Source organism: Dryobates pubescens, chromosome 1 (assembly GCF_014839835.1).
Source record: "Dryobates pubescens isolate bDryPub1 chromosome 1, bDryPub1.pri, whole genome shotgun sequence".
NCBI classification, from domain to species: domain Eukaryota; kingdom Metazoa; phylum Chordata; class Aves; order Piciformes; family Picidae; genus Dryobates; species Dryobates pubescens.
Window position 1 is genome coordinate 31,192,638 of NC_071612.1, and position 142,962 is coordinate 31,335,599.

The 142,962-nt window shown below is 50.4% G+C and overlaps 1 protein-coding gene across 1 annotated transcript; it reads right to left on the bottom strand.

Annotated features, from left to right (window-relative positions):
- Positions 1-12,015: 12,015 nt before the first annotated feature.
- Positions 12,016-69,643, bottom strand: KIT (KIT proto-oncogene, receptor tyrosine kinase; the record flags this gene model as incomplete). The annotated part of the gene is made up of 21 exons (XM_054163835.1): positions 12,016-12,141; positions 13,271-13,376; positions 14,978-15,077; positions 16,123-16,234; positions 19,644-19,766; positions 24,293-24,420; positions 25,152-25,240; positions 26,729-26,879; positions 30,971-31,081; positions 31,170-31,274; positions 32,334-32,460; positions 33,283-33,389; positions 35,769-35,962; positions 37,775-37,889; positions 47,636-47,751; positions 49,157-49,346; positions 55,334-55,493; positions 60,191-60,327; positions 64,463-64,741; positions 69,115-69,354; positions 69,622-69,643. Coding segments are annotated over 21 exons (2,838 nt in total), but the record flags the coding sequence as incomplete, so codon positions are not given.
- Between the last annotated feature and the right edge of the window lie 73,319 nt (positions 69,644-142,962).

Below are 142,962 nucleotides of genomic sequence, written 5' to 3' on the forward strand. Positions count from 1 at the left end.
AGAGTTCAAAGGCTGCCACCAAACATTCTCTACAAACCTTTAATTCTCTTATTAAAGAGAGAAGGTGTTTTAAAACACACTTAATTCCCCTCCCCCTTTTTAGTGGCTGGCTGCTCTCAGATTGACTAGGGGGAAAGAAAAAAAGGAGAGAGAAATGCAAACAGCTTTTGCATGGGAAATAAATGAAGGGAGAAACACTAAACGTTTTTCATCTCACAAATGACTTTGAATTGTTTTGCTAATTTAGCTGAAAAGCCCCAAAGCAGCATCTGGGAGGTCATTGGTGCCCTTTAAAAAGTGGATTTCAATGCACTGAAGGGGCCAGAGGCATGGGGAATGTCTTTCAATCCTTTCTTCCCCAACCCAGCAGTGTGCCCAGGTGGCCAAGGTCTCTTCCAACCTTAGTGATACAGTGATACTGTAACCCACCAGGCAGCTAGACCCAGACCCAGGTCAGCTGCCCTGCTCAGCAGTTCTCTTACAACACTAAGCAGACAAAGCAGATGTCAGGATTCTCACTCACCCAAAGGGAGTGCTCACCTCTGCCACTGCTTTTGATGACCAAGGGGCAATGACTATAAGCTGCAGCACAGGAGGTTCCACCTCAACATGAGGAAGAACCTCTTCCCTGTGAGGGTCCCAGAGCACTGGAGCAGGCTGCCCAGAGAGGTTGTGGAGTCTCCTTCTCTGGAGCCTTTCCAGCCCTGTCTGGATGTGTTCCTGTGTGACCTGTGCTGGATTCTCTGGTCCTGCTCTGGCAGGGGGGGTTGGACTGGATGATCTTTGGAGGTCCCTTCCAAACCCTAACATCCTGTGAGCCTGTGATGACTACACCAAGCCCAACCAAAACCAAATACTAAGACCTTATTGCTGTCTACAGTTATCTGAAGGGAGGTTGTAGCCAGGTGGGGGTTGGTCTCTTCTCCCAGGCAAGCAGCACCAGAACAAGAGGACACAGTCTCAAGCTGTGCCAGGGGAGGTTTAGGCATGATCTTAGAAGTTTTTCACAGCAAGAGAGATTGGCCATTGGAATGTGCTGCCCAGGGAGGTGGTGGAGTCACCATCACTGGAGGTGTTTAGGAAGAGCCTGGATGAGGCACTCGGTGCCATGGTTTAGTTGATTAGATGGTGTTGGGTGATAGGTTGGACTTGATGATGATTCTGTGTAAGAGCAAGGCCCCCTGCCCAGTGATGGTGCTTGGAGCAGCCAAAGCCTCCTGCAGTGTATCTCAGGGGAGTGCAGTCAACCCCAGGCACTGGCCCTTCTCAAAAGCCACTAGTCTGGAGGGCAGCCAAAGGTCATTTTGCACTTTGTGCAGCTAGGGAAGCTACTGGAGGTAACTTGCAGACTGCTGTGTGCTGATCTAGAGGGGAAGCTGGAGGCTGTGCCTTCCCCTGTGTTAAACCTGCTGTCTGAAGCCTTATCTGATGCTGCTGCTGTTGCTTTGCTTATCGAGGAGCCCACACTCAAAGAGGTCGTTTGGGGTCGGCTGCTTGCTGCTGCCTGTCACAACTGAAACGATTTCCATGGCACAAGCAGAAAAATCATGTCCCTGGAGCTGTGGCTGCCAGTAAATCACCTCTGCTGCCCAGCTGGCAGCTGACAGATAATAGCTACTGCCACCAAGAGTGACGGAGAGTCGATACCTGCAGCATGGACCAGCTTCCAGAGAACAGAGCCTCAGGGAAGTTCTTGGGCATAAACTTCTGAGCTGCAGAGTAATCTTCTAAGAAATTAGTGATCAGGAAACTTAGTGCTTGAAGGTCTTCTGTAACCAGCAGCCACAGTTGCAGAAGGTTCTGGAAACTATTGGGGAGCTGCAGAGTAGGTTTGGGTGGCTTCGTTAGAGCTTCAGGTCTAAATGCAGGGGGGGAGGGCAAAGGTCTATGCAAGTGCTCCTTGTCCTCTGCTGACACTCAGACCTCCTCCAGGACAAGCAGGAAGCTTCCTAATTTGTGAAGAGGAAGTGGGAAGTGTTTCACAGGCTCACAGGATGTTAGGGTTTGGAAGGGACCTCCAAAGATCATCCAGTCCAACCCCCCTGCCAGAGCAGGACCAGAGAATCCAGCACAGGTCACACAGGAACACATCCAGATGGGGCTGGAAAGGCTCCAGAGAAGGAGACTCCACAACCTCTCTGGGCAGCCTGCTCCAGGGCTCTGGGACCCTCACAGGGAAGAAGTCCTTCCTCCTGTTGAGGTGGAACCTCCTGTGCTGCAATTTCTATCCATTGTCCCTTGTCCTATCCCAGGGTGCAACTGAGCAGAGCCTGTCCCCTCCCTCCTGACCCCCAGCCCTCAGCTATTGATAGACATTGATCAGATCCCTCCCAGTCTTCTCTTCTCCACACTAAACATCCCCAGGCTCTCAGCATCTTCTCACAGGGCAGTGCTGCAGTCCCTTCAGCATCCTGGTTCACTCTCTTGGTTCCAGCCTAGCAGGCAGCCCAGTTCAGGAGCTGGCATCCAGCCTCTCCAAGCAGTCACTGTGATTTGTGTCTGGGGTGTGAGTGCTGGGGACTCACAGCCACCTACAGCCAACTGCCCAGGACCATGCCCTGATCTTTTTGTAGGGACTCCACAACCTCTCTTGGCTGCCTGATGTCCAGAGGGAGCCTTCCAGCTTTCAGTTTGTCACTGGGCACCACTGAAAAGAGCTTTTCTCAGTCTGCTCTACAACCTACCTTCAGGTAGCCCTGTGAGCAGAGGCTGAGGGAGCTGGGGTTGCTTAGCCTGGAGAAGAGGAGGCTCAGGGGAGACCTTCTTGCTGTCTCCAGCTCCCTGAAGGTTGTAGCCAGGTGGGGGTTGGTCTCTTCTCCCAGGCAACCAGCACCAGAGCAAGAGGACACAGTTTCAGGCTGTGCCAAGGGAGGTTCAGGCTGAATGTTAGGAAGAAACTCTTCCCAGACAGAGAGATTGGCCATTGGAATGTGCTGCCCAGGGAGGTGGTGGAGTCACCATCCCTGGAGGTGTTTAGGAAGAGCCTGGATGAGGCACTTGGAGCCAGGGTTTAATTAGTCATGAGGTGTTGGGTGATAGGTTGGACTTGATGATCTCTGAGGTCTTTTCCAACCTGTTTAATTCTGTGTTCTGTATCTGGTCCATGCTGGTGCCAGTGGTCCGTGCTGGTAACCATAGTGGTGGTTTCTCTTTGGGTTCAATAATGCTTCAAAGGACAACTAAAATACATATGAAACACCTTCCTGAGGTCCTTTTCCATGTAAGCTCTTGCTTTGAACTGGCATTAGGAAATAATCCAGGGGGAAATGGTCCATGACACCATGAACAGGAACAGAGGCAGCAATTGCTGCAAGCCTGGTAGTAAGGAAATAGGAGAGAAGCCAGCAGAGCTGTTGTACTCTAGGCTGCTTCTGAAGCAGAAACATTACAGGAACATAAAATTAATGATGTGCTACCCAAATAAATACAGCAAATAGCTCCTTTGGCGATGCTAAATGAGAACTCACTCATTATTTGTAGCAGTTCAGATGCTGGGATGCCTCAGCATGAAGCCTGTTTTGCTTGAAATGGGGGTGTGGGGTGTGGAGTGGGGTGGTGGAGTTGGGTAAAAAAACTGCTTCAAAATCAGTCACTATCTTGGGTATCTTCTGAAGCATCATCAGAAACCAATGACAATGCAGTTGTGACAAAGCTTAGACACCCCACCCCCCCCCACCCCCCCAGCTCCAGACAAAAATGAGGTTTTAATTTCCTTAATTAGTGTAAACCAACAGAGCCAAGACCTGGGAGGAAGCAAAAAAAACCCACCAACCCAGAGGCAGCTGCAAGAGAGAAATGCACCGAGGAACAGGAATGCCAGCACAGGAATGTTTAAGGACCAAAGCACTGGAGGGCTGTGTCTCACAGGAGCTAGCAGGGGGATTTTGGTGGGGAAGTTCTAGAAAGCTCTGCTTGTGTAAGCTCAGTGCTTACTGTTAAACCCTGCACCAATCCTGCTGGTGCAAAGCCTGAAGCAGAAAAGGTGAGGCACAGATGTCCAACCTGGAGCAGTTAGAGCAGAAGGTCTCCTCCTCACTTGTGGGACACCTGCTCAGCAAGGGAGGGAACTGCATTTGCTCTTTATGACCTCCCCCACAACCCAGGCAGTGCAAAGTGCCTCCCCTGTAATGCTGCTTTTGGCCAGCCCAGCACTACAATAGAATAGAATAGAATAGACCAGGTTGGAAGAGACCTTCAAGATCATCGTGTCCAACCTAACATCCAACACCACCTAATCAACTAAACCATGGCACCAAGCACCCTATGAAGTCTCCTCCTGAACACCTCTAGTGATGGTGACTCCACCACCTCCCTGGGCAGCACATTCCAATGGCCAATCACTCTCTCTAACATCCAGTCTGAACCTCTTCTGGTGCAGCTTCAGACTGTGTCCTCTTGTTCTGGCACTGGTTGCCTGGGAGAAGAGCTGGGGAGTGATCAATGAGCTCCAAGTCTAGATGGAGATGGGTGACAAGTGGTGTCCTTCAGGGGTCTGCACTTTAGACTGGACATTAGGAACAATTTTTTTCAGGGCAAGAGTGGTCAGGGAATGGAAAGTGCTGCCCAGGGAGGTGGTGGAGTCCCCAAGCCTGGATGTGTTTGAAGGTGGTTTGGATGTGGTGCTTGTGGCTCTGGTTTAGGGGTGAGCCTTGCAGAGTAGGGTTGATGGTTGGCCTTGGTGATCCTGAGGGGCTTTTCCAACCTGCATGTTGTGGTGATTCAGTACTGGGACCTGTGCTGTTTAATGTCTTTATCAATGCTAGAGACAGTTGGCTTGAGTGCAGCATCAGCAAGTGTGCAATGACACCAAGCTGTGTGGTGCTGTTGATAGCCCAGAGGGGCAGGACGGCATCCAGAGGGACCTGGACAGGCTGGAGAGTGAATCTCATGAGGTTCAGTAATACCTAGTGCAGGGTCCTGCACCTGGATCAGAACAATCTTCATTATCAATACAAGGAAGCAGCCCTGGGGAAAAGGACTTGGGGGTGCTGGTGGATGAGAGGCTGGACCAGAGCAGGCAGGGTGAGACTTCAGCACAGAAGACCAAGGGCAGGCTGGAGGCTTCTCTTCTCCAGGCTGCACACCCCCAGCTCCCTCAGCCTGGCCTCATAGCAGAGCTGCTCCAACCCCCTGCTCATTTTTGTGGCCCTCCTCTGGACCCTCTCATCAGGTCCATGTCCTGCCTGGAGAAGCTGGTTTTAAATTCCCCTTTCCTGTTTGCTGAGACTGCTGTTTAGCACAACCTGTGTGCTCTGCCCAAGCACAGCATTGTAGGCATGCAGAGACACCAAAAAAACCCCAAACCTTTTCTGGTTCACATTTGCAAAACAAAATCAATCATCATTCAGAATGGCAAAATTGACCTCTGCAGGGCCTGACACTGAGCTTTTGCTTCAAGCCCAAGAATAGATTCAGACTTGGCATGAAGGGCCACGAGGATGAGCAGAGGGCTGGAGCTGCTCTCCTGTGAGGACAGACTAAGGGAGTTTGGGCTGTTCAGTCTGGAGAAGAGAAGGCTCCCAGGAGACCTTCTTGTGGCCTTCCAGTATCTGAAGGGGGCTGCAAGAAAGCTGGGGAGGGACTTTTGAGGGTGTCAGGGAGGGATAAGACTGGGGGGATGGAGCAAAAGGAAATGTCCCAGTGTTGCCACAAGGGCACTGGCAGGCATTCCTCTCTCTCTTAACCTTCCAGGGATTCACAATGATAGGGTTGATAGGTTGGACTTGATGATCTCTGAGGTCTTTTCCGACCTTATTGATTCTACAGAGCTCAGCAGGAGTGACATCTTCAGGAAGGACCCAGATGGGGCAGAGTGGACTCAGGAGGGATGGCTGAAGCACCAGATCCCTGTGCTGCCCTGCAGAGGGACCTGGCCAGGGCAGGCTGACAGCAACCTCAGCAAGTTCAGCAAAGGGAAATGCAGAGTGGGGAAAAATAACCCCAGGCACCAGCACACAGTCTGGAGAAGAGAATGGTGTCAGGCAGTGATAGGACTGGGGAGAATGGAGCAAAACTAGATGTGGGTAGATTCAACTTGGATGTTAGGAAGAAGCTCTTCCCCATGAGGGTGGTGAGAGACTGGCACAGGTTGCCCAGGGAGGTGGTGGGTATTGCTGATGGGAATTACTGTGAAGCTCCTCCTATGAGGACAGCCTGAGAGAGTTGGGGCTATTCAGTCTGGAGAAGAGAAGGCTCCCAGGAGACCTAATTGTGGCCTTCCAGGATCTGCAGGGGGCTCCAAGAAAGCTGGGGAGGGACTTTTGAGGGTATCAGGGACTGATAGGACTGGGGGGAATGGAGCAAAACTAGAAATGGGTAGGTTGAGATTGGATGTTAGGAAGAAGTTGTTCCCCACGAGGGTGGTGAGAGACTGGCACAGGTTGCCCAGGGAGGTGGTGGCAGCCTCATGCCTGGAGGTTTTTGCAGCCAGGCTGAATGTGGCTGTGAGCAACCTGCTGTAGTGTGAGGTGTCCCTGCCCATGGCAGGGGGGGTGGTGTTGGACCTGGCTGATCCCTTCCAGCCCTAACAATTCTATGATTCTATGAAAAAAACAACCACATTCCACCTTCACCAGAGTGCACAGCAGCAGCATTTGGTTTTGTTGATTTATTTTTTCATACATATTTACAGCTTTATTTGAACTTTTCTCAACTGCAATTCTACAACCAAGCAACATATCCAGAAGTGTTGATTCATAAACTTCCAAACACTTACATATTTATACAGAGAGGGGCTGGGGATGGGGGAGGGGGGGGAGGGATGGGGGATTGGTTTTGGTATTATTATTTTAATTATTTTTACTTTCTGGTTTTTTTTGCATATATATATGTATATATAAAAAAATAGTTTTGAGACTCAAGGACTTGAGAAGAGTCAAAAGGACATTATTGCTACATTTCCATATTTACAACAACAACAACAAAAAAGAGAGGGGGCAAAAAAAAAAAGCAGGAACCCATTCAAAACACTAAGCCATTGCTAAAGGAATGTTAACAACACTCCCACCCCACCCCAAACCCTTTAAAATGATAACAAATATATATTTCAGGACCCAAAAAAAGCTCAAAAAACTCATCAACAAAACAAAACTCAAACCCAAACAAAAAGCAGACAACAAAAAAACCCCACAACCCCACACCACATAAAAGAAAGGAACCAAAAAACCCCACAAGAGCTAATGAAATAAAAACCCAAACCATCAACAAAACAAAACTCAAACCCAAACAAAAAGCAAACAAACCCCACCCCCACCACATAAAAGAAAGGAACAAAAAAACCCCCACAAGAGCTAAAGAAATAAAAACCCAAGCAAGAAAAACCAACCAAAAATCCCCAACCAACAAAATACCACCAAAAAAAAGCCAACCAAAAAGCAAACAGACAAAAAAACCCAAACCCACACCACATAAAAGAAAGGAACAAAAACCCCCCCACAAGAGCTAAAGAAATAAAAACCCAAGCAAAGAAAAAGCAACCAAAAATCCCCAACCAACCAAGTACCACAAAAAACCCAAACAAAAAACAAAGCCAAAAAAGCAAAGAAAAAAAACACAAGCAAAAAACCAAGCAAAAAAAACCCTAAAAGAACAAAAAAAAAATCAAGCTAAAAGAACAAAAAACCAAACACCAAACAAAAAACAAGTAAAAAAGCCAAAGAAAAATCAAACATAAAGAACAAACAAAAAACCTAAACAAAAATCAACCCCCCCCAAAAAAGCCCAAACCAAGAATCCCCCAAAAAAAAAATCTAACAAAAAGAAAGAAATCAAACAAAAGCTCAACCAATGAAAAAGCAAACAAAACAAATCAATTAAAAGGAACTAAAAAAGCCAAAGGAACAAAAAAAACCAACCCACCCAAATAAACAACAAAAAAAGCCCCAAACAAAATAAACAACAAAAGCAAACACAAAATCAAACACAAAACCAACAAAAAAAATCAAACAAAACCCCAAACAAACAAAAAAAACCCACACAAAAAAGTTCAAAACCAAACAAAAGCCAAAAGTCAAACAAAATACCAAACAAAAATCCCCCAAACCACAAATGAACCAAAAAAAAAAGCCCCAAGCAAAAAAAAATCCCGAACAGGAACAACAAAAAAGCCCAAACAATAATAAATCAAACAAAAAAAGCAAACAAAACCCCAACAGAAAAAAAAAATCAAGCAAAAACACAGCAAAAAAAAAAAAGCAGTCAAAAAACCAAAGCAAACAAAAAAACCCCAAACAAAACACAAACAAAACCCCAAAGAACAACGTAACAAAACAAACAAACAAAAGAAACAGAAAGCAAAGAGAGAGGGGAGAGAGAAGGGAGAGGGAAGGGAGAGGGAAGGGAGAGGGAGGGGAAGAGAGAGGGGAAGAGAGAGGGGAAGAGAGAGGGGAAGAGAGAGGGGAAGAGAGAGGGGAAGAGAGAGGGGAAGAGAGAGGGGAAGAGAGAGGGGAAGAGAGAGGGGAAGAGAGAGGGGAAGAGAGAGGGGAAGAGAGAGGGGAAGAGAGAGGGGAAGAGAGGAGAGAGAGGGGAGAGAGAGGGGGAGAGGGAAGGGGGAGAGGGAAGGGGGAGAGAGAGGGGGGAGAGAGAGGGGGGGAGAGAGAGGGGGGAGAGAGAGGGGGGGGGTGGGGGGGGAGAGAGGGGGGGGGGAGGGAGGGGGGAGAGGGAGGGGGGAGAGGGGGGAGAGAGAGGGGAGAGAGAGGGGAGAGAGAGGGGAGAGAGAGCAAAGAGGGGAGAGAGAGCAAACAAAGAGCAAAGTGCAAACAAAAAGCAAACAAAGAGCCCAACCAAGCAACAAACCAAACAAAAAGTCCAACCAAAAAACAAACAAAAAAATCAGTTAAAAAAGGAACAAAAAAACCAAAGAAAGAAAAAAAACACCCAAATAAACCTCAAAAAGAGCCCCAAACAAACAACAAAAACAAACACAAAATATAAAACAACAAAAAAACCCAAAACCTCCCCCCCAAAAAACACCACAAAAATGTAGACACCAAACAAAAAAACCTAAAACCCCCAAATGAACCAAGAAAAAACCAAGCCAAAAAACCAACCAACAACAAAAAAATCAACCAAAAAAGCAAAACTCAACAAAACCCAATAAAAAACTTAATCAACCAATGAGACAGACCAAAAAAAACCCCAAAAAACAATCAAAAAACCCAAACCCACAACCCCCCCAACAAACAAAACCCAAACAAAAGCCCCCAAGAACAACAATGAAACAGACAAACAAAAGCAAACAAAAGCAAGCAAAAAGCAAGCAAAGAGCAAACATAAAGCAAAGAGCAAAGAGCAAACAAAGAGCAAAGAGCAAACAAAGAGCAAAGAGCAAACAAAGAGCAAAGAGCCCAACCAAAAAGTCCAACCAAAAACAAACAAATCAATTAAAAAAACCACACACAAAAGCCAAAGAAACAAAAAAAAAACAAATAAACCCAAAAAAGCCCCAAACAAAACCCCCAAAGAACAACAACAAAACAAACAAACAAAAGCAAGCAAAAAGCCCAACCAAAACCAAACTACAAGCCCAACCAACCAACAAACCAAAGCAAACAAGCCCAACCAACCAACCAAGAATCAAACAAACCCCAAGCAAACAAAAAGACAGACCAACAGAACCCCCCCAAGCAAACCAAAGCAACAAGAGAAAAAACCCAACCAAGCAGAAAAGAATCCAAAGGCAAAACCCCCAACCCCAACCCAAAGCCCCCAAAGCCTTTCAGCTGGGTGTGTGTGAGTGAAGTACCGAGACATCCACGAAGGGTCAGAAGTCTGCTGCCTACAGCTGCTCTGGAAGCCAACACAGTTACAAAAGAGCTTTTTCTATAGCATCCAAAGTGAAAAACCAAACCACCAAACCAAACCAACCCAACCCAACCCCATGCTCCGCCACGGGGATGCGGCAAGAGGGCCTCCAAACAACTGGCTGGCTGGGGAAAGGTGCAACAGCCCCAGGGGAAGTTCAGTGCAAATGGCTGATTTGGGGCTTCCAAGGATGAGATTCCTGGGACAAGAAACCAAATGCACAGTCACAGGAGGAGAGGGCGTTCAGCACGATCCCCAGACACTCCTAGGAGAAGAGGGGTATCCAACACAACCCCTAAACACTCCTAGGAGGAGAGGGGTATCCAACACAACCCTCAAATACTCCTAGGAGGAGAGGGGTATCCAACACAACCCCTAAACACTCCTAGGAGGAGAGGGGTATCCAACACAACCCCTAAACACTCCTAGGAGGAGAGGGGTATCCAACACAACCCCTAAACACTCCTAGGAGGAGAGGGGTATCCAACACAACCCCTAAACACTCCTAGGAGGAGAGGGGTATCCAACACAAGCCCTAAATACTCCTAGGAGGAGAGGGGTATCCAACACAACCCCTAAACACTCCTAGGAGGAGAGGGGTATCCAACACAACCCCTAAATACTCCTAGGAGGAGAGTGGTATCCAACAAAACCCTCAAATATTCCTAGGAGGAGAATATTATCTAACACAACCCCCCAGTGTGCTACCACTGTGTGTATTTCCCAACCAATCCTTGCACTTGGGCAGCTGGTTCCACATTTCAATCTCTTGTAAACTCAACCAAAACCCTGCTGAAGCAGAAGTTAACAGAGTGCTGAAGTGCATTGCAAAATAAATAGGTACTCAGCTAGTACTCTGCCTCTGATAAATGCTTCTCTCAAGGCCCTAGGTGCTGGAAACAAAAGGAGCAAAGAACTAAGCAGCGTCTCTGAAGCTGCTGGAGCACAACCCTAGGCTCAGCAAACACTGACCCCAAAGCCTGGGGTCTGTCAAACAAGACTGAAGGGATACTTCCTTTCATCCCATTGATACACTCAGGGTTTCCCAGTGAGGCTCTCCTTTTGTTATCATCCCTGGCCTACTACAGAAAGATGAAACAGCCCTGGGTGGAAGAAGCAAAAGCCCTTTGCAGTTTGCAATATCCAGAGCCTGCCTGTGGGAAAGATTCACCTGGGTAGGACAAGATAAAGAAAGGGCCCCCAGGAAGGACTGTTTCGCCTCTGCTGCGGCTTAGATAAGGTGAGTGGTTAAACAGCCTCCCCTCCAGACACATGGCTCAGTGGCAGCAGCCCTCAGGTTGTATTTTGAGGAGGCTGGCAGGGCTCACCTGGCTTTGGGGAGCACCTTGGGACAGAACTATTGAGAGAAAAAAGCATCAAAGCCTTCGGTGCCCCAGGCAGGGCAGGGGTGAGAGTGGTTCAGGTTCTGTGGTGGGGTAAGACCCAGCAAAGGGCAGCTCTGACCCTGGTGAGGGATGGGCCATAGCCACAAGAAACCTAGCCAGAGCATGAGTGGGACATGAAGACAAAGATCTATGCTCTCTTCTCCCCTCCTCTGGTCCAAAGTCCAGCACTACTGGGAGGCTTTGCTGCTCTGCAGATCAGCTTTGCATGGGTCTCAGAACCTTCACCTCTCTTGCCCAGGTGCATCCAGCCCTCTTGCTGGCCTCCAACCTATGACACCTGCCTGGGGAAGCTTCTCAGGCTCAGCTGGACATGGAAAGGGCTTTGCAAAGCCATCAGCTTCATATTCATTCATTTATTAAACTCAGCAAAACAAGGTCAAGCAGGAAACCACTCTGCACCTTCCAGGCCCAGAGCCACGGCAGGGCCACTGCAGATTTGCCTTGCTCTGCAGTCAGCTCATTCCACACCCTGGCTCAGGACTTCTCTTTGCTGTTGTTTTGGGGTCTTTTTCTTCGAGCTCTGGCTCTCTACTGCAAATACAGACAACACAGCAAACTATATACAGCTTCAGTTAAGCCTGCAAGGCCGCCTGGAACCGCGCTCAGCAGATTAAGTTCCCGTGTGAGGGTGTGTGGTAAAGGACAGTGTTACAACAATGCTTCAGCTCCACAGTGGTAGTAGTGAGTCAAAAAAAAACCCAACCCAAACAAAAAAGGAAGAGAAATTACTGCAGTGGTCCCTCTCTCACCCCCTGCACAACACAAACAGCCACAGCACATCTGGGCTCCTCTTCTTGCCGGCGGCCGCTCAAACATCTTCACGTACCAGGAGAGGCTGAGTAGAGGAAGCGCTGCTGCCCACAGAGTTAATCCTCACCGAGTGGTCAGGGGCATTGCCTTGGCTGGGAGCTGGAGTGGAGAAGTTTGCATACACCTGCAGAAGCCAAGGACCACAGTCAGCACCCTGCAGAACACTCCCTTGGAGGGGTCTCCTTTCCTAAGCCTTCTCCCACTCTGTGCTTACACGCGGCCACCGAAGGGTTCCAGCTCGAGGGCTTCACAGAACCATAGAATCAGCCAGGTTGGAAGAGACCTCCAAGCTCAGCCAGTCCAACCTATCACCCAGCCCTATCCAATCAACCAGACCATGGCACTAAGTGCCTCATCTTTAGTAGTCATGAGGTCTTGGGTGACAGGTTGGACTTGATGATCTTTGAGGTCTCTTCCAACCTTATTGATTCTATGATTCTATGATGCAGGCTCTTCTTGAAGATAGAATGGGCTGGGTTAGAAGGGACCTCAAAAGGTCATCTAGGCCAACTCCCCCTGCAGCCAGCAGGGAGACATCCCCAACTAGATCAGGCTGCCCAGAGCCCTGTTGGGCATCACCTTGAATATACCCAAGGACAGAGCCCCAGCTACCTCCCTGGGTAACCTGTTCCAGTGTTCCACCACCCTCATGGTGCAGAACTTGTTCCTCACATCCAATCTAAAGCTGCTCTGCTCTCATTTCAAACCATTGCCCCTGGTCCAGTCCCTGCAGGCCTTTGCAAACAGTCCCTTTGTAGCCTTTTTGTAGCCCACTTCAGGTACTGGCAGGCTGCTATTAGGTCTCACCTGAGCCTTCTGTTCTCCAGGCTGAACACCCCCAGCTCCCTCAGCCTGGCCTCCTGGGAGTGGAGTTTGTCATGGTTTAAGCTCAGCAGCACCACTAACACCAAGACTGTGGTGCCAGCCCTGTTCTGAGTGAGGAACATCAACCATGCAAAGCATCTTCTCCACCTTGTACCCTTTTCAGGCATGGGCTTAGACAGCTACTGTCTAAAGGCACAACACAGCAGGAGTGAGCAGCTCAGGCATCATTCCCACCACCGAAAATCACAGTGCAGAGCTACAGAAACAATATTGGGGATTGAATGAAGCATCCTGTGTCATTGATCCTCAGGGCTCTGGCTCTTGAAACCACTTTGAACCCCAAAAAACTGATGACCCCAAAAACTAGATGCCCTTTGGAGGTCCCTTCCAACCCAGACCATTCTATGATTCTGTGATCCACAACTCACCCTTGGGACATTATCTGCAAGCTGCTGCTCTATCAGCTGTACAATTTGCTTGAAGGTGGGTCTCTGCAAAGGGTCAGCATCCCAGCAGCTCTTCATGATGTCATACCTGCAAAGATGGGACAGAAAAATCAGCTACAGCTCCTTGCAGCTCTCAGCACACCTCTACCATTATCTGAAAGTGGGACCCCAGTCCCACCTTCTGTAAGTGACTCCTGAGAACAGAAATAGTGCTGCTAACCCCTGTGCTTGTGGCAGCAAAGGACCCAGCACTGCTGGGAGCCTCTGGGCAGAGTTTTCTTTGACAGCTTAGAATCACAGAAGGGTCTGTGTTGGAAGGGACCTCCAGAGGTCACCCAGTCCAACCCCCTCTGCACTCAGCAGGGACATTCTCAGCTGGATCAGGTGGCCCAGAGCCCTGTCCAGCCTTACCTTGAGTATTTCCAGGGATGGGGGGCCCAACCACCTCCCTGGGCAACCTGTTCCCGTGTTCAACCACCCTCATGGTGCAGAACCTGTTCCTAACATCCAATCTAAACCTGCTCTGCTCTAGTCTGAAGCCATTGCCCCCGGTCCTGTCCCTGCAGGCCTTTGCAAACAGTCTCTCTGCACCCAGCTTGCTAAGTCCCAGCTCATTTCTAGAACAGTGAATTGGGGATGCCTCAAGAAGATCAGGAGCCACACTTCTTCCAGTGGGATCTGTTCCAGGTGGTCCTGCTCTGGCAGGGGGGTTGGACTGGATGATCTTTCCAGGTCCCTTCCAGCCCCTAACACTGATTCTGTGATTCCTGCTGTCAGGAAGTGCAGCACAGATGCAGATGGTCTTCAGTCTAGTGAGAAATCTCCCTGACTGCTTTACCTCCATCTAAAAGGTTTAATTATGTTCTGTGATCTGTCAATAATGTATTGACAGGGAGCAGATGCCATGACAAAGTGATCAGATGGTACAAGGCATGAGTGTGTTTCACTGCTTGTAACAAGACAGGCATGTGCTCCACTTGCTGAAGTAGAGGAATGATTCAAACCACTAAAAGAGCTTAAACAACTCCCAGAAGAGCCACTGGGGCAGTGGAATGAGCCCTCGTGGGAGAAGGGAAGCTTCTCCTTCTTTGCATCATTGCTGATCACAGAATCACAGAATGTTAGGGGTTGGAAGGGTCCTCCAGAGACCATCCAGTCCAACCCCCCAGCCAGAGCAGGAGCACCCAGGGCAGGTCACACAGAACAGATCCAGGGGGGTTGGAAAGGCTCCAGAGAAGGAGACTCCACAACCTCTCTGGGCAGCCTGCTCCAGGGCTCTGGCACTCTCGCTGTAAAGAAGTTTCTCCTCATGGTGAGCTGAAATCTTCTATGTTCAAGTTTGTATCCACTTGCCCCCCAGGCCTCAGCTATTGATAGACATTGATCAGATCCCCCTCAGCCTTCTCTTCTCCAAACTAGGGCTCTCAGTCTCTCTTCATAGCACAGATGTTCAAGTCTCCCAATCAACCTCATAGGTCTCCACTCTCCACTGGACTCTCTCCAGCTGGTCTCTCTCTGGGAGAGCCCAAAACTGGACATTGTATTCCAGGTGTGGTCTCTCCAGGGCAGAGAAGAAGGGCAGCAGAACCTCCCTGGGCCTGCTGACCTCACTTTTCTCAATGCACCCCAGGATGCCATTGGCCCTCTTGTCCCCAAGGGCACACTGCTGTCCCCTGGCTGCTCACTTACATTTCAGGTGGTGCACACTCAGGGCTGAACATCCTGTAGCCCTCCTTGATCATTTTATAGAACTTGGAGTCCACAGGCATCCCTGGGTATGGGCTGCTTCCTGTGGAGACAGCACAGTGAACAACATGATTCCTGCACCTGCAGTACCACCAAGATGAAACAGGAAAGCTCTGGAAGGCTTCTGTCTACTTGAAAAGGCCAATTTCAGAAGCACAGTGAAGTGATTAACTCCAGTGAAGGGCCTCCAGACTGCTACCTGATGAACCACTGGTTAAGAGGCTTCTGCAGCTGGCACAGATAGGACATGCAAAGACTCTCTCAGCTCAGAGGTAAACTCTCCCTACTTCCAGAAGCTGAATTCCCCAGCTTGTTAACACAGGACATATCTGTCAGCCTTTATTGCTGCTGCTTTCTTGCTGTGCTTTGTCTCAGTGGAGCAGGCTGCCCAGGGAGGTTGTGGAGTCTCCTTCTCTGGAGCCTTTCCAACCCCCCCGGATGTGTTCCTGCGTGACCTGCCCTGGGTGACGCTGCTCTGGCAGAGGGCTGGACTTGATGTTCTCTGGAGGTCCCTTCCAACTCCTAACATCCTGTGAGTTGTGTTGCTTCTTTTCGTGTGCCCACCTGATCCAGTTAAAGATCACAGTATCACAGTCTCACAGAAGATGAGAGGTTGGAAGGAACCTCCAGAGATCATCCAGTCCAACCCCTGCCAGAGCATCACCCAGGGCAGGTCACACAGGAACACATCCAGGTGGGGTTGGAAAGGCTCCAGAGAAGGAGACTCCACAACCATCTGGGCAGCCTGCTCCAGGGCTCTGGCACCCTCAGTGTAGAGGTTTTTCCTCATGTTGAGCTGAAACCTTCTATGTTCAAGCTGGAACCTGTTGTTCCTTGGCTTATTGCTGTGCACCACTGTAAAGAGCTTGGCCCCCTCCACTTGCCCCCCACCCCTCAGCTATTGATAGACATTGATCAGATCCCTCTCAGCCTTCTCTTCTCCAGACTAAACAGCCCCAGGGCTCTCAGCCTCTCTTCACAGGGGAGATGCTCAAGTCCCCTAAGCATCCTTGTGAGGAAGAGAGCTTGAAGGGTCCCTTCCAACCTGATGCATTCAGTGATTCTGTCAGGTCTTGGAAGGAGCTTACCTAAAGAAAAGAGCTCCCACAGCAGTATCCCATAGGACCAGACATCACTCTCAAAGGTGTAGACACAATTGAAAATGCTTTCAGGAGCCATCCACTTGACAGGGAGCCGAGCCTGGCCAGGAAGAAGGGAGGGAATGAAGACAAAGGACGTGAGTATTGCAAAGTAAAATGAACCTAAAACACTTGCTGAATCAATAAACAGAAGTATCCAGCCAAAAATGAAGATCTCAGCACTTTAGAGTCTACAAATGCTGCATGCTGTCTGATCCTTCCATCTGTGGGTTCCTTGCAGGAGCAGGGAGGGGATTGTCCCCTGGCACTCAGCTCTGCTCAGTCCACACCTTGAGTGCTGTGTCCAGTTCTGGGCAGCTCAACACAAGAGAGATGTGGAGGTGCTGGAGCCAGGGCAGAGGAGGGCAAGGAAGCTGGGAAGGGCCTGGAGAATAAATCTGATGGAGAGCAACTGAAGGAGCTGGGGATGGTTAGTGTGAAACAGAGGAGGCTGAGGGGAGACCTCCTGGCTGTCTACAACTGCCTGAAAGGAGGTTGTGGAGAGGCTGCTGCTGGTCTCTTCTCACAGGTAGTGAGTGATAGAACAAGGAGGAACAGCCTCAAGCAAAAGGGTAGGTTTAGAGTGGATATTAGGAAACATTTTTTCCCATCAAGAGTGGCCAGGGATTGGAATGTGCTGGGCAGGGAGGTGGTGGAGTCCCCAAGCCTGGCTGTGTTTGAAGGCGGTTTGGATGTGGTGCTTGGGGCTCTGGTTTAGGGGTGAGCCTTGTAGAGTAGGGTTCATGGTTGGACTTGGTGACCCTGAGGGTCTGTTCCAAGCTGTTTCTGTGACACTGTGGCTCCTTATGCAAGTCTGCTTCTGTGGACTGGCTCCCACAGGCACACAGACAAGCTTCACATAGTCAAGATGCTTCAAGGCTTTCATCAAGAGTTACAGACATCTGGCTTTAGCTCCTCAATGCATCAGCAAAAGCAAAGACATTTCTACATGAAAGAAATCTACATGGACACATGTATTTTGGGCAGAAATGTTGATCTGCCTGAGGGGAGGAAGGCTCTGCAGTGGGATTTGGACAGGCCAGATTGATGGGCCAAGGTTGAATGAGGTTGAGCGGGGACAAGGGCCAGGTTCTGCACTTGGATCACAACAACCCCAAGCAATGCTACAGTCTTGAGGAAGAGAGGCTGGAAAGCTGCCTGGTGGAAAAGAACCTGGGAGTGCTGGTCAACAGCCAGCTGAGTATGAGCCAGCAGTGTGCTCAGGTGGCCAAGAAGACCAACAGCGTCCTGGCCTGGATCAGGAATAGTGTGACCAGCAGGAACAAGAAGTGATCATGCCCCAGGATGTGAGGCCACACTTCAAGTACTGGCCCCTCTCTACAAGTAGAACATTGAAGTGCTGGAGTGTGTCCAAAGAAGAGCAACACACCTGGAGACAAGTCCAGGGCAGAAGTCTTAAAGAGGAGTAGTTGAGGAACCATTGTTTCTTACCTGGAGAAAAAGAGGCTGAAGGGAGACCTAATCATCTTCTACAACCACCTGAAAGGAGGTCGTAGAGAGGTGGGGGGTCAGTCTCCTCTCCCAGGTAACAAGTGAGAGGACACAAAGAAATGGCCTCAAGTTGCACCAGGGGAGGTGTAAATTGGGTATTAGACAATTTTCTTCAGCAAGAGGGTTGTGAGGCAGTGGAAGAGGCTGCCCAGGGAAGCCACCATGCCTGGAGGTATTTAAAGGATGTGTAGCTGTGGTGCTGAGGGCCATGGTTTGCTGGTGGAGTTGGCAGTGCTAGGTTAGCAGTTGAACTTGATGATCTTAGAAGCTCTTTTCCCACCTAAAGGATTCTATGACTGTGATTTGTCATGTCTGTGTGGGGACACACATCCCTTGGGAATGCTAACTGGAGCAAGGGAAAGGGCACAGAAAGCCTTTGGATTTGCTTCCACCTCCCTTCCTCTGCCCTTGTCTTGTCTCACTGTAGGAGGCAACCAGGCTTCTGTCCTGCTGTGGGAGAAAGCAGCCCTCTTGCTTTGAAGGGGTCATGCAACAATGCCTCCAAAGACACATTTCAAGCAGGCTGCAGAGCAGAGCCTTGATGCCTTCTGTGGAAAGGAGACCCCAGGGCAAAGGAGGCAAATGGGAAGGGACAGAAAGGAGGTGGAGGGAAAGCAGCACTTGCCACGGGCTGGCTCAGCAGAGAGGCAACTGCAGTTGTTGATTTCCTGAAGGACACAGACAGCAAACACTCTTCCTGGCCAGGCCAAGCCCCCAGCTGCTGTCAGCAGCACTGCCTCCCAGCAAAGCCCCCAGCCAGCCATGCCCCTACCCTCCTAATCTGCTTTAAGATCACACCAGATGCAGCTAGGTGCCTCCTGCAGCCACTGCTTCCTCTCTCCCCAGGCAGCTGCAGCCTATCCTCCCCTGAACCCTTTCTGGCTACACGAAATCCTCTTCTCAGGCAACTCAGGAAATTTAAGGGTAGTCTAGACAAGTAAAACTCAATTACTTAACTGCCCACTTCCCTCCCAAGCTGCTGGCCTGCACTACCCACTCCCAGGAGCTTGGACTGATCAAGCAGCTCCTGAGATGATCCTGAGCCTGAAAGCAGCTTTCTTAGACTAAATGCCACTCAAGACTTTGCCAGGGCAACCATCCCTGAAATTATTTTAGCTCCTATCATTCCCTAACCTCAGCCCCTAGGCACCCAGGGGCTGGTACCAGCACTGGTTTTGAAGATAACCAATAAAGTCATCTCTCCCATAAGCCACAACAGGGATGCTGTAGGTACCTGGGATATCAGGGACTGCTGAGGAACATCCAATTCTGGGGTCCCCAGCAGAAGGAGGACACAGAGCTGTTGGGAATGAGTCTAGAGGAGGACACAAAGATGATCCGAGGGCTGCAGCACCTCTGCTCTGTGCACAGGCTGAGGGAGCTGGGGGTGTTCAGCCTGGAGGAGAGAAGACTCTGGGGGGACCTCAGAGCTGCTTAGAGCAGAGGGGATCCTGCAGGAAGGCTGCAGAGGGACTTCTCATCAGGGTGTCTGGAGACAGGCCAAGGGGGAATGGTTTGAAGCTGAGGCAGAGCAGGGTTAGAGTGGAGCTGAGGAAGAAGCTCTTCAGCAGGAGGGTGAAGCCTCTGGCACAGGCTGCCCAGGGAGGCTGTGGCTGCCTCCTGCCTGGGGGTGTTTCAGCCCAGGCTGGATAAGGCCTTCAGCAGCTGAGTCTAGCTGAGAGGTGTCCCTGGGCATGGTGGGGAGGTTGGAGGTGATGAGCTCTGAGCTCCCTTCCAACCTAAGGCCTTCTAGGATGCTATGATCTCCACAACAAGACCCCTTTGGGTACCAGTGTACACAGCAAGGCTTTCCAGCAGCACACATTGTCCCTCCTCATGCTCCTGATCAGCAGGGATATTGATCACAGCTGGGAAAGCCAGATTCCTGCCACACACTTTTCTTCCCAAGCCAAGACAGCAGGGACTCTTCTAGCCCATAGCACATCAAGCATACTTACATTCCCTTTGACCACATAGTTGGAGTCATTCCTTATGTCTCTTGCCAGGCCAAAGTCACAGATTTTGGTGATCCGACCGTGAGTGAGGAGAATGTTTCTGGCAGCCAGGTCTCTGTGGATGCACTGAAGGACAAACAAGCAAAGCTATTTTAGAGCCACCTTTAACCAGGCTGCTGCTTGCTTACCTCTTTCCTTAGCTGCAACTTACTGCTTCATGCATTTTATGGCAAGCTGGAAGGTCATAATCAAGCCAGGTGTTAATGAGCTTCCTCAAGACCATTCTGGTGTAGGATCTTTACTATCATGCCACAGATCCACGAGGCTAAGGCTGTCCATGCTCTTACTTCAGACCACTTGCTGTTACTTTGAAGTTTTCTGCTGTTTCACATTTGCAGCTGAAGCTTAATGAACCTTTTTCTCTTGACTTTTTAAGCAACAATAAATCACTCACTTGTTTCCTAACACTGGGGGGAAAACAACCTGTGGCTTGTTCCTAAAAGAGTTCCAACCTTTTATTTATTAGCTACTGGGGGTGAGGGGAAAGTGCAGGAAAGCTGAATACAGGGAATATTATAGTAACAAATTCATAGAATCATAGAATTGTTAGGATTGGAAGGGACCTCAAGGATCAGCCAGTCCCAACCCCCCTGCCATGGACAGGGACACCTCACACTACAGCAGGTTGCTCACAGCCACATCCAGCCTGGCTGCAAAAACCTCCAGGCATGAGGCTGCCACCACCTCCCTGGGCAACCTGTGCCAGTCTCTCACCACCCTCATGGGAAACAACTTCTTCCTCACATCCAGTCTGAATCTACACATTTCTAGTTTTGTTCCCATCTCCCCAAGTCCTATCACTCCCTGACACCCTCAAAAGTCCCTCCCCAGCTTTCTTGGAGCCCTATTAAGATATTGGAAGGCCACAATTAGGTCACCTTAGAGCCTTCTCTTCTCCAGACTGAACAACCCCAACTCCCTCAGTCTGTCTCCATAGCAGAGCAGCTCCAGCCCTCTGCTCATCCTCGTGGCCCTTCTCTGGACACCTTCCAGCACCTCCAGATCCTTCCTGGAACAGAGGCTCCAGAACTGGACACAGAGCTCCAGGTGGGGTCTCACCAGAGTGGAGCAGTGGTGCAGTTGGGTCTCTGTACACTGACTGCCTTAGCTCCAGCTGGGAAGTGCAGAGCAGAGTGAGCTTGATGGTTAGGATGCTTCAGATGGCCTCATGCAAGGAGGATCCACACAAGTCAGCAGTGCAAAGCACCCAGCTGCTTTTCAGGCTCAGAGGCATAAAAGCTGCTCTGTGCCGAAGTCAGGACAGGAGCCTGAGCTGGGGGGATGGTTCCTTTATCAAGCACACTGTGCCTTAATCACAAGACTTCCCCCATCAGACAAAGCCTTTATTCAGTGCAGGCTGCACTACCTCTGCAGGAACAAGCCACAGACATGCTGCTTGCCTGAGCATTCCTTCACTTTGCTGCTTCAGTGCACTCATTTTCATCTTCCAAGTGAGGAAGGTGTTGGATGGGGAGGTAAAGGAGAGTCCCCTCATTAAAAACAGTCCCGGATGCAAGCATGCAAAGGGACAGAGGTGAAGTTGCTTGTGCAACCTGCAGCTAGCAGGTTCTGAGCATGATTTGCATCACTCTTCACATTTTATGTCTTTTTTAAAGACTCAAAGACTCCTCCTTTGTTGGAAGGAGGAACAGTGAAGGGGAAAGAAAACACAAGTGCAAAAGCAAAGTGCTGTGGACTTTGCTGGGGCAGAGCCAGAGCTCCCACTGCTGACACAGGATCACCTCATCTCCCTTAATTGCACAGGAGTGGGTCTGCTCTTCATCCAAGGTGCACCTGCTCTAGCCTGGGTCTCTGCTGCTTCTCACATTTACAAGTTAAATGGCATTTGTCCAACAATATCTAAGAGCAACCATGGGAAGATCACCTCAAACTCTAGAAAGCCCTTTCTGTTGTGTGACACCTCCCCTGCAAAAACCCAGAGCAATCTTTTGTGCTCAGGCGAGCCAGGGAAGATTCTTTGTGGCTCTAGGCTGATTTTTGCTGACCACACCAACCTGTGTGGTGCAGCAGACAGCTGGAGGGAAGGGATCCATCCACAGAGACCTGGACAGGCTGCAGAGCTGGGCCCATGACAACCTCATGAGGTTCAACAAGACCAAGGGCAAGGTCCTGCAGCTGGGTCAGGGCAATCCCAGGCACTGATACAGGCTGGGCAGGGACTGGCTTGAGAGCAGCCCTGAAGAAAAGGCCATGGGGGTGCTGGAGGATGAGAAGCTCAACAGGAGCCAGCAGTGAGCACTTGCAGCCCAGAGAGCCAAGCAGAGCCTGGGCTGCAGCAAGAGAAGTGTGGCCAGCAGGGCCAGGGAGGGGATTCTCCCCCTCTGCTCCACTCTGCTGAGACCCCACCTGGAGCTCTGGGTCCAGTTCTGGAGCCTCTGTGCCAGGAAGGATCTGGAGGAGCTGGAAGGTGTCCAGAGCAGGGCCACGAGGATGAGCAGAGGGCTGGAGCTGTTCTGCTATGAGGACAGACTGAGGGAGTTGGGGCTGTTCAGTCTGGAGAAGAGAAGGCTCTGAGGAGACCTAATTGTGGCCTTCCAGTATCTGCAGGGGGCTCCAAGAAAGCTGGGGAGGGACTTTTGAGGGTGTCAGGGAGTGATAGGACGGGGGGGGGATGGAGCAAAAGCAGAAATGGGTAGATTGAGATTGGCTGTGAGGAAGAAGTTGTTCCCCATGTGGGTGGTGAGAGACTGGCACAGGTTGCCCAGGGAGGTGGTGGCAGCCTCATCTCTGGAGGTTTTTGCAGCCAGGCTGGATGTGGCTGTGAGCAACCTGCTGTAGTGTGAGGTGTCCCTGCCCATGGCAGGGGGGTTGGAACTGGCTGCTCCTTGAGGTCCCTTCCAACCCTGACAATTCTGTGATTCTATGATTTTATCTCTCCAGGAAATTATCCTGGATTAAGCCACATCCTGTGAAACCCAACCCCGGCTGATGTTTAAGGCAGTGTGCTGCAGGAGAGGAGCAGCAAGTGAAATGTTGTTTAAACCTCATGCAAACAGAGAGCTTTGCAGCTGTCTTCAAACTGCTCTGGAGAGTTTGTAAACTCCCCAGCAGAGCCACAGAGAATAAATCTTCAGCTCTGGAGGTGTAATTATATTTGAAGGCATCCACATGTTTCTGGTTCTCTCCTGAATTCCATTTCATTCCCACAGCCCAGAGAAAACTGAAGGAGAGAACTTCTCAGAGTTCCTATGGGGTTTGCTGCCTTCAAGGCTATCAGAGGTTCTCATGGAACTAACAGTTTGCTCCAGGAAACAAAGGGAGGGCTGAAGATCCAACCCTAAGAGGCACCACCCCAGCCAGGCAGGGTTCAGCTGCACCTGACATCTCCCAACACATCATCCCATCATTCATCAATGCAGCCTCAGGGTGCAGCAGGCATATTTTACAGGGTGACCTCAGAGCTGCCTGCCAGGACCTGAAGGGATCCTGCAGGAAGGCTGCAGAGGGACTTCTCATCAGGGTGTCTGGAGACAGGCCAAGGGAGAATGGTTTGAAGCTGAGGCAGAGCAGGGTTAGAGTGGAGCTGAGGAAGAAGTTCTGCCCAGGGAGGCTGTGGCTGCCTCCTGCCTGGGGGTGTTTCAAGCCAGGCTGGATGAGGCCCTGAGCAGCTGAGTCCAGCTGAGAGTTGTCCCTGGGCATGGTGGGGAGGTTGGAGGAGATGAGCTCTGAGCTCCCTTCCAGCCTGAGCCACTCTGTGATTCATTGCAATTCCTCTCCCCTGTCTCTACACATTGCTATGCCTAGTTTCTGCTGATGAGCAAGGCCACTGGTCACAGAATCAGCCAGCTTGGAAAAGACCTCCAACATCATCAAGTCCAACCAATCACCCAAATCTATCTAATCAACCAGACCTTGGCACTAAGTGCCTCATCCAGGCTTTGCTTAAACACCTCCAGGGACAAGCAGCCTGAACAGTGGATTTGCAACAGCACTGATTCATGTTGACTATACCCTGTTTGACCTGATGTGAAACAACACTTCTGCCCAATGAGCACAGCAGGGAACTCTTAACATTAGCCAAAGCTTCAGGTTCAAGAATCACAGAATTGTCAGGGTTGGAAGGGACCTCAAGGATCAGCCAGTTCCAACCCCCCTGCCATGGCCAGGGACACCTCACACTACAGCAGGTTGCTCACAGCCACATCCAGCCTGGTCTTCAAAACCTCCAGGGATGAGGCCTCCACCACCTCCCTGGGCAACCTGTGCCAGTGTCTCATCACCCTCATGGGGAAGAACTTCTTCCTGACATCCAATCTGAATCTACCCATTTCTAGTTTTGCTCCATTCCCCCCAGTCTTATCACTCCCTGACACCCTCAAAAGTCCCTCCCCAGCTTTCCTGTAGCCCCCTTCAGATACTGGAAGGCCACAATTAGGTCTCCTCAGAGCCTTCTCCTCTCCAGACTGAACAGCCCCAACTCCCTCAGTCTGAAGGCTCTTACCAGTTTGCAGTGCTGAAAAGAACACACAAAGACTCAGCACTGGCCATGGATCACATTAAAACACCCTGCAAAATGATCTCCAAATCCACTGATTCCATCCAGCTTTGAACAAAAAAATCTCTTAACTTACATTTTTGGAGGCAAGGAAACTCATGCCCCTTGCCACCTGGTAGGAAAAGCTTAGCAGGTCCTCGACATCTAGAGCAAGTTCATCATCTTCTGGCATAGAGGTGGTAACATCCTGATCAGTGTAGGACCCTGCACAAGAGAAACCAACAGCTTTGGAGTGGGGCAAGGGGTATCACCTAGAAACAGAGCTGTCTTGACATTAAACACATCAGGGATGGGAGTAAAACACCAGGCAGCCAGGCAAGCAGCAGGAAGAGGAAGAGGAAGAGGATTAACCAGGTTGGGAAAGACCTCAGAGATCATCCAGTCCAACCTATCACCCAACACCATCTAATCAACTAAACCATGGCACCAAGCACCCCATCCAGTCTCTTCCTAAACACCTCCAGGGATGGTGACTCCACCACCTCCCTGGGCAGCACATCCCAATGGCCAATCTCTCTTTCTATAAAGAACTTCTTCTTAATACCCAACCTAAACCTCCCCTGGCACAGCTTGAGACTGTGTCCTCTTGTTCTGGTGCTGGGTGCCTGGGAGAAGAGATCAACCCCCACCTGGCTACAACCTCCCTTCAGGTAGTTGTAGAGAGCAATAAGGTCTCCCCTGAGCCTCCTCTTCTCCAGGCTAAGCAACCCCAGCTCCCTCCGCCTCTCCTCACAGGGCTGTGCTCCAGTGGAGGAAGAGCAGACACTGTGATTGAGCAGATGGCTTTTCCTCAAGCCTTTTCAGATCAATTAATCACTTTTAATTGTCACCAGCCATAAGAGAAAAGTATGATAAAGCTGAATAAAGGTAAATCCATGAAGGCCCTCTCTCTGCACTCCCACCAACAAGCAGAATTCCTGTGTCACTGTACTCACCAGACTTCACTGGCCTCTTTTTCTCAGCTTTCGGAGGCACTGCATAGGACACTCCTGGTTTCATGTCCATGTACTCGTTGGCAGCATCCCTGTAGAGGCAGCAGATGAAGAGAAGCAGTTGAGTGAGCAAGGACTCAAAAGCCACCCCAACAAAAAAGCCAAAGTTAGATCAATCTTCTTAATGACAGAATCACAGAAACACTCAGGTTGGAACAGACCCTCAGGGTCACCAAGTCCAACCATAAGCCCTACTCCACAAGGCTCACCCCTAAACCATAGCCCCAAGCACCACATCCAAACCACCTTCAAACACATCCAGGCTTGGGGACTCCACCACCTCCCTGGGCAGCACATTCCAATCCCTGACCACTCTTGATGGGAAAAACTTCTTCCTACTGTCCAGTCTAAACCTATCCAGTCACAGCCTGAGGCCATTCCCTCTTGTTCTGTCACTAACTACCTCTGAGAAGAGACCAGCAGCAGCCTCTCCACAACCTCCTTTCAGGTAGCTGTAGACAGCCAGGAGGTCTCCCCTCAGCCTCCTCTTTTCCATACTAACCATCCCCAGCTCCTTCAGTTGCTCTTCATCAGATTTCTTCACCAGGCCCTTCACAGCTTCCTTGTCCTCCTCTGCCCTGGCTCCAGCACCTCCACATCTCTCTTGTGTTGAGCTGCCCAGAACTGGACACAGCACTCCAGGTATGGCTTGAGCAGAGCTGAGTGCCAGGGGACAATCCCCTCCCTGCTGCTGCTGGACACAGCATTGCTGATCCCAGCCAGGATGCCTTTGGCTTTCTTGGCCCCCTGGGCACACTGCTGGCTCCTATTCAGCTGTTGTCCATTAGAACCTCCAGGTCCCTTTCTGCCAGCAGCTTTCCAACCACACTGCCCTAAGCCTGTAGCATTGCTTGGGGTTGTTGTGCCCCAGGTGCAGGAGCTGGCACTTGGCCTTGTTGTAGTTTACAAATGATCAGTAGATTGGAAACTCAGGAGTGAGTGAAAGAAAGATGAGGAAATGCCTGTCCAGAAAGAGAGGTTTGAGTACAGCTAATGATGCCTCTCAAACTTTGGAGCCTGGCTCAGGTGGGACATAAAAACCCTTTCATACTTTCACTGTTCAGACAGGGCTCACTCTCTATAAATTAACATCCAGATGTTTCATGGCATCTGCCAATGCTTTCTCTTTCTGCTCACACCAGATTGTACCAGAATAATTCAGCATCTCATGTGGCAATTGAAATCCTAGACTGGCTCAGGCTGGAAGGGAGCTCAGAGCTCATCTCCTCCAACCTTCCCACCATGGGCAGGGACACCGCTCAGCTGGACTCAGCTGCTGGGGAGCAGGCTGCCCAGGGAGGTTGTGGAGTCTCCTTCTCTGGAGCCTTTCCAACCTCACCTGTATGTGTTCCTGCGTGACCTGCCCTTGGTGACCCTGCTGTGGCAAGGGAGTTGGACTGGATGATGACTGAAGGTCCCTTCCAACCTCATGATTCTGTGATTCCCCTCTTATCAGCTTTGGCACCTCCTCCTTCCCCCTCTTCTAAGCACATCAGCACGTGTCAGCAGGTCAGACTTACGCTGCAGGCTCTGCCTGATGCAAGAGGTTCTCATAAACTGCTGTCTCTGCATGCTCCTCATGTTTGGGACAAATGAATGAATCTCGTTTCCTCCTCAGGAAATTCAACAGATCCCCATAGCAGCAATATTCTGTGATGACCAGAGTGGGACCTGCAGATGTAAGGGAGGTTTAGGAAGCAGATGAGTTATCATTTTCAAAGCGGAAAACCTGACATAAAGAGAGCATCCAGCTGAGCACACAGCCTGGGCAGAGTAAAACAATTCAACCTCACACTGCTCAGCACTCTCTAGGCTTCAAAAGCTAGAGGAAAGTAACCCAGGATCTTCCCTTTCATGTATCAGCATCTATGGTCCAGCTAAAGCTGCAGTACTCCCAGTTATTCACCCTCCTCCCTCAATAGCATTAGTATGGCTCAGGCTGGAAGGGAGCTCAGAGCTCATCTCCTCCAAGCTCCCCACCATGCCCAGGGACACCTTTCAGCTAGACTCAGCTGCTCAGGGCCTCATCCAGCCTGGCCTGAAACACCCCCAGGCAGGAGGCAGCCACAGCCTCCCTGGGCAGCCTGGGCCAGAGTCTCAGCACCCTCCTGCTGAAGAACTTCTTCCTCAGCTCCACTCTAACCCTGCTCTGCCTCAGCTTCAAACCATTCCCCCTTGGCCTGTCTTCAGACACCCTGGTGGGAAGTTCCTCTGCAGCCTTCCTGCAGGATCCCTTCAGGTCCTGGCAGGCAGCTCTAAAATGCCCCTGGACTCTTCTCTTCTCCAGGCTCAACACCCCCAGCTCCTTCAGCCTATCAAATTGAAACTCAAGACTCCAGCAAGATTTGAACTCCTGATCCCTGCTTCACAAGAGCAGTGCTCTAAACATAGAAGAGAACTTCCACCTCTACAGTGCTACTGTACATTAAAAACAGGCAGTGAGGCTGCTACTAATTAATGATTCAGCTTTGCTTATCACAGTAGAGGTTGGAAGGGACCTCAAGGCTCAGCCAGTTCCAACCCCCCTGCCATGGGGAAGGGACACATCACACCACAGCAGGTTGCTCACAGCCACATCCAGCCTGGCCTTAGCTTAAAGCTCTTTGTCTCCACAGCCTATTCTTCTGCACTGTAGAAAAATTAAACAAGTCAGACCTTTTCTCTCTTCTCCCCCACTCCCCTCCCCCTCTCTTTGCTCATGTGATAATGGTTTTTTTGGCCAGCCACATCTGTGTGTTGTTTTTTTTTCTGTTCACTCACTTCCTGAGGGAAGTTATTCCTTCCAAAAGCCTTGGGAAGCAATTCAAAGCTGCTCAAACATTCCTCCTTTTGATTCACTCCTGTTTACAGGAGAGCTTCACACCCCTTCAGGAATGATGCAGAGGGCTGTATTGTGCAGCAGACTGAGGAGGGGGTGTGGAGAGGAGGAGGGCTGTGTGGAGGGAGGGAGGTGGAATCATTCAGACAGAAGAGCCTGCTGAGATCCACAACCACACTGCACAAGGCCCTCAGAGTATTAAAAGGCAATGGGCAAGGAGAATCAACTCATCTCCTGCAAGGATGTTTATAGATCAAATCTATGTTTTCTGAGTCAATGACTCCAGCTATGGCCCTTGAATATGTAATGGCACTGTGGGCTCTCTCAGCTCCCAGCTTACTCTGCACCACCCTTTCTTAACCTCCCCCAGTTTAGTTCCATTTTTGTTGGTGGGGTTCCCCCCCCCACTTCCCTCCTGCAGTTAAAAATTTATAGCTTGGGTAATAGCAAAAGCTGAAGTGTGCTGGTGGTGAGGTTGTGCTTGCAGACACACAGCTCAGACCACTGGATCTGCTTGAACCAAATGGTTTCGCCCTGGTTTGAAATCATAGAATTGTCAGGGTTGGAAGGGACCTCAAGGATCAGTCAGTTCCTACCCCCCTGCCATGGCTAGGGACACCTCACACTACAGCAGGTTGCTCACAGCCACATCCAGCCTGGCTGCAAAACCTCCAGGCATGAGGCTGCCACCACCTCCCTGGGCAACCTGTGCCAGTCTCTCACCACCCTCATGGGGAACAACTTCTTCCTGACATCCAGTCTGGAATCTCCCCACTTCTAGTTTTACTCCATCCCCCCCATTCCTATCACTCCCTGACACCCTCAAAAGTCCCTCCCCAGCTTTCCTGTAGCCCTCTGCAGATCCTGGAAGGCCACAATTAGGTCTCCTCAGAGCCTTCTCTTCTCCAGACTGAACAGCCCCAACTCCCTCAGTCTGTCTCCATAGCAGAGCAGCTCCAGCCCTCTGCTCATCCTCCTGGCCCTTCTCTGGACACCTTCCAGCACCTCCAGATCCTTCCTGGCACAGAGGCTCCAGAACTGGACACAGAAGTCCAGGTGTGGTCTCAGCAGAGAGGAGCAGAGAGGTAGCATCACCTCCCTGGCCCTGCTGGCCACACTTCTCTTGCTGCAGCCCAGGCTCTGGTTGGCTCTCTGGGCTGCAAGTGCTCACTGCTGGCTCCTGTTGAGCTTCTCATCCACCAGCATCCCCAGGTCCTCTTCTTCAGGGTTGCTCTCAAGCCAGTCCCTGCCCAGCCTATATCAGTGCCTGGGATTGCCCTGACCCAGCTGCAGGACCTTGCCCTTGGTCTTGATTAACCTCATGAGGTTGTCAGGGGCCCAGCTCTGCAGCCTGTCCAGGTCCCTCTGGATGGTTCCCTTCCCTCCAGCTGTCTGCTGCACCACACAGCTTGGTGTCATCAGCAACCCTTCTGAGGCTGCACTCAGTGCCACTGCCCATGGCACCAACAAAGGTGTTAACCAAGCCTGGTGCCAGTACTGATCCCTGAGGGACTCCACTTGTCCCTGGAGCCATTGACAACCACCCTTTGGGTGCAGCTCTCAGGCCAGTCCTGTATCCACTCAAATGTGAAAGTGAGAGAGGTTCTGCCACCAATTTTTACCAACTCTTTTTTTTCCCCCCCGTCTTTGGAAAAAACAAAGCAAAGAACTTAAAAGAGCAAAAGATTTGTGTAAGCAGCACCACTCTCTCAGATTAGAATGCACAGGACTCTGTCACCCTATTGACATTTCAGCTGCTTTGTAGCTTTTACAAAGGCATTCACTTAATAGCAAAGGCAAAACATTTGGGGCTGTGTAATTGTTTGTTTGGGAACTTTGTTCTGTCCTCAGCTTTCTGCTGCTTGCAGTTTGTAGCTTTCCCTATGCATGGAAACAAAGGCACTCAGTTGATATTAAAAGCAAAACATTTGGGGCTGTGTAATTGTTTGTTTGGGAACTTCTTTATTTGTCCTCAACTTTCTGCTGCTTAGAATTTGTCACTTCAAGTGGTGCCTTAAGGGATACATTCACAGTTTAAACAGAAGGCTGGGAGACTACACAAGACAGGCCTGGAGACATCACTTTGGAGGCCAACAAGGAGCCAGCTCAAGTAACTTTCCCTGGGAGAAATGGTGTGGTTGAGGGCCAGACCTGTGCTCTGCATTTAGTCATCTCACAAGAAGAAAGAACAATGAACAACCTTCTTGTTCAGCCACAGCTGCAGTGGTGCCACCAATCAGAGAATTGTCAGGGTTGGAAGGGACCTCAAGGAGCAGCCAGTTCCAACCCCCCTGCCATGGCCAGGGACACCTCACACTACAGCACGTTGCTCACAGCCACATCCAGCCTGGCTGCAAAAACCTCCAGGCATGAGGCTGCCACCACCTCCCTGGGCAACCTGTGCCAGTCTCTCACCACCCACATGGGGAACAACTTCTTCCTAGCATCCAAGCTGAATCTACCCATTTCTAGTTTTGCTCCATGCCCCCCAGTCCTATCACTCCCTGACACCCTCAGAAGCTCCTCCCCATCTTTCTTGGAATCCCCTTCAGATCCTGGAAGGCCACAATTAGGTCTCCTGAGAGCCTTATCCTCTCCAGACTGAACAGCCCCAACTCCCTCAGTCTGTCCTTGTAGCAGAGCAGCTCCAGCCCTCTGCTCATCCTCGTGGCCCTGCTCTGGATACCTTCCAGCACTTTCAGATCCTTCCTGGAATAGAGGCTCCAGAACTGGACACAGAGCTCCAACTCTTAGGATGAGCCTGAATCCTTAGCACCAGTAACTGACAGGTGATAACCATGATGAAGTGCAAGCTGCCCAGGGCAAGAAGTGTATTTAAGATAATTCTACTTGGCAGCATTGGATTCTTCTGGCCAAAGTTCCTCCTCCCCCTGGCAGTGGAAGAGGAATGGAAATAAATCGATAATCTGTCGTTAACCCCCACCTCCAACAGTGCAGGCTCCCAGCAGATTCACAATATTAATGTGGTTTCCAAGGTAACTCAGCACTTTCAGCTCTGACATCAAGGCTTCTCTTTCTGTTAAATGGGCACTTGCTGCAAGGCAAAGCAGAAACGTTCAGCACCTAACACAACGACCAAAGGCAAGGGAGGAGAAACTGCAGCCTGTGGGACAGCAACTTACTTTTCAACATCTTTACTGCCACTGTCATAGCAGCATCAGATTTGAAGAGGCCATAGGCAGTAGCTTCTACAACTTTTCCAAAGGCTCCAGCACCAAGGGTTTTGCCTGGGAGAGCAAAACAAAGTCAGAGAGCAGGCTGGGCCGGAAGGGACCTCCAAAGGTCATCCAGTCCAACCCCACTAGAGTCACCAGTGACATCCTCAACTAGATCAGGCTGCTTAGAGCCTTGTGGAGTCTGACCTTGAATGGAATTAGAATTAGAATAGAATAGAATAGAATAGAATAGAATAGAATAGAATAGAATAGAATAGAATAGAATAGAATAGAATAGAACAGGACCAGGTTGGAAAAGACCTTTGAGATCATCAAGTCCAACCTATCACCCAACACCATCTCATCAACTAAACTATGGCATCGAGTGCCTCATCCAGGCTCTTCCTAAACACCTCCAGTGATGGTGACTCCACCACCTCCCTGGGCAGCACATTCCAATGGCCTCTCTTTCTGGGAAGAACTTCTTCTGTCTCCAGGGATGGGGCCTCAACCTGTTGCAGTGCTCCACCATGCTCATAGAACCATAGAAAGATGAAATGGTCCAGGCCAGAAGGGATCTCCAAAGGCCATCCAGTCTGACCACCCTGCAGTCAGCAGGGACAACCCCAACTAGACCAAGTGCAGAACCAGACATGGTGCAGGACTTATTTCTAACATCCAATCTAAATCTCCTCTTTTATTTCAAACCATTGCCTCTTGTCCTGTCCCTGCAGGCCTTTGGAAACAATCCCTCTGCAGCCTTCCTGTATGATCCTTCCACGTATGGGAATGTCTCTATCAGGTCTCCCTGGAACCTTCTCTTCTCCAGGTTGATCCCCCCCAGCTCTCCCTCAGCCTGTCCTCACAGGAGAGATGCTCCAGCCCCCTGAACATTTTCATGCCCCTCCTCTGGACCTGCTCCATCACTCTTGAGGACACACTTACCTGAGGAGTTCAACCTTCCATGAGATCAACAAAACCTCTCTGTAGAGGCACCTGCTTTCTTTTTTGTCCCAAGGTACAGGATGAACAACTATCAGCATTAGCACTGCTGCACAACATCTTTTTGACAAACCCCTGCTGTGTTGGAGCCAAGCCTCTCTTCTGAAGTCAAAATAAGTCTAAACTCACCAAAACTCAACCTGTTTCTGGGAAACTCCCATTTGTGATCGTAAGGAAGCTGTGTTGGGTCTATGTAAACATAGTTGTTCCCATTTATTTCTTCAACAACTTTCCACTGGACTTCATATTTAGGTTTCTGGAAAAGAAGGAGAACAGCTGTCACAGAATCATGGAATGGTCCAGGCTGGAAGGGACCTCCAGAGGTCATCCAGTCCAACCCCCCTGCACTCAGCAGGGACATCCCCAACTAGATCAGGTTGCCCAGAGCCCTCTCCAGCCTCACCTTGCGTATCTCCACAGATGGAGCCTCAACCACCTCCCTGGGCAACCTGTTCCAGTGTTCCACCACCCTCATGGTGCAGAACTTCTCCCTAACATCCAATCTAAATCTGCTCTGCTCTAGTGTGAAGCCATTGCCCCAGGTCCTGTCCCTGCAGGCCTTTGCAAGCAGTCTCTCTCCATCCTTCTTGTAGCCCCCTTCAGGCACTGGCAGGCTGCTATTAGTTCTCCCCAGAGCCTTCTCTTCTCCAGGCTGAACACCCCCAGCTCCCTCAGCCTGTCCTTGTAGCAGAGCTGCTCCAGCCTCCTGATCATTTTTGTGGCCCTCCTCTGGACCCTCTCCATCAGCTCCATGTCCTTCCTATGTTGAGGGCTCTAGACCTGCACACAACACTCCAGGTGAGGTCTCACCAGAGCAAAGTGTCAGAATCACCTGTCTCTGCTGGCAACACTGCTTTGGATGCAGGCCAGGCTGTGATTCGCCTTCTGTGCGGCAGTCTCACCCTGCCTGCTCCTGTCCAGCCTCTCATCCACCAGCATCCCCAAGTCCTTTTCCTCAGGGCTACTACCTCATCCCCCAGCCTGTGCTGACAGGAAGCATTGTTCACTGTCACTGCTGAAGCTGGCAAAGGCAGCTCACATCTTTCCCTAAGTGAGGCAGGGGGGCTTCTGACTTTACCTGCAGGTAGATGTACACCAGGACCATCACTGTGATGCACATCAGCCCTGCAGCGACTCCGAAGGCGACCAGTAAAGGGGTGAAAAGCGTATGGGTACGGATTTGCTCTGGGAAGAGAGAGAAAATCCTGCTGAGGTACTCAAGAAGAACAACTGTATTCACAGAATCACAAAGCAGGGCTGGTTGGAACAGACCTCCAAGCTCATCCAGTCCAACCCTCAACCCAACACTGAAGGGTAAGCACCAAACCATGTCCCTAAGCACCACACTGTGCTTGAACACCTCCAGGGGGGTGACTCCAGCACTACCCTGGGCAGACCAATCCAATGTTTGAGGACCCTCTCTGTGAAGAAATATTTCCTGATATCCAGCCTGAACCTCCCCTGGTGTAGCCTGGAACCACTTCCTCTAATACTGCAGGTGAAGACAACTCCTTGGTTATTCCTTGTGAAACACAGCTTGGGGTTTTGACTTTCCAAGCTCTGCTCCAGGTACATCTGAATGGCTTTCCTGGGGGGTAGACAGAGCTGGAACAGAATCCATCCAGCTTGCTGCCTCAGGAATCTCAGCTTCACCAACTCACCAGGCATGGCACCAATACCAACTAGTGCAAGAGGTTTGGAAGATCTCAATCAAGTAAGTTAAAGAAAGAAGTTGGAACAGAATCCATCCAGCTTGCTGCCTCAGGAATCTCAGCTTCACCAACTCACCAGGCATGGCACCAATACCAACTAGTGCAAGAGGTTTCCAAGATGTCAGTCAAGTTACTTAAAGAAAGATTTATGGTGGTTTTTTTTTCCCCTAAAGTCTTAATTCCTTCTCTATTTTTCTCTTTTTTCTCCCCCCCAAAGACAATCTCTGCAACACAGCCTTTGCAAGGAGAGGTTATGCCGAGCAGCCAAGCAACACCATGCCAGCAAAAAAACAAATCTATCTGCCCCAATCTGGCTTATTTGCTTCTGTGTTATAATTGGGTGTAACAGAGAGGAAGAAAAAAAAAAGAAGCAGCAGAACATTTGATTTTGCAAAGAAGAGCACAGATTTACAAACACATTTTGAGTCATCTCTGTTCTGGTGCCTTTCTTTCCTCCCCCCCTCCCCTCCCCGAACTTCTAAATACTACTACAAAACTCCAAAGCCCTTCTGCAGTCTGTTGTTGTCAGTTCTCTGAACAACAGCAGGGCCCTTAGGATCCAAGCAAGTCCTGCACAGCATCTTTTTGTGAGACACTTTAAAAAAACACCTTGGAAAAATGAAGTCCTGCCTTTAAAAACAAAAGGATGGCCAACACAGGCCAAACAATGACAAGAAACAAGAAGAGCAAAAGAAGGGAGAGGAAGGGGAAGAGAAGAGGGAGGGGAAGGGGAGAGAAAGGGGAAGGGGAAGGAAAAAGAAGAAAAAAATTAAAAAGAAGAAAAAAAAGATAGACAAGAAATAGAGAAAATAAAAAAGGGAAGGGAAAGGGAAAGGGAAAGGGAAAGGGAAAGGGAAAGGGAAAGGGAAAGGGAAAGGGAAAGGGAAAGGGAAAGGGAAAGGGAAAGGGAAAGGGAAAGGGAAAGGGAAAGGGAAAGGGAAAGGGAAAGGGAAAGGGAAAAAAGAGAAAAGGGGGTGGAAAGAGAAAAGGGGGGGGGAAAGAGAAAGAAAAAAAAAAAGAAACAAAGACAGAGAAAAAGGAAAAGGAGAAAAAAAAGAAAGGAGAGAAAAGAAGAGAAAGAAGAAAAGAAACAACAAAAAAAATCAAAGGAGAAAAAAAGAAAAGGAAAAAGAAAAGAGAGACGGAGAATGTATTGTAATGCTGGAGGTGGTTTGCCCCCATGTTGCACAGACAGAAGCAAAGCAGCCACCTCCTGAGCTGCAGATCTGGAGCCATCAAAAGCTGAAACCAGACCATTCAGTGCCAACCCAAAGCAATCCTTTGCCAAGCAGCACAGAATGGTATCCAGCATAGCCCCAGCACCATCAACCTCCTCATGGCCAAGGGGAGTCCTCTCCTAGGAAGAGCTGAAGGACAGAATCACAGAATCAACCAGGTTGGAAGAGACCTCAGAGATCATCAAGTCAAACCAATCACCCAACCCTAACTAATCAACTAAACCATGGCACCAAATGCCTCATCCAGGTTCTTCTTAAACACTTCCAGGGACTGTGACTCCACCACCTCCCTGGGCAGCACATCACAATGGCCAATCTCTCCTGCTGGGAAGAACTTTCTCCTCACCTGCAGCCTGAACTTTCCCTGGCACAGCTTGAGACTGTGTCCTCTCGTTCTGGTGTTGCTTGCCTGGAAGAAGAGACCAACCCCCACCTGGCTACAACCTCCCTTCAGGTAGTTGTAGAGGGCAAGGAGGTCTCCCCTGAGCCTCCTCTTCTGCAGGCTAAGTAACCCCAGCTCCCTCAGCCTCTCCTCACAGGGCTGTGCTCTGTGTGTGGTGGCCCTTTCCTGCCCCGGTGCTGCGTGCCAGTGTGGAGTTTGGTGCTGCTGGTACCTTTAATGGCAAAGTTGAAGAAGGCAGAGCTGCGGTCGCCGTTGCTGGAGGCCTCGCAGCAGACGGTGCCGGTGCTGCGGAACACGCTGGCGTTGATGGTGCTCTCCACCAGGATCCGCTCGAAGGATGGCACTGAGGAGTTGCTGTAACTCACTCTGACATCCATGGGGGATATGGTTGGTGAATCGAAACACCTGGGAGAAACAAGGCTGACAGTTACCTGCCACGGGGCTGTTAACGTGCAGGGGATGCCAGGTGCTGCTCTTGAGGCAAGAGAGTCCCTCCCTGCCAGCCAGCAGACAGCTAAATAATCACAGTCACAGAATGTTAGGGGCTGGCAGGGACCCCCAGATATCATCCAGTCCAACCCCCCTGCCAGAGCAGAAGCACCTAGAGCAGGTCACACAGGAACACATCCAGGTGGGGTTGGAATATCTCCACAGAAGGAGACTCCACAACCCCCTTGGGCAGCCTGCTCCAGGGCTCTGTCACCCTCACAGGGAAATAATTCTTCCTCCTGTTTCCATGGAACTTCCTCTGCCTCACCTTCCACCACTGCCCCTTGTGCTGGCATTGGGCATCACCCAACAGAGCCTGGCTCCAGCCTCTGGGCATCATCCTGCACATCTTTATCAACAGCAATGCGGTCACCTCTCAGGCTCCTCCTCTCCAAAGAGCCCTCAGCTCCCTCAGGCTCTCCTCATGAGGACGATTTTCCACTGTCTTAATCATTTTCATGGCTCTGTGCTGGGCACTCTCCAGCAGTTCCCTGAGGTCCTTCTTGACCTGAGGGGCCCAGAACTGGACACAATATTCCAGATGCAGCACCACCAGGGCAGAGTAGAGAGGGAGGAGAACTTCTCTCAATCTACTAACCACAGCCCTTCTAATCCATCCCAGGATACCACTGGCCTCCTGGGTCAATGCTACTCTCCAAAGGGATCTGGCTGAAGGTATTATCCTTGGAACTCAGGCTGCTCACAACACCTCATTGCCTTCTGTGTGGAGGGTGAAATGGGCTACACACACCAAGCCTGACGCAGCTGGCCACCATGATGCTAGTATTACTTTTGGCTAGAGGTACCTACAGGTCTGCAAGTCCACTATTGGCTTTGGACCATTCCACCTGCATCTCATACTCCAGCTACAACCAAGCTGTGGTCTGTCAGCTACTTATGACAGCACTCCCCAGGCATCAGTTCATTACAGCACAGATCTCCAGATGCTGCTTCTCCTTCACATGTCACATGAGCAGACAGCCAAGATTAATAAAACCAAAAGCAACCACAAAGTGCTATTGAAGAAAAATAAAGCAGTAATGACTTCATGCCCCAAACTACACAGGGGGGACACCCATGACTTGCTGGAACGAGACCTACAGGTGGTGAAAGCAGATCTTGTGGACAGACTTCCACCATGGTAGTTCTATGATTGGAAGTCAACCAAGCCCATGTTTTACTGTGCTCCACCAATGCTCACTTCACAGTGAAGCTCTGCTGCCTCTTCAGAAAGGTGGCAACCAGACATCAGGTTTCATCCAGAACAACTCTGGAGCCGTTTACTTGTCACAGCCTTCTCATGGAAGAGAAACCCAAGGACTTTTATGTCTTGAAAAAAAACCTTCCATCATCATCACACAATCAATCAAAAGGTAACAACCATGTCCCTGAGTGATTCTGTCACTGTCATTCTGTCCAAACAGAAGATGTGCCATTTGGGGCCAGGCTGATCCAAGCCTTCCCTAGCTTTCTGCAGAGGGAGGGAAGTGTGGCTTTTTCCCTTCTGCAGCAGCAGATGTTGGCTAATCCCTCTTTCAAGTGGGCTAATGGATTGTGCCCCTGCCTCCCCTCAAACCACTGCAAAGGATGCAAGGGTTATAAACCAGTGATGCCACATTTGAACATGACTGAGTCACTTTATCCCCTTAAGTATTTTTTGTTTTTAACCATAAATTAGCTGTGTTGCATCCAGAATAACCTTTGGAGGCTCTGGGTTGCTTAACTCACCTCTGCTCAGTTCCTGGGCAGAAATACCAGTAGATGGTAGGGGCTGGGAATCCAGCTGCTACACACTGGAGGAGACCATTGCTAAGCATATCCAGAGTGAGAATCTCTGGTTTTGCTGCAAAAAAAAAAAGAAAGAGAGCGTCACACATAAGGGGAACACAGAATTTGCACTTCACCTCAGCAACCTGTGTGCATCATCACCACTAGACCAGATCTCAGGAAGCGGTCTGACTGAGGTTGCCCAGAGAGGTTATGGAATGCCCCCACCCCCTGGGGGTGTTTCAGGCCAGGCTGGATGAGGCCTTGAGCAGCTGAGTCTGGCTGAGAGGTGTCCCTGGGCATGGTGGGGAGGTTGGAGCAGACAATCTCTAGAGTCCCTTCCAATCTAATCCATTCTAGGATTCTATGAAGTCCCCAGGTGAACAAAGCTTCACATGTTCAAGGGTGCCAGTGCCTAAATTGGTGTCCTGCAAGCACCAACCTCTAGGAAGGGATCAGTTCTTCCAAGGAGTGCTTGGGATGGATTTCATCCCCATTGAGTATTTGATTTGATTAAAGAGCCTAAACCAGCTAAGCCCAGAACATAAACAACACACAGTTGAACAGCAGTGCAATTCCCATCCCTGCACAGCATGACTTCACAGCTACTACACCCTGTCCAACAGCATCTCTCCTACAGCTGCCCTGTGTGTTAAACATTACCACTGCTGCCAGAAAAGGAACTCCAGATGAAAAAGTATTTGCTGCATGTTCTCTGCACACCATTTAGAATACATAGAATAAACCATTTTGGAAGAGACCTTCAAGATCACCGCGTCCAACCCATCAACCAATCCAACACCACCCAAACAACTAACCCATGGCACCAAGCACCCCATCAAGTCTCCTTCTGAAAACCTCCAGTGATGGCGACTCCACCACCTCCCCAGGCAGCCCATTCCAATGTGCAATCACTCTTTCTGTATAGAACTTTTTCCTAACATCCAGCCTGAACCTCCCCTGGCGCAGCCTGAGACTGTGTCCTCTTGTTCTGGTACTGGCTGCCTGGGAGAAGAGAACAACATCCGTCTGTCTACAACCTCCCTTCAGGTAGTTGTAGAGAGTAATAAGGTCACCCCTGAGTCTCCTCTTCTCCAGGCTAAGCAACCCCAGCTCCCTCAGCCTCTCCTCGTAGGGCTTATGTTCCAAACCCCTCACCAACTTTGTTGCCCTTCTCTGGACTCGTTCCAGCAAGTCAACCTCCTTCCTAAACTGAGGAGCCCAGAACTGGTCACAGGATTCAAGGTGTGGCCTAACCAGTGCAGCATACAGGGGGAGAATGACCTCCCTGCTCCTGCTGGCCACACTGGTCCTGATGCAGGCCAGGATGCCATTAGCCCTCTTAGCTGCCTGGGCACACTGCAGGCTCATGTTCAGCCTACCACCAACCAGCACCCCCAGGTCCCTCTCAGCCTGACTGCTCTCCAGCCACTCTGACCCCAGCCTGTAGCTCTGCATGGGGTTGCTGTGGCCAATGTGCAGAACCCGGCACTTGGATGTGTTCAATCTCATGCCGTTGGACTCTGCCCATCTGCCCAGCCTGTCGAGGTCCCTCTGCAGAGCCTCTCTACCCTCCAGCAGATCAACTCCTGCCCCCAGCTTGGTGTCGTCAGCAAATTTACTGATGATGGACTCGATGCCCTCATCCAGATCATCAATAAAGATGTTAAAGAGCATGGGGCCCAGCACTGATCCCTGGGGCACACCACTAGTGACTGGCTGCCAGCTGGATGTGGCACCATTCACCACCACTCTCTGGGCTCAGCCTCCAGCCAGTTCCTAACCCATTGCAGTGTGCTCCCATCCAAGCCATGGGTAAACCTGAATTGTCACTTCTGCACTATTTCTGCTGGTTTTTGCTCATCCTTGCAGCATCATCTGGGTCCAAGATTTGTGCTGGAATGATGATCACAGGATCAAAGGATGTTAGTGGTTGGAAGGGACCTCCAGAGATCATCCAGTCCAATGCCCTGCCTGGCTGGAAAGGCTCCAGAGAGGGAGACTCCACAACCTCCCTGGGCAGCCTGCTCCAGTGCTCTGTGACCCTCACAGGGAAGAAGTTCCTCCTCCTGTTGAGGTGGAACCTCCTGTGCTGGAGTTTCCTGTGGCAATGCCAGCGACGAGCAGTGTGAGCAATCTGGCAGTGCAGGCGTAGAGCCTGACATGGTGGTAGGCCATGCTCAGCACAAGTGCAGAGCCAGCTAGCAGTGTACCAAACAGTGCTGTGCCTGCAGCATGTAACTAAAGCAAGGCACTGGTAGCTGTAAACACAGCAAGTTATCTTGGGACAACAGGACATGCCCCTGCATCAATAAACCTCGCGTGTCATCAGTAGTTGGACCAATAATCTATAATAGTGTGATATGTGGTCACTCACAGGGGACCAATGAGGCCATGCCAACGAGGCACTCCAAGTTCATATAAGTTGTAGAAGTTCCCTTGCTACACATTTCTGCCTTTCCTATCCCTTCTTCTTCCATGCTTTACTTTACTGTGCTATACTCGCACCATAGGACTGTGCCATAGGCCTGCAATACCGGAACAATAAAGGAACAATACTCGATCATATTGGTCAGCTGCATTGACTCCAATCTCTGTCGTCACCAAAGTTTCCATCCATTGCCCCTTGTCCTACCCCAGGATGCAAGTGAGCAGAGCCTCTCCCTGTCTCTTCCTCTTGAGCCCCATCCCCCAGCTATTGATAGACATTGATCAGATCCCTCTCAGTCTTCTCCTCTCCAGACTGCACAGCCCCAGGGCTCTCAGCCTCTCCTCACCAGGCAGTGCTCCACTCCCTTCAGCATCCTTGTAGCCTTCCCTTGGACTCTCTCCAGCAGATCCCTGTCCCTCCTGAACTGGGGAGCCCAGAACTGGATGCAATATTCCAGGTGAGGTCTCAGCAGGGCAGAGCAGAGGGGCAGGAGAGCCTCCCTGGCTCTGCTGGGGACACTCTTAATGCGGCTCCACAGAAACGCAAGATTCGCTTCTAATATTCTAGGAAACACTGAAGCTGTCCAGGCTACAGTGAGGCACTGCAGGTTTATTTCACATCAAATCCACTTTTAGAGCAGGTTTTTAATGACTATTCTGCTTGCTGATTAAATGACAGGCAATAAAGCACACATATATTGCCAATCACACAGCAGCTCCTCGTGACTCACGCTGCAGGAACCGAGTGTTCTTTCCTCTCTGATTCAGGAGTGTTGTGCTTCCCCCCCAAAATCAAACACTGCTGCAAAACCTTCAGCTCTGCTCCCAGCCTCACTCATTTGGTGAGGAACTGTTGGAGAGTGCACAGCATTGTAAAAAGCAAGAGACTAAAGTAATGGGTTTGTATTTAATAAAATGCAAAGTTGGTGTTTAAGGAAAGGTAGCAGGGAAGGCCTGGAATCTTTCACAGAATCATAGAATGGGCTGGGTTGGAAGGAACCTCCAAAGGTCACCCAGTCCAACCCCCCTGCACTCAGCAGGGACTTCAACCTAGATGAGATTGCCCAGAGCCTTGTCCAGCCTCACCTTGAATATCTCTAGGGATGGAGCCTCAACCACCTCCCTGGGCAACCTGTGCCAGTGTTCCACCACCCTCATGGTGCAGAACTTCTTCCTCACATCCAATCTAACCCTCCTCTGCTCTAGTTTGAAGCCATTGCTCCTGGTCCTGTCCCTGCAGGACTTTGCAAACAGTCTCTCTCCATCCTTCTTGTAGCCCCCTTCAGGTACTGGCAGGCTGCTATTAGGCCTCCCTGGAGCCTTTTCTTCTCCAGGCTGAACACCCCCAGCTCCCTCAGCCTGTCCTTGGAGCAGAGCTGCTCCAACCCCCTGATCATTTTCATGGCCCTCCCTCTGGACCCTATCCCTCAGGTCCATGTCTGTGCTGTATTGAAGGCTCCACAACTGGATGCAGCTTTTGCTACCCTTCCTCTCCTAGGGCTGGGATATCCATAGTTCAGGTGGACACTCAGTTAGGAGCATCCAAAACTCCCATCTAAAGGGTTGGATTGTGAAGTTGTTCATTAGCTACCCTACCAGCCACATGCAGTTTGTCTAGGTCTATACTGTGCTTCAGGCAGCATTACAATGCAAAGAAACTCGAGGAATGAGATGAATCAAACATCAAATACAAGAGAAACAGGAACTATTCCCCAGCAAGAGTGGTCAGGCATTGGAATGTGCTGCCCAGGGAGGTGGTGGAGTCTCCAAGCCTGGATGTGTTTGAAGGTGGTTTGGATGTGGTGCTTGCAGCTATGGTTTAGGGGTGATCCTTGTAGAGTAGGGTTCATGGTTGGACTTGGTGATCCTGATGGTCTGTTCCAACCTGAATGGTTCTGTGATTCTATTAAGCCCTGGAAAAAAACATTATGCCAGAGTTTAGCTGCATCTACCATCTTCTGGCTTTGAGTGAGGGCAACAGAAGCACCCCCACTAGGCAAGCTTTTCCCACTGTAAAACCCCAGTGCAGCAAAAGCCTCCCGGCACGGCGCTAACTCCACATGCACTCCTCCTGCAGCACTGGAGGGAGATGAGAGGCCACACAGGGTTAATCCCTCCACAGCAGTCCACTCCTGGTGCCATGGGAAGCTGCTGTGCAGCAGCCTCCTGAGAGCAGCTGAGAAGAGGGCAGCTCTGCCTGTGGTGTGCCTGACGAAGCGCTGCTTCCATGTGGCAATTAGCATGAGCAGCCTCTCCCCACCAGCCCAGGCAGCTCCCAAGCCTCCCAGCTCTCAGAAATTAAGGGATGTGTTTCACTTGCAATAGCCAAGAGCCTCCAGCAGCCAGTACCCAAGGGGCCCAAGAGGGCTGCCACTGCTGTGCTCCCAAGCTGGGGGCCATGCAGATTGCTCAGCACCTGCAGCGCTTTGTGGCTTCCTCACCCACCTGTGTGCAGGTCACACAGGAACTTATCCAGGTGGGGTTGGAGTATCTCCAGAGAGGGAGTCTCCACAACTCCCCTGGGCAGGCTGTTCCTGGGCTCTGTCACCCTCACAGGGAAATAATTCTTCCTCCTGTTTCTGTGGAACTTCCTCTGCCTCAGCTTCCACCACTGCCCCTTGTGCTGGCATTGGGCATCACCCAGCAGAGCCTGGCTCCAGCATCTGGGCACTCACCCCGCACTGCTTTATCAATAGCAATGAGGTCACCCTCAGGCTCTTCCTCTCCAAGCTCCAGAGCCCTCAGCTCCCTCAGGCTCTCCTCATGAGGAAGATCTTCCACTGCCTTCATCATTTTTGTATCTCTCTTCTGAGCTCTCTCAAGCAGTTCCCTCAGGTCCCTCTTGACCTGAGGGGCCCAGAACTGCACACAATATTCCAGATGTGGCCTCAGCAGGGCAGACAGACACCGTATTTCAGATGTGGCCTCACCAAGTGTCTTCTTCCTAGAAGAGATTTTTCCTCTGCTAGATTTTATGACTTCATAGCCTAATTACCCTGGCACCTCAGACAGGCTCTTAACCACCAGGCTTTGCTTATTGCTTTGGCTTTAACCCTTTCAATGTCCAAGGGTTCACCACATCACTCGGCACAGATGCAATGCTGCTTCCATCAGAGGTCTCACACTACTAATTTCACTAAGTTTATTAACTGCTTTTCAGCTTTTATTCAGCTGAATGTATCCAAGATGATTTATAAGAGAGGCCACTCCTATTTTAATGCAATGCTCTGCATAGTAACCCTGTGGGTTTCATTGCTTCCTATTACCAACATCCCTTTCTTCATCCTTAATGGAGTGATTGCCTGCAAGGTGATGCTCCATAGGCACTGTCTGTCAAATACAGAGGGTTTTCCTCCTGGAGCTATGTTTTCTGGATTAAAACAAATCTTGTTACACCACCATGATGGCATCCTGGCCTGCATCAGGAACAGTGTGGCCAGCAGGAGCAGGGAAGTCATTATGCCCTGTACTCACTGGTTAGGCCACACCTTGAGTCCCGTGTCCAGTTCTGGGCTCCTCAGTTTAGCAAAGATGTTGAGATGCTGAAAGGTGTCCAGAGTAGGGCAATGAGGCTGGGGAGGGGTCTGGAGCACAGCCCTGTGAGGAGAGGCTGAGGGAGCTGGGATTGCTTAGCCTGGAGAAGAGGAGGCTCAGAGGAGACCTTCTTGCTGTCTACAACTCCCTGAAGGGAGGTTGCAGCCAGGTGGGGGTTGGTCTCTTCTCCCAGGCAAGCAGCACCAGAACAAGAGGACACAGTCTCAAGCTATGCCAAGGGAGGTTTAGGCTGGAGGTGAGGAGAAAGTTCTTCCCAGCAAGAGTAATTGGCCACTGGAATGCGCTGCCCAGGGAGGTGGTGGAGTCACCATCCCTGGAGGTGTTCAAAAAAGGCTTGGATGTGGCACTTGTAGGCATGGTTTAGCTGTCAGGAGGTGTTAGGTATTAGGTCATAGGTTGGACTTGATGATCTCTGAGGTCTTTTCCAGCTTGGTTGATTCTGTGATTCTACGACTCAGTTGCTCACTGCATAGTCCCAATGCCAGGCAAAGCTCTGAGCTCAGCTTCCCATGGCCTGTAACACCCTGAGCAGTTTTCTCTTTCAGCACTGGATAGATAATATTTTCCTTGACTGTAATTAAGCCCAGGCATTATTTTGCACTGAAGTCAGATAGCAGCTGGAAGATTCCTTTCCTAATTGCTAGACACACTGTACCTTGCCACTCTGGAGACTTCCACAGTTCCTTAATTGTAATTCAGCTCAGCGTTGTCAAGTTGTAATTTTCTTTTTGGCTCCTAATTTCAGAGCTGCTGACTTACTTACTTACTTAATGTCACATTTACTATGAATTACTTCATTAATTTTTTTTCTTTCTTTTTTTTCCCCTTCCTTTTTATTTTTTTTCCCTTCCTAAAAGCAATTTAGTATTGTTCCAGATTAGCATAAGCAATTGCTAAAGGTGTTTCAATCCCAGGCATGGAAAGATTTCTGCACTGGGTCTTTCAGATCTTAGAATAGGACTGAATTAACCAGGTTGGAAAAGACCTCAGAGATCATCAAGTCCAACCTATCACCCAGCACCATCTAATCAACTAAACCATGGCACCAAGTGCCTCAGCCAGGCCTTTTTTGAACACCTCCAGGGATGGTGACTCCACCACCTCCCTGGGTAGCACATTCCAATGGCCAATCTCTCTTGCTGGGAAGAATTTCTTCCTAACATCCAGCCGGAACCTCCCTTGGCATAGCTTGAGACTGTGTCCTCTTGTTCTGGTGCTGCTTGCCTGGGAGAAGAGACCAACCCCCACCTGGCTACAACCTCCCTTCAGGGAGTTGTAGAGAGCAAGAAGGTCTCCCGTGAGCCTCCTCTTCTCCAGGCTAAGCAACCCCAGCTCCCTCAGCCTCTCCTCACAGGGCTGTGCTCCAGACCCCTCCCCAGGTTTGTTGCCCTTCTCTGGACACCTTCCAGCATCTCAACATCTTTCCTAAATTGAGGGGCCCAGAACTGGACACAGGACTCCAGGTGTGGCCTAACCAGTGCTGAGCACAGGGCAGGATGACTTCCCTGCTCCTGCTGGCCACACTCTTCCTGACCCAGGCCAGGACGCCATTGGCCTTCTTGGCCATCTTGCAACAACCTCTTCAGCATCAACTTCTGTTTATGGGAAGGCATTCTCCTGATTATGAATCCTGCTTTACCTGTTTGATTACTGTCTGCTGATTACCTGCTCAAGGCAGATGTGTAAACATCACAAGCTACATCTTAGCAATTTATGCAAAAGCCTTGCTGACAGCAGTGCCAGGTCAGGATTTGAGCTGGTGGTTACTGTGCTGTATCAAATATATTTGGGTTTCATACCTAAATGATGAGCTTTTGACTGAAAACTGGTTATTTATCTGCCCTGCTGAGAGCACAGCTGCAATCCTGTGTCCAGTTCTGGGCTCCCCAGTTGAAAAGAGACAGAGACCTGCTGGAGAGAGTCCAACAGAGAGCCAGGAGGATGCTAAAGGGAGTTGAGCATCTCCCCTGTGAAGAAAGACTGAGAGCCCTAGGGCTGTTTAGTCTGGAGAAGAGAAGGCTGAGAGGGATCTGATCAATGTCTATCAATAGCTGAGGGGTGGGGGTCTAGAGGAAGGTGCCAGGCTCTTTTCACTGGCACCCAGCAACAGGAAAAGGAATAATGGATATAAGCTAGACCACAGGAGGGTCCACCTCAACATGAGGAGAAACTTCTTTACAGTGAGAGTGATGGAGAACTGGAGCAGACTGCCCAGAGAGGTTGTGGAGTCTCCTCTGGAAGTCTAAACAATCCTCTGCATAAACTTATATTCAGAGGAGGACACACTGCTGCTAAAGCAGCACACAGAGCTGCATCTGCAGCACACTGACTCACTGCCTATGCAGTTCCTCCTGCTGACCTTGCAGTCACCATTGTCTGTCTTGCCCTAGCTTGTCCAGTTTGCCTGCAGTCCCCTCCTACTTCAGTTTTCCTTAACCTTAGCCTTCAGCAGCTGCCAATATTTGCTGAGGGCTTGGAATGCTCTAGCAGAATGGCTCTGCCAAGAAGGACAGGGTTTGCTGAAGGTCTCCTTGAATTAATTTTGACGTTTAGCTTCTGTCTTGCACAACGCTACTTGGAACTGAGACCAACACTCTTTTTAACAAGCCTGTCCCAGAGATGACAGCAGGCATGCCTGGAAAGCTGTGCAGATTCTGTGAGAGAATGGTGACATACAGAGAATCAGCCAGATAGGAAGAGACCTCAGAAATCATCAAGCCCAACCTATCACCTAATACCTAACACCTCCTGACAACTAAACCATGCCTACAAGTGCCACATCCAATCCCCTTTTGAACACCTCCAGGGATGGTGACTCCACCACTTCCCTGGGCAGCACATTCCAATGGCCAATCTCTCTTTCTATGAAGAATTTCTTCCTAACATCCAGCCCAAACCTCCACTGGCACAGCTTGAGACTGTGTCCTCTTGTTCTGGTGCTGCTTGCCTGGGAGAAGAGACCAACACCCACCTGGCTACAGCCTCCCTTCAGGGAGCTGGAGGAAGCAATAAGGTCTCCCCTGAGCCTCCTCTTCTCCAGGCTAAGCAACCCCAGCTCCCTCAGCCTCTCCTCACAGGGCTGTGCTCCAGACCCCTCCCCAGCCTCCTTGCCCTTCTCTGGACACATTCAAGTACCTCAATTTCCTTAAACTGAGGAGCCCACAACTGGTCACAGGACTCAAGGTATGGCCTAAGCAGTGCTGAGCACAGGGCAGAATGACTTCCCTGCTCCTGCTGGCCACACTGTTCCTGATGCAGGCCAGGATGCCATTGGCCTCCTTGGCCACCTGAGCACACTGCTGGCTCATGTTCAGCTGCTGTCATCCAGTACCCCCAGGTTCCTTTCTGCCTGGCTGCTCTCCAGGCAGATGATACAGAAGTGCTCAGGTGCCAAAAGGCACAAGTGAATAAGCCTCCTGACAGGCATTCAAACTCTACATCCAACTCAACCCAATTAAAGGCAATTAATAGCTTAACTCAGCTGCCAAAACCCCAATGATAATCCCTGTGTATCCTGCTCCACCACAAATTACCAAAGGTTTATGGTGTATGCTTATTTCTGAGATCATGTTTCCAGCTTCTAGTGGTTTTTCCCCCCTGTACAAACTACCTAGATGCCCTCTGGTAGCCTCAGGAGCATGTAAGGTCACACTGGGTAGTAGGTGGATTTGTTTCAAGTGCTCTGCACTTTGAGACCTTGGCATTTCAGGAGTGTTCCAGCACGTGCTTCCCTCCAGACAGCTGAATCACGCTGGGACATCTTCTGCATACAGCAGTGTTGTACCAAATACAGTGAGTGTGGCAATGAAATCACTTCAGGCTGTTCACTTCACTTACTTTTCACATAGACATTGAATGTTACTGAGGAGCTGGCATCAGAGTTGGACACAAAGAATGTGTAAATGCCTCCTTCTGTTCCTTTCAGCCGGGTGAGGTGAAGTTCACTTGTGTAACTGTGAAGGGAAAAAACCCAACCCATGCATTAGTGCAGCTCACAACCTGCTAAACAAGCTAAAGGAGTCAAATACTAGCACTGGCTGTGCAGACCTTGTACAACACCCTGCCCTACAACTGCCCTTGCCTTACAGCACCCAAAGGTTTCGCCACTTCTCTCAGATGTGTGTCCTGACCCCACAGAGAATCACAGAATTGTTATAGTTGGAAGGGACCTCAAGGATCAGCCAGGTCCAACCCCCCTGCCATGGGCAGGGACACCTCACACTACAGCAGGTTGCTCACAGCCACATCCAGCCTGGCTGCAAAAACCTCCAGGCACGAGGCTTCCACCACCTCCCTGGGCAACCTGTGCCAGTCTCTCACCACCCTCATGGGGAACAACTTCTTCCTGACATCCAGTCTGGAATCTCCCCACTTCTAGTTTTGCTCCATTCCCCCCAGTCCTATCACTCCCTGACACCCTCAAAAGTCCCTCCCCAGCTTTCTTGGAGCCTCCTGCAGATCCTGGAAGGCCACAATTAAGTCTCCTCAGAGCCTTCTCTTCTCCAGACTGAACAACCCCAACTCCCTCAGTCTGTCTCCATAGCAGAGCAGCTCCAGCCCTCTGCTCATCCTGGTGGCCCTTCTCTGGACACCTTCCAACACCTCCAGGTCCTTCCTGGAACAGAGGCTTCAGAACTGGACACAGAGCTCCAGGTGTGGTCTCAGCAGAGTGGATCAGAAGGGTAGAATCCCCTCCCTGGCCCTGCTGGCCACACTTCTCTTGCTGCAGCCCAGGCTCTGGTTGGCTCTCTGGGCTGCAAGTGCTCACTGCTGGCTCTTGTTGAGCTTCTCCTCCACCAGCACCCCAAGGTCCTTTTCTTCAGGGCTGCTCTCAATCCAGTCCCTGCCCAGCCTGTACTGGTGCCTGGGATTGCCCTGGCCCACATCCACACCACCACATGCTCCTTTTCTCACTAAGGAGGGAACCCCAGGCATGTCACACCTGTGCTAGGTGCTAAATGCTTCACTGGATTTTTTGGAGGACCAGGGCTCAGAAGAGAAAAGTGCATGGCAGAATTAAAAGTGTAAAGTTTTTGGCCAGAGCACTGGGCTCTGCTGGGGTGGTGGAGGAGTCTCCACACATAAACCACTTGAAATTCCTGTTTTTGCTTCAGTGGGCAGGAATAGCATCTTGCAGGCAAGCCATGGGGACGTGCCATGCTGGTCCTCAGATGGTGTGCTCAGCTCAAAGCTGCTCAAAATTGAGGTTAGCAGACTCTGAACCAGCCAGGCACATGACAAGATCTTTTATCATCACGATTTTCTCACCATAGTCACTTCCCCTCTTTCCAGAGCAGGCTCTTTAGAAGCTTGCTGTTCCAAAGTGAAATCAACAGCACCCGTAGCCACTGGTGTTACCTGTTATTGCCCACAGTCTTGAACTTGACATAATGGTCTGATGAGTTCTGTAGGGTTTCATTCATGTACATCCAGACTTCCTCCTTTGGCTTGGGGTATGCCTCATATTCAACTGTTAAGTTGCCATTTTGTCCTGCATTTATGTCTATTGTAGTGTTCATTGTTGCCAACAAGCGGACAAAGCCTTTAGCTGGTAATACAGAATAGGACAGAATTAACCAGGATGGAAAAGATCTCTGAGATCATCAAGTCCAACCTATCACTCAGCACCATCTAACCAACTAAACCATGGCACCAAGTGCCTCATCCAGGCTCTTCTTAAACACCTCCAGGGATGGTGACTCCACCCTGGGCAGCACATTCCCATGGCCCATCACTCATTTTATGAAGAACTTTCTCCTCACCTTCAGCCTAAACTTCCCCTGGCACAGCTTGAGACTGTGTCCTCTTGTTCTACTGCTGATTGCCTGGGGGAAGAGACCAACCCCCAAGCACTTAGACTGCTTCAAGGTCAGTAATCAAACCTCCCAGCTGTGAAACAGGAAACCTCCATCTACCAAAAAAGCAGAACTTGAACCCTCACCTGGCAAAACCAAGGCCACTAACTAGAGATACAGAGGAGGACAGGACTTAAAGCAGCTTTGGTTGAGTGCCTTAACAGAAATAATTCCATCTCCTGGTGATAAATCCCCTCTGTTTGCTTTTCACACAGGCTCACAGGATGTTAGGGGCTGGAAGGGACCCAAAGAGATCATGCAGTCCACCCCTCCTTGGCAGAGCAGGCCCATAGAATCTAGCACAGGTCACAGAGGAATGCAGGAATGTGGTTTATTCTACTCAAGTGTTTGTATTTCTTTCCAACAGATCAGAGCTGCTAACTGTCTGGTACAAAAGAAACAGTGAGGGGGGAAAAAAAGCCAGACAAGATAAATTGATCATTGATGACAATATCCTGGAGTATTTAAGGTTCTTTTGTCAAGTGTAATTAGGTATTAGATTTACAATGAAGCTATTAAAAAGTGTAATGGGGGGGGGGGGGGGGGGAGGAGGAAGTGTGCTAAATCCACAGGTCTGGATACCAACTGCCTTAAACTGAGGCATTTCTGTTCAGCTGCTGCTGGGCCTTAATCTTCTCTTTGGCAGCTGCCATTTGTCACTGTGCAGCTCCAACCCAAACTCTCACAGAGAGCAGCATCCTCGGTGCAGTTGGTTTAGTTTAATTTAATTAATAAACTCATCAGGCTTCAGGATTATTCTGCTTTGAACAGACACATTCGTCTCAGCCCTCACTACACAAACTCAGGAGGGAATTAGAGCAATGTGACAGGCAGATTGCAATTACAAGGCAGCACATTTACAGAGAGAGCCTGAATTTAAGACCAAAAGCAAGCCTCAAATCCCTTCCTCCTCCTCCTCACTGCCTAGCAAGCAAACCACTGTGGCCAGCTGGGCACCTGAGCTTGGAAAGCCAGAACCAGTGGGGCTTGGTGAAAGCATATGGAGCTGCCAGAGCACTTGACAGATGCTTTGGAGAAGAAAGGATAAAGCAGACTCACAGCAGGCAGGTAATGCCTCTCAAATGCTCCCCAGCATTAGAAAACAAACAAAAGAACTGAACCTGGAACTGGTCAGATTTTCAGTTCCTTCACAGAGGGCTTTCACACACACCCCCCTGCTACGTTTAGAACAGAACAGAATATAGAATAGAATAAAGGGAAGGGAAGGTTTGGGAAGGGAAGGGAAGGTTTGGGAAGGGAAGGGAAGGTTTGGGAAGGGAAGGGAAGGTTTGGGAAGGGAAGGGAAGGTTTGGGAAGGGAAGGGAAGGTTTGGGAAGGGAAGGGAAGGTTTGGGAAGGGAAGGGAAGGGGCCAGGTTGGAAGAGAACGTCGAGATCATCAAGTCCAACCTATCATCCAACACCACCTAATCAACTAAACCATGCAACCAAGCATCCTATCAAGTCTCCTCCTAAACACCTCCAATGATGGTGACTTAGACTCCAAAACCAGCCCCAAGAGCCTGCAAACAAAAGTTTATCGTTGTGCTATCAGCCCCTGAAACTCAGCTACAGAAACTGTTTGCAGTTAAATTGTTTGACCAAAAAATAAGTAGGAAATTTACCCAATGCACCAAAGTGCTGCTGGTTGAGCTCAAGGATCTGAAGAGGTCTTTTCCAACTCAGACCATTCTGGGTTCTAAACCCACACATTCTTTTTCTTGTGAAACCTTTTGGCTACCATTAAGGTGACAGTGATGCAGTCCTAGGATCTCTTCAGTAGATCACAGAATGGCTCAGGCTGGAAGGCTGCTCAGAGCTCATCTCCTCCAACCTTCCCACCATGCCCAGGGACACCTCTGCTCAAGGTCTCATCCAGCCTGGCCTTGAACGCCCCCAGGGAGCAGGCAGCCACAGCCTCCCTGGGCAGCCTGTGCCAGGGTCTCAGCACCCTCACAGTGCTATACTCTGCTTCCCAGGATGCTGGGACCTGGCATCATTCAGGTAAATACAGGCAGCTCAACAATGAATGGTGAAAGGTATCCAAGAGACAGAGTTGATTTTAAGTCAAATCTGAGAGAGTGAGGAGAGAAATCTCAAAAAGGAGCCCTGGAGCAGGCTGCCCAGAGAGGTTGTGGAGTCTCCTTCCCTGGAGACTTTCCAACCCCACCTGGATGTGTTCCTGTGTGACCTGCCCTGGGTGACCCTGCTCTGGCAGGGGGGCTTGGACTGGATGATCTTTTGAGGTTCCTTCCAACCCCCAAGATTCTGTGAAAGACTCCAGGTTTTCCCTGCTCTCTTTCCTTAAGCACAACCTCTGCATTTCATTAAACACAAACCTGTTACTTTAATTCTCTCCTTTTTTACAAGCCCATGCTCTATTTTAGTCCCCAGACCTCCCAAAGTCAACCCTTTTTAAAGGCAGATTTGCATATGCAGTAGTTCTAAGATTTTTCTGTAGTTAAAGAACTTTCCCTCCTCTTACAATAAAAGCTTTCATATCATTCCCCTTTGGGGAACAGATATTCTTTCATGCTTCACACTATTTCAGTCTTTTATATATGAATTTAGTCTCTCCTGCTATCAAAAAAGAGCTCTGAGCTCTACCCCACCAAAGGCAGAGAAAGATTAGGGGCACTCAACCCTCTGCTGCTCTGCTGAAGATCTGACCTCCAAAGTTAATATTGGGGGTGTAGGGGGGTGGAATTTCAACCCACCCCAAGAGGTCAAACGCTTCTGTTCTCTTGAAGTTCCCAGGGAAAGCAAACCAAACAATGCTGCAGGAGTCAAAAAAAGGTTTGAAAAGGAAAAAAGGATGCAGTTCTACCCTTCCCTCAGTCACTACCCCCTTGCATGGTAAGCAACTGAAGTTCTTATAGCCAACTATACAGACTCAGAACCATAGAATTAGAGAATTGTTAGGTTTGGAAGGGAGGGAGGGGGAGAGGGGGAGGGGGGGAGGGGGGGAGGGGGGGGGGAGGGGGGGGAGGGGGGGGGAGGGGGGGGGAGGGGGGGGAGGGGGGGAGATTTTTGAAGTCATAAAATCATGGAATTGCCAGGGTTGGAAGGGACCTCAAGGATCAGCCAGTTCCAAGCCCCCTGCCATGGGCAGGGACACCTCACACTACAGCAGGTTGCTCACAGCCACATCCAGCCTGGCTGCAAAAACCTCCAGGCATGAGGCTGCCACCACCTCCCTGGGCAACCTGTGCCAGTCTCTCACCACCCTCATGGGGAACAACTTCTTCCTAACATCCAATCTCAATATACCCATTTCTAGTTTTGCTCCATCCCCCCGAGTCCTGTCACTCCCTGACACCCTCAAAAGTCCCTCCCCAGCTTTCTTGGAGCCCCCTGCAGATACTGGAGGGCCACATCTTCAGAATGATCTTATTAACTATACCAACATGTCCTTAATTGTCCTTAATTTATCAAATCAGCAGGTTTCAGCAGCTAAGGCACTGTGTGTCACCCAAGTTAATGCACAGCAGCCTCTAAATATGTCTAAATGAGTTATTAAACAAGAAGAGGGACGGAGTTCACTCCCTGTTAAGAGACATGATCCAAAACCTGTGGAAGTGTTGGCTGGTGGGTTCCACAGAATCATGGAATGGTTGGAAGGGAGCTCAGAGCTCATCTCCTCCAACCTCCCCACCATGCTCAGGGATACCTCTCAACTACACTCAGCTGCTGAAAGCTTCATCCAGCCTGGCCTGAAGCACCCCCAGGCAGGAGGCAGCCATAGCCTCCCTGGGCAGCCTGGCAGTCTCACCACCCTCCTGCTGAAGAACTTCTTCCTCAGCTCCACTCTAACCCTGCTCTGCCTCAGCTTCAAACCATTCCCCCTTGGCCTGTCTCCAGACACCCTGATGAGAAGTCCCTCTGCAGCCTCCCTGCAGGATCCCTTCAGGTCCTGGCAGGCAGCTCTGAGGTCCCCCCAGAGTCTTCTCTTCTCCAGGCTGAACACCCCCAGCTCCCTCAGCCTGTGCTCACAGCAGAGCTGCTCCAGCCCTTGGATCATCTCTGTGGCCCTTAGTTTAAACTCATAAATACCTACCTGACTCAAGTGGGAACACAGGGTCTAGAATTAAACCTCCATCCTTACAAACTGTGTATTTAACTCCAAACATCCTGTTAAAGAGTTAGCCAAAACCTGCTTCCATCCTAATAATTACTTCACAAAGGAAGGTAAATAAAGTTTCTCTCCTTGTGCACACTGCAGCTCCTCACAGCATTATTTGAAAGAGAGGGACAGATACAGCTTCCAAGCAAAAAGAACAGCTGACATGCTCATGGCAGTGAAGTCTCCGGTGCTTGGAAGGCAGGTACTAAAGATATGCTCCCAAATTGCTTAGGCACATGGAGAGTAGGAGGCAAAGGTGAATTGCTTGCTCTGTTCATCACAAAATCACAGAGTGCAAAGGGTTGGAAGAGATCATCCAGCCCAACCCCCTTCCAGAGCAGCATCACCCAGGGCAGGTCACACAGGAACACATCCAGGTGGGGTTGGAAAGGCTCCAGAGCAGGAGATTCCACAACCTCTCTGGGCAGCCTGCTCCAGGGCTCTGGCACCCTCACAGGGACAAAGTTTTCCCTTCTGTTCCCCTGGCACCTCCTCTGCTCCAGCTTGCCCCCAGTGCCCCTTGTGCTGTGCTTGGACATCCCTGAGCAGAGCCTGGCTCCAGCCCTGCACAATTTTATCCCCAGCAAGGAGGGCAGCCCTCAGACTCCTCTGCTCCAAGCTCAAGAGCCCCCAGCTCCCTCAGCCTGGCCTCAGCAGGGATTTTTACCCAGTTAAGATGGAGTTCAGTTTCAAATTCAAACCAGGAAGGATGAGGCAAACAAGGGAGATGGCAACACACTGCTGGGTGCTTGTTCTCACATCACATTCCAGCAACGTGCAAAGGCTTAGAGAAATTGAAGCTGTCACACACACACCACAAACACTTCCTGAGCCATCCCATATGGTACCAGTCAGCAGCAACCTTTAGACTAGAATAGAGTAGAATTAACCAGGTTGCAAAAGACCTTGGAGATCATCAGGTCCAACCTATCACCCAACTTCTGGGCCCCTCAGCTTAGGAAAGATGTTGAGATGCTGGAAGGTGTCCAGAGAAGGGCAACAAAGCTGGGGAGGGGTCTGGAGCACAGCCCTGTGAGGAGAGGCTGAGGGAGCTGGGGTTCTACAGCCTGGAGAAGAGGAGGCTCAGGGGAGACCTTATTGCTCTCTACAACTCCCTGAAGGGAGGTTGTAGCCAGGTGGGGGTTGGTCTCTTCTCCCAGGCACCCAGCACCAGAACAAGAGGACACAGTCCCAAGCTGTTCCAGGGGAGGTTTGGGTTGGAGGTGAGGAAGAAATTCTTCATAGAAAGAGAGATTGGCCATTGGAATGTGCTGCCCAGGGAGGTGGTGGAGTCACCATCCCTGGAGGTGTTTAAGAAGAGCCTGGATGAGGCACTTGATGCCATGGTTTAGTGGATTAGATGGTGTAAATCAACTCCACTCTCTCAGGCCTGGCTGAGAGAGATGGAAGGAGGGAAGGGTCCCCAGAGTTCACCGCAGAGGATGTCAGGGGTTGGAAGGGACCCAAAGAGCTCATCGAGTCCAACCCCAAGAGTTTCTCCCTTTCCACCCTCCCCCTCAGCTCTCAGAAACGTTCAGATTCCTGCAGGAACTCTTTACCTAGTGCTCTCAAGGTGACTGTGGCATTGGCTTTCCCAAAAGGGTTTCCTGCTTGGCAGGTGAACTCTCCAGAATCGTTCACTCCCACTGAACGGATGCTCAACGTTAATTTGCTTTCGTATCCATAATCACCCAAATTCCTGCTCTTGCTTCTGACAATCTGTCAGGGAAGGGAAAAAAAACCAACACAAAACACACACACACAAAAAACAAACACAAACCAAAGAAACCAACCAACAATTAACATCTACAGCACAGGGGATGCAGCCTCTTTCCTAGAGAAATTAAAAATAGAAGTAATGATGATTTTACTCTATTAATATTCATCACTTTCCACAGGAATAATGGGCCAGCAGCACGAGGAGCCTTGTCACTAGAATCTCTCCAGCCCAAAACAGGGCTGTGATCACCTGGCTCGGGGAGATAATGGCCCCTTCCTAAGCCCTGTCCCCTCCCCTTTGTTCCTTACTCTCTGTGAGTGTGTGAGAAATGAAAAATGGACTTGCCCAAGGTCAGACCCAGCTCACTCTGGATGCATTTATACCCTCCAGGAAGGTGAGGAAGCAACAGAAGGTTTTATTTACACTACCAATGCTCCTAAGCTCGAGGGCTGGATGCAAAATGACAACCAGGGATTGACTTTCACAGAGTAATTGTCAGGGTTGGAAGAGACCTCAAGACTCAGACAGTTCCACCCCCCCTGCCATGGCCAGGGACACCTCACACTACAGCAGGTTGCTCACAGCCACATCCAGCCTGGCTGCAGAAACCTCCAGGGGTGAGGCTGCCACCACCTCCCTGGGCAACCTGTGCCAGTCTCTCACCACCCTCATGGGGAACAACTTCTTCCTGACATCCAAGCTGAATCTACCCATTTCTAGTTTTGCTCCATTCCCCCCAGTCCTATCACTCCCTGACTCCCTCAGAAGTCCCTCCCCAGCTTTCTTGCAGCCCCCTTCAGATACTGGAAGGCCACAATGATGTCTCCTAGGAGCCTTCTCTTCTCCAGACCGAACAACCCCAGCTCCCTCAGTCTGTCCTCATAGCAGAGCAGCTCCAGCCCTCTGCTCATCCTCATGGCCCTTCTCTGGACACCTTCCAGCACCTCCAGATCCCCTCCCTGGCCCTGCTGGCCACACTTCTCTTGATGCAGCCAAGGATGTGATTTGCCTTCTGGACTGCAAGTGCTCACTGCTGGCTCCTGTTGAGCTCCTCATCCACCAGCACCCCCAGGTCCTTTTCACCAGGGCTGCTCTCAAGCCAGTCCCTGCCCAGCCTATATCAGTGCTTGGGATTGCCCTGACCCAGCTGCAAGGCCTTGCCCTTGGTCTTGTTGAACCTCATGAGGTTGTCATGGGCCCAGCTCTGGATGGCATCCCTTCCCTCCAGCTGTCTGCGGCACCACACAGCTTGGTGTCATCAGCAAACTTGCTGAGGGTGCACTCAGTGCCACTGTCCATGGCACCAGCAAAGATTTGTTAATTAATATCAAGATTTATTCATTTCAGAATTGGAAAACTCATTCTTTCCACAAAGCATTAAGTGTAACATGGCTCTGGGGCTCCACATGCATGGAAAAAGTGAATTGCTTGGAGCTGTTCACTTCAGCTTCTGCCAAAGTGCAGAATTTACATTGATTAATCCAGGCTTGGGACTTGTTATGATTTTCCAGTACAATGATTTCAATTCTTGGAGGTTCCAAGAGCTCCTACATTAAATGAATCTTCTCAGCACAATTTTGATTCCTCCTGGGCTGTAATAACCACCAATAGCAGTTTGCTTGTTTCTGGTGGTGCTTGCTTGCAGCACATCTCAGAATTTGCAGAAGTGGGGAGAATTTCACAGTTACACAAGGAAAAAACCTTTGGAGCTTTGGTTGTTTTCCTCTCATTCGGGACAAAATGGAATTGTGCAAGGTCCTGCAGCAGGGTCAGGGCAAGCCCAAGCACTAATACAGGCTGGGCAGAGACTGGCTTGAGAGCAGCCCTGAAGAAAAGGACTCAGGGGTGGTGGTGGATGAGAAGCTCAACAGGAGCCAGCACTGAGCACTTGCAGCCCAGAAAGCAAATCACATCCTGGGCTGCAGCAAGAGAAGTGTGGCCAACAGGGCCAGGGAAGGGATTCTCCCCCTCTGCTCCTCTCTGCTGAAACCTCACCTGGAGTTCTGTGTCCAGTTCTGAAGCCTCTGTTACAGGAAGGATCTGGAGGTGCTGGAAGGTGTCCAGAGAAGGGCCACAAGAATGAGCAGAGGGCTGGAGCACCTCTCCTATGAGGACAGCCTGAAGGAGTTGGGGTTGTGCAGTCTGGAGAAGAGAAGGCTCTGAGGAGACTTAATTGTGGCCTTCCAGGATTTGCAGGAGGCTACAGGAAAGCTGGGAAGGGACTTTTGAGGGTGTCAAGGAGTGATAGGACTGGGGGGAATGGAGCAAAACTAGAAACAGGGAGACTGAGATTGGATGTGAGGAAGAAGTTCCTCCCCATGAGGGTGGTGAGAGACTGGCACAGGTTGCCCAGGGAGGTGGTGGCAGCCTCATCCCTGGAGGTTTTTGCAGCCAGGCTGGATGTGGCTGTGAGCAACCTGCTGTAGTGTGAGGTGTCCCTGGCCATGGCAGGGGGGTTGGAACTGGCTGATCCTTGAGGTCCCTTCCAACCCTGACAATTGGTTCTGTGATTTATTTAAACATGAATTGTATGCATTCTGTTCCAGCACAGAATTTAATGTGACACCCAGCATCCAAAAGACAGCATCCCCCAGCCCCTGCTATTTACCAGAAAGGTCAAACAAACTGATTTGGTCATAAATGTTTTCCTCATGGCTGCTACTCCTAACATCAAAAGTGAGAGAGCACCCCAGCTGCAGGGAGGGCCCCAGTTTCACCACCCTGGAGCAAAAACAAACAGAGGGGAATGAGAGAAGGGATGATGCTCTCAGATGAAGGACTTGCACTTGACCTTGGCACAGGACCAGAAGCCCCATCTGCATGTCCCACGCTGCCTTTGTGTCATTAAGAGCTCCTCAACTTTGGGAGCTGTGGGTTGGGAGCACTTAGTGAGAGCAGCTCTGTCAGAGGCAGCAGATTAGCTCAGCGTGGCTTGGGCAGCCCCAGGGAACAGGCCCCCCCTGTGCTATCTGCTCAAGGAGATGTGATTGATCCAAACATCATAGAAGCCTTTTTTGTGGGTTTTTTTCTTCCATCCATGACTCTGGATTCTGCATTCTGGTCACTACCAGCAGCAGTAAAGGAGCAGCCAACTGGTATGGAAATGTACACAGAGTTACTAACAGATTTTTTTTCTCACAAGGGCTCTTAATCCATTTCAATTTCAGGCCATAGCCAGCAGCCCAAGGAAGGTCCTTAAAAAAGCCAACCCAGGGAATGCTGCTGGTTTCCAAAGGCAGAGCTGGCAGCACGCTGGCTCTGACCAGGGGAAGGAATCTCTCTGCTCCTTGTCTGCAGAAGAGCTGTGCTGCCAGTGACAAACTCTCCTGGAGCACTCAGCCTGCCAAATGGTTTCATTTGGTGATGCCAGGCAGTGAAGTTCATCTATCACTGCAGGCAGAAGCCAGCTCAGTGGTTCATTTGTCAGTGCCTCCCTCCCAGCCAGTGAGCCACACTGTGTAATTTAAATGAATTAATCATCCCTGTGAATGCTCACCACTATTCCTGTCACACACAGCCCCATGCTAATTAGCAGGTAGCTTACTGGTGTGATGACAACGACTAGAATGTGTAATTTGCAGTCCATGATGTTGATATTTGCAGCCCCCATTGATTGCAATGGGAGGTGGAAGGCACTCCAGGCCTCCCAGTTTAAGGCAGCCCAACAGAGGTCACCTAAACTTCACATTGAGGAGCCTAACTTTCAATTCTTTTTTTACTTTGGGAATAAAAACCCTGCCAGAGGCTTTCTTATCCCAGCTGTCCACGAGGGCATGGGGCAGTTGCTGTCCTCTCTGCAGTCTGTGGGACCTTTGGAAAAGCAACAAATCCAAACCCATACAGCATCAGGTATTCACAGAATCACAGAATGGGCTGGGCTGGAAGGAGCCTCCAAAGCTCATCCAGTCCAACCAAGCCCCTCTGCAGTCAGCAGGGACATCCTCCACTGGATCAGGTTGCCCAGGTCAAGCCTCACCTTGAATATCTCCAGGGATGAGTCTCAGCCACCTCCCTGGGCAACCTGTTCCAGTGTTCCACCACCCTCATGGTGCAGAACTTGTTCCTCACATCCAATCTAAAGCTGCTCTGCTCTCATTTCAAACCATTGTCCCTGGTCCTGTCCCTGCAGGCCTTTGTAAACAGTCTCTCTGCAGCCTTCTTGCAGCCCCCTTCAGGTACTGGCAGCTGCTCTAAGCTCTCCCCTGAGCCTTCTCTTCTCCAGGCTGAACATCCCCAGCTCCCTCAGCCTGGCCTCATAGCAGAGCTGCTCCAACCCCCTGATCAGTTTTGTGGCCCTCCTCTGGACCCTCTCCACCAGGTCCAGATGCTTCCTATACTGAGGGCTCCAGAGCTGCACACAGCACTGCAGGTGAGGTCTCAGCAAAGTGGCAGCATCACCTCTCTGGCTCTGCTGGCAATGCTGCTTTGGATGCAGTCCAGGCTGTGATTTGCCTTCTGTGCTGCAAGCTCACGCTGCCTGCTCCGGGCCAGCTTCTCATCCACCAGCCCCCCCTGCCCAAAGTCCTTTTCCTCAGGGCTGCTTTCTGTCACCTCCTCCCCCCAGCCTGTACTGACAGTGAGGATTGTTGCAGCCCAGGTGCAGGACCTTGCACCAGCCTGTGAATGCCTCCAGAGTTTGTGTAGTGAGGCATGCATGACACAGCTTAAGGGACTCACCCCATTCCAAGGAACTCACCCCATGTTTTGGAGCAATCCAGCTAGCTTGCACACTGCTATCCACATCTGTGATGATGCATGTCACTTCAAAATCCTCCCCTTCTTTGAGGAGCTCGTAGCTTTTGGATAAGGTGATGACAGGAAGAGATTTGTGAACTGGAAAACAAATGAAGTGAGTTACTTCTCCTTTGCTTCACAGCTTCTTGTGGTGGGGGAGGGATAAAAACCCAGCACTCATTAACTTTCCAATAGGATTTCAGGCCTCAGAGAGAGAGGAATTCCAATTCCTTGTGACATATCACATAGCTGATCCTTCACAACGAGCACGTGTCTGCTCCAGTCTCCCTTCAAATGACACTTGAAGGTAGATGATAACTTGTTAGGGCACAGCATCTGGCATGAAGAAACTTGAAGGAGGCTGAACCACCCCTAAGATGATTCATTACAGGACAGCAATTAAAAAGTTGCACTCTGGAGCTGCACACAGGGTGAGGATCAGGCAGTGAAGAACCACAGGCTGCCACTAACTGCAGCTTTTAATCGCAAAATGCAACAGTGAAACCCAAGTGCTGTCCAGCAGGTCCCAGAAACCCCCCTGAGGGTCAGCCTAGAATGGAGAGGTAGAATCATAGAATGGGCTGGGCTGGAAGGAGCCTCCAAAGCTCATCCAGTCCAACCTCCCTGCAGTCAGCAGGGACAACCCCAGCTGGATCAGGTTGCCCAGAGCCCTGTCCAGCCTCACCTTGAATATCTCCAAGGATGGAGCCTCAGCCACCTCCCTGGGCAACCTGTTTCAGTGTTCCACCACCCTCCTGGTGCAGAACTTGTTCCTCACATCTGATCTAAAGCTGCTCTGCTCTCATTTCAGACCATTGCCCCTGGTCCTGTCCCTGCAGGCCTTTGCAAACAGTCTCTCTACAGCCTTCTTGTAGCCCCCTTCAGGTACTGGCAGCTGCTCTAAGGTCTCCCTGAAGCATTTTCTTCTCCAGGCTGAACACCCCCAGCTCCCTCAGACTGGCATCCTAGCAGAGCTGCTCCAATCCCCTGATCATTTTTGTGGCCCTCCTCTGGAGCTGCTCCATCAGGTCCAGCTGAAGGGCTTCAGCACATCCTCTCCTCGCAGCCACAGCTCACCGAGGCAGGTGGAGCCAAGACTCTGGACAAGTTTATCACCCAAGGAGGTGCCTGGCTACAAGCAGCTGTGGGCTAACTGTAGCCCTGTTCTGTTTCTGGGTGGCTTTTGCCAACAGTTGACTCCATCTGAGGACTATTGTGCCTCTTATCTCCACACAGCTCTCTGGCCCTGTTCCCTTCACAGCTTGTTTTTCTTGTCGCCATCCTCTCCTCCAACCTCTCCTCATTTATGAGGCTCCACTGAACCTCCCACCAGGGCTTTTTCTAATGCAGGAAGACTCACTTTCAAACTCTGAATGCCAGCATGCAAGAAGGTCTTCCAGACTCTCTTCCTGCCTCTGACACAGGCTTTGTAGTTGCCTCAGTGAAGTCACACAAAGCTGAGGGAGACGTCACCCATCTCAGCCACTCATTCATACCGCAGCAAAAATGTTTGCCTCATGCTGGAAGCAGCCATGGAAGAGAACAAAGAAACCTGTTTGTTCCCTTCAGAGAGAGAGGCTTATATGTTAAAAAAAAAAACCTCTTCCCCTGGCATTCAGCAATACCCAAGAGACAGGAGGAAGGCAGTGCAGGAGGCATTGCTTTGTTCTCCCCCACCAGAAACATCCATGGACAACCCAAAAGAAGGGAAAACAAAAGGCCAAAAGGTCATAAAGCTTCTCATTGTTTGGAGAAGGGCTGCAAATAAACACTGCCCAGGCTAGCAGAGCAGGGCTGGGGAGTGGAAAAAATTCAAATAGTCACAGGCTCACAGGGTGCTAGGTGTTGGAAGGGACCTCCAAAGATCATCCAGTCCAATCCCCCTGTCAGAGCAGCACCAGAGAATCCAGCATAGGTCACACAGGAACGCATCCAGATGGGGTTGGAAAGGCTCCAAAGAAGGAGACTCCACAACCTCTCTGGGCAGCCTGCTCCAGTTCTCCATCACTCTCACTGTAAAGAAGTTTCTCCTCATGTTGAGGTGGAACCTCCTGTGCTGCAGTTTCCATCCATTGCCCCTTGTCCTATCCCAGGGTGCAACTGAGCAGAGCCTGTTCCTGTCTCTTCCTTCGTGACCCTCAGCCCTCAGATATTGATAGACATTGATCAGATCTCCTCTCAGCCTTCTCCTCTCCAGACTGAACAGCCCCAGGGCTCTCAGCCTCTCCTCACCAGGCAGTGCTGCAGTCCCTTCAGCATCCTTGTAGCCCTCCCTTGGACTCTCTCCAGCAGATCCCTGTCCCTCTTGAACTGGGGAGCCCAGAACTGGATGCAATATTCCAGGTGAGGTCTCAGCAGGGCAGAGCAGAGGGGGAGGAGAACCTCCTTGGCTCTGCTGGACACACTCCTCTGCATGCAGCCCAGGACCCCATTGTCTTTCTTGGCCCCCAGGACACATTGCTGTCCCATGCAGAACTTGCTGCCCACCAGCACTCCCAGCTCCTTCTCCTTGGGGCTGCTGTCCAGCAGATCACCTACACTGTGTGCATGGATGGGGATGGTCCCTCTCCAGACCTCACTGTAGCCTTTGCATTGCACACACCTTAGTGGAGACCTTCTCAGCTGCAGCAAGACGTTAGTTGACCCAAAGAGCCCCAGAGCTATGTGGAGAACAAAGTCATTTCCTTGCTCCTGAGGAAATGCTGAGCCAGCCTGCCTTGCTGAACTGCTCCCTCCACTGCTCTCCTGGGTATTTATACAGTGGATTAATGACAATTAATGACACACAGGGTAACCATAGGCTCCAAAAGGCCCAGACAAAACCAGGCTCTCATGTACTGCACAGCCAGGTGTTGGACTGCTTCTCTGTGGAAAAGCCACACTCCTCCCTCCCAAACACACTTAACCACCCAATTCCAGGGCACAAGGGCATGTGAAGGTCAAATGTAGAGCATCATAACAGGTCTGAATGCATCTGGCAGCTCAGCCACAAAACATTCCTCCTCCTCGTCATCATCTTGGCACATCCCCACTCAGAGAACAGTTTTGAATGCATCTGGCAGCTTATCACAAAACATTCCTCCTCATCATCATCTTGGCACATGGATGCTGTTGTGGCCATCCTCACTCATAAAGACATAAAAGGCCTCTCCATTCCCCCAGGTTCTGCCTCTCCACTCAATCCTTCCTCAAGGCTATCAATCAGTTCCTGCTGCTGTCACTTGTGGGCAACAGACATGTGAGTCAGGCACCCAAATCTCCACCTTGCCTGCCCAGACCTGCCCACACCTCAGGCTGCTGGTTTGTCCTCAAAGTTTAACAGCACAGTTCACTTTTCCTAGAATGGTGAAGATAAAGTCACCCCCTGGAAATCACCAGGAACAGAAAATGACAGTGATCAGGACCAAACCTGCTCAGCACAGCCACAAGCCAAGGTGTCAAAAGATCAATTTACCCACACAAAGCCTTCCAGGGCCAGCAACTATGTTGCGGCAGCCTACAGCACCCACAGGTGCCACACAACAATCCTCAGGTGTGCAAGAGCCTCTGAGCAGGAAAAGGGGAGATCAGCACCTCCAGACCCCCCCAAGACAAGGGCAGGACCTTGAGAAAATGAACTCTTTTAGTCTACAGGAGATGGCTTTTGAATATAGAATCACAGAATTGTCAGGGTTGGAAGGGACCTCAAGGATCAGCCAGCTCCAAGCCCCCTGCCATGGGCAGGGACACCTCACACTACAGCAGGTTGCTCACAGCCACATCCAGCCTGGCTGCAAAAACCTCCAGGCAGGAGGCTGCCACCACCTCCCTGGGCAACCTGTGCCAGTCTCTCACCACCCTCATGGGGAACAACTTCTTCCTCACATCCAATTTCAATCTACCCATTTCTAGTTTTGCTCCATCCCCCCCCCCCAGTCCTATCACTCCCTGACACCCTCAGAAGTCCCTCCCCAGCTTTCTTGGAGCCCCCTGCAGATACTGGAAGGCCACAATTAGGTCTCCTTGGATCCTTCTCTTCTCCAGACTGAACAACCCCAACTCTCTCAGTCTGTCCTCATAGCAGAGCAGCTCCAGCCCTCTGCTCATCCTGGTGGCCCTTCTCTGGACACCTTCCAGCAGCTCCAGATCCTTCCTGCACTAGGGGCTCACAGCACTTCCCCTCAGCTCCTGGGAGGTGAAAGGAAAAATCAGGAGCTCTACAAGGCAAAAGAAAACCCAGAAAATCTTGTGTTACCTGGCCTGACATTGAGGAAAATGTTCTCTGATATCTTTTCAACCCCATTGTGCATGGCCAAGCACTGGTAGCAGCCCTTGAAGGACCTCTGGACGTTCTTTATGACGATGCCCTTCTGAGGGTTGGGAATGAAGGTCATGTTCCTGGGCAGTCGCTTGCCATCGCACTTCCTCAGGGTGAAATTGGAAACATCTGGGTCTGTCAGTGGGCACACCAGCAGGATGTCACTGTCTTCCTTCCCATAGATCAGAGAGTCGACCAGGAAGAGCACATTTGGGTCTGGGGAGAAAGGCAAAGACCTGTCAGAGAGAAGTTGACATTGCACAGGGAGCTTTAACATCCCTAATTCTGCAGCTGGGCAGCAGCACACAGGATCAGAGGATCTCAGGGCTTGGAAAGGACCTCCAGAGATCATCCAGTCCAACTCCCCTGCCAGAGCAGCAGCAGAAAATCCAGCACGGGTCACACAGGAACAAATCCAGATGGGGCTGGAAAGGCTCCACAGGAGGCGGCTCCACAACCTCTCTGGGCAGCCTGCTCCAGGGCTCTGTGAGCCTCACAGGGAAGAAGTTCCTCCTCATGTTGAGGTGGAGCTTCCTGTGCTGGAGTTTATAGAATAGAATACATAGAATACATAGAATAAACCAGGTTGGAAGAGACCTTCAAGATCATCGCGTCCAACCCATCAACCAATCCAACACCACCCAAACAACTAACCCACGGCACCAAGCACCCCATCAAGTCTTCTCCTGAACACCTCCAGTGATGGCGACTCCACCACCTCCCCAGGCAGCCCATTCCAATGTGCAATCACTCTTTCTGTATAGAACTTTTTTCTAACATCCAGCCTGAATCTCCCCTGGCGCAGCCATCCATTGCCCCTTGTCCTATCCCAGGGTGCAAGTGAGCAGAGCCTGGCCCCTCCCTCCTGACCCCTAGCCCTCAGCTATTGATAGACATTGATCAGATCCCTCTCAGTCTTCTCTTCTCCAGACTGAACATCCCCAGGGCTCTCAGCCTCTCCTCACCAGACAGTGCTCCAGTGCCTTCAGCATCCTTGCAGCCCTCCCTTGGACTCTCTCCAGCAGATCCCTGTCCCTTCTGAACTGGGGAGCCCAGAACTGGATGCAATATTCCAGGTGAGGTCTCAGCAGGGCAGAGCGGAGGGGGAGGAGAACCTCCCTGGCTCTGCTGGACACACTCCTCTGAATGCACCCCAGGATCCCATTGGCCTTCTTGGCCCCCAGGGCACATTGCTGTCCCATGCAGAACTTGCTGCCCACCAGCACTCCCAGGTCCTTCTCCTTGGGGCTGCTCTCCAGCAGACCACACTTACATGGAAGCAAGTTTGACACTCAGCCACCAAAGCCCCCAAGCATGACCCAACTCACGCTGACCAAGAGACATCACGTTCTGCCCTAAAAGAGCAGCAGAGCAGGAGGTGTGCAGCATCACTCAGTACCACTCATCTGCACTAAAAATAACCTTGTTTGCTATTTGGAGATGAAGCTCTCTATTTCTGCTTCATTTTTTGGCCCTCTTTAGCTCCCAACCCCTCTCCACCTTCCAGCCCCCAACAAGAGCCATCAGATTTCCACAGCTCATTAAAAGTCATTTGCTTTCAGCAACAGTGGCAGGGCTGTAAGGGCTTCATGCCCACAGGAGGCTTTGGGGAGAAATTTATGAGCAAATGGAAGTTGAAAAGCACCTAAATTATGGCTTTCACTTCTGTAAAGCACATAATCTGAAGGAACACACGTTGCTACCAGGGGAAGCACCACACAACTTCTCTTTCTCTCTCCTCTCTCTGAAAGCTGAGGCTATTTTTATCCTCCTTAGAAGGAAAGAAAGCAAAAACAAGAAGGCCATACAAACAGCACAGCTGACTGAGAGCTCATCAAGTAACCTTTCAAAAGGTAACTTTCCTCCAGCATTTCATCCTGGCCACCCCACAGCACACAAACACAGAGGACTTGAACCAGGCCCCATCCTGTTGAATACCTTAACTGATGATCTGGATGAGGGCATTGAGTCCATCATCAGTAAATCTGCAGATGACACCAAGCTGGGGGGAGGAGTTGATCTGCTGGAGGGTAGGAGAGTTCTGCAGAGGAACCTTGCCAGGCTGGACAGATGGGCAGAGTCCAGTGGCATGGCATCTAAGTGCTGAGTTCTACACTTTGGCCAAAACAACCCCAGGCAGTGCTGCAGGCTGGGGTCAGAGTGGCTAAGAGCAGCCAGGCAGAAAGGGACCTGGGGGTACTGGTAGATAGTAGGTTGAACATGAGCCAGGAGTGTGCCCAGGTGGCCAAGAAGGCCAATGGCATCCTGGCCTGCATTAGGAACAGTGTGGGCAGCAGGAGCAGGGAGGTCATTCTGCCCTGTACTCAGCACTGGTTAGGCCACACCTTGAGTCCTGTGTCCAGTTCTGGGCCCCTCAGTTTAGGAAAGATGTTGAGATGCTGGAAGGTGTCCAGAGAAGGGCAACAAAGCTGGGGAGGGGTCTGGAGCACAGCCCTGTGAGGAGAGGCTGAGGGAGCTGGGGTTGCTTAGCCTGGGGAAGAGGAGACTTGGGGGAGACCTTCTTGCTGTCTACAGCTCCCTGAAGGGAGGTCGTAGCCAGGTGAGGGTTGGTCTCTTCTCCTAGGCAACCAGAACAAGAGGACACAGTCTCAAGCTGTGCCAGGGGAGGTTTGGGCTGAATGTTAGGAAGAAGTTCTTCACAGAAAGAGAGAAGTTGTTTCCCATGAGGGTGGTGAGAGACTGGCACAGGTTGCCCAGGGAGGTGGTGGCAGCCTCATGCCTGGAGGTGTTTGCAGCCAGGCTGGATGTGGCTGTGAGCAACCTGCTGTAGTGTGAGGTGTCCCTGCCCATGGCAAGGGGCTTGGAACTGGCTGATCCTTGAGGCCCCTTCCAACCCTGACAATTCTATGATTCTATGATGTGGTTTTGTTAGGTCACAGGCTGGACTTGATGATCTCCGAGGTCTTTTCCAGCCTCTCTGTGATTCTGTGCTCTTCCCTCAGGAAAGCATGCTCTGCCCTGCTGTGCCTGCATCCCCCTGCCTTAAAGAACAACCTTGTATTGGCAAGGTTTGAGACAGCCCTAGCTGGAGAAGGAATGCTGTGCCCAGGAAAGGGGATGCTCTAAGGGCTTCATCCCATCATCAACAGGGAAGAAAGAGCACCAGAGCTGTGTGGAGAAGCAGCAAAACAACTGTCTACATTGGAAAGAGAAGAGGAATGCAAGGCCTGGTGAACTGTCATCCTGAAGGCAGCTGATAAACCACAGGTCAGGAGCCAACAGAAGAATAATGTGAAGAGGAAAGGTCATAAAGGATGTGCACAAATGTGTGAGAGCAGGGGAAATCTCATCCCCATCTGAGACTCCTCTGTCAGTCACAAGGGAGTCCAGGAGCTGGAGGCAGAGGATTTATTAGTGCCTGCAGGCTGAAGCCTGAGAGCCCAGCCTCAGCAAGCCAAACCCTTTAGCTCACTGCCTCAGTCAGTCAAGAACTTGAGGCCAGACCTTGCATGGTTTCACACTGATGGATGGCATGGAATTCAAAATGCATTTCCCCATACTGCTTCTGCCCTCCCAGACACACACAACTGATCTAGAGCCCTGCATCTGGGCAGGAAGAATAAACTGCAGTAGCACAGGCTGGGAGGTGATCTGCTGGAGAGCAGTCCTGGGGAGAGGGACCTGGGAGTGCTGCTGGGCAGCAAGTTCTGCATGGGACAGCAATGTGTCCTGGGGGCCAAGAAGGCCAATGGGGTCCTGGAGGGCATTCAGAGGAGTGTGTCCAGCAGAGCCAGGGAGGTTCTCCTCCCCCTCTGTTCTGCCCTGGTGAGACCTCACCTGGAATACTGCATCTAGTTCTGGCTCCCCAGTTCAGGAGGGACAGGGATCTGCTGGAGAGTGTCCAAGGGAGGGCTGCAAGGATGCTGAAGGGACTGCAGCACTGCCTGGTGAGGAGAGGCTGAGAGCCCTGAGGCTGTTCAGTCTGGAGAGGAGAAGGCTGAGAGGGATCTGATCAATGTCTATCAATATCTGAGAGCTCAGGGACAGGCTCTGCTCAGTTGCACCCTGGGATAGGACAAAGAGCAATGGATTGAAACTCCAGCACAGGAGGTTCCAGCTCAATATGAGGAGGAATTTCTTCCCTGTGAGGCTCACAGAGCCCTGGAGCAGGCTGCCCAGAGAGGTTGTGGAGTCTCCTTCTCTGGAGCCTTTCCAGCCCTGTGTAGATGTGTTCCTGTGTGACCTGTGCTGGATTCTATGGTGCTGCTCTGGCAGGGGGTTTGGACTGGATGATCTTTGGAGGTCCTTTTCAAGCCCTGACATCCTGTGAGCCTGTGATCACCTGGGTGGCTTCTAGAGAGAGCGCTCAGGTATATTTCACCAGAAATCCACAGGGATGTGAAGAGAAACTCATCCAGAACTTTGCTCTGGTGACAAAGGCCATGGCAAGCAAAGCTGGCAGTTCTATCTTGTACTGGACAGAGAAGACGACTTTTCCTATCAGACTGTGCTCTCCCTGTACCTCAAATTTCCCTCCTCCAGCATTTCCTGCCCTGTTATTGTGGGAGTGGGAAAAATAAAGGGGGTGGGGAGGTAGGAGCACAAATAATTGTTGCATTGGGATTTACCTTTAACAAAAACATAGAAGGAGGTGACAGTTTTCCCTTTGCTTTTGCACTCATATCTGCCTATGTCTCTGACAGTTGCATTTTTGGTGTACCACTCCTTCTCATTGGAGCTCCTTGCTTTTGCTGATGGGTCTGAGTTCTGGAAGCTCCAAGTCACAGGTCCCTCCTCATTGCAAGGCAGCCTCAATTCATCTCCTTTGTTCACAATCCGTAAAGATTCTTCATGGGGCAGTGAAACACCTGGGGGGGGAAAAAACAAACAAATAAAAGGTAGCACAAAATACAAAATCTGTCAAAAATAACACTCTCTTTTCTTTGTTCTTTTCCCTTTAGAGTTGTCTCTGTGCACTTATAGAACCACAGAATTGTTAGGGTTGGAAGGGACCTCAAGGATCAGCCAGTTCCAACACCCCTGCCATGGGCCAGGGACACCTCACACTACAGCAGGTTGCTCACAGCCACATCCAGCCTGGCTGCAAAAACCTCCAGGGATGAGGCAGCCACCACCTCCCTGGGCAACCTGTGCCAGTCTCTCACCACCCTCATGGGGAACAACTTCTTCCTAACATCCAAGCTGAATCTACCCATTTCTAGTTTTGCTCCATCCCCCCCCCCCAGTCCTATCACTCCCTGACACCCTCAAAAGTCCCTCCCCAGCTTTCTTGTACCCCCCTGCAGATACTGGAAGGCCACAATTAGGTCTCCTTGGAGCTTTCTCTTCTCCACACTGCACAATCCCAACTCCCTCAATCTGTCCTCACAGCAGAGCAGCTCCAGCCCTCTGCTAATCCTTGTGGCCCTTCTCTGGACACCTTCCAGCACCTCCAGATCCTTCCTGGCACAGAGGCTCCAGAACTGGACACAGAGCTCCAGCTGTGGTCTCAGCAGAGTGGAGCAGAGCAGGAGAATCCCCTCCCTGGCCCTGCTGGCTATGCCTCTCCTGCTGCAGCCCAGGCTCTGCTGGGCTCTCTGGGCTGCAAGTGCTCTCTGGCAGCTCATGTTGAGCTTCTCATCCACTTCATATTCTGGGAGTCATTCCTTACAAATATTGAGCTGCACTGGCACTGTGCAACTCCACAGACACCTTTTGGCTTGCAAGCCCTTTGGGCAGGCTGAGTACCAAAACCACTGCAGACAGGAACCAGCCTTTAACAAAACCTTTGGAAAGTAGCTTCAGATGCACCAGGTTCTGCAGTGGGTTTTGGCTTCTGAATGGGAACAGACCCAAGCTGTTTAAAAATTAAATTCAGGAACATATGAGCCTGATTCTACATGGCAGCACTTTTAATCACTCTTTGTCATTCCCTCAGTGCGGTGCCAAGAACTAAAGTTCCCTTGCTCAACACTTCTCCTTTTTTTTTTTTTTCCCCCCAACTGCTCTCTTCTGCATTCAGAAGCTCCACTCACACCCTTAGGTTAGACACAGAACTGTCAGGGTTGGAAGGGACCTCAAGGATCAGCCAGTCCCAACCCCCCTGCCATGGGCAGGGACACCTCACACTACAGCAGGCTGCTCACAGCCACATCCAGCCTGGCTGCAAACACCTCCAGGGATGAGGCTGCCACCACCTCCCTGGGCAACCTGTGCCAGTCTCTCACCACCCTCATGGGGAACATGTCCACTTTCATGAAGATATCAGGACATGCTTACTGTATTTCTTTAGCTGAAGTGCTAATTTGTCTTTTTTCACCTTAAAAGTAACTCCATGCAACACATTCTTCAAGCTTCCATCCTAAAGCTACCACACATTCATTTCTCTGAGGCACCAACCCCCTCAACTCACCAAAGCTGCTCTAAATAACCTCTTAAGATTCTTCCTTCAATGAACACTTCACAGAACTCACTCAGAATCACAGAGTTTCAGGGTCTGGAAGGGACCTCCAGAGATCATCCAGTCCAACCCCCCTGCCAGAGCAAGAGCACCCAGGGCAGATCACACGGGAACACATCCAGGTGGGATTGGAATATCTCCAGAGAGGGAGACTCCACAACTCCCCTGGGCAGCCTGCTCCAGGGTTGCAAAATAGGGTAAGGTAGGGTAGGGTAGGGTAGGGTGGGGTAGGGTGGGGTAGGGTGGGGTAGGGTGGGGTAGAATTAAACAGGTTGGAAAAGACCTCAGAGATGCTCAAGTCCAACCTATCACCCAACCTATCACTATCTAACCAACTAAACCATCCACCAAGTGCCACATCCAGACTCTTCCTAAACACAGGGAATACCAGGTTGGAAGGGACCTCAAGGCCCATCCACTCCAACCTTTCAGGGTAAGAACATAGTTGAAATGAAATGAAATGGCACCCTCTCAAGCTGGGACTTGAAACAGCCTTAACAGGTCAGCATGGAACAACTTTTTAAAGCTTTCAGAACCTAAAGCCATGTGGAATGAGCAGACTGAAGTCACAATTCCCAACCACTCCCCAACTTACTGCTTGCTTCAAGAAAGAAGCACATTCAGCCTTCTCTGGCCCCACCACAAAGGTGATCAGAGGGCTGGGGCACCTCTCCTATGAACTGTTGGGTCTGTTCAGCCAGGGGAAGAGGGGGCTCCAGGGAGACCTTACAGTGGCCTTCAAGTACCTGAAAGGAGTCTACAAGAAGGCTGGAGAAGGACTTTCATGAAGGTTTGTGGTGACAGGACCAGGAGCAGTGGTTTCAAAGTAGAGCAGGATGCATTTAGATTGGATGTTAGGAAGAAGTTGTTCCCCATGAGGGTGGTGAGAGACTGGCACAGGTTGCCCAGGGAGGTGGTGGAAGCCTCATCCCTGGAGGTTTTTGCAGCCAGGCTGGATGTGGCTGTGAGCAACCTGCTGTAGTGTGAGGTGTCCCTGCCCATGGCAGGGGGGTTGGAACTGGCTGATCCTTGAGGTCCCTTCCAAGTCCACTCTATAATTCCATTGATCAAGCAAAGAGCTGCTGAGGCAGCACACCCCAGACATGAAAGCCTTACTGTACCTACAAAATGGACATCACAACCAAAAATTCAGATAAATCCTTACTGCTATGCACCTATGGTCTCTCCTCCCAGGCAACCAGCACCAGAACAAGAGGACAGAGTCTCAAGCTGTGCCAGCAGAGGTTTGAGCTGGAGGTGAGGAGAAAGTTCTTCCCAGCAGGAGAGATTGGTCATTGGAATGTGCTGCCCAGGGAGGTGGTGGAGTCACCATCCCTGGAGGTGTTGAAAAAATGCTTGGATGTTGCACTTGGAGCCATGGTTTAGTTGTCAGGAGGTGTTGGGTATTAGGTAATAGGTTGGATTTGATAATCCCAGAGGTCTTTTCCAACCTGGCTGATTCTGTGATCCTATGATTCTATACTTGAGCACCAGAACACACACAAACATTGAAGTGGTCTTGCAGGAACAAATCCTTCCCCCTCCAGAGCAGCTCTTCAGTCCTGCAAGTAATCCTCAGGTGACAATGAGGGTGCTGTGAGCTGATCTCCCCTCTCCTGTGAGGCACAGCTAGGACAACAGCTACATGCAGCAACTGAAAACAGTCCTTGCATGCAAAACACCCTCTGCAGCTCTGCTCAGGGGCTGAATTCCCCCTGCCCACCCAGAGAACAGCAGCCCTTCCAGAAACACAAGCAGATAATGCACTCCAGGCTCCACTCGCTCCTCTCACAGCTTTGCTTGTCCTTAAAGCACACATTGGATTAAGAGCAGGGCAGGTAGCTGGCTCCCCCTTCCTGACAAATCCACCACTGAGCAGGAAGAAAAGCACAGCCACACCATCTGCAGGCTCTAATTCCTTTGTTTGTGGCCTTGGGTTTTTGGGGGGGGGGGGGGGGGGGGAAGTCCTCCTTCCCTCCCCATCTCCCTCAGATTAATACTTGCTTACCAGTGCTAAGCCCCCCCAAAAAGGCATTCCTTTTTTCACCCAAGTGTCAGCAGAAACCTTCCACCTGGGGCCCTCAAACATTGCACACACACTTTCACAGCTAAAAAGCATAAAACAACCATCTTGGGAATAATTGTTGCCAGAAAAAGGTGGGAAAAGAGGGGAAAATAATCAGGCTGAGTTTCAAATCTGTTACCTCCACGTGCAGGAGTGGAGACTAAAAGCCAGAAGACTGTGGCTGAGCAGGATAGGGAGCAGGAGAACTCCTCTGCCCTGGACATAAGTGCATGTGACAGCATGCAACCCTCTCAGATCAGAGACACCAACTGTTGGCACCTAAGGCTGCAGACCCCTGAGAAACCCCTATGAAACATCACAAATCCCTTCCTGGGGATGTCTTTGGAAGATTCCTCTGCTGCCTCCCACAGCCCCCAGGGTACTTCAAGCAGGAAATGCCATGAGCTGCATGACACAGCCCAAGTGCCACGTGGCATGCACGCTGTGGCACCAGCTCCTCAGGCAGGTCAGGGAAGGTTGGCAGAGGATTGAGGCATTGTTCATGGGCATCACTCCCTACCTGAGGCCAGCAAAGTCTTAGTCTGGGCCCTGCCAGGGGAGGTGTGTGACTTGGAACAGGTAGGAGGGAGAAGCACAGCAGCCTGCTGGCCTGAACTGTGCACCCCCTCCTGCAGCAGCAATCTCATCAGCACCTCTGTGATGGCATCACTGACAGCTGGGTGCCTCTGGCAGCACTAAGCCAACCAAAGCAGCCCCTACCCAGTGCTCTCCCTCCAACAACAAACCCCCAGTGGGACACCTCAGCTGCAAGAACAGAAATGTCCTTGCAGCCAGCAGAAACTCCTGGGGCATGGCTGGGGATGCACAGCAATGCACTGCACAGCTAGGCACTGGGCTTCTCTTTCCCAAACCCACTCAACCACTCCGCCTTGGGGCACAAGGTTGGGCGAAGGTCTAATGTAGGGCATCACCAACAGGTTGGCAGAGGAAAGAGACAATGTGCCCTTGTGGCCAAGAGAGCCAATGGGATCCTGGGGTGCACCAAGAGAAGTGTAGCCAGCAGGGCTAGGGAGGTTCTTCTCCCGCTCTGCTCTGCCCTGCTGAGACCACAGCTGCAATCCTGAGTCCAGTTCTGGGCTCCCCAATTCAAGAGAGACAGAGACCTGCTGGAGACAGTCCAGCAGAGAGCCAGGAGGATGCTTAGAGGACTTAAGCATCTCCCCTGGGAGGAGAGACTGAGAGACCTGGGGCTGTTTAGTCTGGAGAGGAGAAGGCTGAGAGGGATCTGATCAATATCTCTCAATAGCTGAGGGCTGGGGGTCAAGTGGAGGGGGCCAAGCTCTTTTCAGTGGTGCACAGCCAAGGAACAGCAGGGTCAAGCCTGAACATAGAAGATTTCAGCTCAACATGAGGAGAAACTTCTTTAGAGTGAGGGTGCCAGAGCCCTGGAGCAGGCTGCCCAGAGAGGTTGTGGAGTCTCCTTCTCTGGAGCCTTTCCAACCCCACCTGGATGCATTCCTGTGCAGACTGCCCTGGGTGATGCTGCTCTGGCAGGGGTTGGACTGGATAATCTCTGGAGGTCCCTTCCAACCCCTAATGCACTGTGAGACTGTGAGACACATTGGAGGCAGCAGTGCATAGATTAATGTCAAACCCAAGACACTAAATGAATGCAGATCTGTCAAACCACACACATCACTGATGCCTGCAAATGCTGACAGGTGCTGCAGCAAGAAACTCCTCCCCTGCCAAGCACTGGCCCTGCAGTCCTACAAACAATCACCAATCCCTGCCCCTCCAGTGCACAGCACTGCACAGCTGGACTGGATACTTAAGAGCCATGCCCCAGCTGGGGGACTGGGGGTTAACTTCTCAAAACCCAGTACCCCTTGCATGCAAAACCACACTCTGCAGCTCCATGCAGAGGCTGGCTGGATTTCCCTACCCACACAGAGAACAACAGACCTGCAAGGAAAACAATCAGATAATGAGTTGGGATGAGGTTACACTCCAGACTTCATTCACTCATCTCACAGCTTTAGCTGTCCTTAAGGCATACACTGGATTAAGACCAGGTCAGGTCTCCTTTTCCTGACAAATCCACCACTGAGTAGGAAGCAAAAGACAGTCAGGCCACCTGCAGTGCCTAATTACTTTGTTTGTGGTCTGAGCTTTGGAGGAAGTCCAAAGGCACTGGGGCAGACTGCCCAGGGAGGTGGTGGAGTCCCCATCCCTGGAGGTGTTTAAGAAAAGCTTGGATGCGGCACTTGTGCCAATGGTTTAGCTGATGTGGGGGTGTGGGGTCACAGGCTGGACTGGATGATCTCAGAGAGCTTTTCCAACCTCAATAATTCTGTGATGATTCTCTGGTGTCAGAATTAACCAGGTTGGAAAAGACCTCAGAGATCATCAAGTCCAACCTATCACCTAACACCATCTGATCAACTAAACCATGGCACCAAGTGCCTCATCCAGGCTCTTCCTAAACATCTCCAGGGATGGTGACTCCACCACCTCCCTGGGCAGCACATTCCAATGGCCAATCTCTCTTGCTGGGAAGAATTTCTTCCTCACATCCAGCCTAAACCTCCCCTGGCACAGCTTGAGACTGTGTCCTCTTGTTCTGGAGCTGGTTGCCTGGGAGAAGAGACCAACCCCCACCTGGCTACACCCTGCCTTCAGGTAGTTGTAAAGAGCAATAAGGTCTCCCCTGAGCCTCCTCCTCTTCTGCAGCCTACAAAAATAATGGACACAGTGAATGGATGCCTCATGCAAGTGATTCCCACAAAAGGTAGAGGTTTGGTTTTATTTTGTTGCCTTCTGAGAGCAATGAACCTTCAGGAAGTGTAAGGGCAACAAATGGCAAGCTCCAGAGCTCTCAGATGTGCTTGGTATCATTATGCACTGAAATCTTGGCTGCCTCTAACAAAGAAGAGTTAAAATGGTATTTAGAGAAATGGAAGTGGGTTTTGGATCCTCCTCCTGGAGGAATAATCAAGTAACAGAAATCTGAGAGCCCACCCAACAATCAGTAATCCTGGGCACTAATCTCTGCAGCACATCTCCATCTGCTGTCTCCTCAGCTCTCCTCAGGCTGCTAAAGCCTCAGGTCCAAGACTGCTCCATTTGTTCTGCACCTGAAGCACCACAGCACCTTTCCAAGCCCACTGTCCACAGGCTCACAGGAATGTTAGGGGTTGGAAGGGACCTTACGAGATCATCCAGTCCAAACCCCCTGCCAGAGCAGGACCAGAGAATCCAGCACAGGTCACAGAGGAACACATCCAGATGGGGCTGGAAAGGCTCCACAGAAGGAGACTCCACAACCTCTCTGGGCAGCCTGCTCCAGGGCTCTGGGACCCTCACAGGGAAGAAGTTCCTCCTCATGTTGAGGTGGAACCTCCTGTGCTGGAGTTTTCATCTATTGTCCCTTGTCCTATCCCAGGGTGCAGCTGAGCAGAGCCTGTCCCCTCCCTCTTGACCCCCAGCCCTCAGGTATTGATAAACATTAATCAGATCCCCTCTCAGTCTTCTCCTCTCCTGCTGGTCAAAGGCTGTGGGTCCCACTACAGGACACCCAACACTTCCTGTAGACTCCACAGCCACAGTACCACACCAGGGGTCTGGATGACTTTAGAATTACAGAATGGTGTGGGTTGGAAGAGACTTCCAAAGCTCATCCAGTCCAACCCCCTCTGCAGTCAGCAGGGACATCCCCAACTAGATCAGGTTGCCCAGAGCCCTGTCCAGCCTCACCTTGAATATCTCCAGGGATGGAGCCTCAAACCACCTCCCTGGGCAACCTGTTCCAGTATTCCAGCAGCCTCATGGTGCAGAACTTGTTCCTAACATCCAATCTAAATCTGCTCTGCTCTAGTTTGAAGCCATTGGTCTTGGTCCTGTCCCTGCAGGCCTTTGGAAACCTTCTAGAGTTGTCCTCAAGGACAAAGAGCAGGTAGCTGTTATACACTAACAAACTAAGTTGGTAATGACAAGCATTAAATTATTAACAATGGGAGAAAAAACAAACTCCCATGAAATAAATTCCATAGGTCACAGCTGGACAGCCCAAGCTCCATTCTGATGAGAGCAGCCCTGAAGAAAAGGACTTGAGGGTGATGGTGGAGGAGAAGCTCAACAGGAGCCAGCAGTGAGCACTTGCAGCCCAGAGAGCCAAGCAGAGCCTGGGCTGCAGCAAGAGAAGTGTGGACAGCAGGGCTAGGGAGGTGATTCTCCCCCTGTGCTCCACTCTGCTGAGACCACACCTGGAGCACTGTGTCCAGTTCTGGAGCCTCTGTGCCAGGAAGGATCTGGAGGTGCTGGAAGGTGTCCAGAGAAGAGCCATGAGGGTGAGCAGAGGGCTGGAGCTGCTCTGCTATGAGGACAGACTGAGGGAGTTGGGGCTGCTCAGTCTGGAGAGGAGAAGGCTCTGAGGAGACCTCATTGTGGCCTTCCAGGATCTGCAGGGGGCTCCAAGAAAGCTGGGGAGGGACTTTTGAGGGTGTCAGGGAGTGATAGGACTGGGGGTGATGGAGCAAAACTAGAAATGGGTTGATTCAGCTTGGATGTGAGGAAGAAGTTGTTCCCCATGAGGGTGGTGAGAGACTGGCACAGGTTGCCCAGGGAGGTGGTGGCAGCCTCATGCCTGGAGGTTTTTGCAGCCAGGCTGGATGTGGCTGTGAGCAACCTGCTGTAGTGTGAGGTGTCCCTGCCCATGGCAGGGGGCTTGGAACTGGCTGATCCTTGAGGTCCCTTCCAGCCCTGACTACTCTGATTCTATAATGCTCTCAGTTTTTGTCTCACAGCTGGGAAGAGTCACTTCCACTACCCCAGCTCCTCCTCAGAACATAACAAAGGTGTGTCAAAACAACCCCTACAACGCTGGCATCACTTGGGAGCAGGGCTGGGTAACTGAAAAGAGAAGCAGAATATGTGAATATATATTCCCAGCAGCTTCCTAGGCCCTGAGAAAAGGAAGGGTAGAGGGAGGAAAGAAAGGGAATGCAGCACTTGTGACTTCTGCTTACAAGAAGGAAAACATCTGTACACATCTGGGAAACCAGAAAATGGAACAGCTCTAGATAACACTGATAGGAAATGCAGGTCAGATTGCAGGGAGATGATTAAGGACAGCAGAATTTCCCTGTAACAATCAAGGGATGTGCAAACAAAAGCTTCAGCTAAGGAGTGAACCATCCTGGCAGGGGGAAATCCACGGCTTAAGCTGCAGCTTTCCAGCCTGCAGCCCAAGGCTGCCCTAGCACGGAACTGCACATCAGGTGCAAGTCCACAGCAACTGGAAATCATCTCCAGCTGCCAAGCAAACAAAGGAAGTGGGATTGCCATGGAGCAAGATGGGAGACAAGCACTGGGGGTTGTATTTCCAGCTCTGCCACAGGCTTCCTGCACAACCCCAGGCCAACAGGTTAGTCCCCCCGGGGCTGTTTCCTCTTTCAACTCTTATCCAAACACTAAGAGGAACAAGAAGTTTGTGGCTGCTCCACAGCACAAGGGACTGCTTTCAGAGAAACAAAACCAAACCCAACCTAAACAAAACAACCCTCAGCCTCATCCCACACCCTTCCACCCTCAACTTCTCTCCACCACCTCCCAAGACAGGGGCACAGCACAGCTTCCTGGTACAGCCACCACCTGCTCACCTCCCGCAGCAGCCTTTCTGCCAAGCCCAAAGGACTGCCAGCAAGGTTCACTGAATCATAGAATGGTCTGGGTTGGAAGGGACCTCCAGAGGACATCCAGTCCAATCACCTCTGCAGTCAGCAGGGACATCCCCAACTAGATCAGGTTGCCCAGAGCCCTGTCCAGCCTCACCTTGAATATCTCCAGGGATGGAGCCACAACCACCTCCCTGGGCAACCTGTGCCAGTGTTCCACCACCCTCATGGTGCAGAACTTCTTCCTCACATCCAATCTAAATCTGCTCTGCTCTAGTTTGAAGCCACTGCCCCTGCTCCTGTCCTTGAAGGCTTTAGCAAACAGTCTCTCTCCATCCTCCTTGTAGCCTCCCCCTCAGTCACTGGCAGGCTGCTATTAGGTGTCCTTGAAACCTCCTCTTCTCCAGGCTGAACACCCCCAGCTCCCTCAGCCTCTCCTGTAGCAGAGGTGGCTCCAAGCCCCTGACCATTTTTGTGGCCCAATCACAGAACCATTCAGGTTGAAAAAGCCCCTTAGGATCACCAAGTCCAACCATTAACCCTACTCTACAAAGTTCACCCCTAAACCATAGCCCCAAGCACCACATCCAACAGGTCCATGCCCTTCCTGTACTGAGGGCTCCAGAGCTGGATGCAGCTCTTGCTACCTAGCAAGAGCAAACCCCTCTCCCCTCTTCTCCTAGGGCTGGGCCACGTTGGAAGGGCACAGGAGGCCCCTCTGAGCTTCTGCCTCTTCCCCTTGTGGTTGGCCATAACCTTCAGAGCCCTGAGCAGGCCCCATGTGAGCAGCACAAACAGTGCTCAACGAAAACAACGACCTGCCCGTGACCTGATCCTGACCATGATTTCTAACCCAGTTAACGTCCTGCTGTGACACAACTCAGCCAGCAGCGAAGCCTTTGGGGACAAGAGGCTCCCCTGCAGGGCTCTGCTGATTTGGTACAGTTAAGAGAGCTGCTGCTGCTCTCCTTCCACTGCCTGTTTGCTCTGGGCACCAAGCTCAGTTCCAGGGCTATCACCCAGACCTCCCTCACCACAGTTTTCAGTTTCTCATCTACCCCAACACAAGAGAGCAGAAGCCAAGCGATAGAGCTTTATCAGTTCAGAGTCATGGCACCGTTGCAGGGGCAATGAGCTGGGGATATCAGCCAGCAAGGGCTTGCAGGGAGGTAATAGCCTCTCTCAGCATGCCCAGCACTGCTGGAAAAATTGAGTGTGTCTGCAGGCAGACAAGCCTCCTGTAGGCCTGAAAAGAAAAGCAGAGGCAAACACATCCCTTTCACACCAGTGCAGAATCACAGAATCAAAAAGGTTGGAAAAGATCTCTGAGATCATCAAGTCCAACCTGTCACCCAGTACCATCTAATCAACTAAACCATGGCACCAAGTGCCTCATCCAGGCTCTTCTTAAACACCTCCAGTGATGGTGACTCCACCACCTCCCTGGGCAGCACATTCCCATGGCCAATCTCTCTTGCTGGGAAGAATTTCTTCCTAACATCCAGCTGGAACCTCCCCTGGTGCAGCTTGAGACTGTGTCCTCTTGTTCTGGTGCTGCTTGCCTGGGAGAAGAGACCAACCCCCACCTGGCTACAACCTCCCTTCAGGTAGTTGTAGAGAGCAAGAAGGTCTCCCCTGAGCCTCCTCTTCTGCAGGCTAAGCAACCCCAGCTCCCTCAGCCTCTCCTCACAGGGCTGTGCTCCAGACCCCTCCCCAGCTTTGTTGCCCTTCTCTGGACACCTTCCAGCATCTCAAGCTCTTTCTTGAATTGAGGAGCCCAGAACTGGACACAGGACTCAAGGTGTCTTCTAAGCAGGGCTGAGCACAGGGCAGAATGACCTCCCTGCTCCTGCTGGCCACACTGCTCCTTGATGCAGGCCAGGATACAAACCAAACAAGACAGAAGATGTGAGTGTCCCTTGCAAGCCTCCCAGAATCTCAGCATCCTTGCTGATAGAAGCACTGACCAGCTCCTCTGCCCCAAATTCATCTTGACAGACTGAAAAAATAACTGCCACTGGGCATGCATCACAGGGGCTGGGCTGAGGAGGCTTCGCTGTAGCACTAAGTGGTTCCTCTCTAAGCCATCTAGCAGTCAGTGCTATCTGCTGACCAACAGAGTCCTCAATGCCATGTGCTCCCCAAGCAGAAATGCAGAGCTCCTGTGCTGGTGCTTGCTCTGGAGTTAAGGATTTTCACAACAGGGTCTCCATTACCCAGCAGAAAACCAGGGGAGAGGTTTAGCAGGGGTCCTGACATTTACCAAGCTGAATGAGGGCAACCTCTGGCTTCTCATACAGCCTTCCCCCTCTTCTCAGGCAGAGGAAGAGCAGCATGAAGAGCAGAAGGCAGGAGCTCGCCAGCCCAGCACTCAAAGGCTCAGTCAAACCAACTCCATCTGCAGGCAGCACAGAGGAGAAATTGGCATCCCCCAACACAGAGAGCAAGTGTGGAGCCAGCCAGCCCCTTCCCACCCATGCCAAACCCAAGATAGGAAGTGGAACAAGGCTGGAACAAAGGTTGTCTTTATCATCTGTGGAGGCATGAGCTTGGGGAACCACAGAGGCAGCTGGACCTGGCTGTGAGACATCCTCTGCCCTCCCAGCAATGCCCAAGGGAAGCTTTCAGCTCCCTGCTTGGGGATTGCTCCTACACGGATCTGCTTCATGCCCTCCTGCAGGGCAAGTAAAAGGCTTCTGGTGCTTAACCCTTGCAGAGAAAACAGCTCAGAGGACTGAGACGCTCAGCTACACCTGAAGAGAGAGCTGATGGACCCCTCGGAGTGAGAAGTGATTAATGAGAAGCAGCCAGCAGGTGGCAAAGAGACAAATCCAGCCAGCTGTCCAGCCCCCACACAACCTACTCACCAGGAGACATTCTCAGCATCTTCAGGCAGGACAAACACAAGCACCTGGGCTGAGCCCCTGCTTGTGGGTGGATGCCAGCAGATCCTCCAGGTCTGGTCCCAGCAATTAGCAATGCAGCTAAGGAAGCTTTGTTTCCCTGTTTTGGAAGCAGGCTTGGCAGAGTAGATTCTCCACATGACCTCCAAAACAGGTATGGGAGAGCTGCCCTGCACATGCCACTGCCAGCACCACCTCAGGACAGATCACAGAATGATCTGGGTTGGAAGGGACCCAACCTATCACCCAGCACCATCTAATCAACTAAACCAAGGCACCAAGTGCCTCATCCAGGCTGCTTTTAAACACTTCCAGGGATGGTGACTCCACCGCCTCCCTGGGCAGCACATTCCAATGGCCAATCTCTCTTGCTGGGAAGAACTTTCTCCTCACCTCCAGCTCAAACCTCTGCTGGCACAGCTTGAGACTGTGTCCTCTTGTTCTGGTGATGCTTGCCTGGGAGAAGAGACCAACCCCTACCTGGCTACAACCTCCCTTCAGGGAGTTGGAGACAGTAAGGTCTCCCCTGAGCCTCCTCTTCTCCAGGCTAAGCAACCCCAGCTCCCTCAGCCTCTCCTCACAGGGCTGTGCTCCAGACCCCTCCCCAGCTTTGTTGCCCTTCTCTGGACACCTTCCAGCATCTCAAGCTCTTTCTTGAACTGAGGAGCCCAGAACTGGACACAGGACTCAAGGTGTGGCCTAACCAGTGCTGAGTACAGGGCACAATGACTTCCCTGCTCCTGCTGGCCACACCATTCCTGATCCAGGCCAGGATGCCACTGGTCTTCTGGGCCACCTGGACACACTGCTGGCTAATGTTCAGCTGCTGTCAACCAGTACCCCCAGGTCCCTTTCTGCCTGGCTGCTCTCCAGCCACTCAGTCCCCAGCCTGCAGCACTGCCTGGGGTTGTTGTGACCAATAAACAGAAATAAGATAAATACATCTGTGTGTGTACAGACAGTGAAGTAGGGCTTGCAAACAAACTAACCCAACCCACCACTTTGCCACAGCACTTGTCAAGCCTTGAGATTTCATACATTTGGACTGCTCCTTAGCTCCTGGTTGAATGAAAGCTTTCTTCCCCCTGATTTCCAGAATTACTTATTAACCAGCTGCTTCCACACTCTCTCAGACACATAAATAAACAAATCATCAAGTATGGGGAACGATTAGGAGGAATGAAAAAGCAAACTGAATGCAGAATACAGAAAAGACCTCAGAGATCATCCAGTCCAACCTATCACCCAGCACCATCTTATCAACTAAACCATGGCACCAAGTGCCTCATCCAGGCTCTTTTAAAACACCTCCAGGGATGGTGACTCCACCACCTCCCTGGGCAGCACATCCCAATGGCCAACCTCTCTTTCTATCAAGAACTTCTTCCTAACATTCAGCCTAAACCTCCCCTGGCACAGCTTGAGACTGTGTCCTCTCCTTCTGTCACAGGTTGTCTGGGAGAGGAGACCAACCCCCATCTGGCTACAACCTCCCTCCCAACTCCTGCAGAGTGTATTCCAATTCAGCTGTCACTCATCCACTCTCTTCCTTTAATGACTTTCCTTTTTTCTCCCCCTTCTCACTTCACTTTGCTGACATTTACATTAAAAGGTACAGCATCTTTCACCTCCCCTTTTTGAATGAATGCTCCTCCTAATAAGCAACATTAGCCTGGATGTTAAGAAGTTCTTCACAGAGAGAGAGATTGGCCATTGGAATGTGCTGCCCAGGGAGGTGGTGGAGTCACCATCCCTGGAGATCTCCAAGAAAAGCCTGGATGAGGCACTTAGTGCCATGGTCTGATTGATTGGATAGGGCTGGGTGATAGGTTGGACTGGATGATCTTGAAGATCTCTGCCAGCCTGGTTGGTTCTATGGTTCTACCATGGGCTTGGAAGTGTTGCTTGCTGAAATGCAGTGGAAGGTAGCTTTAATGAAGAGGAAAGAGAGGACTGGGTGGGAGGAGAGTCAAATCAGTTTGCAATCTGAATTACAGAACACAGAATTAACCAGGTTGGAAAAGACCTCAGAGATCACCAAGTCCAACCTACCACCCAACACCATCTAATCAACTAAACCATGGCACCAAGAGCCTCATCCAGTCTCTTCTTAAACACCTCTAATGATGGTGACTCCACCACCCCCCCGGGGCAGCACATTCCAATGGCCAATCTCTCTTGCTGGGAAGAACTTCTTCCTAACATCCAGTCCAAACCTCCCCTGGAGCAGTTTAAGACTGTGTCCTCTCCTTGTGTCACAGGTTGTCTGGGAGAAGAGACCAACCCCCACCTGGCTACAACCTCCCTTAATTAATGCCTGCTTGGAAAAGGCTCAGCTGAGGAAGGAGATGTGAAGCCTTCTGGCAAGGCAAATTCTAATTACTTCAATTCTTGGCAGTAATTTTATCAAATAGTAGCAATTTCATTAAAAGGTGCACTGGTAATCATCTACACAAGGCCTCCAGAGGGGGGGAAATATACCATTAATTGCATAATTAACGTTAGCACTGCTCTTCTGATGGCCCACATTAAATACCACAATGAGGAGCACTGCTCTGTGCTTTCTCTGCATACTCAGTTCAGTACTTTTCCCTAGAAGATTACAGCAACAAACAAGTCTTTCAGATTAATAAACATGCTCACCAAAGTCTGCAGGAAAGGCAGAGTTAGCTTTTCTGTCCAGGTCAGTGCTGCTTTCTCTTCACTGATGAAAACAAACCCCACCCCTGACAGACTCATGAGAAGAATGCTGGGGTGAATCAGAAGGGAGCTGAAGCATTTAAAAAGCTCTACTGCTAAAACACAGAATCACAGAAGCATTCAGGTTGGAAAAGCCCCTCAGGATCACCAACTCCAACCATCAACCCTACTCTACAAGGCTCACCCCTAAACCATAGCCCCAAGCACCACATCCAAACCACCTTCAAACACATCCAGGCTTGGGGACTCCACCACCTCCCTGCCCAGCACATTCCAGTATCTTTCTGTGAAAAAAATTGTTCCTACTGCCCAGTCTAAACCTACCCAGTCACAGCCTGAGGCCATTCCCTCTTGTTCTATCACTAATTACCTGGGAGAAGAGACCAGCAGCAGCCTCTCCACAACCTCCTTTCAGGCAGTTGTAGACAGCCAGGAGGTCTCCCCTCAGCCTCCTCTGTTTCACACTAACCATCCCCAGCTCCTTCAGTTGCTCTTCATCAGATTTATTCTCCAGGCCCTTCCCAGCTTCCTTGCCCTCCTCTGCCCTGGCTCCAGCACCTCCACATCTCTCTTGCGTTGAGGGGTCCAGAACTGGACACAGCACTCCAGGTGTGGCCTGAGCAGAGCTGAGTGCCAGGGGACAATCCCCTCCCTGCTGCTGCTGGACACAGCATTGCTGATCCCAGCCAGGATGCCTTTGGCTTTCTTGGCCACCTGGGCACACTGCTGGCTCCTGTTCAGCTGCTTAATACAAGTCACTGCATCATGCCATCCATCCACAGGACAGAGAGATGATTTAAGGAGTGGATTGTGGAGTATTTCTGCATTTGTCCACACCAATCAACTTTACCCAATGATTTTCAATAAGCCTGCACTAAGTCTGGCTTCCCCCTGTCTAACTCACAAGCAAACTGCTGTTAAGACCTTGGTATAAAATTCTTGTGCAAATGTTTTTTTTACAGACAATCCCAAACCCAATGAACATCTCTTTAATGCCACACTCATCACTAAAGAAGCATCTTTGCACCAGCCTTCTGAAACTGCAACTGGGATAACAACTGAAGGATGCCAAGAACAAGTTCTGCACCATGAGGCTGCTGGAACACTGGAACAGGTTGCCCAGGGAGGTGGTTGAGGCTCCTTCCCTGGAGATATTCAAGGTGAGGCTGGACAGGGCTCTGGGCAACCTGATCTAGTTGAGGGTGTCCCTGCTGACTGCAGAGGGGGTTGGACTGGATGAACTTTGGAGGTCCCTTCCAACCCAGACCTGCAGGGATGAACACAGCAACACCCAGCAAGCTCTGTCACGGTCCTGGAAGTGCCTTGAGAACAGTGACTTGGATACCTTCCTGACAATCCAGTTTCAGTTTCCCAGCTTTGTGGCAAGAAGATGCACAAGTCATGTGTTGAACTTCACCTCTAATGTCAGCAGAAGTCCTACTTGCCTGCAAATTGTACTTTATTTCCTAGCTGATCAATAAACCCAATACCTGACATATCTATAGGTAGTTGCTTATTGAAGAAGTGGTCCTCCTTTCTACCCCAGAACATCACAGTCTCACAGGATGTTAGGGGTTGCAAGGGACCTCCAAAGATCATCCAGTCCAACCCCCCTGCCAGAGCAGGACCAGAGAATCCAGCACAGGTCTCACACATCCAGATGGGGTCAGAAAGGCTCCACAGAAGGAGACTCCACAACCTCTCTGGGCAGCCTGCTCCAGGGCTCTGGGACCCTCACAGGGAAGAAGTCCCTCCTCATGTTGAGGTGGAACCTCCTGTGCTGCAGTTTCCATCCATTGCCACTTGTCCTATCCCAGGGTGAAACTGAGCAGAGCCTGTCCCTCCCTCCTGACCCCCAGCCCTCAGATATTGATAGACATTGACCAGATCCCTCTGTCTTCTCCTCTCCAGACTGCACAGCCCCAGGGCTCTTGGCCTCTCCTCACCAGGCAGGGCTGCAGTCCCTTCAGCATCCTTGTAGCCCTCCCTTGGACTCCCTCCAGCAGATCCCTGTCCCTTCTGAACTGGAGAGCCCAGAACTGGATGGATGCAGTATTCCAGGTGGGGCCTCACCAGGGCAGAGCAGAGGGGGAGGAGAACCTCCCTGGATCTGCTGCACACACTCCTCTTAATGCAGCCCAGGATCCCATTGGCCTTCTTGGCCCCCAGGGCACATTGCTGTCCCATGCAGAACTTGCTGCCCACCCAGTCTCTAGAGACACAGAGGAGGGCATCATGCTGCAAGCACAGCCCTGAGTAGCTGCCTAAGCAGGGAATCCCATTTCAGCATCACTTCTGACGCCCTCTAGACTGTGAGAGAAGAGCAGAAACAGAGTTGACTTCTGCTCCTTCCATCTGACCTCTCTAACTGTGCTGCATACCTCCAATGCTAGGTATGATGACATTAGCATTACTGCAGAGCCAGCAGTTTTATGGATAATACCTGGAAGTCAGATGTGCCATGGAATAGGAAATGTCAACAGCTTGTCTTACAATGCACACCACTGGGAGGAAGCTTGGCTTTTCTTGAAGAGAATCTAATTTCTCTTCAAAGTTAAAAAGCTGTGCTCATCCAGGCATGGAAAGCACTTCCATGCCACATGAAACAGCAAACAAAGATACAGGCAGCAAAAAGCAAAGAGAAAGAATCAGAGAGCCCCTGAATGCCTCAGGAACAGTTCCTAGTGAAGAGCATCTCTGGTTGTCCAGAGAAGGGCAACAAAGCTGGGGAGGGGTTTGGAGCACAGCCCTGTGAGGAGAGGCTGAGGGAGCTGGGGTTGTTTAGCCTGGAGAAGAGGAGGCTCAGGGGAGACCTTCTTGCTCTCTACAACTCCCTGAAGGGAGGTTGTAGCCAGGTGGGGGTTGGTCTCTTCTCCCAGGCAACCAGCACCAGAACAAGAAGACACAGTCTCAAGCTGTGCTAGGGAAGGTTTGAGCTGGAGGTGAGGAGAAAGTTCTTCCCAGCAAGAGAGATTGGCCATTGGAATGTGCTGCCCAGGGAGGTGGTGGAGTCACCATCACTGGAGGTGTTCAAGAAGAGACTGGATGTGGCACTTGGAGCCATGGTTCAGTTGTCAGGAGGTGGTACGTAATAGGTTGGACTTGATGATCTCTGAGGTCTTTTCCAACCTGGCTGATTGTATGATTTTATGACCTGAGGCATATGAACACATTTCAGATAACAGTCACAGAATTCAGGTTGGAAAAGACCCTCAGGTCCACCAAGGCCAACCATTAACCCTACTCTACAAGATTCACCCCTAAACCATAACCCCTATTAAACTGCCTATTTCAGAATACAGAATTAACCAGGTTGGAAAAGACCTTGGAGATCATCAGTTCCAACCTACCACCTATTCCTTCAGGTAATTGTAGAGAGCAAGGTCTCCCCTGAGCCTCCCCTTCTCCAGGCTAAGCAACCCCAGCTCCCTCAGCCTCTCCTCACAGGGCTGTGCTCCAGACCCCTCCCCAGCCTCCTTGCCCTTCTCTGGACACATTTCATTGACTACTACAACAGAAAGCAAAAATGCAGCATTTTGAGAATAGATTATTTTCCTTTTTAGAAGTGAAAAAATCAGCCAGCAGTAACTCTGATAAGATGGCAACATCCATTTCAGCTTTGAGTTCCCCTGAATAGTTTGTAAAACATAAACTAAAGCTTTGAGCTCCCCTAAGAATAATAATTGAAAACCAAACAAACAAAAAATTAAGCTTTGAGCTCCCCTAATAATAATAAGAAAAAAAAAGAAGCTTTGAGCTCCCCTAAAAATAAGAAGAAAATAAAATTAAGCTTTGAGCTCCCCTGAAATTAATAAGAAAATAAAATGAAGCCTTGAGCTCCCCTAAAAATAATAAGAAAATAAAATGAAACTTTCAGCTCCCCTAATAATTTTTTAAAAAACAAATAAAATGAAGCTTTGAGCTCCTCTAAAAATTTAAAATAAATAAATTCAAGCTTTGAGCTGCCCTAATAATTAAAATAAATCAATAAATTAAGCTTTGAGTCCCCCCTTATATTTAAAATAAATAAATAAAGCTTTGAGCTCCCCTAATAATTTAAAATAAATAAATTTAAGCTCTAAGCTCCTCTAAAAATTAAAAAAAAAAAAATAAATTTAAGCTTTGAGGTCCCCTAATAATTAAAAAAAAAAAAATAAATTAAGGATTGAGCTGCCCTAATAATTAAAAGAAAATAAAATTAAGCTTTGAGCTCCCCTAAGAATTACAAAAAAGAATAAATTTAGGCTTTGAGCTGCCCTAAGAATTACCAAAAAAAAAAAAATAAATTTAGGCTTTGAGCTCCCATAATAATTAAACAAAAACAAAAAAAAAATCCAAATAAATGAAAGGGCCAAACCTAAAGAATAATCACTCCAGCTGCCCCTTCACTGCCAGCAGCTTCAAGAGAAGCAAAGCAGGGAATTCACGGAAGGCAGTCGCTGAGCACCTCCAGGCAGGTTGTGCCACAGTGATAAACAGGTGTGAGGGGATTTTTTTTTTTCTGGCAGCTGGAGCTTCCTAGCAGGTGCAGAGCAAATATTTTCTCTCTTTTCAGTTCATTCAGTCCAAGTGAGTTAAGCAACTGCTCCATTCAAAAGAGGAGCTGGAAAAACAAACCCAACACAAAAAAAAACCCTCATCAATGTTTCTTTCCCTTGCCATTCTAGGAATAAAAAGAGGATGAGATGGACTACTTCTCATATCATTTGTTGGGTGTTTTTTTTTTTTACATCACAGTGATTAGAAACCACCAGCTTTGACTACAGATAGCCCTTTCAGGCATTAATTCTTTCCCTTCAAAACATTTCTCAATGAGTTTTTTCTTCTGCACAGGCTGGCTGCTATGTAGAGCTTTTTATCTAAGGGAAGAACATGGCAGAATTCTCATTTCCTCAGAACCATAGAATCACAGAACTGTCAGGGCTGGAAGGGACCTCAAGGATCAGCCAGTTCCAACCCCCCTGCCATGGCCAGGGACACTTCACACTACAGCAGGTTGTCCAGAACCACATCCAGCCTGGCCTTAAACACCTCCAGGCATGAGGCTGCCACCACCTCCCTGGGCAGCCTGTGCCAGTCTCTCACCACCCTCATGGGGAACAACTTCTTCCTAACATCCAATCTGAATCTACCCACTTCTAGTTTTGCTCCATTCCCCCCAGTCCTATCACTCCCTGACACCCTCAAAAGTCCCTCCCCAGCTTTCTTGGAGCCCCCTTCAGATACTGGAAGGCCACAATTAGATCTCCTGGGAGCCTTCTCTTCTCCAGACTGCACAACCCCAATTCCCTCAGACTGTCCTTCATTGCAATTCCTTCATTGCAATCAATGCAAATCATCAGGGAAAAAAAAAAGAAAGAAAATAATAAAAATACCCCAAATAAATCAATTATCTAATACAGAACATGTCAACACTGCCTATTTTCACACTAAAACACAACCCATGAAGAATCAGAGCAAGTTGTCTATGTAACAAGCTCCATAATTGCTTAAATACAGGCAGGGGGATTAATCAAAGTAAGTATAACATCAAGTGCAAAGGGCTATATTTAATTAAAACTCTCTCTCTCTCTCTCAATGGTAATAAAGGAGGTTAATACTTTCTTTACCAAATGATTAAGTGCAAATGCAAAACAGTCAAAATGAGGCTGGCTTACTGGTGGCTGATTTCAATCGTGATTAAAATCAGATTTGCAATGCTTTGAGTCAAACTGAAGCAACAAGGTCCATGGGGATGGAAGCAACCTGGGAGTGCTACCTTCCTTTGTCATGTCTGCACATTTTGTCTGGAGGAAATGGAAGCAAGTTGGAGAGGGCTGAGAAGAGCAAGGGGAGAAGGAGGAAATGGAAGCAAGTTGGAGAGGGCTGAGAAGAGCAAGGGGAGAAGGAGGAAATGCAAATGAGTTGAAAAGGATTGAGAAGACCAAAGACAGAAGGAGGAAATGCAAGCAAGTTGGAGAGGGCTGAGAAGAGCAAGGGAAGAAGGAGGAAATGCAAATGAGTTGAAAAGAATTGAGAAGACCAAAGACAGAAGGAGGAAATGCAAGCAAGTTGCAGAGGGCTGAGAAGAGCAAGGGGATAGAATGGGTTACTAAAAGTGCAGCCAAGAAAAGGCTGACAAAGATTTATCACAGAGAAGCCAAAGGTTCTATTAATTGCCAATGTGTAAAATGTTACTCTAAAGAGGAAGGTGATCAACAGTTTCCTATACCCACTAGAGCAAGGAAATACTTAAAAAAAAAACCACCAAAAAGGTGTAATTAAGGGACCACCAGCCAGGGAGATTACCTTAGGTGTAAGGAGAAGATTCTGTCCTTCAACAACTAATTATGTCCTAGAAAGAAAAAAACCATGGCAGGCCCTGCATTACAAGTTGCCCCTAAAGCACGTTAGACAGAAGTCCACCTGGGAAGACCTGCTCCATCTGACCCCAGGGGAGAGCAAGGGACTGTTCAGGTGATTTCTGCAGCTCTCCTCCAGCCTGACTCTTGCACCCTGTGGGTGCTTCCCAAGACTTGCTACGCCTCTCAGAATCCCAGCTGCAGGAGGTAGGTGAATGTGTGAGAAAGCAAAGAATGAACTTTCTAGCCCCTTATGACATAGAATCATAGAATTGTTAGGGTGGGAAGGGACCTCAAGGGCACAGCCTAAAAATACCACATTAGCTTAAGACAATTACTGATGGGAAAAGAAAGACGTAGGACTATGCAAAAGCCTGGCTTCCGAAGACGCTGGGAGAGAGGCATCCCTCTGATTTTCAAATCTCCCTGCCATGGTTTTAATCTCTTCTTAACTGCCATCAGCCCATGCATGCTCTTTATCACTTAGATTTACAACTCCCAGCCCCGAGCTGACCAGCGAATTCTTCCCCCTCGCAGCTATTTAATGACTACGGTACATGATTATGGACTCAGCTGTCAAGATGACATTTCAAATCATAGGCATTAAATGCCATCAGCCTCCCAGGGACAAAACCCCCTGTAGCTGATACTATTACTAAATGACACTTCATTTTAGTTACAGTTTCCAGGCATGACCTGTATGAAGCAGCCCAAGAGCTGCAGAGAACAGGAACGACATTAAAGCTGGCAAGGCAGTGACAAGAAAGCTGGGGAGGGACTTTTGAGGGTGTCAGGGAGTGATAGGACTGGGGGGAATGGAGCAAAACTAGAAATGAGAAGATTCAGATTGGATGTTAGGAAGAAATTCTTCCCCATGAGGGTGGTGAGACACTGGCACAGGTTGCCCAGGGAGGTGGTGGCAGCCTCATCCCTGGAGGTGTTTAAGGCCAGGCTGGATGTGGTTCTGGGCAACCTGCTGTAGTGTGAGGTGTCCCTGCCCATGGCAGGGGGGTTGGGACTGGCTGTTCCTTGAGGTCCCTTCCAGCCCTGACCATTCGATGATTACAAACTGCTCTGTTATTTACACGCCTATTTGGTGTTAGAGATAACAAACCCAAGAGCCTTATGTGCTGCACACACAAAACAAACAAACAAATAAATAAATCTTTTGCAACATGAAAAAGATCATTAAAAAAAAAAATCCATTTCAAGGTATAGCTGAAAAAAAACTTATGTTTTTTTTAGACTAAATCAGCATAATCCCCGAAGGGTAAATCCACTGAGAGATTAACATTGACTCTGCTTTCTAATTGGTAAACCCCAGAAAACAGGAGCCTGGAGTTCTCCCTTCAAACACAGATGTTTACACTCCCCCTCCTGCTTTTATCACCAACGGCAGCAATCTTGGCCGGTGGACAAACAACACACTTCAGCTGCCATTAGGTTTGGCAGCCAGCCAAGGAGACTGCTCCCGGGCGTAGATTTACGCTCGTTTACGACTCTTTGCAGGGTTCATTGTCCAAGGAGGGGGTCCCTCTGGGAAAAGCCTCTCTAGTTTCCTTAAAGTCACTGGAAAAGACAAGCACTGTATTTCCACGGGAAAGTTAATATAGAAGATCATCACTAATAGAAAAATTCCTACCTTTTACACCAAGAGGATTCTCTACCTGTCCAAAAGCTGTAACACAATGGAACCTGGAGCAGCACTTTCCTCAGATGCCTTTAACATCAGCTCTCTTTGTTCACCCAAGGTTCCAATGAACACAGAATCAAACAGGTTGGAAAAGACCTCTGAGATCATCAAGTCCAACTGATCACCCAACACCATCTAATCAACCAACCCTAAGTGCCTCATCCAGGCTCTTCCTAAACACCTCCAGGGATGGTGACTCCACCACCTTCCTGGGCAGCACATCCCAGTGGCCAATTCCTCTTTCTGGGAAGAACTTTCTCCTCACCTCCAGCCTAAACTTCCCCTGGCACAGCTTGAGACTGTGTCCTCTTGTTCTGGTGCTGGGTGCCTGGGAGAAGAGACCAACCCCCATCTGGCTACAACCTTCCTTCAGGGAGTTGTAGACAGCAAGAAGGTCTCCCCTGAGCCTCCTCCTCTCCAGGCTAAGCAACCCCAGCTCCCTCAGCTTCTCCTCACAGGGCTGTGCTCCAGACCCCTCCCCAGCTTTGTTGCCCTCCTCTGGACACCTTCCAGCATCTCAAGCTCTTTCTTGAATTGAGGAGCCCAGAACTGAACACAGGACTCAAGGTGTGACCTCCCTGCTCCTGCTGGCCACACTGTTCCTGATGCAGGCCAGGATGCCACACACAAGCAGAGGAGCTGAATTGCTGAAGGACAAAACCAACAGCAAGCAGGGGAATATTCAGAAGGACATTGAGAGATGACAAATCAAGGCAAAGTTTTGGACTTAAAGCGAGAGTGTACTTACAGTAAACGCAATGCATTAGGATATTAGACCTCATTTCCTCTAGCCATTCTCTGAACAGCTGAAAGAGACTCAAGGAAATGAGTCAAAATCCTGGAAGATGTTTGTGCTGGATGAACAAGAAAACAACATCTGTAAAACCATGTGTCACATACACAGGGGCAAGACAATGTGCAAGGCTTGATGTCTGCAATGGGATTCATCTTCATGGACAGAGAGGGAGGAAAAAAGGCTGAGAAGTAGCTTAACCTTGAGCAATTACAGCCTGTCTCCTGCAAGATTAGCTCGGTTCTTGTGGATGGTAGCTAAACACAGGTGTTGTTCAAACCCTTTGATGCTGTGTTGCTCTTGTTTCATCCAGAATTTGTTATTCCCCACCTTCAGCTCATGCCAGCATTGCTTACTGAACGTTCAGGCTGGAAAGCAGCTTTCCTTCAAACTACAAGTGCATGGTGCTTGAGATCTAGTTTCCCAGCTCCACACAGAGCTGATAAAAACTCTCTCCAATAGCTTGCACTAATCAAAACTTACAGTTCAGATAGAAGTCCAAAGAATATAGATATCATTAGATAGAAAGGGGGGGGGGGGGGAAGGAGAGGTTTCATTACAAGAAACTCCTACCGACTGGAACATGACTCAGATGTTCCTCCTAAAAACCAGCCACAGCTCATGTTTACATGTGCTAAAGACATATCCTTTCCAATTCCACCTGTGTCCTGGTGCAAAATGTTCCTGCTGGAGCTGAGTCAGGATCCATTGATCACTCCAGGCACCTGTAAAGAAGCGTTACTGTTTGGGCAATCAGTGACAGGTTTCCGAGAGGGCTGAAGGGAGGTTGAAAGCCCACAGAGATTAAGTACAGCCCAATGGTACTACAGCTGCAGTCATCTGTCAGGAAGAGGCTCTCTCTCTCCCTTGCAAAACGAGCACGTGGAAATGCCTTCAGTCTCTCTGAATGGTACTTAAACAGGATGCAAATGGGAGTCTCACTCCCTGCCAAATTTATCACATTCTGGATTATAAAGCCTGAAGAAAAATCATTTGTGTGCTCGCTGCGAGAGAGTTCCCAGTTGCAATGGAAGGAAAAAGAGTTGAGTGCTGAGCAGCCTTTGACATTTCCATTCTGCTCCTGGCAGTGGCCTTGGGCCACATTTCTGTGCAGGGGGATCTGCACTGCTGCAGGGGAAGGAGGCAAGGAGAAGGAGAAAGCAGATATAGAAAGGGAGAAGCAGGGAGAGCAGGGTACTCAGATGGTTTGAGGGGGTCAAGGCACTCAGAGAGTGACAGCAATCAGAACCCTCATCAAGTTCAATCTTTCTCCTTCCAGCTTCCTCCCTCGTGGGCTGACAGGTAGCAGGAAGCATCATGAAAACAGACATTCTTCCTTCGGGGCACAGGGAGAGCCTACTATTGCTATATTGATGGATGCTGGAAGGAATCATGTCCAGCCTTCCATGACCACGGGATGGAAATGCCACAGAGACTCTGGCAGAGTACTGTGGGGTAAGGGACAGGATGAGCCTTGGGGGAGGCCAGGAGAGGCACAGAGAAAATACTGTTCCAGAATATTGCATAAACTAACCTAGGCAATCCCCAATTGGAAGGTAAAGTGGAAGCATGTGTTAGGATGCAAGAAACAAAAACAAGAAAGTAGGAAGGGACTGTGGACAGAGATGAATGGTTTGCCCTCTGAGAAGCTACAGTAAGCTCTGTTTTCTACATCCTCCTGCCCTGTTTGCAAGCAAAGGAAGAAGCTCTTGACTAAAAGCCAAAGAAAGATACTTAATATAAATCTGTACACCGCTAACAACAGAATAGGTCTCAATGGGGACCGTGGGAGCTTATCCAGGCCAAGTGCCTGCACTGAGGCAAACCCAAAAGTAACCCAGGGACATGCTAGCTCCAGACTAATCCTGCAGGGCAGCTCGGTTCTGTCCTGTTTGTTGATTCCAAAGCCCCCTGTGCCCCCACCAGGACACAAGTCATCACTCCTAGGCCTCCTCCAGCACAAAACTAGCTCTGAATATTCTCACATCTGCATGATGCAAAGATGCCACACAGACATAGCCCAAACCAGTTGTTTCTTGCAACAGCAAGTCATTTATGCCTACTACGTTTGTCTGGTGTGCCCCTGATGTGAAGTCTCCCACAGACAGGTGTCTGAACCCAGAACCAGAGGAAGGATCACAAAGAAACGTTCCCTCCAAGCCTCTCCAGTCCTCTAGAGCCTGCATCTCTTGTCTCCCAGGAGATGCTGTCAGTCTGATCTGCTTCTCAAGCTTTCCTTAAGGACAGTCTAACCATATGATGAAGGACAACCTTCAAGCAGAGACAAGAAATAGATGAAGTAAAGAAAGTGGGTGGGTATTAATCATGCCCACTCTTTTTGTTCTTAATTGATTTGGAGGAATAAGCTCTTGGTAGGAGACCTTCCCACCCCTGTGGCCACAGCAATAGCATTTTGCAGGTGGATGTGGGTCTTGCTGGGAAAAAACCCAAAACATGGAAGTTCAAACTGCCAGATACCACAACTCTTTGTTGATTGATACTCTGAGCTTGAAGGAGCAAGCCCCAAAAGTCACCCAAACAATACCACTTCACAAATCAACTGATGCAGCCTCTCACATCCCAAAGCAAAGTGTTGACGATGTGTAACTTGGTCACTACGGTTAGCTCCTGGTATGCCAAGTTTTCATTGCTCCCAGCAGCAGGGACAGAGACCTGCGGAGCCCTCCCCGGATGCTCGCACCAGGGTGTTCTGCAGGGCTCCTCTCTCTTGGTGGCAGCAGATGTTAAACACCTAGCACCGTGCATCGCTTCCCTGGATCCTCAGCTCTCTCTTACGATTAAATTGCAGAATAACCTTTCACGTTATCTGCTTTTAGACTTCAGCGCCCAGGGACAAATTCCCCGCTGGGTGCAGTTCCTCAAACACCAGCAGCCATCTCCTTAACAGCACCATCCTCTGCGCACCTGCAAACCCTCTTAAACCCACAAACGGTGCAGCGAGCTGCACGGCGACGCCGAAAGCCATGTGCAAAGTTGCTCTGCGATGCAACCAGACGCTGCATTGAAAATCGCTATCCTTGTGAGGTCAGGCAAGGAAAAACCCCTTGCATCACGGAAGGGGAAGGGAACCTTTGAATTTACACCCGACACACCGAAGTTTTAGCTCCGACAGACCTCCGGGCTCTTAAACCGCGGACCATCGCCCGCGTCGGAGCCGGGGTCCGGTGGCGACCCGCCGGCCCGGCCCCTCCGGACCGCGCACTGACCCGCCAGGACGCCAAGGGGCAGCGAGCCACCAGCGGGGGAGCTGCGAGCCGACCAGTCCGGCCCAGCCCCGGGGAGCTTCACCTCTGCCGGGGTGCGCCGTTCACCTGCCGCCTGCTGCCTCCTTCCCTGCCCATTGTTCAAGCAGCAGCACTTAACGGCGGGGACATTCTGTGCCGATCACCGGAGTTTATCGTCGACACAGCCCTGCCCGTGGAGATGCGGTGGGAACTCCCTGCCGGCCCTTCTCCCATGGTACCGCGAACAAAGGACTTGGTGAGGGGTTTTTTTGCGCACACACACCCCGCCGGAACGTCCCGCAAAGGCTGCGAAGGGCGATACCGGCGCAAACCGCGGGCTGCCGCCGCGACCCCCGGGCACGGCTCTGCTGCACCCGCCGGCGCCGAAGTTTTCCCCGCAGCCGCGCCTGCCCCGGCCACCGCCGCCCCCGGGGTGGACTCCGCTCCCTCCCTTGCCCGCGGCTCCCACCTGCGGGGACGAGGCTCAGTAGCAGCAGCAGCACGGCGTGCGCCAGCTCCCGGCCGCGGAACGCTCCCTCCATGCCGCCGCCACCCCCCGAGCCCGGAGCGGCGCGGCTGCCGCTCGCACCGCCCGGCGCGCAGAGATGCCCGAGCCCCCCCGGGAGGGCTGCGGAGTACAGCCCAGCCCGGCCCGGCCCCGCCGCGCTGCCGCCGCCGGCTCCGCCTCCGCCGCCCGCCCCGCTGCGCGGCCCCCCACGGCGTGCTCCGCGCCCCCGCCCCGCCACCAGCGGGATGGGCGCAGGTGAGGCGCTTCCCCACCCGCCTCCGGGCCCCGCGGGGATGGGGAGCGCCCGAGTTTGCCTCGGTGGTGGCTTGTCGTGAAGATCCCAAACACACACGCCCAAAACAGAACGATTTAGAACAGAAAAGCCCCGGTGGCTCCGGCTGTGTGCTCTCCTGTGACGGCGGGACAGCGGCCCGGCAAGGGCTACGGAGGGATGTTAGACGGAACTCCTTGACTGAAAGGTTTCTCGAACTCTGGAACAGGCTCCCCGGGGAGGTGGTTGAATCTCCATCCCTGGAGACGTTTGAAAGAGGCAAAGATGTAGTGTTGAGGGCCACGGTTGAGTCACAAAATGGTGACACTTGAAACTCAGAATCACAGAATCAACGAGGTTGGAAAAGACCTCCAAGGTCATCAACTGACCACCCAACCCTAGCTAATCAACCAGACCATGGCACTAAGTGCCTCACCCAGCTTCTTCTTAAACACCTCCAGGGACGTGGACCCCCCCACCTCCCTGGGCAGACCATCCCAGTGGCCAAGCTCTCTTTCTGTAAAAAGCTTCTTTCTAAGATCAAGCCTAAAGGTCTTTTTCAAACTAAATGGTTCTATAAGAGGTTGGGGCTGGGTAAGCACAGGGGACACAAGACCTGGATACAGGAGGACCACCCCTCAAAGGGCAGGTACAAAGATGTTTGTCCACCTCTAAACCCCTCACTGGTCTCCTGGGGGCATCACAGCAGATTCTGTTAGCACCAAAGGTAACACTCCTGCCCTGGCTCACAACACTGAGATCCCAAAGGGAGCTCTCTCTGACCTGTCACCTTTTAAGGGTCAGCCAGAGCATCAGAAACAGGACTTGAAAGTAGAAGCTGTGACACAAAAGGAAGGGTTGAAAGAACTGCTTGGTTTGGTATGGAAAAGAGAAAGCTGACAGGGAGCTTAAACATGGGGAAGGTTCTTACAAAGAGGATTGTGAGCAATTGTTTTCTGTGTCCCTCAAGGGCAAGATAAAAAAGTAATCCATTTAGTTCTCAGAAGAAAAAGAAAGAAAGAAAATAATTTTTTAAAAGATATTGGGGAAGAAAAGGGGAGGGGGGGGAAGGAAAAGCACTTGCAAAGAGTAAAGAGAATTCAGTCTACAAATGCACTGAGGAGAAGAGGTTGTGGAATCCCACAGAGGGAGTTTTTTAAGCACAAGGAGGATCGGGGAGCATTCTCTCCTGTGGCTGCAGAGCTGGCCTGGAGCTGCTCTTCAGGCAGATAGAAGACAAATGACAGAAATGTCTGTCCCAATCACTGCTTTGGCTGTCAGTGTCACAGGCTGCTGAGGTGAAAGAAGGCTGTCTAGATGACCAGGACAAAAGAGTCATCCATGCATTCACCAGCCACACTCTGCCCAGGTATCTACAGTACCACAGTACATCAGGGGTTGGAAGGGACCTCCAGAGATCATCCAGTTCAACCCCCCTGCCAGATCAGGAGCACCCAGGGTAGTCTGCACAGGAATGCATCCAGGTGGGGTTAGAAAGGCTCCAGAGGAGGAGACTCCACAACCTCTCTGGGCAGCCTGCTCCAGGGCTCTGGCATCCTCCCTGTCAAGAGGTTTCTTCTCATGTCGAGCTGAAACCTTCTGTATTCAAGTTTGTATCCATTGCTCCTTGTCTTATTATTGTGCACCACCCACTTGACCCCGACCCCTCACAGCTATTGATAGACATTGATCAGATCCCTCTCAGCCTTCTCTTCTCCACACTAAACAGCCCCAGGGCTCTCTGTCTCTCTTCACAGGGGAGATGCTCAAGTCTCCTAAGCATCCTCCTGGCTCTCCCTTGGACTCTCTCTAGTAGGTCTCTGTCTCTTTTCAACTAGGGAGCCCAGAACTGGACACAGGATTGCAGCTGTGGTCTCACCAGGGCACAGCAGAGGGGGAGAAGAACCTCCCCAGCCCTGTAGGCCACACTTTTCTTGCTGCACCTCAGGATGCCATTGGCTCTCTTGGCCCCAAGGGCACATTGCTGTCCCATGGGGAACTTGCTGTCCACCAGCACTCCAAGGCCTTTCTCCATGGAGCTGCTTTCCAGCAGGGCAGCCATAACAAGTCCTGGTGCCTGCTGTTATTCCTCCCTAGATGAAGAACCCTGCACTTGTCCTTCTTGAGCTTCATGAGGTTTGCGGGCACCCAGCTCTCAGCCTGCCCAGATCTCACTGGATGGCTGCAGAGCCTGATGGGGTGGTAGGTGGAGGAAGGACACACAGACTGTCAGGAAACCCATGCCAACACTTCTGGATGTACAGCAAACTGCAGGGGACACATGGCCAACCTTCACCCATGGAAAACGCATAAATGCAGACTTCTTGGAATGTGTTGGCACAGATCAGAAAAGCTATTGAAGGTAAATGATTCCTCCTTCTCTGCATTCATCTTTCCTTCTTCACTGCTGTCAGATTTACACACACACCACCCCCCTCCCCCCCAAGGTTAATAGCACTGTCCCATATGGTCCAGCATGAGATGAAAGTCTTGTCTTATATGTTTAAAATGGCTCTCTCCATTTGTGTTTTTTCCCCCTCTCTTTCATCTCTGACAGCCAGCCTCTTTTGATGGGTGAATCCTTCCTCTGCTGCAAAACAGTGCACACCAACAATTTCTGAACCCAGCATCATATTAAATGCCTATTTCTCACTTAGGTACCAGCCCCAACAAATTAATTCTGGGCAGAGAAGGAAAAAAAACAAAAGAGCTGAAACAGAATCACAGAATCATTGAATTGTCAGGATTGGAAGGGACCTCAAGGATCAGCCAGTTCCAACCCCGCTGCCATGGCCAGGGACACCTCACACTACAGCAGGTTGCTCACAGCCACATCCAGCCTGGCTGCAAAAACCTCCAGGGATGAGGGTTCCACCAGCTCCCTGGGCAACCTGTGCCAGTCTCTCACCACCCTCATGGGGAACAACTTCTTCCTAAGGTCTAATATTAATCTCCCCCCCTGTAGCTTGGATTCATTCCCCCCAGTCCTATCACTCCCTCAGAAGTCCCTCCCCAGCTTTCTTGTAGCCCCCTTCAACTACTGGAAGGCCACAATAAGGTATCCTTGGAGCCATCTCCTCTCCAGACTAAGGTGCCAGTCTCTCACCACCCTCATGGTGAAGAATTTCTTCCTAACATCCAATCTGAATCTACCCATTCCTATTTTTCCCCATTCCCCCCAGTTCTATCATGACCTGACATTAAAAGAAAAAATCAGAAGGGAAAAAAAAGAAGAGTTGGATATTTTTTTTTTCTCTAAGTATTTGGAGGGTTTGCAGTTTGATTTCTTAGAGAGGCAAAGGCAGCTCACAAGAGGCTGGGAGAGTTTTCCCCTACACCATTATCAAGGCCCATGTGATGTTGTTGTTCTGACAGGTTTCTCCCTGTTCTTCTTGATTAGTGCTCTTTCAGTTAGTGGCCTGCTCTCATGTCCTGCACATCCCTGATCACATGAAGCCAACCTCCTGCAGTCGTCATGTGCCTCCCTTTCCCCAGCCTTCCACAGCAAGAGTGGCAACAAACATGCCCCCATCTACTCTGCTTGGCTATAAATAACCACAGCAAAGTGGGAAACAAAGGTGATTTGGTTCCAACCTTGCCCCTTCATTCACTCTTAATGATGCTAACGCTGAAACTTTCACCACCTCTGTCCAATGGATTGCACCAAATGCTGCCCAAGTTCTCATCTGTGTTTTGTTTGCACTACAGAGGAAAAAGGAAGCTTCTGAAGCAGTGGAGAATTCTCTTAGGTATTTATTTAGTTACATATTTTGCTACCTTCGTCCAAAATACGTGAGGTTAAGCCACCAAGTTTGCTGACAATGCCAAACTGGGAGGCTTGGCTGAGACACCTGAGGGCTGTGAGGCCATTCAGCAAGACTTGGACAGTGCTGGGCAGAGAGGAACCTAATGAGATTCAACCAGGATAAGTGCAGAGCCCCTGCATCTGGGCAGGAAGCTGTGCAGCAGCGCAGGCTGGGAGGTGATCTGCTGGGGAGCAGCCCCTAGGAGAAGGACCTGGGAGTGCTGCTGGGCAGCAAGTTGTGCATGGGACAGCAATGTGCCCTGGGGGCCAAGAGGGACAATGGGGTCCTGATATGCATGCAGAGGAGTGTGTCCAGCAGAGCCAGGGAGGTTCTCCTCCCCCTCTACTCTGCCCAGCTGAGACCTCATCTGGAATATTGCATCCAGTTCTGGGCTCTCCAGTTCAGGAGGGACAGGGATCTGCTGGAGAGAGTCCAAGGATGCTGAAGGGACTACAGCACTGCCTGGGGAGGAGAGGCTGAGAGCCCTGGGAGTGTTCAGTCTGGAGAGGAAAAGGCTGAGAGGGGATTTAATAATTGTTTATAGATCTGAGGGCTGGGAGTCAGGAGGGAGGGGACAGGTGCTCAGCTGCACCCTGGGATAGGACAAGGGGCAATGGATGGAAACTCCAGCACAGGAGGTTCCACTTCAACAGGAGGAGGAACTTCTTCACTGTGAGGGTCCCAGAGCCCTGGAGCAGGCTGCCCAGAGAAGTTGTGGAGTCTCCTTCTGTGGAGCCTTTCCAGCCCCATCTGGATGTGTTCCTGTGTGACCTGTGCTGGATTCTCTGGTCCTGCTCAGGCAGGGGAGTTGGACTGGATGATCTTTGGAGGTCCCTTCCAACCACTAACATAGTATGATATTCTCTGTTCTTGCAGCTAGCCTCACATTTTGCTCTCTTCAGCTCCCACTGTGGTGATGGCAGGATGTTGGGGCAGGTAATGCCTTTTCTCCTCATCCTCTTCTGGAACCAGCTCACAGTAGGTTTACAGTTTAGCAGGAGAGGAGAACAAAAAGAGAGAGAGAGAGACCTACAGGCTTTTTGAGACAGCAGATATGAATTTGGAGATCAGAGTGATAATATTGGAGAAACATGGGAAACTGTATTTGGGGAGCTCCCTTCAGCTTAAAAATCCTTAATGGGATTTAACATTTATGGACCAGCTCCTTTGGAACAGTCAATTGAAAAGATTGCTTCACACATCCATAGACCTGCTTCCTGGAGTAAACATTGAGCAGATCAATGCTATTGGTAAGATTAAGCTATTGTCATTGATGCCCTAATGAACTTCTGGAGCTATTTCTCCCTCTGAATGAAAATTCGTTTGGAAATTAGCAAGAGTAAGAGCTGCAAGCAGCTTATCTGCCAAGGCCATGAAAATTCTTTTCATCCTAAATCTTTGCAGCTTAAATAATCTGTGGGATCTGTTTTATCTATGACATGAGATAGCAAGTGAGAAGAGAGGAAAATGCCCTTCTGATACAGAATCACAGAATGGTCAGGGTTGGAAGGGACCTCAAGGATCAGGAAGTTCCAACCCTCCTGCCATGGGTAGGGACACCTCACACTACAGCAGGTTGCTCACAGACACATCCAGCTACCCAACATCCTATGAAGTCCCTCGCCAGCCTTCCCGTAGCCCCCTGGAAGGCCACAACAAGGTCTCCTCAGAGCCTTCTCCTCCCCACACTGAAGAACATCAAAACAAGTGCCAGGATGCCTCGATCTGAAGCCAGGTGTGGAGGTACTTAGAGGTGATTTCCCCATTGCAGATGGGCACCTAAATAACCTGAGCAGTTTAAACAAGAACAACTTGCTCTTAACATCCAGTCTGAATCTCCCCATTTCCATTTCTGCTCCATCCCTCCCAGTCCTATCACTACCCCACACCCTCAAAAGTCCCTCCCCAGCTTTCTTGTAGGCCCCCTTCAGATACAACCAATCGATGCCAGCTAGAATCCCTCCTGATAGCCCTGTGATAATGACTTTACACCTCCCTTAGTTTAAATTGCAAATTGATAGCTCTTAGTCTGGGGTATTGCTGTTCCATGTAAAGTGGCAGCCACAGCAAGGCAGGCAGCAGCAGAATTGACTCCTCTGTGATTCCTGGAGGCTTGGGGAAATTATGGGAGTTTGAAACAGGCATCGATTTACCAATGTGGATGCAAAAGCCATTGAAATGTTGCTGTTAAAAGTTTCCTAAGCTCTTGAAAAGTGGTTTCATTTCTGCCTGGTGCATTCATCTGCAACTGAAGAGTGGCTGTCAGGAATGTGGTAGGACTACTCTACAAAAAGATACGCTCGGCACTCTCTGGAGCTCCTCTATGAGGACAGACTGAGGGAGTTGGGGTTCTTCAGTGTGGAAAAGAGCAGGCTCCCAGGAGACCTAATTGTGGCCTTCCAGTATCTGAAGGGGGCTCCAAGAAAGCTGGGGAGGGACTTTTGAGGGTGTCAGGGAGTGATAGGACTGGGTGGGGGAGGTGGTGGTGGAGCAAGACTAGAAATGGGTAGATTCAGATTGGATGTTAGGAAGAAGTTGTTCCCCATGAGGGTGGTGAGAGACTGGCACAGGTTGCCCAGGGAGGTGGTGGCAGCCTCATCCCTGGAGGTTTTTGCAGCCAGGCTGGAGGTGCCTGTGAGCAACCTGCTGTAGTGTGAGGTGTCCCTGCCCATGGCAGGGGGGTTGGAACTGGATGGTCCTTGAGGTCACTTCCAACCCTGACAGTTCTGCAATTCTATGATTTCAAAAATCCATCCTTCTCTCTCTGGGATTTTAACTGAGAGAAATCATAGCTGCTGGGAATTTTTCTGGGCTATTTCTTTATTAATCAAAATAAATGTGTGAGATCTGATGGCCTCAATTGTTGATATGGCAAGGTGTAATCCAGCTGTTTTCTAGAAGCCTTGAGATTTCAAGACCTCTTACCACATTTAGTTCTACTGATTTCCACTCTTCTGTGTCCTCACACTGATAGGAGAGGCTGGTGAAGTAGAGAAATGCAGCAGTGCTTGGCAGGCAGATGTCCTAGCCTGGATCTTAGGAAGAAGCGCTTCTTAGACCAGATGTTAGGAATAAGTTCTTCAGTCCAGGGGTGGTGAGACTCTGAAGAGGTTGCCCAAGGAGGCTTAAAAATCAACTCTGTCTCTTGGATACCTTTCATCATTCATTGTCAAGCTGCCTGTATTTACCTGAATGATGCCAGGTCCCAGCATCCTGGGAAGCAGAGTGTGGCACTGTGAGGGTGGTGAGACTCTGGCACAGGCTGCCCAGGGAGGCTGTGGCTGCCTCCTCCCTGGTTGTGTTTCAGGCTAGGCTGGATGAGGTCTTGAGCAGCTGAGTCTGGTTGAGAGGTGTCCCTGGGCATGGTGGGAAGGTTGGAAGAGATAAGCTTTGAGCTCCCTTCCAACCTAAGCCATGATTCAGCCTTCATCTCTGGATGTCAGGATGATGATGAGGTCTTCCCTGCAGCTTAACTGCAGACACTTCCACTATTTTTAGCAGAGATGAGACTAAAATAAATGCAGCTGCAGTGGACACCTTTCTCTCATTCCCCCCTGGAATATTCCAGCCTTCAAACTGAATCCATTCAGTCTTAACTGAAGTGGGAGGTATCTCTCCTTCCCCTTTTAATCCAATTCTGTAAAATACTCATTAAATCCCATTGTGCCCATGATCTTAAATCAGCATTGCCTGGTTAATTAAAGAGTCTTCCAGCATGGGATGTCAAGAGCCTAGATATAATCATCATTGAAGCTTGAAATGTATGCTGGGTTTAAGACATCCTCTATTATCACATGCCTGGCACACCATTGTGAAACTGTCTTATCAGTAGAAGCTTAAGTGGAAAGTAAAAGCTCTAATCTTCCTGATAGCAATAGTTTTTTGTTGTTGATGTTAGTTTATAGCCTGCAATCATAGCAAGCAAAAGAGATTTGCCTTTATGAACTGCTTGCTGCTTTATTTGCTGTAGGCCACCGCTGAGAGAGCTGACTCCATGCAGCAGCTTAGGGCTTTTCAGTTCAGTGTCCATTCTGGGCACCTCAGTACAAGAGAGATGTAGAGGTGCTGGAGCCAGGGCAGAGGAGGGCAAGGAAGCTGGGAAGGGCCTGGAGAATAAATCTGATGAAGAGCAACTGAAGGAGCTGGGGATGGTTAGTGTGAAACAGAGGAGGCTGAGGGGAGACCTCCTGGCTGTCTACAACTGCCTGAAAGGAGGTTGTGGAGAGGCTGCTGCTGGTCTCTTTTCACAGGTAATTAGTGACAGAACAAGAGGGAATGGCCTCAGGCTGTGTCTGGGTAGGTTTAGACTGGACAGAAGGAAGAAGTTTTTCCTAGGCATTGGAATGTGCTGCCCAGAGAGGTGGTGGAGTCCCCAAGCCTGGCTGTGTTTCAAGGTGGTTTGGATGTGGTGTCTGGGACTATGGTTTTGGGGTGACCCCTGTAGAGTAGGATCCATGGTTGGACTTGGGGATCTTGAGGGGCTTTTCCACCCTGAATCTTTCTATGATTTGCTCCAAAAAGTTTCAGGGGCAGAAATGGGAGGGAATGGAGGAACTGTTAGCTATGTGGCTATTCCATCAGTCTGCAGCAGACTGCAAGCCTTGCTTCACCAGAGCTGGGAGTTACCAGCTCAGAGACTTGAGGTGCTGGCTAAAAAGTGCCTTGCACCCCAAGAAGTTCAGTTGCCTGTGGCCATCATGGGGATTGAGCTAAAGTGACCAGAAACTGTGACCAGCTCTGTGGCCAAGTGGCTAAGAAGATCAAGCTCCTTGGTGCTCCTACCAGAAATAGTAAGTGGGTCACATGTGCAGACTGTTTACTAATTAAAGAACTGTTTTCTCTGAAATGCTTTGATTCTAATAAAAATCAGCTCCTTTTTAAGGCCAGACACTGATGTCCTTGTTCCAGACAAGGTGGCAGGGTTGTGACAAATTTGCCTTGCTCTGTACAAGGAGGTCACAGAAACACAGAACATTAGGGATTGGAAAAGACCTCAAAGGATAGGCACTGAAGATGGGACCAATAGAGCAGGAGGCATATATGACAGTCCCCTGGTAAGGGCTGAGAGCTCCAGGCAAGACAGATGAAAGAAGCACTGGCAGGAGGAGTCAAGGGAGGCCACTTGCTCATGAAGTACAGCCCAGGTTCATAACAAGCTTTAAAGCTGAATATCTTTAGTATCTGAAGGGAGCTCCAAGAAAGCTGAGGAGGGACTTTTGAGGGTGTCAGGGAGTGATAGGACTAAGGGGAAAGCAACAAAACTAGAAGTGGGTGGATTCAGATTTGATGTTAGGAAGTAGTTGTTCCCCATGAGGGTGGCGAGACACTGAAACAGGTTGCCCAGGGAGGTGGTGGAAGCCTCATCCCTGGAGGTTTGAAGGCCAGGCTGGCTGTGAGCAACCTGCTGTAGTTTGAGTTGTCCCTGGCCATGGCAGGGAGGTTGGAACTGGCTGATCCTTGAGGTCCCTTCCAGCCCCAACAATTCTGTGATTAGGGAACTGAGACATTCCTGCTAGCTACACAGAGACATAAACAAACTGGGACCTAAAGAAGTTGCCTTGCAAGGCTATAAAGGATCCAGGCAGTTTCTGACACACCTAAGTAATTATTAAATAAAGATGTTTTGATGCAACAAGGAAGATGTGCTAAACCAAAGGAGCTTTTCAGTTTATCTGCTCAAGGAGCACAGGCAAGGCAAACACCCTGTTTGCCCACATCACACTTGAGACAAGTATCTCAGTCAAGGTGGGGGGTGGTCTTTAGCTCTTACCTCTGTTTTCTTCTTATTTGGTCCCTAAATTAACATGCACAATAGTGGAGTGTGTATATATATTAAAAAATCCCCAAAGGAGGCAACTGGATCTCACGTGGCTTTAATCACCTCAGAAGAAAAATGCCTGAGCAGACCCCTCCCCAGCCATTGGTGTAGATCCCAGATATGGCCAAGCACCGTGAGGCAGCACAGAGGGACTCCTGATGCAGCACAAAGCAGAGTTAGTTGTTGTCATGAGATGCAAAGCCTGGATACATTTTCAGCAACCCAGGCATTAATATCCTGTTGGAAGCAGACAGAGAGGGCAAGGATGAGGCCCTCCAGCTCTGCAGCCCGAAGCTGCCAGATGCAGGAAAGGCAGGGAAGGGTGGAAAGGGCAGAGAGGTGGGAAAGGTGAATGCTTTTGAGAACACCACATCAGCTGTTTGTCTACAACTATGTTGTTATGATAAACTCATTGGAAAACAAACCAACCAACACCACATACCAACACACCAGCAACAGATTGAAATAAGACCAAACAATGCTTGAAAATCACAGAAACATTCCCCTCAGGATCACCAAGCCCAACCATGAACACTACTCTACAAGGCTCACCCCTAAACCACAGCCCCCAAGCACCACATCCAAACTACCTTCAAACACAGCCAGGCTTGGGGACTCCACCACCTCTCTGGGCAGCACATTCCAATGCCTAGGAAAAACTTCTTCCTTCTGTCCAGTCTAAACCTACCCAGACACAGCCTGAGGCCATTCCCTCTTGTTCTGTCACTAATTACCTGGGAGAAGAGACCAGCAGCAACCTCTCCACAACCTCCTTTCAGGCAGTTGTAGACAGCCAGGAGGTCTCCCCTCAGCCTCCTCTGTTTCACACTAACCATTCCCAGCTCCTTCAGTTGCTCTTCATCAGATTTATTCTCCAGGTCCTTCCCAGCTTCCTTGCCCTCCTCTGCCCTGGCTCCAGCACCTCCACATCTCTCTTGTGTTGAGGTGCCCAGAACCCACACAGCACTCCAGGTGTGGCCTTAGCAGAGCTGAGTCCCAGGGGACAATCCCCTCCCTGCTCCTGCTGGACACAGCATTGCTGATCCCTACTAAATTAAAATCAGAGCAGCCCCTACTAAACTAAAATGCTGTAGAGGTTGCTGCCCTCCTGTGTGGGGTAGGAGACCCTTACCAGGGCACTACTCCCTGCCTGGGAGGACCACACAGCAGGTATGGACACACTGATGTTTTCATTACAATCTGTCTTCCCAGCTCTTGATAACCAGAGGTCTCTAGGAGATTATTTGCCTATCAGTATGATTCCATTTTTTTCCCTACAGCTATCTTGTCCTGCCAGAGGCCTTTGGAGTTGTGGTGTTGTTTTTCTTTCCACCTCCCTCCCCCAGCTCTATGTATTTGCAAATGCAGTGTGTGTTTGTCACCATCACCCAGTGTGTACCATGGGGAACTCACCAGTGATGAGAAGAAGATCCCTCAGCCCAGATGGGGTCAGCTTGGGGCTTCTGCCTTTCCTGGTGGGGAGAATTAAGTAGGGGAGTGGGTGGGGAGGGCCAAGTGGCCACACCTGGGGTGGGAGGAGAATCAAACAGAGCCCAGGTGCATTTGAGGGGGGGAAATGGGGCAGGGCGTCACTGACACTTCTAGGGTGTCAGGGAGTGATAGGACTGGGGGGAATGGAACAAAACTAGAAATGGGTAGATTCAGACTGGATTTTAGGAAGAAGTTCTTCCCCATGAGGGTAGTGAGACACTGGCACAGGTGGCTCAGGTTGCCCAGGGAGGTAGTGGAAGCCTCATGCCTGGAGGATTTTGCAGCCAGGCTGGATGTGGTTGTGAGCAACCTGCTGTAGTGTGAGGTGTCCCTGGCCATGGCAGGGGGTTGGGACTGGCTGATCCTTGAGGTCCCTTCCCACCCTGACAATTCTGTGATTCTATGATAGGTAGCCCTGGGCTGGCCCTGCTGCCCCTGCTTGCACATCCACACTGCTCCTCTGGCTTGGGGCTGACAGATCCCTTCCAATCCTGACAATTCTCTGATTCTATGATCTAGCTTTGGAAGGGCTGTGAATCTGGACCTCAAGAGGCAATATTCTATTTAATAGGATGGCTGCTTCCCTTTTTTCCCCCTCCTCCTCCTGTTCTGTGTTTAAGCAGGTTTAGCAGGGCCATATAAGTTCATCAGGCTCAAAATTCAGTCAGATGAGTTTCAAGAGATGTTTTCTGGGACCCTCTTCCTATTTGCTCTCAGTTCTTTCAGGGAGTTGATAGTGCTGCATTTAACCAGGTCTGCAATGTTCCTTTAGCTGCTTCTGCCCTTTTCTTATTTTCCCCTGGACATACCTGCCTGCTACACAACATAAAGCAACTGAATGACTGTAAAAACATATCTTCTAGAGACCATGTCTGGGTTTGCCCCAGCACATTCAGCTGGCTCTTTCCTGAATGCTGTTTCTGCTTCTGAATTCGAGAGCACTGCTGGCAAACCCCTGACCCCAGCTGCCCACCCTAGGTAAAGCCAGACTCCAGCTTGTGTGCAGGTCCTCCTGCTCAGAGGACTCTGCTCTGAGGAGGTCACCTCTAGCAGGTGCACCAAGGTGAGTTCTCAGAGCTGCCCAGCTCTTTGTACCGGCATGGAAGAGCCCTGCCCTCACTTCCACCTGGTTTAAATCTTAGAGACCTTGCTGCTTCCAAGCCTGTCTTCCCTAGCCCAGCTTCCTTAATTAACAGAGCCATTCCCCACTCAGAGGCAGCTGTCTTTGGAGAAGGAGCTTTTGTCACCTGGCTGCACACAGGACTGGCTTGGGACACCCAAAGCTGAGCTATGAGACTCTTTGGGGTTCACACAAGGAATTATAGAGCATCCCTTTGCCATCTGCTCCTCCTTGCAAAGAATACAAATGTAAATGTCAGCTTTGCAGCTTAGGAGCCCATTGCCCCTCTAGGCATACAACCCCAGCTCAAACTGCAACACCCTGCTTGCCAAGGGGATGTGCAGCCACTGGGGCTCAGCTTTCTTCTCTTCCTGCCTCCATGCTGAAACTACTCCTGCCTCATTCAGGTCTCTGTTTGTCACATCAGTTTGCAAGACATTGGCTGTGAAATAGGCTTAGGGAGGCTCTGACCCTTCTTGCCTTAATTCTATCCCCTGCTGTGGCTCTTTAACTTGCCAGCTCTTTGTTTTGCTGCCACAGCCATTTTAAGGAGCCACAAGAAGGTGGGGGTTTGCCCCTCATCTGGTCTGTGACCTGGTTTCCTCTGTGTCTTTGCAAACAGGTCCACTGCCCAACTGAAGCAGGAAAAGCAATGAGAAGAAGCAGTGGGAATCACAGTATTACTGAGGATGGAATAGACCTCTGAGATCCTCAAGTCCAGCCTATGACCTAACACCACCATCTTGACCAGACCATGGCACTAAATGTCACATCCAGCCTTTCCTTAAACACCTCCAGGGATGGTGACTCCACCACCTCCCTGAGCAGCATATTAGAAGGAGGTTCTACAGACAATAATGCCCCAAGAAACTGTACTACCTTTTTGCCAAAGCCATCACCTTTTATTCTACAGGAGCTGGCTTTTGAATCATAGAATTGCCAGGGTTGGAAGGGACCTCAAGGATCAGCCAGTTCCAACCCCCCTGCCATGGGCAAGGACACCTCACACTACAACAGGTTGCTCACAGCCACATCCAGCCTGGCTGCAAGAACCTCCAGGGATGAGGCTTCCATCACCTCCCCGGGCAACCTGTTCCAGTCTCTCACCACTCTCCTGGGGAACAACTTCTTCCTAACATCCAGTCTGAATCTACAAATTGCTATTTTGTTTCCACCCCCCCCCCATTCCTATCACTCCCTGACACCCTCAGAAGTCCCTCCCCAGCTTTCTTGTAGTCCCCTTCAGATACTGGAAGGCCACAATAAGGTCTCCTTGGAGCCTTCTCCTCCCCAGACTGAACAGTATCAAAGTAAATGCCAGGATGCCTCTATCTGAAGCCAGGTGTGAAGGCACTTGGAGATGATTTCCCCAGTGTAGATGGACACCTAAATAGCTTGAGCAGTTTAAACAATGCAAGGCAGCAGGCAGCTTCTCCTAGAAGCTGTTTCCCCTGCCTCAGGTCAAGTGGGCTATTGTTCTGTGCCCAGTCCAGGCTGCTGCTGCTGCTGCTGCCTTTATTTATCCTTACATGAAATGTTCTACAAGGTGTTGGTTATAGGTGCAATCTGTTCACTGCATGCTCTCTGATGTGTTACCAGCCCTGCCTGCTCAGCCCACATATGGCCCATTGTTACCACAGATGTCAGCCCAGGAACAGCTTGCTTGATCTCACTGCACCTCAGAGAGGAGGCAGCTCTTCCCCCCCAGCTTCTGCTCCAGTTCATGTGTCAGGAGCAGATCGTCTGGCTGGGGCTTTGGGGATGGAATTAGCCTGGCAATTAGGATGTGGCAGTGGCAAACGTCCTCTCATTAATCTGTGAGAGGGTGCACTGGATTTATCACAGTGACAAGAAGTCAGAATTTCTAACACAGGAGGGGAGCTCCTCTCAAGAGCAAATTGCACAGGTGCTGGTTGCTGAATGCCCTGCTGAGACCACAGCTGCAATCCTGTGTCCAGTTCTGGGCTCCCCAGTCCAAGAGAGACAGAGACCTGCTGGGGGGAGTCCAACAGAGCCAGGAAGATGCTAAGGGGACTTGAGCATCTCCCCTGGGAAGAGAGACTGAGAGCCCTGGGGCTGTTTAGTGTGGAGAAGAGAAGGCTGAGAGGGATCTGATCAATGTCTATCAATAGCTGAGGGCTGGGGGGCAAGTGGAGGGGGCCAAGCTCTTTTGGGTGGTGCACAGGAATAAGACAAGGATGTTGTTCCTTGTCTTATTCCAACATGTCAAATTCGAACATAGAAGATTTCAGCTCAACATGAGGAAAAACTTCTTGACAGTGAGGGTGGCAAAGCCCTGGAGCAGGCTGCCCAGAGAGGTTGTGGAGTCTCCTTCTCTGGAGCCTTTCCAGCCCCACCTGGATTCATTCCTGTGCAGACTGCCCTGGGTGATGCTGCTAGGTCAGGGGGCTTGGACTGGATGATCTCTGGAGGTCCCTTCCAACCTCTAATGTTCTGTGGGACTGTGAATGTGAGTCAGAGTCTCAACCCAGGGTTAACTCTTGGGGCCTTGTTCTCTGTGGAGCCTTGCTGCCGGGTTAGTGGTTCTCACTGCACCACCACTGCCCTGCTGACCAGCAGAAATATGCAGAAAATGTTGTAAATAGCATTTGGAATCCTGCTTTCATCTCCTTTCACAGATGATTTCTCAGTTTCTCTGACATGATCATATGATGAAGCATGTGTTGGTTTGACCCTTGAAAGCCTGGAAGAGCAGCAGCATCTTAAGTGCCTTTCCAAAGTCGTCTCAGAATCATAAGGGATAGAAGGGACCTCAAGGAAGGGACCTCAAGAATCAGCCAGTTCCAACCCCTCTGCCATGGGCAGGGACACCACACAGCCACATCCAGCCTGGCCTTCAAAACCTCCAGGGATGAGGCTTCCACTGCCTCCCTGGGCAACTTGTGCCAGTGTCTCTCCACCCTCATGGGGAACAACTTCTTCCTCACATCTGATCTCAATATAGCCACTTCTAGTTTTGCTCTATTCTTCTTCCAAACACTCTTGATACCCAGAACTACCAACACTTCCCAGCCCTTTGGCTGTGTGTGTGGCTTCTACCAACGCTTCCCAGCCCTTTGGCTGTGTGTTTGGCTGCTGCCAATGCTTCCCAGCCCTTTAGCTGTGTGTTTGACTGCTACCAACACTTCCCAGCCCTTTGGCTGTGTGAGTTTGTCTGCTACCAACACTTCCCAGCCCTTTGGCTGTGTGTGTGGCTGCTGCCAACGCTTCCCAGCCCTTTAGCTGTGTGTTTGACTGCTACCAACACTTCCCAGCCCTTTGGCTGTGTAAGTTTGTCTGCTACCAACACTTCCCAGCCCTTTGGCTGTGTGTGTGGCTGCTGCCAATGCTTCCCAGCCCTTTGGCTGTGTAAGTTTGTCTGCTACCAACACTTCCCAGCCCTTTGGCTGTGTGTTTGGCTGCTACCATCAGCCACTGATGAAACAGGAACCTGTAGCCTATGTTCAAAGTGATAAAAGGGTTCCTGGCTCAACAAATCAAGTGCCTGTTCATTTTGCATTCAAGTCATAGTGGCTTGTGGTCAGATACATTGGATAAAACATTATTGATTGAGAAGCCAGCCAGTTTTCTTTTTTCTTTAATGAAGACAGGATCTCCACTGAAATGAGCCACCTGAGACCGGGACTCACCTGGGTCTAAGCTGGAGGACAAGAAGCTGTCTGTATCCAGTGCAGAAATGCAGGCACCCCACCTCAAGCAGCGGAATCAATCATCCTCTGGAGATGCCTTTCTCCCTCTCAGATGGATTCACAACAGCTCTGTGAAAGCTGCATGTGCTGTTTAGTCTCAGAGGTTAACAGTCATTTCCTTCAGATGCCTACAAAACAATAAGGTGGATGGATGTGATCAATGAGGAGTTTCCTCTCTAAATAAACCCAGAGCAGCACTAACAAAATATTTAGACATGGAGACAGGATCACAAGCACAGATCTGGCTGGACCTTGCAGCTCCAACCAGCTACATCTCGTATCACTTCCCCACGCCCAGTTGTCAGTGGCATAGCCTTAAACATGCCTGCAGGTCTCCTTTCTCAGTGGGAATAAAAAGACTCTGCAGCTGCCATATGGCACTGGGATTTGGGATCCCCCTTGCATTGCCTCACTGGAGAACTTCAGAGGAGTTTGTGCCACAGTGAGTGCCTCCAGCTGTAAAGTGCACTGATCTCCTTTGCAAAAGGCTTTGTGTTGTGCTCAGGGGCTAATGAGGGCACCCTAAGAGCTGGTATTAGCCTCCCAAAGCAGCTACTGAGCATCTCCAGTGTGCGCCTCATTCATTTCCAGGATGCCTTTGGGCCTCATTAGCTGGCTGGTGCATATGGGAGGACCCTGAAGCTCTGCTCCTTCCTTTGCATCAAAACCAATGCAGCACAAAGGCTGCACCCTCTCAGTTTCCCCACTGATACCCTTCCTCAGTGGTCATCCTTCCATTGCTGGTGATGTGGAGCAAAGAGTGTTTCCTGGTGGAGCCAGCAAGCCAAACAACAACTGGAATTGTAGGTGAGCTCCTCTGCTGGTGCACATTGCAAAGCTTAATCATCTAGGAATACCTGGAACTAGTGAGACAGGATGTAGCTGGCTGCTTGTAAGCTGACCACCAGCAGCAGCAGGTACCAGCACCTTCTGCACCCCTTCCTTCCTACAATGCCCCAACACCATGTGGTTGTGCTGCCCTGGCTGTGTCTGACTCGTGCTTGGCTCTCTCTCCTCCACACTGTGGATCCAGGCAGGGGTGCAGCCTGGCTGAAGCATTGTTATAATGCCAAACAGAAGGAAATAAAAGGGTGGTGGAGAACAGGGTTGCTTAAATTAGCGCCACTGTCACCAAGATGCATTGTGGCCTGCAGCCCAGGCAGTTGTTTTCTAGGTCCTTGTCTCCTAGAGGTGACAGCTCCTGGCTGTTGCCTCTGACAAAGGTTTCAGCTCTTTCACAGCTAGGCTGAGGTTCAACACAGATATAGTTTTTTAAAATCTCCTTCTACCTGAGATGTTTTGTGATAAACTGCAGCTCCTTTTCACAGACATCCAGAAGGAGACACAGGGAATGCTCTTCTCAGCTCATCTGCCACTGACTCTCCTGCTGGCAGGTGCAGGGCATCCTGAAGCAGGATGCACTTTGGAGCAAGAGAAGGGGAGGTGGGAGTGGAGGTGGCTTCTCAAGCAGGCAAAAAAAAACTCTAGAATTACCTTTCCCACATCTGCAGCAGGGATCTGGCCTCATGAAGCTGCACATGACAGACAGACAGCATTTCTTGTTTCACAAAGGGATTTCCTCCTGGTACTGGCTCTTGAGCGAGCTCCAAGGAATGACCAAAGCTCTCCCATCCACAGCAGCTCAGAGGCAGGCTGGGAGCAGAGCCTTAGCTGTGCTTGTGCCTTGGCCACAGCATCCCTTTTGAAAGGGGTGTTCCCAGAAAGCTGTTACCTGGGCTCCTAGGACATAGAGTCAGCAGACACTACGCTAAACAGCACCACCAGAAGCAGAACTGTCCTGGGAGGACCATGGAGAGGAATCATTTGTGCAGGGATTGCTGGCAGGTTTTGGGACATCCTCAGGTGTGGTGGTTCTGAAAAGGCTGGATGTGGAAGTTATGTTTTCCATGGATAACTTTGGTTCATATTCAATAGAATCATTGAATCAGAGAATCCTAGAATCGCTCAGGCTGGAAGGGAGCTCAGAGCTCATCTCCTCCAACCTCCCCACCATGCCCAGGGACATCTCTCAACTAAACTCAGCTGCTCAAGGCTTCATCCAGCCTGGCTTGAAACACAATCAGGGAGGAGGCAGCCACAGCCTCCCTGGGCAGCCTGGGCCAGAGTTTCACCACCCTCACACTGAAGAATCATAGAAATAAAGAATGGTCCAGACTGGAAGGGACCTCCAAAGCTCATCCAGTCTGATTTCCCTGCAGCCAGCAGGGACATCCTCCACTAGACCAGGCTGCCCAGAGCACTCTCCAGCCTCACCTTGAGTATCTCCAGGAATGAGGCCCCAACCACCTCCCTGGGCAACCTATTCCAGTGTTCCACCACCCTCATGGTGCAGAACTTGTTCCTCACATCCAATCTAAATCTGATCTTCTCCAGCTTAAAGCCATTGCCCCTCGCCCTGTCCCTGCAGGCCTTTGCAAACAGAACTTCTTCCTCAGCTCCAGGCTACCCCTACTCTCCCTCAGCTCCAAACCATTGCCCCTTGCCCTGTCTCTAGACACCCTGATGAAAAATCCATTCCCAGCTTTCTTGCACCATTTGATTGCCTGCAGCTGGACAAGAAGGGAAAAGTTTGCCAACTCCTTTTTGGCCAAGCACGCAGCAGCCTCACAACTTCACCACCTCTCGGGTGGGCATCTTGTCGTTCAGCAGATCCCAGATTTCTGCCCCAATCTATAAAGGAGCAGTTTGCACTGCTCTGCTGATTGATTTTTTTCCCCCCTCCACTTTCATGATCATTTAGGAGACAAGACACTGCTCAGATGTTCAAAATAGAGCTGTATTTTGGGACCGTGACATCAGGTTTTATGCCATTTCGCTCTCTTTTCTGAGCCACAATTAAAAGTGCTGTTTGAAAAGCCAAACTGTGGCTAATTTCTGTGCTAAATCCAAACCAGGCAGCAGGGGGGGAGGGGGGGAGAAATGTTTTTTAGCTTTTAAGTGGAATGTTGCTGGAGTCAAGACTTGCAAGCACAAGGCAGGATTGTGAGGCAGCTCTGCAAAAAAACAAACCCCATCCAAACCCAAAACATAAATGGATTGACTTTTTCTACACTAAAAGTGGATATTTTGTTTTGGTCTTTGGGTTGTTGGTTTGTTTGGGGTTGGTTTTTTTTTTTGGTAGAGAAATGTTGGCAAACCCTCCTCTGCTCACACCAAATAAAAATGATTTCCCACTAGAGCTTGTTCCACTCTCCTGAACAGAAGCAGCAATACCAAGAGCAATTTTGCCAGCCCAACAGCATCTGTGAACACCACAGCATGGCTGAGGGCTGTGTATTATTGACTTCCCCTTGACATCTGGAGAGGAGAAGGCTTGAGAGGGGAATCTAATAAATGTCTATAAATATCTGAGGGCTGGGGGGTCAGGAAGGAAGGGACAGGGACAGCCTCCGCTCAGCTGTACCCTGGGATAGGGCAAGGGACAATGCACCAGTACAGGAGGTTCCACCTCAATATGAGGAGGAACTTCTGCACTGTGAGGGTCACAGAGCCCTGGAGCAGGCTGCCCAGAGAGGTTGTGGAGTCTCCTTCTCTGGAGCCTTTCCAGCCCCATCTGGATGTGTTCCTGTGTGACCTGTGCTGGATTGTATGGTGCTGCTGTGGCAGGGGGGTTGGACTGGATGAACTTTGAGGGTCCCTTCCAACCCCTAACATCCTCTGATCCTGAGATTTCTCTATCTGTTGCTTCACTTTGCTGTGATTTTTCTTGTCTCCAAGACTTTTCTTGTCTTCTTTCTCATTTCCAGCCCCTCTAGCCCCTTCCCCTGTCACACTGCCTCATCGACAATAGTAACTGACAAAAGCTGAAGGTGATGAGGACTTTCCCCAGGTTATCTCAACTCCTGCTGAAGAGGGGCGTCCCTGCAGGATGCTGCTGGGGGACACTGCTCCCCATTGTGATCTGGAGCATACACCCAAGCAGGAGAAAGCAAATCCCTCTATTCCCAATATGCTCAGCAGCTCTGCATCTCTGCTAACCCTAGGAAATCTCTCCCAGGCACCCATGAATTGCTGCCTTTGTTTGACCTTTTCCCTATCTATTAAGCAGAGGGGACTCACCCCAGATTCTTTTTTGGTCTCTTTCATCTCTTTTCTTTCCCCTCCCCCTTTCTACCCTCCATTACAAATCAGAATTTCCTAATTATTCCTGATCTAACCCTTGAAAAGTTTCACATGACGATGACACAGTAAAGGAAAAGAAAGGAGGAAGATGTATTTGTGAATTGATCTGGTCACCCTCAGGCTTTGAAGTGGGGATGGGGGGAATAATTAGGTCCAGGCAATCCATTTCTGGTGTAAATGTTTCAGCCATATATCTGGAGCTCCCATTAGCAAAGGGGCAATCTGTCATGGGGGAGGATCTCCCCTGTGTGAGATGCTTTGTGCTCTGCTTCTGTGAAGCAGGAGCAGTAAACACAGGAGGTTTTAAACTGAGGGACTGCAAACACCACTAATAATGTTCATTAACTATCTATCTATCTATCTATCTATCTATTAAAAGGAAACACAAAGATTTGGGTTGATTGATATCTGCCAAGATAAATAACAATAACAAGGCCAGGGTGGATGTGGTGTCAGGCAGTGATAGGACTGGGGGCAATGGAACAAAACTAAGGCTGCTCAGATTAGAAGTGATCACAGAATCACAGAACCATTCAGGTTGGAAAAGACCTTCAGGATCACCAAGGCCAACCACCAACCCTACTCTACAAGGTTCATCCCTAAAGCACAGCCCCAAGCACCACATCTGAAACTCCTTTAAACATCCAGGCTTGCGGACTCCACTACCTCCCTGGGCAGCACATTCTAATGCTCAGGAACACCACCTGGAGAAGAGAAGGCTCTGAGAAGATGTTCTTGTGGCCTTCCAGTATCTGAAGGGGGCTACAAGAAAGCTGGGGAGGGACTTTTGAGGGTGTCAGGGAGTGATAGGACTGGGGGGAATGGAGCAAAACTAGAAATGGGTAGATTGACATTGGATGTTAGGACGTTCTTCCCCATGAGGGTGGTGAGAGACTGGCACAGGTTGCCCAGGGAGATGGTGGAAGCCTCACCCCTGGAGGTTTTTGCAGCCAGGCTGGATGTGGCTGTGAGCAACCTGCTGTAGTTTGAGGTGTCCCTGCCCATGGCAGGTGGGTTGGGACTGGATGATCCTTGAGGTCCCTTCCAACCCAGACAGTGCTTCCAACCTCGACTGTGCTTCGGTTCTATAAAACCCAACCTAAACAACAGCTATTATGCCTGCAGAGAAATATATTTCCTTGCAACACAAGATGTGTAATTCCATGGGAACAAATGCAATGTAAAATTGCTCGGGGGCATTTCCAACTTATGAGTGCAGGCAACAAAAAAACACCAGAAAAGAAGGGGAAGTAGAAATGTCACAGAAGCTATCAGCAAAATTAAGACATTGTGTTTAAATCCCAGGGATAATGTGCTGGGGGATGAAGCTGCATGCTGATGACACACAGTGGAGTGTGACACAGCTTGGCTGGAGAGAACAAGGAGCAGTTTGGCTGAGCTGCTGCAAATTCTGCTCACATTCAGGCAGCTCTGTGCACGGCGGTGCAACTCCTGCTCACGTTTGTCAGGAGGCTGTTAAATGAAGCAGCGATGACGTTAGCCCCACTTGGCTAAGTGGCAAACAGAACCCAAGGCCACCCTTGTGTGTGAGGAGGATCTAACCTCTGCCAGATTCCCTCTGGGCACGTTAGACGAGGCTGAAGTTTGCTAAAACTGATGTCAGATTGCAGAACTGATGATTCTAACAGCCTCTGCTCCTCGCTGAGGCACTTTGGCAGAGCTGTTTGGTTGCTAATATCATCGGAGGGAGCTGCAGGAGCTCCCCCGTGGGAATCCCCCTGCAACCTCAAATATTAGCATAAGCAGCTGAGTTTCTGCCAGGCTTGGTGACCCTGTAAATAGCTGCTGCAAGCTCACTGGAGCTTGGAAAGCAGCACTGTCCTGTAAATGACTTGCTGGTCGTTTGTTCTGGCCTTTCCTAGAGCCCTCGCTGCAAGGCTGGAAGAAGGGAAGCTAATAATTGCATCTCTTCCTGCAGATGTGATGCCTGTGGGCAGGCCAGTTGCTTGAAATCTTATTTGCTCAAACTGATTTAAATTTTATGGGGCCTTTTTAATGAGTAGGGCTGGTGGCTGCTGCCTGGAACAGAGATGCAGGCATGGAAAGGTGTCAGTAATTACTTTGAATCTGTGAACCACACAGGGTCTTTCTTCCTCCCTTTCTTTTTTAACTCCTGACCCAGAAAGGTGATGATTTGAAAGATTGTTCATAATGTCTAGATAGAAATCAGAGAGGAGAGACTCCAAAAGCCCTTCTCAAAGCTCTGGCAGATCTCTGTGATGCTGCACAAGGCTGGGCTCTAGCTCTCTGAGCATGGACAGTAAGGCAGCAAGCCTCGAGTCCAACATTTGTTCTAACACAGTGCCTGAGCAAAGCTTGGTTAGCTTTTAGAGTCCTACATTTTCACGCCTTTTAAGTTGCCAGACTCCATGGGGGGGCTTCATTCTGCAAAATCTATGAGGACAAATTTCTAGCCAGCAAGAGAAATTGGCTATTGGAATGTGCTGCCCAGGGAGGTGGTGGAGTCACCATTCCTGGGGGTGTTCAAGAAAGGCTTGGATGTGGCACTTGGAGCCATGGTTTAGTTGTCAGGAGGTGTTGGGTATTAGGTAAGAGGTTGGACTTGATTACCTCTGAGGTCTTTTCCAACCTGGAAGTGCCTCTGGAAGAGGCACTGTGCTTCTAATTCAAACATGTCCAGCATCATAACATGCTGAGGAAGATCCTCTGGGCATTTACAGCTTCTTCAGGCATTGTCCTATCTAGATAGGACAGACTCAGAGAAGGACCACGAGGATGAGCAGAGGGCTGGAGCTGTTCTGCTATGAGGACAGACTGAGGGAGTTGGGGTTGTTCAGTCTGGAGAAGAGAAGGCTCCAAGGAGACCTTATTGCGGCTTTCCAGTATCTGAAGGGGGCTCCAGGAGAGCTGGGGAGGGACTTTTGAGGGTGTCAGGGAGTGATAGGAGTGGGGAGAATGGAAAAAAACCTAGAAATGGGTAGATTCAGTTTGGATGTTAGGAAGAAGTTCTTCCTCGTGAGGGTAGTGAGAGACTGGCACAGGTTGCCCAGGGAGGTGGTGGAAGCCTCATCCCTGGAGGTTTTTGCAGCCAGGCTGGATGTGGCTGTGAGCAACCTGCTGTAGAGTGAGGTGTCCCTGCCCATGGCAGGGGGGTTGGGACTGGCTGATCCTTGAGGTCCCTTCCAACCCTAACAACAAAGTGATGATTCTATGGTTCCCTGACAGTTTTCCTCTGCACCTAAGCCTCATGGTAGGAATTCTGCCTTCAAGCAGCTCTTGAGCCTTGGCAGCACAGATTCCCAGATATGTTTGTTCATGGCTGAGGCTTCCCTGCATAATGCAAGGAATGCAGCAGCAGAGCAAGCGTGAAGCATGACAGAGAAAAGGACAAAACCCAGGATTAATGTCAAGCTCTCAGATCCCAGTGTCTGTGGGAGACGTCCTCAAAGCGCCCTCCACCTCAGAGCTGCACACTGGGACCCAGGAAGGCACAGCCTAAGTCTCATTATCTGTGGCTGCTCAGCAGTGCTTAATAAGAATGAAAGTTATGCATGTATCTTAATTTTAATATCTTTTTTTTTTTCCTCATAAAAATCAAATCTTGATAGCTTTTCTTTGGTGGTTCTGAATTCTTCTGGCAAATTAGCAGCTGAGGCAAACAAGGGCAGAGGTGACTGGAATTAAACCCAGCAACAACCTTTGATACAGAGCCTTGCAAAGCCTGGCTCTCCAAAATTAATTCAGAGTAGCTAGGCCATGAAAAAATTGCTATGCAAATTGAGGACTGCAAGCCTGAAGCATAACCAAATGGGACACCCAGCATGTTGTCACAACCCAAGATGCCTTTCCTCCTCCATGGGAAAAACTAATGTGAAACAGGGAGATTCTTTGTTTGTAGAGCTGTGGTCCAGACATGAGGACTCAAAAAGAGTTCTTAGAGAAGGTTATAGCCTCTGCAGCCCTTCTAGACACACAAGCACAGGATGGTTTTCTATGTTGATCAAGTCAACCAAATCCTAGAATGGCTCAGGCTGGAAGGGACCTCAAGGATCATCCAGTTCCAACCTTGCTGCCATGGGCAGGGACACCTCTCAACTAGACTCAGTTGCTCAAGGTCTCATCCAGCCTGGCCTGAAACACCCCCAGGCAGGAGGCAGCTACAGCCTCCCTGGGCAGCCTGGGCCAGAGTCTCAGCACCCTCCTGCTGAAGAACTTCTTCCTCAGCTCTACTCTAACCCTGCTCTGCCTCAGCTCCACACCATTCCCCCTTGGCCTGTCTCCAGACACTCTGATGAAAAGTCCCTCTGTAGCCTTCCTGCAGAATCATAGAATAGACTCAATAAGGTTGGAAAAGACCTCAGAGTTCATCAAGTCCAACCTATGACCTAATACCTAACACCTCCTGACAACTAAACCATGGCTCCATGTGCCACATCCAAACCTTTCTTAAACACCTCCAGGGATGGTGACTCCACCACCTCCCTGGGCAGCACATCCCAATGGCCAATCTCTCTTGCTGGGAAGAATTTCTTCCTCACCTCCAGCCTGAACCTCCCCTGGCACAGCTTGAGACTGTGTCCTCTTGTTCTGGTGCTGGGTGCCTGGGAGAAGAGACAACCCCCCACCTGGCTACAACCTCCCTTCAGGGAGTTGTAAAGAGCAGTAAGGTCTCCCCTGGTCCCTTCAGCTATTGGAAGTCAGCTCCCCTTGGGAGCTCTAGGCTTGCCAGGATTTTGGTGTTTGGATCAGCTTCAGGTCTCTGACAACCACACAGCTTATCCTCATCCGTTTTTCTTTCTGTTTTAAAACGCTTTACATCAGATTCCTCTACTTGATCCTATGTGAGCTGAGCAGAATGATCCTTGATACCATTTATGATCAATATAAAGAAATAAATACATTTTATGCACAGAGTGCCAAGGGTTTGGACATCTTTCTCTGTGTTCTTGTCTGCATGCCTGAAAAGGAGGCCTCCTTCTTCCCAGCCACCCAACCTCTGAAGCCTACTAGTGAGCCTTTGGAACTGCAGGTATCATTCATCACTCTTCTGTCACTGGACTGTTGAACATTTCCTGCATCTCCAGAGCCTGTGGCAAGAAGGCTCAGATGCCCTTCCAATACAATTAGGCTTCCAGACTTCTACATCTTTGGAGTTTAATACACTTTCAGCTAAGCATGACTCAGATCTAGAGCTGGATTCCCAGCTATAGCTGCTTTGGACAGTGATAGGTGGGCAGGGCAATGCTCATGACTTCAGCAAGCAGAGGAGGCATTCCTCACCCTTTTGAATGCTTGCAGTATTACTCACTCCCTTCTGTGATGCCAATAAACAAGGCAAGAGGTTATATGGACAGTCAACACTTCAGCCTGGGGCAGGCTGCAACAGGAGAGACCTTCCCAGTGCCAGGTACAGGGCAGGTTACCCCTAACAGAAGTGCAGTGATTGATGTCAACTGCTTACAATTAAAGAGGTTTTACCTTGAGGAGAAGGTTGCCTTTGTCTGGAGAGGTCACAAAACAAACATTGTGTGCCTAAGGAAATATCCTCTCACAGAGAGAGGGAGGCAGAGAGAGAGGGAAGAAGCTGTCAGGAAGACAATACTTTTGCCCTTGCATAATGAAAACCCAAATGGGTCAACTCTTCCTGAAAGTGGGGGTCTGACTTTTTGACCTCCAGAAGCAGCTGGGTGTTTTAAGTTCACCTGAGAGCCCAACATTTAGATACAGGATGAGTTTGGTGGGGCTGGACATGGAGCTGCGCCTGGAGACCTCACTGTCAGACAGCTCAGTCTGCTCAGGTTAGGGATGGTCACAGAATCACAGGAACATTCAGGCTGGAAAAGCCTCTCAGGATCACCAAGTCCAACCATCAACCCTACTCTACCAGGCTCACCCCTAAACCAGACGCCCAAGCACCACATCCAAGCCACCTCCAAACACATCCAGGCTTGGGGACTCCACCACCTCCCTGCCCAGCACATTCCAATGCTCAGCAACATCACCTGGAGAGGAGAAGGCTCCCAGGAGACCTAATTGTGGCCTTCCAGTATATGTAGGGGGCTACAAGAAAGCTGGGGAGGGACTTTTGAGGGTGTCAGGGAGTGATAGGACTGGGGGCAATGGAGCAAAACTAGAAATGGGTAGATTCAGCTTGGATGTTAGGAAGAAGTTGTTCCCCATGAGGGTGGTGAGTCACTGGCACAGGTTGCCCAGGGAGGTGGTGGAAGCCTCATGTCTGGAGGTTTTTGCAGCCAGGCTGGATGTGGCTGTGAGCAACCTGCTGCAGTTGTCCCTGCCCATGGCAGGGGGGTTGGGACTGGATGATCCTTGAGGTCCCTTCCAACCCTGACAATTCTATGATTCTGTAATCTCAAGGGTTAGAGAAGTCTCAGCACTTAAGCATCTGCTATGACTGAGGGATTTTGGGATGTGGATGGACATTCAGTGGTACCCTTGTTGAAAGCTTGCTCAGCAATGAGATCTCACATGAATAAGAGCCAACTGTGAGAGGAGCTACCAATATCCTCTGTCCCTGCTTTTATGCAATCTGAGACTTTTTGGATTCAAGATCCTACCAGCGTGCAGCCTTAGACACTTCTTATTCCAACCACCTTCAACACAAGGCTTGGAGGAAAGCTTTGAAGATGACTTTTGCCGTGGCTCCAGCATTTAACAGAAAGAATGCATCACACAGCTGCCCTTGGGTGAAAATCTGTGGGCTTATCAGGTTGGTGAGGCCACTCACACATTAGCTGTGTCTGCACCCTCAACAGGCAGGACAGACCCAGAGGTCATTCATCCATCTGCTAGACTCTCAAAGGGACTAATTTGCTTTGGTGTAGTCCTGGCCATGCAATGGCTTCAAACTAGAGCAGAGCAGATTTAGATTGGATGTAAGGAACAAGTTATTCACTATAAGGGTGGTGGAACACTGGAACAGGCTGCCCAGGGAGCTGATTGAGGACCCATCCCTCCAGATACTCAAGGTGAGGCTGGACAGGGCTCTGGGCAACCTGATCTAGTTGGGGATGTCCCTGCTGACTGCAGAGGGGGTGGGACTGGATGAGCTTTGGAGGTCCCTTCCAACCCAGACCATTCTGTGATTCTGTGTCTCAGATCAACCCTTGGCTCATGGTTTCAATCCCATCAGTGTGGGATGGGAGCCTGGCTGTAGGAGAAGCTTGCTTCAAGAAGACATGGAAAGGCAAAACCCCCTCATAGCAAGGCAAAAAGCCCCTCAGGGCAAGGCAGAAGTCATAATCTGCTTCTTCTCACCCCTGTTCCCACAGCATCTTTGGGGATGTTAGAGTGTAGCTCTCACCATGAGCAGCCTCTTTGATGTGATGTGTGGTTGGATGACTTGCAGATGTGGACAAGGAGTGGATTAGTGCCTTGTGGCAGGTGACAAACAGTACTTGACAGGGTACCTCCCCTAGCCAGGGCACAGCCAACAACTCCTGCCCAGGAGATGCTCAGTAATACTCATCCTCACTGGAGCTCAGCTGTCAGACCCACAAATTCACACCCTGCTGATCAGCAACACCTCAGACACTTTCCACCTAATACTTTACCTGCCATTCGCAACCTCTGAATCAGCACTTTGTGCTCTCTCTGCCTGAGTGAAGAGAAGACTCCAGGGGGACATCAGAGCTGCCTTCCAGTACCTGAAGGGATCCTGCAGGAAGGCTGCAGAGGGACTTTTCATCAGGGTGTCTGGAGACAGGGCAAGGGGGAATGGTTTGAAGCCTCAGTTTATGAAAGATGTTGAGATGCTGGAAGGTGTCCAGAGAAGGGCAACAAAGCTGGGGAGGGGTCTGGAGCACAGCCCTGTGAGGAGAGGCTGAGGGAGCTGGGGTTGCTTAGCTTGGAGAAGAGGAGGCTCAGGGGAGACCTTCTTGCTCTCTGCAACTCCTTGAGGGGAGCCTGTAGCCAGGTGGAGGTTGGTCTCTTCTCCCAGGCAAGCAGCACCAGAACAAGAGGACACAGTCTCAAGCTGTGCCAGGGGAGGTTTAGTTTGGGTGTTAGGAAGAAATTCTTCCCGGCAAGAGAGATTGGCCATTGGAATGTGCTGCCCAGGGAGGTGGTGGAGTCCCCATACTGGAGGTGTTTAGGAAGAGCCTGGATGAGGCACTTGATGCCATGGTTTAGTTGATCAGATGGTGTTGGGTGATAGGTGATCAATGATCTCTGAGGTCTTTTCCAACCTGGTTAATGCTATTCTATTCTGAGGCAGAGCAGGCTGCCCAGGGAGGCTGTGGCTGCCTCCTGCCTGGGGGTGTTTCAGGCCAGGCTGGATGAGACCTTGAGCAGCTGAGTGTAGTTGAGAGGTGTCCCTGGGCATGGTGGGGAGGTTGGACCTGGATGATCCTTGAGGTCCCTTCCACCCTGAGCCGGTCTGTGATTCTCTGAGCACATGCCATTGTGTGAGGACACTGCCCAGAAGAGACTCATCTCTCCCATCACAGCCAACACTTGAACTATTGTGGAAGCCTCTCTCTAAGCCAGACTTTCTGCTCTGGCCCTAAACTCTCTTCCTGCCCCATGTGCTTCCATGAAAAATTTTCCACGTTTAGGAACCCACAATTTTCTCATGAGAAACTGCCTGATCAAAACATTCCCTATCAGCTGCAGTTCTTCCCTCACTTCAAAGACAAACACTGTGGCAAGACCTGCATGCTGGGAAATTTTTTGAGTCAGATGTCTGGTCTTAAATGTTAGAGAGGAGCCAGTTGGGGGGGTTGAACACCACACATAATGCCCAGCATTATGTATTGGAGATGAACCACATGAAACAAGAATAGCAACAACAGTGCCTGAGCTGTGGGACCCAGAGCCCTCACTTATTTTATCTTCCCCCTCCCCCCGCCCCCATCATACAGAATTAACCAGGTTGGAAGAGACCTCAGAGATCATCCAGTCCAACCTATCACCCAACACCATCTGATCAACTGAACCATGGCACCCAGTGCCTCAGCCAAGCTCGTCCTAAACACTTCCACCCAGAGAGGTCATGGAGTCTCCTTCTCTGGAGGCTTTCCAGCCCTGTCTGGATGTGTTCCTGTGTGACCTGTGCTGGGTTCTAAGATCCTGCCCTGGCAGGGGGGTTGGACTCAATGATCTCCAAAGGTCCCTTCCAACCCCTAACATCTTGTGATTCTCCAAGCAGTTGTCCAAGGCTCCCTTCAGCTTCAAGCACACATCCCCTTCCCTTTCAGTGGATGATCTTTTAACTCTCCTAGCACACAATGTCCTTACTTACAAAAACAGAAGAGAAAGAGAGATTTTGGAGGTGTGTGTCTATGCTGTTCACCAGCTCACAGCCCACTCTCAGCCCTCAGAAACACTGCTAAGCCTTTTATCTCCAAACTGGGCTACCTCTGATGAAGCCCTTTTGGGTCCAGGGTGCTGCTTTAAAGCTGGTGACACCACAGCCTTCCCCCTGGACCGTCACTGGGAGATGTTAAACAGCAGCTACGAAGATTAAACAGACAAAGATTAAACAGGCTTGCAGACAGTCCCCTGCAAAGGGTTGAGGAGCAGAAATGGTGAGCTTCAGCTTCCTGGACAACTTCCAGCAGTTCCCAGCAGACTGGAAGAAAGTCAATGGCATGTCACTACCTGAAGAGAAAAAAGCCCTTGGAGCAGGAAGCTTGGACGTTACAAGGACGTCACCAACGTTCTGGAGGCAAAACAAAAGGTTGGATTGTGAGTTGCAAGGGTTTGAGGGTTTTTAGGACAGAAAGCAAAAACTGTTTCAACTCAAGATGGGTTTCTGGAAAAAAAAACAACACAAAACTTGTCCAACTAAACCAGTGCCTTGCTGTAATGAGAGTGACCATTGCTGGGGAGCAGTTTAACAAGGGAGAATCACAGAATCAGCCAGGTTGGAAAAGACCTCAGAGATCATCCAGTCCAACCTAGGACCCAACACCTCCTGACTAACTAAGCCATGGCTCCAAGTGCCACATCCAGGCCTTTTTTGATGGGTTTTCCAGTAGAATCACAGAATTGTCAGGGTTGGAAGGGACCTCAAGGATCAGCCAGGTCCAACCCCCCTGCCATGGCCAGGAACACCTCACACTACAGCAGGTTGCTCACAGCCACATCCAGCCTGGCTGCAAAAACCTCCAGGGATGAGGCAGCCACCTCCTCCCTGGGCAACCTGTGCCAGTCTCTCACCACCCTCATGGGGAACAAATTCTTCCTGACATCCAATCTCAATCTACCCATTTCTAGTCTTGCTCCATCCTCCCCAGCCCTATCACTCCCTGACACCCTCAAAAGTCCCTCCCCAGCTTTCTTGTAGCCCACTTCAGATATTGGAAGGCCACAATTAGGTCTCCTCAGAGCCAGCAATGTGCTCTTGTGGCCAGGAAGGCAAATGGCATCCTGGGGTGGATTAGAAGGGCTGTAGTTAGTAGGTTGAGAGAAGTTCTCCTCCCTCTCTACTGTGCACTGGTAAGGCCACATCTGGAATATTGTGTCCAGTTCAGGGCCCCTCAGGTCAAGAAAGACAGAGAGCTGCTTGAGAGAGTCCAGCACAGAGCCATGAGGATGATGAAGGGAGTGGAACATCTTCTGTACCAGGATAGACTAAGGGAGCTGAGGGCTCTGTAGCTTGAGAAGAGGAGACTGAGAGGTGGCCTCATCAATGTTGATCAAGATGTGCAGGGTGAGTGCCCAGAGGCTGGAGCCAGGCTCTGCTGGGTAATGCCCAATGCCAGCACAAGGGGCAGTGGTGGAAGCTGAGGCAGAGGAAGTGCCATGGAAACAGGAGGAAGATTTTTCTTCCCTGTGAGGGTGACAGAGCCCTGGAATAGGCTGCCCAGGGGGGTTGTGGAGTCTCCCTCTCTGGAGACTTTCAAAACCCACCTGGATGTGTTCCTGTGTGAGCTGCTCTAGCTGCTCCTTCTCTGGCAGGGAGGTTGGACTGGATGATCTCTAGAGGTCCCTTCCAACCTCTAATGTTCTGTGATACTGTGACTTCAAATCCTCTGCACCAGAACTAATTTGCTTTGCAGCCAACCTTTAGGGTGCTTAAGGTGCTGCACTGCTGCTGCCTGCGGCCCTTCATGGGCACAGCAGGTGTGGTGTGGCTGTTGTGTCTAAATGTCTCCATGGAAAACAAAATGGCATTCTCTGTTTTCCAGCAGTAGCTGGGGAAAAAAAAAACTGTATAGCCATACAAAGTGTTCCATGGGACTAAAGGAACTACAAAGTCTCCTCTGTGGGACAAAACCAAACAAACACCAAACACAAAAAAAACACCAAAGCAAAGCAACCAACAAACAAATCAACCCAACCCCAAGCTAACCCCAAACAACAAACCAACCAGAAAACAAACAAAAGAGAGGACATGAATAAAAGGCCAAACAACACTAACAACAACAACAAATCCTCTTTTCAAACAGAAATTGAAAGGAAAATGAGAGAGAGAAAGAGAGCACCAGGACCACCACACAGCATTCCTCAGAGAGAATCCTAGAATGGTTCAGGCTGGAAGGGAGCTCAGAGCTCATCTTCTCCAACTTCCCCACCATGGGCAAGGACATCTCTCAACTAGATTTGGCTGCTCAAGGCCTCTTCTAACCTGGCCTGAAACACCCCCAGGCAGGAGGCAGCCACAGCCTCCCTGGGCAGCCTGTGCCAGAGTCTCGCCAGCCTCCTACTGAAGAACTTCTTAGTATAGTATCATAGTATCTTAGTATGTCAGGGTTGGAAGGGACCACAAGGATCATCTAGTTCCAACCCCCCTGCCATGGGCAGGGACACCCCACAGTAGATCAGGCTGGCCAGAACCTCATCCAGCCTGGGCTTAAACACCTTCAGGGACAGGGTCCCAACCACCTCCCTGGACATAGAATACATAGAATAGAATACATAGAATAAACCGGGTTGGAAGAGACCTTCAAGATCATCATGTCCAACCCATCAACCAATCCAACACCACCTAATCAACTAAACCATGGCACCAAGCACCCCATCAAGTCTCCTCCTGAACACCTCCAATGATGGTGACTCCACCACCTCCCCAGGCAGCCCATTCCAATGGGCAATCACTCTCTCTGTGTAGAACTTCTTCCTCACATCCAACCTAAACCTCCCCTGGCGCAGCCTGAGACTGTGTCCTCTACAACCATTCCAGGGCAACCCATTCCACAATCCATTCCAGGGCTTCACCACTCTCATGGTAAAGAACTTCCTCCTCACCTCCAGCCTGAACCTCCCCACCTCCAGCTTCATTCCATTCCCCCTAGTCCTATCACTACCTGAGAGCCTGAGAAGTCCCTCCCCAGCTTTCTTGTAGCCCGCTTCAGATACTGGAAGGCCACAATTAGGTCACCTCAGAGCCTTCTCTTCTCCAGACTGAACAGCCCCAACTCCTTCAGTCTGTCCTCATAGCAGAGCAGCTCCAGCCCTCTGATCATCCTCATGGCCCTTCTCTGGACACCTTCCAGCACCTCCAGATCCCTCTTGGAATAGGGGCTCCAGAACTGGAGGCAGTACTCCAGGTGGGGTCTCACCAGAGCTGAGTAGAGGGGGAGAATCTCCTCCCTTGACCTGCTGGCCACACTTCTCTTGATGCAGCCCAGGATCTGATTGGCTTTCTGGGCAGCAAGTGCACACTGAGAGCTCCTGTTGAGCTTCTTCTCCACCAGCACCCCCAAGTCTCTCTCCTCAGGGCTGCTTTCCAGCCAGTCACTGCCCAGCCTGGATTTGTGCCTGGGGTTGCCTTGACCCAGATGCAGGACCCTACACTTGGTCTTGTTGAACCTCCTGAGGTTGGCTTGTGCCCACCTCTCCAGCCTGTCCAGGTCCCTCTGGATGGCATCCCTTCCCTCCAGCCTGTCTGCTGCACCACACAGCTTGGTGTCATCAGCAAACTTGCTGAGGCTGCACTCAATGCCACTGTCCATGGCACCCACAAAGATGTTGAACAAGCCTGGTCCCAGGACGGATCCCTGAGGGACTCTGCTTGTCCCTGGCCTCCCCTGGGACATGGACCCATGGACAGCCACTCTTTGGGTGTGGCCATCAAGCCAGTTCTGTATCCATCTAGAGGTCACCCATCAAACTTCCTCCTCATCTTCCACCAAACTTCTTCCTCAGCTCTAGCCTAACCCTGCTCTCCTCCCAGAGGCTTGCTCATTTCTTTCCAAAGCCCTCAATACCTCTGACTTCAGACAATCATTTTCTAACATGTCTGAGGAGCTGGGTGAGCAGGCAACAAGGAGAACATCCAAATCTTTTCAATCAGGAAGATGGAGGTTTATATAGATTCCCCCCTTCCCCTCCCCCCACCCCCACAAGTAGCTGCTTTAAAAATATGTCTTTTTTTTTTTTTTTCCTTTTTGCAAGGTTCTAAGTAGGATTGACATGAGATTTTCATGTTGCAGAAGTTTGCAGGCTGTGATCTCAAATCTGGGAGGAGAATTTCACTGAAGAAAGAAAGAAAGAGGAGGAAAAAAAAACTCACCACCCTGGGTGTGATTTTTCTTTTTCTGCTTATGCATAAATCTTCCTGGGAACAGGATCCCTGTTAAAGGCAAACACAGAAGGTCTCCTCTGAAGTGCTGGGGTTTACTACAACTGCCACAAAGTAAATTTATGGAATATTTTTTTTTGAAGAGCAAGGAGAGGAAATGTGTGACTTTGGATCCAGAGGTGAAATGGAGGAGGATGCTGGCACTTGTAAAAGCAATTAAAAGGAGTGGGGTTTAATTCACATTCTCAGGGAACCCATTGTTTCAAAACAACACAGCAATGGGAAAACAGAAAGAAACTATGCTGTGCTTGCAGTGTGGCAGAGGTGACCAGAAGCTAGGGGCCACAAATACAGAGAACCAGAGAATGGCTCAGGCTGGAAGGGAGCTCAGAGCTCATCTCCTCCAACCTCCCCACCATGCCCAGGGTCACCTCTCTGCTACACTCAGCTGCTCAAGGCCTCATCCAACTTGGCCTGAAACACCCCCAGGCAGGAGGCAGCCACAGCCTCCCTGGGCAGCCTGGGCCAGAGTCTCACCAGCCTCCTGCTGAAGAGCTTCTTCCTCAGCTCCATTCTAACCCTGCTCTGCCTCAGCTTCAAACCATTCCCCCTTGGCCTGTCTCCAGACACCCTGATGAGAAGTACCTCTGCAGCCTTCGTGCAGGATCATAGAGTCACAGAATCATCAGGGTTGGAAGTGACCTCAAGGACCATCCAGTTCCAACCCCACTGCCATGGGCAGGGACACCTCACACTACAGCAGGTTGCTCACAGCCACATGCAGCCTGGCCTCAAAAACCTCCAGGCATGAGGCTGCCACCACCTCCCTGGGCAACCTGTGCCAGTGTCTCACCACCCTCATGGGGAACAACTTCTTCCTAACATCCCAACTGAAGGATCCCTTCAGGTGTTGGAAGGCAGCTCTGAGGTCACCCTGGAGTCTTCTCCAGGATGAACACCCCCAGCTGCCTCAGCCTAGCCTCATAGCAGAGAGCTATTACAGTGTTTAGAAACAGCTCATTAGGGGAAACCTGTGCAAGCATTCAGGTGCTGTTTGCATTCACCTGCACCTTAGCAGTTAATAGACACAGTGTGGAAACCCAGGTGGGAAGACAGCACTAAAAAGCCAAAGCTGTCATTTCAGACACTGCTGCCTACCTTTGCAGCAGCCAGGGCTTTGTGCATGGACTGCTGCCCTGGCAGACAGAGAAACAGAGAAAGCCTTTTCTTCTGGGTTTTTTTTTTCCCTCCTTTTTTCCTTTCTTTTTTTTTTTTTTTTTTTTGGGTTATATTTTCTCTCTCACTTCCTTTGCTGCTTCCTGCCTGCATGTGCTGACGAGATGTCAATTGCAGCACACGGCGAGGAGACGGCTGACAACAGCCTCTACACACCAGCCTGGCTTCAGCTGCTTCCACTGCCAGCATCCAGGCACCTTCCCTAGGAAAGCATCCAAGCTGTGCTCTAACACAGGAAAATGTTAGCAGGGATGGGGCAGGTGTGGGAAGTCAGCGAGGGAAGGAGCAGGCACCTAGCTGCCAGCTGATGCAGTCCATGGAGCTGCACTGATGCCACTGAGCATTAGGTCTCCTCAGAGCCTTCTCTTCTCCAGACTGAACAGCCCCAACTCCCTCAGTCTGTCCTCACAGCAGAGCAGCTCCAGCCCTCTGCTCATCCTCGTGGCCCTTCTCTGGACACCTTCCAGCACCTCCAGATCCTTCCTGTAATAGAGGCTCCAGAACTGGACACAGTGCTCCAGCTGTGGTCTCAGCAGAGTGGAGCACAGGGGGAGTATCACCTCCCTCGACCTGCTGGGCATGCTTCTCTTAATACAGCCTAAAGGCTCCGCAGAGAAGGCTCTGAGGAGACCTAATTGTGGCCTCACAGTATCTGCAGGGGGCTCCAAGAAAGCTTGGAGTGACAGGACTGGGGGGAATGGAGCAAAACTAGAAATGGGCAGATTCAGATTGGATGTTAGGAAGAAGTTCTTCCCCATGAGGGTGGTGAGAGACTGGCACAGGTTGCCCAGGGAGGTGGTGGAAGCCTCATGCCTGGAAGTATTTGCAGCCAGGCTGGATGTGGCTGTGAGCAACCTGCTGTAGTGTGAGGCGTCCCTGGCCATGGCAGGGGGGTTGGAACTGGCTGAGCCTTGAGGTCCCTTCCAACCCTGACAATTCTGTGAATCTACATAATGAAGAGTGAAAAATCTCTGGTGGAGGACTCTGGTGCCATGTGTGCTACTGTGTCAGAGGGCTGGGATGGGCTGGTGCAGGGGAAGTTTAGGCTCAAGGTGAGGAGAAAGTTCTTCCCTGAGAGAGTCGTTCACCATTGGAATGTGCTGCCCAGGGAGGCAGTTGAGTCACCATCCCTGGAGGTGTTCAAGAGGTGACTGGACGTGGCACTTGGTGCCATGGTTTAGTCATGGGGTCTGTGGTGACAGGTTGGACTTGATGATCTTGGAGGTCTCTTCCACCCTGGGTGATTCTGTGAGAAAACAAGATGTTCCTTAGCACAGAATCAACCAGGTTGGAAGAGACCTCCAAGATCAAGTCTAACTGATCACCCAGCCCTAACTAATCAACCAAACCATGGCACTGAGTGCCTCATCCAGCCCCCTGTTAAACACCTCCACCTCCCTGGGCAGCACATTCCCATGGGCATTCTCTCTTTCTGACCACAAAAATACTGAGTTCCACTTGACTGCTTGTCCTGTGTCCACACAAGTTGATGGCATAATGCCAGGTGCCTACCATAGCAGGCAGCAGGAAGTGGCACTGCAGCTCTGATGGGCGTAAACTCAGGGCTTGGTGTGGAACATGCGCTTCAGGATGGGTGCTGTGGAAGGAGTGAATTGTCACCAGCACAAAAAGGGGCATCAAAATTCTTGCAGCCCCTTCCTTACCTGCACTGTGCTGCTGCCTGTCTGCCAGCAGCGCTGCTGCTTGCTGTAGCCCCCAGGGGTGACCTCTCAGCAATCTAAACCTGGCTGCTGGTGATGAAAGAGAGCCACATCCAGGAGACTTGTAGTGGAACCTCAGGAGAGGGGCAATGGATGGAAACTGCAGCACAGGAGGTTCCGCCTCAGCATGAGGAGGAACTTCTTCACTGTGAGGGTCAGAGAGCCCTGGAGCAGGCTGCCCAGGGAGGTTGTGGAGTCTCCTTCTCTGGAGCCTTTCCAGCTCTGTGTGGATGCATTCCTGTGTGACCTGTGCTGGATTCTACGGTGCTTCTCTGGCAGGAGGGTTGGACTGGATGATCTTTGGAGGTCCCTTCCAACCCCTGGCATCCTGTGAGAGTGCACAGGCAGAGCCTTTCTCCCACTGGACACCAGGGCTTTGAGAAAACTGAAGCCAGAGAGGTCATTAACACCACTGCCTTGGCATAAGACACTTCTAGCCTTCCCCAAAGGATCTGTCAGGGATGTTTGTCCAGGCCCATTACTGGGATTTAGTAGTAGTAATAATAATAATAATAATAATAATAATAATAATAATAATAATAATAATAATAATAATAATAAACAAACCAGGTTGGAAGAGACCTCCAATATCATCGCGTCCAACCCATCAACCAATCCAACACCACCTAAACAACTAAACCATGGCACCAAGCACCCCATCAAGTCTCCTCCTGAACACCTCCATCACTGAGAGCAGTCACTGTTGCTGCCCATTTAAGCTCCTACACCCAGGGTGAGAGGAAGAGTTTCTGCCCTGTCCTTTCATCTAAATATCTACACACTGTTGCTGTGCCTCCCTTCCATCTTCACTTACTGAGGCAACCATGACAATAGCAATGTTCTCCAAGATTTGTAATCAATAGACACAGAAAGGAAAATCAATCAGATTGACTCCTTGAGGGAAGCAAATTCTTTGGTCTGCTTGGCAGCAGTGAGATTTCCTAACTGGCCAGGCTGCTGCTCTGTGTGCAGGGGACAGGGAGACAGGAACAGCTCTGGGCTGTGCAAGTGAGCACTGGTGGGAAAATATCTGTTTACCTGTGGGAAATCACTGTGATGCTTCTCCATGAAACAATTTCCAGAGGTACTTAAGCCACTAAGTCTAAAAGGAAAGAGAAACATTTGAGTCAGAAAGGACTCAAAAGTGCTCAGTCATCTTGAAAAGTCTCGTTTTGCTCCATCCCCCCCAGTCCTATCACTCCCTGACACCCTCAAAAGTCCCTCCCCAGCTTTCTTGGAGCCTCCTGCAGATACTGAAAAGCCACAAGATGGTCTCCTGGGAGCCTTCTCTTCTCCAGACTGAGCAACCCCAACTCCCTCAGTCTGTCCTCACAGCAGAGCAGCTCCAGCCCTCTGCTCGTCTTTGTGGCCCTTCTCTGGACACCTTCCAGCACCTCCAGATCCTTCCTGGAACAGAGGCTCCAGAACTGGACACAGTGCTCCAGGTGTGGTCTCAGCAGAGCGGAGCACAGGGGCAGAATCCCCTCTCTCCACCTGCTGGCTCTGTTCCTCTTGATGCAGTTCAAAGGCTCCTTAGAGAAGGCTCTGAGGAGACCCTCTTGTGGCCTTCCCGTATCTGAAGGGGGCTCAAGAAAGCTGGGGAGGGACTTTTGGGGGTGTCAGGGAGTGATAGGACTGGGGGGATGGAAGAAAACTAGAAGTGGGTAGATTCAGATTGGATGTTAGGAAGAAGTTGTTCCCCATGAGGGTGGTGAGAGACTGGCACAGGTTGCCCAGGGAGGTGGTGGCAGCCTCATGCCTGGAGGTTTTTGCAGCCAGGCTGGATGTGGCTGTGAGCAACCTGCTGTAGTGTGAGGCGTCCCTGCCTATGGCAGGGGAGTTGGACCTGGCTGATCCTTGAGGTCCTTTCCAACCCTGACAGTTCTATGATTCACACACTACAGCCTCTGACACAGTCACCCCAAACTCTGAGAGGCTCTTTTTCCACAGGAAGAAATTAAAAGCAGCCCAAGGTGATTACTGTGCAGCTGCAGCTCACACACTCATCATATGATACTTAAAACAACAGCTGAAATGGAAGAGGGTCGGGCTGCCACCAAAAAAAAAGCAACCAGTGCTGCAGAGGGCTGGAGTATAATTAGTATTTGATTCAATGGTTTCATTGTAAGGTCATTGATCAGTAAACTGTTCAGAGATTTTTACACAAATTAAGGCTTCAAAGCCTCACTTCAGCCTTGGCTTTCTGTTTTAAGTCAGTCATTGATGGGGATGGCATATGCTGCCATGCTTATCAATTCATTAGGGCCATGCAAATACCAGCAAATACATTTAAATAAGATTAATTGAGTTATGTTAATAGGAACACAGATGCAAGCACACTGCCATTAACTTGAAGTAGAGGAGAATGAAAGGCACTGAACAAATAGCCTCTGGGTAGGTGGGGAGGCGGGGGTGGAGGGGAGGGTTTGTTGTTTTTTCCTTCAAGGAACACAAACACAAAGCAAAATGCTGGTGACTGAGGGATGAGTCTACAGCTCCAAAACAATGCAACAGCTCCAGCAACACCACAAGCAGCTTCTCAACTTGCTGTTGGCTACAAGCAGTGTGCTCCTCAACCGTAGTGCCAGATAAGCAGGCGGCAGTTATTAATGTCAATGACTCATTAAAGAAGAGAGAACAAGTACATATAGCTTTATCTCACCTCTATAACCACCACCATCGATGTTCCCACCACTTGAAGGAACACTCTGTTGCCAGTGGCTGTCAAAATAAGCTGCAGCTGAGAACTGGCTATAGTTCTGGTTCAAAGAACCTGGCAAACCCAAGCGGATTAACCCTGGAGAGAAAATGATGCAGTCACGGGTGGGGGGAAGTGGCTTTGGATGCTCAGTGCTTAGGCAACCTGCTGCAAAGCAGCCAGGCAAAAAGGGACCTGGGGGTACTGGATGGCAGTAGGCTGAACATGAGCCAGCAGTGTGCCCAGGTGGCCAAGAAGGCCAATGGCATCCTGGCCTGCATCAGGAACAGTGTGGCCAGCAGGAGCCACGTGGAGGAAAAAAAACAACAAAACCAAACAACCATCTTCAGTTGGCAGCACTGCACATGAAAAGAGACAGCACTCAGCACTGGTTAGGCCACACCTTGAGTCCTGTGTCCAGTTCTGGGCTCCTCAGTTTAAGAAGGACATCGAGACACTTGAAGGTGTCCAGAGAAGGGCAACAAAGCTGGGGAGGAATCTGGAGCACAGCCCTGTGAGGAGAGGCTGAGGGAGCTGGGGTTGCTTAGCCTGCAGAAGAGGAGGCTCAGGGGAGACCTTCTTGCTCTCTCCAACTCCCTGAAGGGAGGTTGTAGCCAGGTGGGGGTTAGTCTCTTCTCCCAGGCAAGCAGCACCAGAACAAGAGGACACAGTCTCAAGCTGTGCCAGGGGAGGTTCAGGCTGGATGTTAGGATGAATTTCTTCCCAGCAAGAGAGATTGGCCATTGGAATGTGCTGCCCAGGGAGGTGGTGGAGTCACCATCCCTGGAGGTGTTTAAAACCAGACTGGATGAGGCACTTGGTGCCATGGTTTAGTTAATTAGATGGTGCTGGGTGATAGGTTGGACTGGATGATCTCCTGATCTCCAAGGTCTTTTCCAACCTGGTTAGTTCTCTTCTGTAACTCCACCAGAAGGATGATGATTTTCCACCCTCCTGATGCTTGGAGTTGTAGGGCATGGAGTTGGATTGCTTTTGTACACAGTCATAACACACAGGCTGAGGGAGCTGAGGGTGTTCAGCCTGGAGATGAGAAGGCTCCAGGGAGACCTAATAGCAGCCTGCCAGTACCTGAAGTGGGCTACAAGGGCTTGCAGTCTGTCCTCACAGCAGAGCAGCTCCAGCCCTCTGCTCATCTTCATGGCCCTTCTCTGGACACCTTCCAGCACCCTCCAGATCTTTCCTGGAACAGAGGCTCCAGAACTGGCCACAGAGCTCCAGGTGGGGTCTGAGCAGAGTGGAGCAGAGGGGGAGAATCACTTCCCTTGCCCTGCTGGCTCTGTGTCCCTTGCTGCAGCCCAGGATGTGAGTGGCTCAATTCTGTGATCGTATGATTCTAATAGGAGCAACACTCACTGAATCTGTTTCAGAATGACTTTTCCCTGGATGCTGCAGCATTGTTTTCATTGCTTTGGCTGAAAAAAAAAAAAAAGGAAACACTAAAATCTGAGTCTCCACACAACACAAGAAGTTGTATTTGTGGAGCTTATGGCCTGCTGCAGCAATATGTTCCTGTGCTTTGTCACAACAACTGCCTCATTTGCCTGCTTTGAGGAAGGAAAACAACAATCCTCTGGCAACGTGCAAAAGCTTTTCTTTTCCCTGTGACAACACAGGGGAAAGGCAGCCCTGTAAAGCTGGGCTCTGAGCAGCCAGGGTGGATTTGTGCTCAGTTTCACCTCTGTCGGCTTTCTTTCCCCTGCTTCTTCCTCTGGCTGCACAATTGTGGTAGTGATACTTTTCCACCTGCCCCTGCCTTGTGTCTGGCTGGAGCTCTTCAAGGCAAGAGCTGTCTCTTTTCATGTGCGGTGCTGCCAACTGAAGATGGTTGTTTGGTTTTGTTGGTTTTTTTCCTCCACGTGGCTCCTGATATTTGATGTTTTCCTCAACTCTTGTGAGCATCTCAGCATTCATTAAAAAGTTTCCAGCACTAACAGCTGCAGATAAAAGCTCAACTATGAGCCATGCATATAGTGTAAGCCTCAAAGAGCAGAGGGGGAAAAAAGGGAGCATAACAAACAACAGGAATTCCATGGGTTTTATGGCTCCTGGTAGGTCAGGGTGTGGGCAACAAAGCTGGGAAGGGGTTTGGAGCACAGCCCTGTGAGGAGAGGCTGAGGGAGCTGGGGTTGCTTAGCCTGGAGAAGAGGAGGCTCAGGGGAGACCTTCTTGCTGTCTCCAACTCCCTGAAGGGAGGTTGTAGCCAGGTGGGGGTTGGTCTCTTTTCCCAGGCACCCAGCACCAGAACAAGAGGACACAGTCTCAAGCTGTGCCAGGGGAGGTTTGAGCTGGAGGTGAGGAGAAAGGTCTTCCCAGAAAGAGTAATTGGCCACTGGAATGTGCTGCCCAGGGAGGTGGTGGAGTCCCCATCCTTGGAGGTGTTTAGGAAGAGCCTGGATGAGGCACTTGGTGCCATGGTATAGTTGATTAGATGGTGCTGGGTGACTTGGGGATCTCAAAGATCTTTTCCAACCTGGTTAATTCTATTTTGTTTGTCAGCTGATTATTTATGAAGCCTCAGTTTGGGGACTGCATCCTCAGGACATGCAGCACAAAAAACCCAAAGCAGTTCTTACCTTGTGGGGCTGAAAGAGCAGTGGGAGAAGCACTAGGAGGACACGCTGAGTTGTTCAGCCTGGAGAAGAGAAGGCTCCAGGGAGACCTAATTGTGACCTTCCAATACTTGAAGGAGGCTGCAAGAAGGATGAAGAGACTGTTCCCAAAGGCCTGCAGGGACAGGACCAGGGACAACAGCTTTAAACTAGAGAAGAGCAGAATTAGACTGGATGTGAGGAACAAGTTCTGCACCATGAGGGTGGTGGAACACTGGAACAGGTTGCCCAGGGAGGTGATTGAGGCTCCTTCCCTGGAGATATTCAAGGTGAGGCTGGACAGGGCTCTGAGCAACCTAATCTAGTGGAGGATGCTCCTGCTAACTGTGGTGGGTTCTCCTGGATAGCAGTTTAGGAATTCCTGAGACTCAATAGGGAAACCCAAGGATATTAGGAGAGTAATTAATCAGAAGTATTGTGTAGATAGATTTTCTGATGGGGGATTAAATGAATCACTTATTATTGGTGGGTTGGATTGGTTGATGGGTTGGACAAGATGATCTTGAAGGTGTCTTCCAACCTGGTTTATTCTAAACTGTTACTCTAAACTGCTAACTTACCCAAAGCAGTTAGAATCACAGAATTGTCAGGGTTGGAAGGGACCTCAAGGATCAGCCAGGTCCAACTCCCCTGCCATGGGCAGGGACACCTCACACTACAGCAGGTTGCTCACAGCCACATCCAGCCGGGCCTTAAACACCTCCAGGGATGAGGCTTCCACCACCTCCCTGGGCAACCTGTGCCAGTGTCTCACCACCCTCATGGGGAAGAGCTTCTTCCTAACATCCAACCTGAATCTACCCATTTCTAGTTTTGTTTCCATCCCCCCCAGTCCTATCACTCCCTGACACCCTCAAAAGTCCCTCCCCAGCTTTCTTGCAGCCCCCTTCAGATACTGGAAGGCCACAATTAGGTCACCTCGGAGCCTTCTCTTCTCCAGACTGCACAGCCCCAACTCCCTCAGTCTGTCCCCATAGCAGAGCAGCTCCAGCCCTCTGCTCATCCTCCTGGCCCTTCTCTGGACACCTTCCAGCACCTCCAGATCCCTGCTGTACTAAGGGCTCCAGAACTGGACACAGTGCTCCAGGTGGGGTCTCACCAGAGCAGGCCCCCTAAGTTGTTTTTTTCCAATGAATATACTCAGCTACAGATGTCTTCACTGCAGCCATCCACAGCTGATGACATCAAGTCCACACTGGTGGAAAAACTTCAGGTCTGGAAGGTACTTTAGACTCCATAGATGTCCCTTCCAACCCAGAAGCTCTTTTCCAATTGACCTTCCCATCAAGTACATTATCTTCCCTAAAAGTCATGCTTGGCATTGCTTCAGGTAGAAGACATTATCAGCTCCATTTCAGCATTACTGGTTTCATAATGGCTGGAGAAATAGGATGTGACATCAACCAGAGAGCAGCTATCCCTTTGGGACTGTGCTTTGGACTCTGGATGTGGTCTGCTAACTGTGATTCAGGCTGAAGAAACTGAACCTGGAGGGCAGTGCCCTAGGAGGAGAGGTTGAGAGCCCTGGGGCTGTTCAGCCTGGAGAGGAGAAGGCTGAAAGGGATCTGATCAATGTCTATCAATAGCTGAGGGCTGGGGGTAGGAGGGAGGGGACAGGTTCTGCTCAGTTGCACCCTGGGATAGGACAAGGGGCAATGGATAGAAACTGCAGCACAGGAGGTTCCACCTCAACATGAGGAGGAACTTCTTCCCTGTGAGGGTCCCAGAGCCCTGGATCAGGCTGCCCAGAGAGGTTGTGGAGTCTGCTTCCCTGGAGCCTTTCCAGCCCCATCTGGATGTGTTCCTGTGTGGCCTGTGCTGGATTCTATGGCGCTACTCTGGCAGGGGGCTTGGACTGGATGATCTTTGGAGGTTCTTTCCAACCCCTGACACCCTGTGTGATCATCTTTGACATTTTGCAACCTTCACCCTCTGTTACCTTCAGGTTATCAACTTGGTTTTGCCTCCCTACATCTAGAGACTTACACTAGGATGGGACCAGACTCCTGAGGCTCACTCTCAGTAACATTCCTAGAAGCAATGCTGGACACCTTCCAAACTATAACAACAGTTTCCTTATTTTTTTATTATGTTATTTTAAAGAGCAAAAACTTCTGGTGTTGTAGGAACACATTAACAGAAGAGCAGGAGCAAGGAGGGATGATAACAAGAAATCTTCTCAAACATATTTGAGCCACCAAGTATCTAACAGATGCAGTTCCAGAGGCACTCTCAAACAACAGGACCAGTGGCAAAGTCAAGGAGACACTTGGCCAACCTTTGGGAACCCAGTTTTAAGCAGCAGAATTGACAGATAGCTGTACAGGCAACCTCCTCATCAGGGAGACCTGAGAGCAGCCTGCCAGTACCCAAAGGGGCTACAAGAAGGATGGAAAACCAAGAAAGTGTTGGATAGATGGAGGAAAAGGTTGCTGGAACACATCTGGAGGAGTCAACATCTGAGCTGAGCATCACTGTGTCTGAAACAATAACAGCTTTCTGGGTGAGGACAGCACAGTGGCCTTGGAGGCAGGAGATGATCCTGCACCTGAGGAGGCAATGGAAAGGGTCCAGAAGAGGGCCATGCAAATGATCAGGGGGTTGGAGCAGCTCTGCTGTGAGGACAGGCTGAGGGAGCTGGGGGAGTTCAGCCTGGAGAAGAGGAAGCTCCAGGGACAGCTAATAGCAGCCTGCCAGTACCTGAAGGGGCTACAAGAAGGATGGAGAGAGACTGTTTGCAAAGGCCTGCAGGGACAGGACCAGGGGCAATGGCTTCAAACTTGAGAGGAGCAGATCTAGACTGGATGTTAGGAAGAAGTTCTGCACCATGAGGGTGGTAGAACACTGGAACAGGTTGCCCAGGGAGGTGGTTGAGGTTCCATTCCTGGAGATATTCAAGGTGAGGTTCAACAGGGCTCTGAGCAGCCTGATCTAGTTGAGGATGTCCTTGCTGACTGCAGAGGGGCTTGGACTGGATGAGCTTTGGAGGTCCTTCTGGCATGGACCATTCTATGATTCTAGTGTCTTGCAGTCAAGAATCTCTTCCTGTTTCCTAGTCTAGTCCCAGATTCCCATAGACTGAATGCCAGCAATAAAATTACCATCAGAATCTGATAATGCAACATACTGAGCTCTTTGTCTTCTTGCATCACCTCCTAGCTTGGTACCTGTGGCCTGGCAGCTGCATCTTGAGTCAATGGATTTTGGCTCTTCCCCTGAGACAGCACCTTGTGAAAGTTCAATGAAGCCTGACAGCACTCTATGTTTTCCCAGGACAGACCTTTTGCAAGGTCTCCAAATCTCCTTTGAGTTAGCTTTAGACCCAAAGTCACAGACACAGGCCAGGGACAAGACTGCTCGCAGCTAGATGGACAGGAGATTGGCACAGGGGAGGACATGTGCAAGTGCAGGAATTGGATATTATTCTGGTGGAGCTGTGTCAAGTACAGCAGGAGGCAAAACAATTCAGTAAGGCCTGCAAGAAAGCCTCAGCTGCTGTGCAACCCCAGGAAAACCATTGGGAGAGACCTTGGCACTGACAGCAGGGTCAGGAAGGTTCTCCTCCCCCTTTACTCTGCCCTGCTGAGACCTCACCTGGAATATTGCATCCAGTTCTGGGCTCCCCAGTTCAGGAGGGACAGGGATCTGCTGGAGAGAGTCCAAAAAAGGGCTGCAAGATGCTGAAGGGACTGCAGCACTGCCTGGTGAGGAGAGGCTGAGAGCCCTGGGGCTGTGCAGTCTGGAGAGGAGAAGACTGAAAAGGGATCTGATCAATGTCTATCAATATCTGAGGGCTGGGGGTCAGGAGGGAGGGGACAGGCTCTGCTCAGTTGCACCCTGGGACAGGACAAGGGGCAATGGATATAAACTCCAGCACAGGAGTTTCCACCTCAATATGAGGAGGAACTTCTTCCCTGTGAGGGTCCCAGAGCCCTGGAGCAGGCTGCCCAGAGAGGTTGTGGAGTCTCCTTCTCTGGACCCTTTCCAGCCCCATCTGGATGCATTCCTGTGCAGACTACC